Here is a 144,179-nt window from a genome sequence, read left to right as displayed (position 1 = left end):
CTTAACCCAGGCAACACAGGTTTCTTGCCTCTCTAAATCATCTGCTAGCCACCTTCTCTCAGTTACTAACTCCTCTCAGGCCAATGGTTCCGAGATCCAGGTCGCACCAAGAAGTAACACCGTCTCGTCCTGATCTTACTCTGACTCCACTTCCTGTCTCTTCAGAGTGTCTACTGCACTTTTCATCCCCTAGCACCCTGAATAGTCACATCCTCCTCAGCAACACATTAGGACTCTCCGTGACCCTGACCATGGCTCAGGTGTATAACCAAATCGATGCTTGATGCATAACCACAACAGATGCTACAAAGTCCCCCTGGCCTATACCTGACAAGGATGTCATTGCGGGTTTTACCTTTATTAACACCGTACCCCTGAGCTTCAGTGCCATGGGTTCTCTGGGACAAGGGCTTGTGCTTGTCGCCAGCTAGGAAGTGGCTCTAGCTTGGCCTTCTATGCACGTGATCTCTGGCTTTCTTTCCTAGACTATAATACTTTTTCCTCTTGGCTCCTTCATTCCAGTTGGAGGCCATGGGGGTAAGGGTCACACTTATTGGCTCTTTCATCCTTTGGTCCAGAAGTCATCTGGGCACACACATTAGCATATGCACACATACCAAGTCTGCCCCAGTGCTTCTGGAGTTCATTGGTTTAAACCAGTCATATGACCTTATTTAACTTTTGGGGGGATAAAAACTGGGAAGAATGGGATTGGAAGGTGAGAGAATGTTGTACCACAACAGGCTAGCATAGAGCAGTCTTACATTTGTGGAGTTTACTAAGAACTTAATAGTCTTATATGTTACATGCACCCCTCTGACACCAGCCCTCCCTCTCCCAGAACTTCCCCTCAGAAGTAATCACCATCCTGAATTTTATGTTGATCTCTTCTCATCGTAATCATTTTAGCCACATGGCGATGTTACTCTAGGCGCCATGAGAAAAGAAGAAAAGATAAAACACACAGTAATTATTAAGGTAATAGCTACAATAAAAAACATAAATCAGCTGGGCCCATTCAAAGACAAATACCATTAAATTGTTGTCTTTTTTTTTAAGTGCCAACTTTGACCAGAGAGTGTCTTCAACAATAACACAAACTCCAGACACAGCCATCATGGGAGATCAGCAATCAATCCGCATGTTGATGGCTCCTCTGTCTCTTCAACTGATGTTGTATTTATTTATCCAAAGCAGTTTTACTTTTCTGCATTTGTGCCTGGACTGTAAGCATTTACCTACCACTGAACTTATTTATATAAATGCTAGCTCTAAGTCAAATTTTCAAAAGATTTGATTTTGGTTGCCATTTATAAAATTTTCTCATGAATATAGTAAAAAAAAGATAAATAATTTCCTTTAAAACAACAAAAAACACAACAACATAAAAACTATGATAAATGTTTAGATGAATGTTAGAGATGATTAGATTTATTGTTTAACTGGCCCCTGGGCCATGAAAAAAAAAAAACTGGGCATCAATCTGTGGCTTTAGGCCTAAATGGTTGGATGGAAGAATTGTTGCCATCTAAGCTCAAGATGACCATAGGAACAAGAACAGAACGCTCATAGAAGTAGAAAAGCATTCAGAAAAGGATTTCTATCTCATGAAAAGCAACCATTCTCTAAAAGTTTGTGAAGAATTTCACAATGGAAAAACCACAACTGAAAAATCTAAAGATCATTATTCTACAAGAAGACCTCAAGGTTAATTGACTATACAAGCTCACCATGGTGATTCATAAAATGCTGTGGGTCCAGATACTAAATATCTCTTCTGAGTAATCAAAAGGTAACATGGCTCAAGAGTGCGCAGTAGGATGGCACCAAAGGCTGCTGCATCACTGTGTCACAAGGTGGTCAGGGTTCAATGGCACTGCATTCAGCGGTGGAGCGCCTGCCTAGCATGTTCGAAGCACAGGGTTCAGTCTACGGTACTATACAAATGAACAAGGAAAAATAATGCATGCAGTATACACTGCCTTCTACACATGTGAGATCCTCTTAGTTACTACTGAAGACGTTTCTCCAGGATTCTTCAAATGGAAAGAAATAAAATGTAAGAGACATTAAGAGTTGCACCAGCTAGGGGCAGACAAAAGGGCACCACATCGCTGCTAAGAAGGGACAAAGGGCCTGCAGAAGATGGGAAGGTGAATGCACTGAGCGGTAAGTACCTAGCAATAATTAGGAGACCACAGCACCGTGTAGAGACTAGAAACGGCAAGAGTGCTTCAAAAGGCAGCTCAGAGCATATAGGAAAAGCCATGATAATTCATAACTGTGACTAATTGAACATTTAATAGGCTAGCTTAATATATAATAAACAAAGATTTAATCAAAGTACCCAATCCAAAAGGATTACAGAGTATTCTGAATATCTGAGCACCTGGAAGGAAAAGACTGCGTTACCATACTGATGAAATAATGACTGCTAATGATATATACATATATACCTTTGAAGACAAAATTGCTGGCATACTGAGTGGAATATCATTGTTTCACAAGCAGTGACTGTTAATTAATTGGCATATTTTATTATAAGGAATTCAGATTCAAATGAATGCAAAAATGTAAAAATTGCAGATTACTCTGTACTCATCTGTATGAATAGCAAATGCCGCATTTTCTGTATCAATTTGAAGTTAGCATTGTAGATATTTAGGGTAAACCTTAGTTTTAAATAGCATTCTAGAAGCCAATGTAATCAGGAAAACTGCCATAGTGTATCAGTTCCCATGTTATTGCACAAACTTCAGCCCCCAAGACCATTTCAGAAAGCTTAGGCAGGGGTTGCAGTACAGTTTGCAAAATTCTTTAATTAAAATATAATGCGGTAGACCCTTATTATATATCCCAAATCATCTTTTAAAATATATTTTAGAAGCTTTCACATCTGTCATTTTGACTTTCAGATTCCTGGACTTAATGACGTATACCATGAGATTAGGTCATGGTCCTTACTAGTCAAGGAGCATCCCCCGGAAGGGGACAGTCTCGTTCTATTCCCTGGTCAGCATCTGGGAGATGACCACTGTGTGTTCTCTTGTGTGTTGAAAGATGATCTGACAACCAGAAAGAATGTCCAGATTATATCAGTTTGTTTCTATTCAGTGAATATCTGTGTTCTGACATTAGCAGGACAGCAACCTTAGTAAGGTTTGGCCAAGCTTTCTATAAGAACTGGGGCTGGCACTCGTCTTAAGCAGCTGAAAGCTCAAGCTATTGATAACCACTTGCAAGTGGAAATTTAGTTTTTACAAGGGAGTTTCACCAGAGAGACAAACTGTTCTTAAGGGAAGTATGCGTGTCCAGCGGCAGATGGCCGGCAGAAAGCGGACTCACCAGCATCTTTGGAGGTTCCTTGTATCATAATGTCATATTTGGGCTTTTCCCTTTGTTCTGTTTAATTTTATCTTAATTTATTTTTATTTTTTATTTTACTTATATATTTTTTTCTTCTTTTTACCCTGTGGTCCTGTGTGTATATACTATGGCTTCAAGGTTAGTGTTTTATAGCGTTCCTGTGGAGCATGTGGATCTTTGGGTTTGTATCTTTTTTGTGCTTTTTCTTGGGCTTTTTTTTTACCTGTTTGTTTTTGTCACAGTCCACTGTGCAAGTTTTGTTTTATCATGTTATATTATATGACACTAAATTAGAGTATAATATACTTCACTATACTATACGATTATACCTTAGATGCCTGTTTGGTTTTCTAAGGAGAGAAAGGGGGTAGATCTCTGGATAGTGGAAGGAACTGGAAGGAGTAGAGGGAGTGAAAACCATAATCAGTATTTATTATATGAGGAAAACACATTTTCAATAAAAGACAAAAAAGAAAAGAAAGAAAACGCAGGCTAAATATAAAGAGCAGTTGCTGTTAGACACGGAGGAAAGGTTAGGCTCCCTGAGAGAGAATAAACAAAGTGACACCTTTGACACCCTTGCTACTGACTGGCAGATGGGTCTTCAGACCACAGGGCAAGGAGAGGGGACCCAAGTAGATCCTGGTGACCTGGCTGAAGTAAGAAGATGGCTCTGGGAGGATAAGGCAGGCAGGAATGAAGGGCTCGGTTTGAGAGAGAACAGGGAAGGGGGTGGAGATCTGAAAATCGGGTCTCTTTCAAGGTTTTCATCAAATCGTTCCTAATATGAACATATAAGGAAATCACTCGGGGCTAGGGAGAGGGAGGTTTCAGAAGGATTAAAGTGAAAATATCCAGTGCTTAAACAGAACTGGGAGTAGTATGTCCCCAGTAGCCAGAAGAGAAACAAACATGTCATATCAGCGGTGACTACAGAGAGCAATATTTCCTAAGAAGCAGGAAAGTTGTATCCCCAAACTAAAGACCACTTTGGTTCTCCCAGACAAAGGTGATAAGTGATCCTTGAAAGACTGTGTTCAAACCCTAATACACAATTAAAAGGTATTTATAAAAACACAAAAATAATCTAGCGCATGTTTTGTATCAGAGCAACAATAAAAGGAGCCATAAAATGAGGACCTAAAATCAAACAAAAACCAATCAATGGAAAGTGATCCCCAAATTGCACAGGTGATAGGAGGGCAGAATTAGCTTAGAAAGGTACAGAGCTAACTTCTGGAAAGACATCCCAAATGCTCAGGAAGGGAATGGCCATTAAGGAAGTTGAGGGACCACAGGACAGGATATATAAATGAGCATCTAGGGGTAGAAAGCAGGGTCTATGATGAGAATTTATTAGTTGGGACCACACTAGATTTGCTAATGTAACAAAGGACATACATGAACTTGAAGGCACAGCAATAGAAGCTATCCAAAATAAAGCACAATCTTAGCAAAGAAAAAATACTGACTAGTGTGTGAATAAATGAGCTGTGGGAAAATATCAAGCAGCCCAACATGAGTGTGACTGGAGTCTTTGAAAGAAAGAAGAATGAGAACTGGAGGAAAGAAAACTATTTGAAGAAACAATGCCCAAAATCATCTCAATAAGATTCGATGAAAATAAACAGAACCAAGAAGCTGACAGGGCCCAAACTGCAATATTCACAAACAGAAGTGTTTAGTTAGTCTTCTATGGCTGGGATAAAAAGCATAACCAAAAGCAACTTGGGAAGGAAAGAGTTTATTCCATCACCTAGGGAAGTCAGGGAAGGAGCTTGGAGGCAGGAACTGAAGCAGAAGTCATGCAGGAGTGCTGCTTACTGGCTTAAAGTCATGGCTAACTGGATCTGCTTTCTGACACAACTCTAGACTGCTTGCTGTGATGGCTGTCACGTTGTTCCCTTCCATGCTTTTCCTGTGAATGACTGTATCGACTCTCACTAAAGCTGGGTCAACTTTGAACTTCTCTTTTGCAGTTTATACATCTAGTATAGAACCAAAACAAGGGCTTCCTTTCATTCCAGTAAAATACTGGGGGAAATGGACCTCTTGTCTATCCCAGTGTAGTGGCCTCATGAATGATACTCAAGCCACATGTACCAAAATTCCATGCCTGTATCAGTCAGGATTCTCTAGAAAGATAGAGCCATTGAAGTGTGTGTGTGTGAAAGAGAGAGAGATAAATAGATTCCTTAAACCAACTTACACAATCCACTCTGAACTGAGTAGTCCAACAATGGAACTCAGTAAACTGGAGAAGCTGAGAACCTAGTGATGGCTCAGCCCACAGGGCCGGATGCCTCGGAACTCCCAAACTGGTGCTGAAACCCTGGAGGACTCCCAGTGAGCAACTGGTCTTCAGTCTACATTCGAAGGTGAAAGAAGCTGGTTTCTGATGTCACTGTAGGCAGCAGTGACAGGATTGATGCTTAAACCGGCAAGGGACAGCGGGCAGGCAAAACCCATCAGGTCTTCCCTCAGGCTGCCTTGTATCTGGGATGTCACTAACTGTGCCCTCTACTCTGGGGGAGGGTCTTGCCTCCTCAGTCAATCCTTCCTAACACAATGTCCACAGACCTGCTCAACGATATATATCTTAGCTGTCTAGATCCAATCAAGTTAACAATCATCTTAGTATCATTGCTGTGAAATGTTCTCGCACTTGTTCCCATAGCTACACAAAAAAAATTAAGACATTTCCCAAATACATACTATATACTATTAGGTCTTTCTTTTTTTCTGTTTAACTGAACATTGTATTTGATTGGAGTCCTGATGTCTATTTAATAAATCGTTAACATGTAGATTTTTATTGTATTTAGATATCATTAAGTAAGAATGTGATATTTCTCTAGAAATTATACATTTATTTTTTATATATCACATTTATACTACATGTATTCTCAATATTATATTTGATATATTGATATTTTAGTATGTTTATTAATTTCATTATGCTTAAGAATATACTGTGTATTGATATTTTATATTATTTTTCTGTTTTAATTTTACTACGTTTATTTGTTTTTCTGCACATGTGTGTGCACAGGCATGCAAGTGTAGTGCTCAGAAGACAACTTGTTGGAGTTGGTTTTCTCCTGCTTTGTGGAACTGAGGTCACGAGGCTTTATGGCCATTGCCTTCACCTCTTGAGCCATCTTACTGGCTGTCTTTACAGAAATAGCATAGAAATGCTTGTGCATAGCCTTTAAACATCGAATGGAGTTTTAAAGTACACCCAACAACACTTCACCAAGGACCATGGTCTTAGTAACTTCATTCCATCTTTGGTTAGGATGTAGTGTGCTATCCCTTGTTAACTGTATATGGGTATAAATTTTTTTCTTTTATTTTGAACCAAAATGGCATTTTCACATTCACCATGGAACTGTAGACTGGATTTCATGGAGGGATACACAAGTGACTTTATAACTTATACAATTGTCCTGTTCTTGGTCTCATTCTAGAAAAGTCTCTAACCTCTCCACTCCTTTTCTGGGGAAAAAAAAATCCATCAAAACAAAACTTGCTTTTGAGTGATTTATTTTCCTGTATATCTAAAAGTCATTTTGTGACTTACTTATTCCCTATAATAATGGGAATAATCTCCATTGCTGATAACCAAGCAATGTCTGAGCTCAAATTCTGTGGGTCCCTGCTCCTATGCATACCCATTTCTAACTCATCAGAACAAGACTCATTTCATTTCCATTTTCAAAGAATTTCATATCCTTACAAGTTTTAGGTTAATTTTATGATAGCTGAGATATATTGCTAAGAAATTAGGACATAGGAAAATGAAAAAATATATGTCTGAAAATTTCTGATGCAATCAAATTCATATTTTTAATGAATTATAAACTCACATAAAATAGAAAGTATAGGCAAAACCATGATTTAATTCTTGGAATGAGTCATTAAATTTGCAAGCTTCTCATAATTTTGAACAAGGAAGATATTTTCCAAAAGTCCCCCAAATACTACAAATTAGTAAATGGTTATAATCCAGAAGTATTTGAATTTCAAGAACCTACTTATAGCAGTCGATGTCATTTGCACACAATTGTCATGTATTTTCTTTCTTTGAAAACTTATTCTGTGTGCATATGTATGTAGGATTGTGCGGGGTATGGGTGTGCTGCATGTGCACTCATGAGTGTGAATGAAGAGCTGGGTATACCATGGCATGCGTATGGAGTTCAGAGGACAACCTCAGATGTCAGCCCTCGCCATGCATCCTGTTTGGCATGGTCCCATCAATCTCCTCGCTCCACCTTCCCTCTCCCTGTAGCAGTGTTGGGATCATGAGCACTCATATATGTAGAGATTCTTGCATAGGATCTGAGGGTTCAAACTCAACAAACACTTTCCCTCACAGAGCCATTGTCCTGCCCAACATGATTTTAATGCTATTTTTCTTAATCCACAAACATTCCTGCTACTCACTGTCTCAACAATGATCATTAATATCTACGCACGTTCATGTATTTGTCACTTTCTCTACTTTTTTTTCCTTTTGACATCTCATGATTTCCTTCAAGACGACATTTCTTCTACTTGAAACATTCTCTTTACAGTTTTCTTCGGCAAGGTTGCTTGATAAGGTCTCCTGGTCATCATTAAGTACCATTTTCCCTAACTCTTGAAAGATAAATAAACACTTTCTCTTAATATGTGATTGGCAGAAAAATGACGACTCCTAAAGACATTCATACTCTAATGTTTGGAACCTGTCAATAGATTATATATTATACATTCTACATCAAAAGGGCATTTACAGGTGTAATTAGAGTTGCTGACCTTTAGAGTTGGGGACTATTTATTCTACAGTATCCAGGAGGGTCCAATCTAACCCCAAAAGCCTTTGAGAACAGAGACCTGCCTCTGTCCCTAGTGAAAGACACGCATGGGGGAGAAGAGAATTGCAAGAACTCTGAAAATTATCAGTGTGAAAAGAATCTCCTATTCTATTACTGGCTTTAAGATAGGGACATCTGAGTCTAAGAACCAGAGAGAGGCCTCTAGGAGATGGGGCTATGCCCAGGTGCCAACCAGCAAAGGAAAAAGAACTCCAGCCCCACAGATCAAGAGTATGCTAAAACTTTAATGAGCTTGTTGATGAAGTCTTCCCAGACCACTGAAGTTCGGTGGTTCCCACCACCTGAGTTGGACAGCACACAACAGCATGCAACTTCAGCTCCTGAATATTTGATGCCCTCTGATGCCCTCCCAGGGCACTTGTACCTAAGTGGTAGATGTTTACAAAGACAGATACACACACATGAAATAATAATAAATAAATAATACATAATATTTTAATTCAAATGCACATTCTTGTCTTTCTTAGGCAATAGTAAATTATAGCAGCAGTCTGGGCATGTATTCAACCTACTTCAACCAAAGGCATTTGAGGGATCATAGTAGTCATCTGAATTATCCCCCCTGGCTCTTTATAAACACCCCGTGGATCCAGAGAAGCAAGCGGGATTAGACGATTCTAAAGAGACAATGGGGTAGTAAACTTGCATTTAGGGGCCAGTGGACCAAGACCTGACAGGATTTTCTTTTTCTTTTTCCTACACAAAGGAGAGAGCAATTGCTAAGCCTGGTCTTGAAAACAAGGCCTTTGTTTTGTGTGGTTACCACATGGTCTCGTCCTCTCTCTTTGGAATTTGACAAGCAAATTGGCATTTGTGTTTCTGAGACTGTCATAGAATAGTGATTGTTAATTATACCCTAGATGTCCTGCCTCATTCTGCCATGGATGTATTATGCTAAATGTGTTTAGTGAGCAAAAGATCTTAAATTTGATTTCAAGTTGCCTATCTCAGCATGCCCGTCAGACCCGCCCCAGGTCAGAGAGTTCCTGAGGGGGTTGCTGGGAGTTCTCTTGCACCATAATCCCTGGTTCTAACATAAACCAGGAAGTATTCAGAGGGTCCAGCAGATGTCAGTGTGAAATCTGTGAGCCTCTACGGGTTGCATATTAACATATCGGATTACATCAGCCACTGCTCTAGAAAGGATATTGTAAGAGTGTTAGCTTCAGAGACAGTCATTCCCACAAGAGTTTATGCCTCAAATAGATAAAAATTCGCTGGGTAAGGGATACAGTTATCATGTTAAAGAAACTCCAAGGGGTGAGATGTGGGAGTAAGGTGTCTATCTCCAAAAATAAGCCTACTGATGCCCATTGTCTGGTTTCCCATGCATAGCCTCTCTTGAGTCGGTTCCCAGTACCTTTGATCTAACCTGGAAAGCTGTCCTTTGATAGCCATAGACAGCCAGAGTTTTAAGCTATTCTGTGCTTTATCATTAGCAAGCGACCCTGCCACACCAGTCCTGAGTATGTCAATATGCCTTTATATTTATTAATTTTAGGATTCTTTGTGTATCAAAAATTGATAACTATATAACAGTATGTCCACTATCTAGATTTAATAACTACTGACATTTTACTATGGATGCTGAAGGACTTTTATTATCAATGAAATGAACTAATATACTCCTTCTAAGTTCCATCCCCTTCTCCAACTCTGTGGGGTAGACATATGTGTCTCATTCCCCTGTAATTGTTTTCTCAGACTGATGTAACAAAGCATTGGAAGCCAAGTGTCTTAAAGGACAGAAATGTATCTTCCTATGTTTCTAGAAGAGTTGAGATGAATGTATTTGGGAGGATTGTAGTGGTTGATACCTAGTCAACTTAACAGGATCTAGAATCACCCAGGAGGCAAACCTCTGGGTGGGTGAGGGGTTATCTACATTGGGCTGAGGTGAAAAGACCCGCCCTAAATGTTGGTGGCACCATTCATTGGAGTGGGGACGTGAACTGAACTAAAAGGTGAAGGTGAACCAAGTACCGGTGTTTGCTGCCCTCTCCTTCCTGACTGTAACCACTATGTGTCTCCAACTCCTGCTGTGGTGACATGCCAGTCAAAACGGACTGCACCCGCAGATTGTGGGCCACGACAAACCCTTCCTTCTCGAGGTTGCTGAAGCCATACAGTTTGTTACAGAAACAAAGACAGTGTGCTTCTGAGGTAGCTAGGGTCAGGTCTACTCTCTTCTACTCTCCTTGGCCGGGGTAGCGAAACTCCAACTTTGTATGACACCCTCTGTGGGTGCGTCAAAACTTCTTTATTTCACAAAGTGCCTATCACATTTGATTAGTGGCCTAGCCTACTATGATAAGACCTCAGACTAACTAATTACATTTGAAGTGACCTTAAGGTCACATCCTGAGGTATTTCATCGTGTGAATCTCAAGGGGATAAAAGTCAATCCACACTACCACTTACATGTTCACGTTTTCATAATATCTAATTTTCTAATAACTGTACTATAATATATAATGCATGTTCAACTTTGGCATAAATAGCATTGAACTGTGTACATTTTTCAAAACTTTCTCATTTTAACCAAAAATGTATTTTTGAGATGTATTCATATTTCCAGCTCAGTTACAGGGTTTCATGGTGTGACTTCACCACCATCGATCGATTCTTTATACTGAAAAGTGAAACAACTACACAGTACAAAACAGCATCCAACCAGAATAATAAAAACGTGTGTTGGGATTAGATCACAGCTCCCCGATTTTGGCCCTTACCAAGATCATGTGACTCTAACTGCATTTCACAGCCTTGCACCTTTTGTGAGTCCAACCATCAGAAGACCTGCTTATTAAGGAAGTTTCAGGCAGCAAGAAATGCTGCCAAATAAGAAATATGTTTTCATTGATTGATAAGGTTTAAGTGTGGTGTTTCAGAGTCTCTGGGATGTCAGCTGAACGTCCCAAGCTAAAGGCCCCTAGGGAGCAGATAGGGGACCCATTCCCTTGACCGCTAAGAGTGTCTTTAAGGAGGAAAATGTCCTGACTACCTTTTGCCTCTGTGATTTTTTCTTTTCTTCTGTATATCTTACTTTCATTCTTACTCTGTGACTGGCTGCGTTACTGGGTGGCTGCCCCTGATGCCCTCCTCTCCTTGTTGTCAGGGTGCCCAAGAGCTGGGAAAGTGGAGTCTCAATTTGAAAGTCAGAAGACATGGCATGCCTGAAGTGGGCTGCCTTGGCCCACAGCAGAGATGAGATCCACCAGCACAAGGATCTATGGGACTTCCTGGGAAGTGACCTCAAAGAGATGTCAATGCCATTACCCAGCTGTTGACAGAGGTTTCTGTCCTGCCTAGTCCAGCAACCATTCAGTCCCAAAGAAACACACAGAGGCCTACATTAATTATAAACTGGTTGGCCTATTAGCTCAGGCTTCTTATTAACTCTTACATGCTACATTAACCCATAATTCTTGTCTCTGTTAGCCACGTGGCTTGGTGCCTTTTATCAATGAGACATTCTCATCTTGCATCCTCTGCATCTGGGTGATGACTGCAGACTGAGCCTTTGTTGTCCCAGAATTCTCCTGTTCTGGTCACCCTGCCTGTACTTCCTGCCTGGCTTCTGGCCAATCAGCATTTTATTTAACCAGTACAAGTGACAAATCTTTATACAGTACAAGACCATGTCCCTCAGCACTTTTGCTCCCCCCCTTTTTAAAAACAATAACTCTGAATCTAATCTCCTTTATTTAGCTTTTTTTCTAAACCATTATCCATAACAATTTATAACCAACATTCTAAACAAAGATAATCATCCATAATCCATTTTTTTTGGAAATGCAGAAGTAGTTTTTTCTAGGCTACTTCCTGCTGATTGGGGGCAGTGATAAATCTTATGGGGACCTAAAGAAAATTTAGGATTATGGTCAAGTCCTGACAGGAATATTCTGTGAGGCTTGATCATCACAGCCAGCAATCTTGAGGCTGTTCTGGATGTAGAACTCAGAGAAAACTCCAATAGAGGTCCTTTGGAATGTTGGATCATCTGGGCTATTCACTTCTACCGGAGATTTTTATCAGGGGATTTTCCTTGATCAAACCTGATTTTTCTTGACCCAGAATTAATCCATAGCCTCTCATTTCCATGAAAACAAAAGCAAAACCTCTTCTCCAAAGTAACATATATTTTGACTTAAATTTTGAAGTCAAGGCATTTTCAAATATATATGCTAGATTAATCCAGCAGCATTTATAATCAAATGTCTTTTAGCAGCTGTTGCTCCTTCCTCAGTGATCAAACAATTCAAAGACAACTCAATAACATATAGTATCCAGATTCTCTGTATATTTTCCATCTTTATGTGGCTTTGTCTTAAACTCTATTTTTTATTTTTAATTTTTGGATTTTTTGAGACAAGGTTTCTCTTGTGTTTCTTTAGCTGTCCTGGAATTCACTCTGTAGACCAGGGTGTCCTTGAACTCACAGAGACCCGCTTACCTCTGCCTCCCAAGTGCTGGTATTAAAGGTGTGTGACACCACACCCAACTATTCTCTTTCTTTTTTTCTTTATAAGGACTTTTTCTCTCCCAAATATACATATTCTTTAACATACTGTAAACCATTCAAAGGTATTTTTTATCTGATTCTATCTTTACTATATATCTCTCTTTTCTGACCACATGAGTCTTTAATATGCTAAGCAATATGGCTAGGATTAAAGCCATGGCTTTGACAGCTGGATCCACCTCATTCCTTAGCTTTCTGAGAGTCTAGCTTCATGGCAGAGGTACTGGCAGGAGTCAAGCTTATTGCCACAACTCTGTAGAGTTTCAAAGTCCCTGCCAACACCAAGAAGCATGCTGTAAGTTATTCATAAGCACCATCTAAGTGCTTTGTGGCAGAGCCTCTTAAAAATACTACAAGGTTTTTTGCAGCTAAATCTGAGTCAGGAAGCTTCTCTTAAATGAGACACACTTGCCTCTAGTAAAGAGAGCTCACCTAAGAAAATGCTGTACCAAGAAGCCATGCTTAATTCTGCTCTTTTGGGTCCAGAATTATTTCCCAAACTCTCTCAGGTTTTATGTGGTTGTAGTTGTCCACTTGTTGACAGAGGTTTCTGTCCTGCCAGGTCCCACGGCCTTTCAGTCCCAAAGAAGCACATAGAGGTCTACACTAATTATAAACTGGCTGTCCTAGTAGCTTAGGCTTTCTTATTAACTAATTCTTACATCTCATCTTAATTTAGCCCATAATTTTTGTCTGTGTTAGCCACATGGCTTGGTACCTTTTATCAGTGAGGCACTCTCATCTTGTGTCCTCTGCATCTGGGTGATGACTGAAAACTGAGCCTTTCCTCTTCCCAGAATTCTCCTGTTCTTGTTGCCCCACTTATTCTTCCTACCTGGCTACTGGCCAGTCAGCATTTTATTAAACCAATAAAAGTGACAAATCTTGACAGGGTTGATGGAGGACTCTCATTGGTTAATAAAGAAACTGCCTAGGCTTTTTGATAGGGCAGGATTTAGATAGGTAGAGTAGACAGAACAGAATTCTGGGAAGGGCTTCAGGCGGATGCCATACCTCTCCTCTCTGAGCCAGACACAATGAAGCTCTGGCCCAAGATGGACATACCCTAGAATCTTCCAGTAAGGCACCACTTTGTAGTTTTACACAGATTATGAGATATGGGTTAGTCAAGATGTGAGTAAGAGGCTGAAACTAATGGGCCAGGCAGTGTTTAAATGAATACAGTTTGTGTGTTGTTATTTCGGGGCATAAGATAGCCAGATGGCTGAGAGCCAGGCGGGATGAAAAGTAGGCCTGCCCGTTGCTTCACACTACAGAATGGTGCCCAACGTGGGGCTCAAACCCACGACCCTGAGATTAAGAGTCTCATGCTCTACTGACTGAGCTAGCAGAGCACACAGGTTACACCATGAAATATATAATTAACAGCGCCCCCATACAGCAGGAAGCAAGCAGCCAGGAGCAGGGTGGCGGGAACGTGGCCCACAGCTCCTCACTACACAGGGTACAAGAGCACTGTCCCACAGCATCTAACACTGCTTCTTAGGTGGTTGTGTGACATCAGGGTCTGAATTCCTTCATGTTTTTCTGAATCTGAGGAATGTCAATGCAAATCTGATTTCCTGAAGAGCCATGAGAAAACTCCATGGAATTCCCAGACACTGGATGCTTTAGGAAAATGCTGGGAAACAAGATAGAAATAATCTGTTTTCTAGAGGCCAGAAAGGAAGTTGGGAATGAATTTAGGAAAGCTACCTGCTTTCTTTGCTTGCTGCTATGACCATTATGATAACTCATTCAGAGAAAGCATAGGGAACAAGGGAAGTCTTGTTTTTGACATGGATATGACCATGTCAAGTGTCAAGGACCCTTCCCTGGGTGAGGCTCTGATGTCTGAGTGTGAATGATGAGAGTGTGTGTATAAAATCCTGTCATTTCTCCCCCAGGTGTTTACAGCCTGAAGACTGCCCTCCTACAGAGATTTCTCCTAAGGAGATTAGATAAACCTGCCCTTTGATCATCTGTATATAATAACCTACCTATTTGTTTATCTGTATACAATAATCCATCCCCTTGTTCAGCTCTATACAATAATCTCACCTGCCTGTTTGACTTTATATCATAAATATGCTGAATTTTGGGGTGCTGTGGCCTTTCCACCAGAGAGTCAGTGTACACAATCTCAGCATTTCTCAATGCACGTGTTTGTTTTTTATCCATTGCCTCATTGCTGATAGATAGGTCAATCCCTGGGACAAGCAAGGACACACAGCTGGGGAAATGGCTCAATCAGTTCCAGATTCTATGTGGAAATGCCAGGTATGGCAATTCACACCAAATGTTGTTATTGACTGTTATTTACTCTTAGCTCTTTTGGGGGGCCCACCACCCAGCTCCCAAATAATTACACATGTGAGGGCTTATTATCACTTATAAATGCCCAGCCTTAGCTTGGCTTCTTTCTTGCCATCTTTTCTTAATTTAAATTATCCCATCTACCTTTTGCATCTGGGCTTTTCCTTTTCTTGCTTCTATATATCTAGCTTTCACTCTTTGTGACTAGCTGCATGGCTGGGTGGCTGAAGTCTAATGTCCTCTTCTCCTTGTTCGATATTCCTTGTCTTTATTCTCTTTGTCTGCCACGCTAGCCTATCCTTTCTCTTGACTATTGGCCATTTAGCTACTTGTTAGACCATCAGGAGTTTTAGATAGGCAAAGAATCACAGGTTCACAGAGTTAAATAAATGCAGAATAAACAAAAGCAATACATCCTTACACTATTAAACAGATATTCCACAGCATAAACAAAAGTAGCAAACCTTAAAATAATATGTGGTAAGCCACCTTTTGGGGGTAATTTCTGCTGCTGTCCTGTCACAGCAGGTTCATATGTTCCCATGTGGGTTAGAAATGTTAGGTGAGAGGGACAGAGATAAGAAAGAAACACAGAGACATAGGATAGTACTGGGAGGGCAACTCTGCAGATACTGAATGATGAATTCTGAGTTCTGAGTTCAGCCATGTGTAATATTCATATGCTTTTATACCCCAAATACAAAAGAGGGGATGGCAGGTGACTGCTCTAACATGATACAAAGGACAACCAGAACAGTACCTTGCTTCAATACTTGAGACATCAAGGCATATTTCCTGAGTAAAGTATCTGATGTTTGGGGCAGTAAACACACCCTAGGTCAGGATGTATAGCTATACTTGTCTACAACTTTAAGAGCAAAGATAAGCTCAAACTCTCTGACCTCTAGTCAAGATGGAACAGGTTCACATCTGTGTGTGTCCTGACAATTCCTCCTTTTTATTATATTTAATAAAGCCTGTCCTTCTGCTACAGAATAGAAGGCTGTGCTTGCCTTGGGAGTCATCTTCCCATTATCAGGACTTACCTGTCATGGGTACATATATTCTGTCATGCACATCCTGTCTTAGATTGCCTGGGGAAAAGGATCTTACCCATCTCTGGCTACCAGCCTCTGTAAATAAAAGGTTAAGTGCTATGCACCTTTGAGCCAAGTTTTTGTCAAGACAGTTTACCAACAATAAAATCTAGGGAATTATACCATCAGTCATCACATAATGCCTTAAATCATGCCCTTTTTACTCTAAACTGCTTGAATATGGATACCCGTGAGCAGTCTGCCATGGATAGATTTTGACATGATGACATCAAGAGCACCTTTGCTAAAGCAAGGGGGAAAGACCCTTGCACTGGATTCTAGAGAAGACCTTACCCTGTGTTAATAGGGGGTTTAGACTATACATGTCTGTGTTTTTTCACAGGAGGACAGTAAAGCACAAGGGCTTCTGGAACATCTGGTCTGATGTGTGTAGCAGAAGGATGCCAGCCCTGATGACATTGCAGTCACTAATGATCTCACAGAAAAGGGAGAAGGAAGTTCCTGAACATGTTCCTGACTTATGCCATCATGCTGCAGTCTAGAAGGGAAGGAAGCTCGTGGTGATGATTGGTGATTCCTAGCTTCTTGGTGAACTTACCGCACAAACTTCCAGACCTTGGTGTGTCTTGTTGCTTTGGAGCTGACCCAAGGACACTGAAGGTTTGACAGTCTGTCCACACTATATTTTGAGACATAGAACTCATTTTTAAAGTATCGTGTTCAATCTGCTATTGAATCAAAAGACCTGAAAACTGAGACCTCAGAAAATGTTCCCCTCTGAGGGAAAGAGACTTATTAAAGCAATGGAATACTATTACAGAGGCAGAAAGTGACTGAATCCCCTTGTCAGAGATCAGGAGAAGGGCATAAAGGTTTTTGTTGTTGCTCAGAGACTGGGAAAATTCAGACTTACCTTAGAAACTTAGAAACAGCAATGCTGATGAACTATAGTGAGAAAAAAGACTCCTAGCACATCCATCAGAGAAACCTTTTCTTGTCTTTTGATTGGAACAGATTTAAGAGAACTCTGATTGACAAATAGCACGGTTATTGTTAATTTCTACACTAGACATATGATATTGACTTGTTAATTTTTGTAACCACTTTAGTTCATTATGAAGTATCTACTAATTAGTAAAAGGTTAGAGCTTGTCTAAAAAAATTTTGACATTGCCAATGAGTCATTAGATTTGATATGTTTAATAAGACAAATTTGGATTTTGATCATAACTGAAAATTGCTATAGATATCCTAGATCAATTTAAAAAGGCAGTACCACCTCTGATCATCTTTGACTCCTTTATTAGGAGATATTGCAACCATAGGAGCATGTACATTACAAAGCATTATCTACTTATTATCTAGTTGTCAGTAAACTCTCTTGACAAAATGTTGGCTTAAAGGTGCACAGCATTTAGATATGCTTTCTTCTGTCAACCTTTATTTACAGAGGCTGGTAGCCAGAGATGGGTAAGATCCTTTTCCCCTCAGGCAACCCAAGATATAACGCACATGACAAAATATATGTACCCATGACAGGTAAGTCCTGATAATGGGAAGATGACTCCCGAGGCAAGCACAGCCTTCTATTCTGTAGCAGAAGGACAGACTTTATTAAATATAATAAAAAGGAGGAATTGTCAGGGCACACACAGATGTGAGCCTGTTCCATCTTGACTAGAGGTCAGAGAGTTTGAGCTTATCTTTGCTCTTTCGAAGTTGTAAACAACAAGTATAGCTATACATCCTGACCTAGGGTGTGGTTACTTGGTGTTTTGGACAATAAGATGTTTCATAGAGGTGTATCTATTCCACCCTGATCAAAGGTCAGAGAATTCAAGCATACTCTTGTGTTCCTTCACTTAAAATAGGCAATTTGAGATAGGGAGTGGCTGTCTACAAGATGCTTGGTCTAGGGTGTGTTTACTGCCCCAAACATCAGATACTTTACTCAGGAAATATGCCTTGATGTCTCAAGTATTGAAGCAAGGAACTGTTCTGGTTGTCCTTTGTGTCATGTTAGAACAGTCACTTGCCATTCCCCCTTTTGCATTAGGGTATAAAGGCATATGAAAATTACACATGGCTGAACTCAGAACTCAGTATCTGCTGAGTTGCCCTCCCAGTACTATCCTATGTCTCTGTGTTTCTTTCTTATCTCTGTTCCTCCCACCTAACATTTCTAACCTGTGTACCCCTCCCCGAGATTATACAAACCTGCCATGGATAGGCTGCAGCAGAATTCACCCCACAAAGGTGGCTTGAAACAATAATATTCTACAACACACACCTATAATGTTAGTAGTGCTGTAGCAGCAGAGACGGAAGGATCCTTCGCACTGGTGCCCAGCTAGTCAAACTGAAGTGGTGGTGGGGAGTGACAGAGGATGGCCAGTATCAGTATCTCCCCTCCATGCACATGTACATGTGTATCCTCCACACATACCAAACATACACACAAGCAAATGAGCAATAATAGCTCATTAAAAGTTTGAAAATTCTCGGACTGGAGAGATGGCTCAGAGGTTAAGAACACTGACTGCTCTACCAGAGATCCTGGGTTCAATTCCCAACAACTACATGGTGGCTCACAGCTTCTACAATGAGATCTGGTGCCCTCTTCTGGCATGGAGACATACATGGAGGTAGAAAACTATTGTATACATAATATATAAAATCTTTAAAAAATTTTGGAAATTCTCTCAAAAGTCCTTTGTACAAAAGCATCAAGTAAAAATTAAGTTGTGAGTTAGCTGATTGCATGATGTGTCTTCCTGACAAACCATCTAAATGGAACTCCCCCAGGTGGACTCTGAAATGGAGGGATGAGTCCATTACTAAATCTTAACACGTTGAGGTCAAAAGAATAAAATTTTTGAGCACCCTTAAAATTATCAACCCCCTCCCCATCCCATTCCTCAAGGGATGTGTGGATTCAGAGAAATCAAAGCCAAGCTGGGAACATTCAGTGGAGCTTATATCCCAAGAGCTGGTCTTTATTCAGCCTTCCCTGAGGGATGATACTAAAGGAACCTCACACATTTGCAAGGTGACTACCAGCTGCCATCCATGTCAACGGACCCTACAGTGACAAAAGTTGTTGTTTGGCTTGACAGTGGATTCTGCCTATACTGGGACTGATTCAGTCTCAAGCTAGAAAGAAGAGAGGCCATGATCCTGAAAGAAAATGTCTGTAAACTGATAAGAATCTTGTTTTTGAATGATGGCAAAAACTGAATATAAACTTCACAAGACTTTATGGATTTTTCTTTGGACTTCCAGTTGGACTCTGAAGTTTCCTATGAAGGTTTCAGATAAAATGAAATTGTCACATTCACGTAAAAATATATCCTCTCATTTCTGCTTCTATCAATCATGTAAAGAGCATCCCCAAAATCTCTGTAAGAAATTTGAATAAAAGTGACCATGAAGGATTATAATAAGATTATGAACACAAATAGAACCTCTACAAATGGATCAATGGAAATATCTAAAAAAAATTAATACAGCTGTTATCCAAGTCTTTTGGTGACTTGGAAATGGAATCAATAGTGTAGACCATTCATCTCAATTTGTCTTTGGCCTTTTGTTCAAAGCTAGAGTAAAGAGATTTTTCTGGCAATAATCAGGAGTCATCAAGGGCTTCTGTTTTTATTAAATTATATTTTATTCCCAGTTCCATGCTTTCTTTCTGAAATAATTTTTATGTCTACTTTGGATGAATTCAGCAGCAGTCATAAACAAGTATGCTGCCCCTTCCTCAGCATTCAAACAATTCAAAGAGAGCATAATAATATACAGTATCTAGACTCTCCATGTATTTTTCATCATTACGTGGCTTTATTTTAACCTCTGTTTCTTTTATTTTTACTTTTAATTTTTGGCTTTTTGAGACAGGTTCTCTCTGTATCTTTGGCTGTCCTGGAACTCACTCTATTGACCAGGCTGTCCTTGGACTCACAGAGATCTACCTGCCTCTGCCTCCCAAGTGCTGGGATTAAAGGTGTGTGCCACCAGCCGGGCGATGGTGGCGCACGCCTTTAATCCCAGCACTCGGGAGGCAGAGGCAGGCGGATCTCTGTGAGTTCGAGACCAGCCTGGTCTACAAGAGCTAGTTCCAGGACAGGCTCTAAAGCCACAGAGAAACCCTGTCTCGAAAAACCAAAAAAAAAAAAAAAAAAAGGTGTGTGCCACCACACCTTGAATTCACAGAGATCTGTCTGCCTCTGCCTCCCAAGCATTGGGGTTAATAGTGTGTGCCACTACACCCAACTACTCTCTTTTTGTTATTTTTAGGACTTTATCCTTTTTCTTTTCTTTCCCAAGCCTGCATATATTTTTAACACATTGTAAAACATTTAGAGGTTTTCTTCATCTTTGAATCTCTCTTTACTGTATATCTCTCTTTTTTGACCATGTGAGTCTTTAATCTGCTAAGCAATATGGAGAGGATTTAAGCTGTGGCTTTAACGGCTGGTTCCAGCCCATTCCTTAGCTTTCTGAGTTTCCAGCCTCATGGCAGAGGTACTGGCCTGAGCCACATTTATTGCCACAACTCTATGGCATTTCAAGGTCCTTGCCACCAACAGAAAACGTGCAGTCTGCTTTTCATCAACACCATTTAAGTGTTTCGTGGCAGGACCTCTTAAAAGAGCTGCAAAGTTTCACACCTAAAGCTGAGTCAGGAAGCCTCTCTTAAATAAGACGCATTTGCCTCTAGTAAACAGAGCCACCTAAAAATGCTGCTATCAATAATCTGTGCTTAACTCTATTCTTTTTTATCTAGAATAACTTCCCAAGCTCTTTCAGGCTTTTAAGTAGATTTGGTCAGCCCCACATTGGCATTTGTTGTCTGAGGTTTCTGTCCTGCCTGGCTCCCGCAATCATTAAGTCCCAAAGAAATCACACAGAGGTCTACATTAATTATAAACTGATTGGCCCATTAGCTCAGGCTTTTTATTAACTCTTATAACTTATATTAACCCATTATTCTTGTCTATGCTAGCCACATGGCTTGATACCATTTTTGATGAGGCAGTCACATCCATCTTCCTTCTTCTGTGGCTGGGCCAGGACTGCAGAAGGAACTTTCTTCTTCCCAGAATTCTCCTGTTCTCCTTGACCCACCTCTACTTCCTGTCTAACCATATATTTCCTGTCCTGCCTATATTTCCTGCCTGACTACTGGCCAATCAGCGTTTATTTAAAATATAATTGACAGGATACAGACCATTGTCCCACAGCAACCAGGTGTGTTCTTTATTATTCTTTCATTCTTCTCGATTCTTGAATGTTCCATCATCTGGCACCCAGAGCAGGTGACTAGGCAACAGAAGACTCTGGTGGGTGATCAGAAGGTGGGAAGACAGAGTGTGGATGTGTCCGGTCTGCTGCCTCTCTGCCCATGCTCTCCACTTCTGTTTATGGCTGAGTCTCTGTCTGTCACTCCAACAATTGCTCCCTTGGCCTGTGGCAACTCTCTTATCTCATGTAGCCTCTGCCCAGGATTGCCAAGAGCAGTCTACTGTTAATGCCTGGCTGGCTCAACAGTCTCCAGTGGCTCCCTACATTCATCTTACTAGTTCTCATGTAGTCCTTTTACCAAAGTTGTTTATTTGAACTGAGTTAAATTCTGTTTCCTACCATAACCTTGCCTGATATACATAAAAAAATCACAAGTGTTACATTAAAACTTTTCAACATACTCCTTTTCTTTAGTCTCAGCTATTTCTGCCTTACTGACCAACTAGTCTGCAGAATGAACAAAGTTTTGACCTGCAACCCACCAAGTTTTCAATTTATGTGTTTATGAGAAAATCACTTTCTTCCCATCAACACATGCTCAGTAAATGCACAGTTCACCTAAATCAGTGATGCTCAAAGTGGGGCCTACAATCTCCAGGGGTTCACAATATCCTTTTAGGAATTCTCAAAGGCCAAGGCTATTTTCGTAGCACTGAAGATTTGCTTGTGCACCTTATATTTCTACTTGATGACATTAATAATTGGTGCATAAGTAACAGTAGGTAACAGTAGATATCCAAGGCTCAAGACAGCACTGCCAACTATGTTCCCATTGAATTCTGCTACACTTCAAAATCTGAGTAACATCTTTACTTAGGAATATTCTTAATTTAATATTGATAATGCTAATTTTATAGTGCTGTTTTAGTTTCTGGAACCCTTACCAGCAAAAATGAGAACCAGACTTGAAGGCTTTTTGCTTTATACTGAGATATAAGGGTATCTTTAAGTTCTACGAAGGGGAAGCTACTTGACTGAGTTGTGATCTAGCCACTTTCCTCACTACTTCTACTCAAAAGATTAACTGACGGGCAAACTGTAAATATTAAGACTGAGATATCTGGAAAGATATTTTTTTAAAAAAAAATGAACAAAGTGAAACTATCTTTCCAAATGATAAGTGATAATATTTGTTTCCAATAATACAATTTGAGCATCCAAACATGGTACCTTCTCAGTGTTTAAAGTCTCATGATATTAACAAGTCACGTGATGATAGATGGTGAAAGGTGTCAACAACCAAACAACTAACTCAGAGAGATACATCCAAAACCTTCTTCCTGGAACTGGAGAGATGGCTCGACGGTTACGAGCACTTGCTGTCCTTGCAGAGAACCTGGATCCAGTTCCCAGCACCCACATGGTAACCACAGTTGTCTGCAGTTACAGTCCCAGAATATCTGGTCTCCATGTGCACCGCACACACATGATGCAGCATACATGTAGGCAAAACATCCATAAACATAAAATAGATACATCCTTTAAAAATAAAAACCTTCCTTCCTAACTGGGTGAGATTTGGACAGAGTATCAGAAGCTGTTTACTTGGTGTCTGAGCTCCATTGTCTGAGCAGAGAGGAAAGTTTATTTCCTCACCTGTAAAGTGACCTTGCCCAGCTAGAAAGTAGCTAAATGAATAATATATAGATCAATAGTAATATATTTGTAAATTGATACAGAGACTTCAAAGGAAGGACATGGTAAATGGCATGCAGATGTTTCCCACTATTATCATCATTGCCACTTCTCTTTATGGGACTTTGGAACAACAATGGCTCTGGCAATAGAAGCTGCCAGGCTCATATTCCTGCATAACTTACAAGCCTCTGACCTCGGCCAAGTGATTCAGTAATATCATCATGCATAGTAATATATCTGCATACAGTGATGAATGACCATAGGATTATCATGAGGGATAACAGAGATATTAGATGCTTAGTCCAGAACCTGATGCATTAGATTATTCATTTACATTAATAAGTTGGCATTTGATAAATCTTTCTTGAACTTTATAAAATCATCTCATGGGGTAGTCAAGATGACTTAAAGGGTAAAGGAACTTGTCACCAAACCTGATGATCTGAGTTGGATTCCCAGGACCCACACAGTAGAACAGCATAAACAACTTCCACAAGTTATCCTTTGATCTCCACATGCATACCATGGCGCGCGCGCGCGCGCACACACACACACACACGCGCACAAATAATCAGGTCATACATAATGACATCATAACTCCCAGGACTCACAAGTCTGTGTACTACTTCTGAGCAGTGATATTGAAAAAGCAGCTCACGGAGGAGGTCAAAAGGCTTATTTCTGTGGGTCACCACGGTCAGTTTCAGTCTGCGAGGACGCTGGAGACAGAGCTGGTGAGAAATTGTTCCTATCAGGTCACTTGGAAACTGCCCTTCTCAGAGCCTTCTGTGAAAGACCAGGCACTGTGCCTCAGCTCAGGACTCTTCACCAAGAGGTAACAGCTCACCAGGGTGGAGGAACCAAGGGCAACTAAGATTAAGTGTCTTCAGAAACACATTTTAAATGTACCTGTAAAACCAAGACAGCTCTCTCTGTACTTTGTTGGAGAAATTCCTGTGGCATGCAACCAGGAGAAGCAAAAACTGAGTTTAAAATACAATTCAAACATAAAATAAAAAGAACACATTTCCCATAGTTCTGTTTATTAAAAGAAAGCGTTTCCTTACAGTCCGTCTGTCCAACCGTGACTTTCACTTCCAATTTTTGAAGAGTAAAACTAGCTTTTAAAAATGCCGGGCAGTTAAATTACCCCGGTTCAATGTTGTTTTGTTTTTAACTAGGCAAGAGTACATGCTGAAAAGAGAAAACATGGCGAAGGGGAATCACCTGTGACAACCTGTCATGTGAACATTGACACAATTCAACTTCTGCACCAGCACAGCTGCAGAAGTCAAAAAGAAAAAAGAAAGGAAGAAAGGAAGGGAGGGACGGAGGGAGGGAGGGAGGAAGAAAGGAAGGAAGGTTAATTATTCCCGAGGCCCACCTCCTCTCCTCACTAATGAAGATTTCCCTTTCTATTTCATGTAAAAAAATAAATTACATATAAATAAGGAGGCGTGGAGAGCTAGTGTCCTGAGGCGTGTCCATTGTGTGCCCCTTCTTCTACACAAAACTCTCCTCCATGTTGCTGCACAGCAGGAAGGAATCCACGAGCCTAGGCTGAACCAGCTGCTGGAAGTCAGAGTCCTGGAGGCCTTCCGGGCAGACCCCAGCCAAGCGACGCAGGGCAGCCTAGGGAGAAAGCAGAAAAGAAGATGCAGGTCACACTGGGTCCCACTGGGCCCCACACAGGAGTGTGCTTCCTTCAGCTGCCCTGAGAGATGCATCTTGAGAAATGTGCTGCGTTAACAAGGCAATTGGAGCTGATTACCAGTTGTTTGTCCCATGACACTTTAGTGGCCATTTTTGTCACCATTGTGCCCTCATCACCGTGTCACCTGGTTTCGTTTGCACTTGAGCCAATGTGGCAGGCATCATCTGGAAGCTCTTAATGATTTTAATAACTGTCTTGCTGTCTCAGGTTTCTTTTTTTCCTAATCACTCTGGGAAACCGGACATTTCGAAACTGTTGTTTTAAGGATATGGTCAACTTAGTACTATATGTAAGTTCAAAATATGTTCTTCTCAGAGACTGGGACTACAGAAGCATCTATGGACTCAAATTATTGTTTTGAGATTTGCTGAGTAGTTTACAGAAACCAGGTTTCTTAGCTCACCCACAAACGCAGCAGTCCTTCACAGAGCACTAAGAGATGAAGAGGAAAGATGAAAGAAACAGAGTTGAGGTGGATAAGAAGCTGTGGCTGAGGAACCCAAGGCAAAGAAGGGGGAGCAGGAGTGGAGGGCAGAACAATGAATCAGCTCCCCTGCTCACCCCACTGAGCCCTGGGCTCACTTCTGCTCCTGGGCAGGGGCTTTGCTTATGTGCTTCACTATGACACGTCCCTCCTTCTCTTCACTATGACACGTCCCTCTTCTTCACTATGACCTGTCCCTCCTTCTCTTCACTGACCTGTCCCTCCTTCTCTTCACTGTGACACGTCCCTCCTTCTCTTCACTATGACACGTCCCTCCTTCTCTTCACTATGACACGTCCCACCTTTTCTTCACTATGACACGTCCCACCTTCTCTTCACTATGACACGTCCCACCTTCTCTTCACTATGACACGTCCCACCTTCTCTTCACTGTGACATGTCCCACCTTCTCTTTGCTATGACATGCCCCTCCTTCTCTTTCATTCTCAACAACACTCTCCTCTCCCCAGTGAAGCCGTCCTTGGCTACCCTAACAAAGGACCAATCTGTGTCTCTCTCCCTCGGCACACACCCACAGCTCCTGTGCCCTCCGAAAGCCTTGTTCTCAGAGTCTCCTTTCTTGGGAGGATTAAAGTCATTCATCCGTGGATCTCAAGTATAAAAACAATTGCCTACTGCCAGCTACTTTGCCATGGAAAAAAAATCAATCCTATTTGCCAGGGGCAATTCATGTTACCATTTCCTCCACAAGGGAGATAGTAATTGAATTATCTTATCCTCCTCTCACCTGAGGACAGTCATCAGGCCAGAAGAAGGCTCTGGGAACAGAAAAGAAACTCCCAACTCCATTGACCTGGCTAGGCTCCATGCATCTCTCATCTTGCTGCCCAGAGGCATGCACCCCAATGTTGGAGCCTTTAATAAGCCAAACAAAGGACATCCACCAGATTTGGTGGCTGGGGGATGGGAACAAGTCAACTAATTACAAAGTCATGCAAGACTTCATATCCAAACTCAAGGTCTTGTAAAACTACAAAGGTCTATACAAAGAATTTTGCCCTTAGAACATTCTAGAATCAGGGGAGAGATATGAATCTTCCTCAAGTTAGAATAGTGAGACCAGTGCCATGAGAAAGTGGGAAAGAAAGAGAGAGCATGGCCAAAAACAAGAAGGTCTGTTCAACAGGCCCAGGCCTCCACAGAATTTCAAGAGTCTAGAACATGAATGATATGGATTATATCAAAAGACAAGCAGGGAAACTGAGGAAATGAACTGTGTACTCCCTGCTTTTGTATCACAGAGGGCTACTGGGAAACATAATTAGACGGGTATTTTGATCTGAGCCTCTAGGGCTGAACAACAGAGTTGTAGAGATGGCATTTGTTTGGGGTGTGGGAAAAAACAACACTTGCAGACAGAGACGGACAAGACCTGGAAACTAGGAGGCCTTCAGGCCCCAGTGTCAAGTCAGACCCACACTAAGAAGAGCGGAGTGGGTGGACAGTAGGTGGGCCAACTTGTGGAGAACACAGTCAATTCCACGCAAGTTTGATGTAAGCATCACGAGGCAAACGCTCACTGGAGAATTCACTCAGCATCTGCATGGCGGCTGGGTTAGAAAGGGGCTCTCCTCAACACTCAAGAACAAACGTCATCCCTTTCCACTTAAAAGTTCTCTGACTGAAGATGCAGCCAAACCTCCTACGTTCTCGGGAGAAAAATGCCAGCAGTAATAGTGACAAGCCCTCACAGCTGAGGAAGCCTGTAGTTTCCCAAGTGCTCCCTATGCCCTTGACTTTACCTGTCAAGCGCTTCAGTCAGGCAGTTGTTACTGCCAGAGCGATGAAATAAGGGAGTTGGGGCCAATCATTACGTGTTTGTCAGGCTATGAGTTTCTCCCTATTTTGCTTGATAGGAAAATAGACTCAAGAAATTGGAGGAGAAAGGGTTCTATATCTTTCTTCAGTAGGTCCTCACTGAAACAGCATCTCTGGTTGTCACCGTTGCTGATCTCTGGCCCTGCTCTATAACGGAGATCGCAGATATCTGCAGACCCCATTAAAGATGTGGAAGGTGCCTTCAAATGGTATTTACTACCATGAGCAAGCGTGGTTTTAATATGCTATGTGCATAAATATTGAATAGTGGTTTTTAACATAATTGGTGCCCTTTTAAAACTTCACGTTAATTTTTTTATGCATTTAAAAATTATTTAGAAAATGGAAGAAGAACGTGTTGGGAATAAGTATTCCAGAGGGCATGGGGTAAAAGAAAGGGTTAATGGGGGTGAATATGCTTGAAATAAATTATATACTTGTATGAAATTGTCAAGAAAAGAGTCTGAGAAGAGGTTTAAAATCTTCACCAGACTTCCCACTCTGCTCTTCTTAGTGTGGGTCTGACCTGACACTGGGGCCTGAAGGCCTCCTAGTTTCCAGGTCTTGTCCGTCTCTGTCTGCAAGTGTTGTTTTTTCCCACACCCCAAACAAATGCCATCTCTACAACTCTGTTGTTCAGCCCTAGAGGCTCAGATCAAAATACCCATCTAATGATGTTTCCCAGGAGCCCTCTGTGATACAAAAGCAGGGAATACTTCCAAGAGGAGATAAGAACGTCCCGTCTGCAGGAGAACACTCTCCTATATCCACAACTATAGCCCCAAAACCTAGAAGAGGAAGAGGCACATAAAACCATCCAAAATATAGTTACTAAATATGAGCCAGAGCACTTCTTTGACCTATTCAGTGACACACAGCTCACAAAGTACAGCCAGGACGGGCCTGCTGATGGCAACGGCAGCTGCCTTCTATAACTTCACGGTGCCCGTCTAGAACTCCCGGAGATGAGCTGAGCTCAGCGAAGAGTGGGCAAGGGCAGGGCTTTGTGATGATTCAAGGTGAAGAAACCCTGTATTCACTGCTATTCCCGTGTGTCCTTGTAGGGCCAAAGATCTGGCTCTCTCTTCTACAGGTTCTTTCCCATGATGCCACACTTCCAACTGTCCTGCTACTCTTCGCTGGGGCTCACCACAGTCCCCCAGGAGCTTCTCACAGCCCCACAGGGAGATGAGTGTGAACAGAGCATCCATTGCCCGTCTGCACTGTTGACTAGTTCCCTAGTCCTGGAAGTGAGAGACTCCTGGGACGCACTTGCTGGGGTTCACAGAGAAGATCTTAGCAGCTGGGCTGAGTAACCCTCACTGTCCTGTCTTGCCCTCTCCAGTCATTTCCACAGCAGACAGTGCAGCTACTCAGCAAGAGGGGCCCCGCAGGGTTTCCCCTGGGAGGAAAAGGAGACTTTTCTCATAATTTGCTCACTTTGGACAAACAGCTGTCTATGTCCTGGTCCCTGTGTTCTGGGGATTCCACAACATCAACCCTACCACTCAACAGCCCCCACCCCCAGACCTCCTCTCCAGTTTTAAGAGGCTCTTGTGAGTCCCTAGACCTAAAAGGTCCCTGGGGTTGTGGGTATTGGGTGGGGAGCAGCTTCTCTCTCCTCATCTTTTCCTTGAGCTTCATCACAATTTTATCAACTAATAGTAATAGAAAACATCAGTATTGCCATCTCAGTATAACACCCAAAACCTGGAGAAGGATCAAAGGCATACCCAACTGTGGCCGAACCAGCTGCTCTGACCTCAGTCTACCTTCCTGAGATCTTTGGGGGACGCTGAGGGCAGCTGAGAACTTACCAGGCAGGCCACGAGCACAGCGTCGCTGCTGTTCCGCTCAGATGGCGATCTGCAGAGCTCAATCAGGCGGGACATACCTGCACAAGACACGAGGAGACAGTCACAACTGGCTCAGAGAAGCCAGGCCAGGCTGACCCAGAGGTGCTGGCCAGCTTCACCCATGGTACATGTTAGTGCCAGTATGCAGAGGGGCAGCTGAACCCACCTGGGGGAACACTTTCAGGAGACTTCCTACTTTCCGCTCAAGGGCAAGAAAAGTAGAGCGTCTGAGCCAACCCACAAGTGCCAGAGCACTGGGCTGGGCTGATGTTTGGTAAATGCTACAGGCGTGTTTCCCTTTCTCTGAGCAAGGACTTGGAAGTATGTAGTTCCAATTTTACCAACACAATATTTAACATTCACATCTGTGCACTGGGGCCTCACAACTGTGTATTCCTTTAACTGGCTGTCAGTCAGAAAATAGACTTTAGCTAAAATTATAGAAAACTATAGACCTCATTAACATTTCCTGGGGATTTATTGGGAAAATGCTGTCACAAGCCAAAGAAGATACATGTTCTGCCTAAAAACCTTCTTCAAGCCACCCGGATCAGCAGGCCTATGCTGCTTGTCAGATGTACTTGGAGCATACTCACAAGGTTCTCACGTGCAGATCATTTTATCTGTTGCCACCCTGTGCTCGGGGCTGGCATTGCCGTCCTATGTGGCAGTGGTTCTCAACCTTCCCAGTGCTGCGATCCTTTAATACAGCTTCTCATGTTGTGGTGACCCCAACCATAAAATTATTTTCATTGCTACTTCATAATTGTAATTTGCTACTACTATGAACCATAATGTAAATATCTGTGTCTTCAGATGGTCTTAGCCAACTCCTGGAAAGGGTCATTTGACCCCCAAAGGGGTCATGACCCACACCTTGAGAATCTCTGCTTTAGAGCTTAGTGTAGAATGGATGTTCTGGAAGTTTTAGGCAAAAAAGGAAGCTAATAACCATGGAGAGAAATAATGGATCCTCTGATGGTGAGCGAGTAAAGGATCACTACTTAGATAACAGAACCAATGAATTTCTGCATGAATAAACAAATGAATGGAGAATGAGTGACAACTAAGTGAATAAATGAGTAAATGGATGTGAAAGAAATAATCGGGTTCTGAACGACAAGGAGTTTGCAGGTCAATACTCTGGCCAGTTTATCTCTTGTTAAAATCTAGACTGGGGCTATACCCACAGTTTCTACCCCTGCATTTCCCACCACACAGAAGAGGGCATGGCCCACTGACACAGCCATGAAACCACAGCTACTTCTACCCCAAGCTCCCCACTCCATGCCAACCATAGGCAGCATCACTTACAGCTGAGCCGCACGGCCTCCTGGGCCACATCTGGGTCTCGGCAGAGGCGGGCCAGAGTCACTGCAGCTTTCTGCTGTACCCTTTCACAGGCTGCCACTTCAGCAGGAGCCCCAGACCTTGGCTTCTCAGACAGCATGCCCGTGAGGAGCTGGACACCTGGCCATGAAGCAACAAGCAATTTGGACAGTTTAGACTTGCTCCCAATGTAGAGCAAGGGGTCGGGGACTGGCTGGACAGATGGAAGCAGAGCACAAGCAAAAGCTTTGGGTAGAGGAGTCTCAAACAGAGGTAGGAGACAGGTATGATCACCTCTCTCTTCTCGTCTATAGGGATGTGTCTGATTCTAGTCATACACTGTGTTATGTCCACAGTAAATGCTCAGTCCCCTCAGACTTCACAATGACCTTATGGGCATGGCCATGGAGCAGGGTAAACCTGTTGTCCAGAGCACACAGCGCATGGGGATGCTGGGTGGAGCTTGGAAAACTGGTCCCATACATAACCTTGTCACCTCTAATAGGGGTGCATCTGAGATAGGTCACAGGTGCTGAGTCCCATGGCAGGAGGTATCTTAATTGTAGGCTGGAGAAGCACCAGAGCAAATGGATTCGCAGTGGGAGTGCCAGATCGACGCTGCATCTAGTTCATGCAGGAGCCTCCTATCTCCTCCCTAAACCAGATCTGTCGTCAACTGAGTGTTTTATAGGGAATACCCACATCCACGCCACTCGTCTGCCTCTGCCCATCCTTTCTGAGAGCAATGCCCCTTTGCCTCGAATATCTCCCATCCTACAGGTTTACAGCAGAAACCCACCTTCTGTATGAGCTGCCCTGACCCTCCATCATCTTAGCCCTGATCAGCTGTTCCAGCTGGGAACTTAAACTAGACATAATCTAAAGATATGCTTTACTTTATTTTGTTGCTTCAAGAATTATGTTGTATGAAAGTTGATGAGTTCCATACTAATCTACATTTCTGATTTCTAACATTTGTCTTCTGAATTGACAATAGTGACCCCCACATACATTTCTATATGGCCAGAAGTTTATTGTTGTTTTTTTCTGCTTTTGCTTTTGTATTAAGACAGGGGTGTGCTGTGGCTGGCCTGGAGCTGACTAGGTAGCTGAGGCTGGCCTGGAACTGACTATGTTGCTGAAGCTGGCCTGGACCTCCAATCCTCCCACTGTAGCCTCCTGAATCAGAGATTTGGGGCATGTGCCTCCACACCTGACTTAAGCTTACTATTACTAATAAGATCAGACTAATCCTTATCCACCTCATCAATTTCACTCTCTGGATCCTGCAGGCATCTGCATATACAACCGATGACTTCGCAGTGGGCTCTCAGAGCCCAGACTACCTAACAGGGTTTTCCTTATTGAGACCCAGGAGTCTCCTGGCTTCTAGTGGCCTCTGGGTAAGTCATTGCTATTTGGACCCCCAAAATCCTGTTCTGTACTTACAAATACTGCCTTCCTCAAACTCTCTCTGTGAAATCCCATGAGACCGCCACTGGAAGAGACGCTAGGCCTGGCTCAGGGCTCATCCTGGGTCAGACACTATGCGGACACTCTGCCTGGTTATCCTCACACACTCCTGAGATCATGCATCACTGTTCCCATTTTTCAAAGGAAAAGAGAGAGGCCATACTGTTCATGAATAACAGCCACGATTGCAGCCCACCAAGTATGGCTCTGGTGTTCATTCATGCTCTGCTATTCCCCTGCCGCTATGGCTATGGCTATGCTATTTTATACATTACACTTCAGCCAGGGACAAAAATGGGAGCTCTCTAAATACCCGGTCCTCACTGCCTAGCACGATCCGTAGGTTTCCACCAATGTGGACTCAATGAGAGAGTCAACAGCACTTTGTAAGCCCCAGAGCGGTCTCCAGATGGCAGCTATCCCAACCTCAAAGGCACAGGCAAGTGGCAGCCTGCTGTCATCGGCCACTTCAGCCAAGACTCCAAGTGCTGAAGGAGGAGGGTACAAGTGACACCACGCAGCCTCTCCTCTTGGCCTCAGCTGGCTCAGCACAGTTTCTCATTATTAGCTCAATCACATGAAATTAACACAAAATGGTGTGTTTCAATTAGTCGTGGGGAACGGGGAAGCGCATGTTTGTTAAGACAGCAGGGCAGCCTGGGGGAAGGGACTTTAGGAGAACAGAGGTACCCGGGCTCCCAGCTCACTCTCATTAGTGTCTCAGGTCTCCAACAGCTTGCTAATTGTCCCCTTATTCCTCAGTCACAGGAAACCTAGCCACCCGAGCTCTGCTCCCAGCTGCAAGGTGGCCACCTTGCCTTTTGACAGAGACTGCAGACATCAGCCTTCAGGCTGACAAGCACAGTTCCAGCTCTCCTTGACCATGCACACATAAGGGAGAACAGAGGGCCAGTCGGAAGGGAGATTCCTGTGGAGAGTGGTGGGGGCAGCCCAGCTGTCCTCTCCTCCTCCTCTCCCTCGCTCCTTTTCCTGAACACCAGATTTGCATGGATGCAATAAGGCCGGTACAAAGCAACATCTCCCCACTTTGGGACAACCTTACCTCCCTTACTATTTTTTTTGTCCTCATACTACTATCACAACCCAGCATTATCTTTTCTGTTTTCTAACTCCCACTAGAACTTCAGCCAATGAAGGCAAATAAGTATTTCACTTTTGACCAAGATATACACAGAATTCTCATTCTCTCTCTCTCTCTCTCTCTCTCTCTCTCTCTCTCTCTCTCTCTCTCTCTCTCTCTCTCTCTCTCTCTCTCTGTGTGTGTGTGTGTGTGTGTGCTCATGTGTGCCACGTTTGTGTATTTGTGTGTGTACATGCTCATATAGACATAGAAACATATATGTATTTATATATCTGCACATAGGATTTATACAAGCCCAAGGGCATGTGACACCATATACCCTGATGGTCCACAGGGCATGCCCAGACATACCATTCTCCTGAATGATGTCAGAGGCACACTGATCCAACACAGACATGTTTGCCAAGATGGTCACAATCTGGAAAAATGGAATTGAGAAGCTATAAAATGAACATGTACAATTCCCATGGTACTTACTCTCTGAAGGCAGGTCATCTGGGAGCTGCAGAGCTTCTCTCCTGGGGAAATTCTTCCCTTCCCTCTGGCTCCTTACTGTAATCTGTCCATCCTTCCATGTACATCTGTACATCATCTGTCATCTGTCCATCTGTCCATCTGTCCATCATCTGTCATCTGTCCATCTGTCCATCCTTCCATGGTATTGTCTTCTATTCTCATGTGCTCCTGCCACCCAGATGTAAGTCCCAGTGACTAATGCCAATTAATCAGTGGGTGGCTCTGGCATGATTATCTGGGGCACCCAGTAGACAACAGCCTCACAATGGATGAAGTTGAGGCCCAGTCGTTTGAGTGCAGGAACCCTTTTAGCCTAACCCCTAAAATTTAGGCAATATTGGCAGGTTTCAGGTCCCTTGATCCCTTCTGTTCTGGCTTGAGCTCCTGACTCTTTGATCCGCCTATGATTGGGTTCACCTATGTCAATGTCCTGATACTGCCCTTCAAAGTGAAATGCGTAAAAGCTGAGCTCTAGGCAGAGAGCATGCACAAAAGGTAGATTCTGGTGAGAAGATTAACTTAGCCACACTTTACACATCTGTGGTCTTCAAGCCTCAATTACAGATCACACGGGAGGACTTTGCCATTAATGATAGGATGCTGACATTCGATGAACATCCAGGATTGGTTGCAGTTTCTTAGGTTTTAACATACCCGCCTCCCACGGCATGATAAAGAGATCTCATGTCAAAAAATGGATTAAGGAATATCCAAAAAGAGACCCAAACTATAAATTGTATAAAAAATAAGAAATTAAAAGAAGGATGGAAGTATGGGCATTATGAGCAGAGATGCCTGTGATGCTGTTTCTAAAAGAAACCACGCAGTGAAAATGTGCCTGTCTCTCTAGAAGCAGAGAATATGAACAGATGGCGATTGAAATTAATAGTAAGCTAAAAAAAGTATTTCTCCCAGATGTGAGCCACTCCCCAGACAGCTTCTCACATGCTGGTGGGGTGGTCTAAGCAGGACCTGTGCTTCTGCCTCTGAGATGGCCAGGGGTAGCGTAGAGAGGGCAGTACAGGAGGCTTCAGTCCTGACCATGGATGGAACAACAGCATTTGCCGAGAAGGAGCACTTGCTGGATTTTAGCTGGCTTGTGTTAGCATACCACTCTCCATAATAAACCATCTAAAAGCCCCCTTAAACAGAAAGGAAAAGGTGTCATCATAATAATAGAATATCCACTTCTGCCTCCCTCTCAATACACATTGACTATGGAAGCAGTATCTCTATGCATCATCTCTCCACCAAGACTTGGTCAGGGGTGGGATTATGTTGTTATGACTGCAGTGGGATGCTGTTGGGTGGGGGGGGGGGAGGCAGGGAAACATCTCCAAAACCTTATTCTGAAGTCAACTGCAATGCTAAGGGTTTTGTGAGAGAAGTGGTAAGTATATATTGAATGTTCTCCTATTTCAAAATAGGAAGTATTTGTGGGCTCAGTGGAAGAAGGAAGAGAGAAAAGATAGGTTATAGACGCAGCCCTCAAGTGGAAGGTTCCCCAAAAGCCACAAAGTGCACAGTCATAAAAAGACGTAAGGGTCAAGTCTGTCAGCTTCAGTGCATCTGGCTGTCTCTGGGCTGATAATAAGAGCAGGGCACAGCCTGTTCTCACCACACAGAAGCAGCTTTGCTCACCCATCACCAGTCAGGCATTTCTGAATACAAACTCTTGCTTGACCTGTACATTCATGAAAAAAAAAAAGGAAGGAAGGAAGAGAAGGAATGGGGAAGGGAGGAAGTAAAATAAAACCTTTGTCTGCAGCAACGGGTTCATTATGTGGCAATCATTAGCTGAGTCAGAGGCACCAGGTAGGTCTTTGTGTTAGACTAATTTAGATCCTGTTAATGAAAATTACTTCCTCCTTACAGAGCCTGTACCCCATGTGGTTTTCTGAGGTGCAGATGAAGTAATCAATTAAGCACAATTTGAATAAATGCCAATTATGCCCTGCTTGGAGTCTCCCTTTTGAAACCTACTTGTATGTACCATGATAGAGAGGGGAAAGATGCCAATGTTTTCACCTAGTAGTTTGCTCCCACCACTGCAGTTTTACCCGGCTGGTGGCAAGCTGGCAATGCTGTCAGGATATGGAAGGCAGGAGTCAGGGCCACAGTTTCTCCTGGCCCAGGTTTATTCAACTGGTGTAAAATTAAGGCCTGTTTTTCCTGACTCTTCTATAGTTACCTGGTGAGCATAGAGGACATTTGGCCTCAAGAAACCCCTACATGATAGGTAATATAAGCTCAGATCCCAACTCTGTCTCTTGCTATACTCATGACTCTAGAAATGGTACCCGACCTTCTGGGCCTTGTTTAATGAAAGGGTATATATTTCCTATTGCTGCTATAACATATTACTGCAAACTTAGTAACTTAAAACAGTTTTATTAACTTGCCATGCTGGAGGTCTGAAGTTCTAAACAGATCATATTTGATTGAGGTAAACACATATACATTAATTCTGGGGGCTCCTATGAAGAATCAGATGAACTGTAGTATGTGTGACAAGGACCTTCTCTCTCACCTGTGCTGGGCAGATGGTTTAGGGCTGCCAGAGTGTGAACTCCAGCATCCAACTGACAAGTTGAGAAAGGCCCAGGTTAAAAGGCCCCAGACCTTGAACAATTGATTCAAGGAGCACTAGCAATGTGACCACAGCCACATGAAGGGCTCATACTTATGGATCAAGATGTGAGCTCTTGCTACTGCTCCGGCACCATGCCTGCCTGCTGCCATGTTTCCAGCCTTGAAAGTCATGGACTCCAACCCTCTGAAACTATAAGCCCTGAGGGAACTCTTTCTTTTATGGGTTGCCTCGGTCATAGTGTTTACCACAGCGATAGGAACCAAGACCGAGCCCTTCCCAGCTGGAAACCACCAGTACCTTCTATGGCATTCTAAAATCACCTTTCATTTGGTGTACAAAGGCCTTAGGAAAACTGAAGTAGATAGCAAATTACCCCAGATCAGAAGGCACTCTCCAGTGTCACTAATTCAAAAAATAAACATTTCTAATTGATAAGAAGCAGGTAGGTCAATTCTTCTGAGAGCAGCACACACAGAGAAAATGGTTTTCTTGGGCTCCCCTAGAGCAGATGGTCCAGAAATCCTGGCTCGCAAGCAGACATGAAGACTTGGCCCAGGACGTGTAACCTCCTAGCACTTCCAGCAGTCTCGTTAACCACACCCTGACTCCACAGCATCCCTCCTCACCTGCTGTGCTGGAGGATAGCCCTGAAGACTGCAGTGCGTGGAAGACAAGTGAAGTATGCCCGGAACACCCAACAGAGACAGGTGGTCTTGCCTGACACACCCTATGACACAGAACACCTAGTGTACAACTAATGTCGAGTCATGGGTACTTCCATTTACCCAGGGATTCAGACAAAAAAGCCAATGTTCACAAAACCGCAATTACCATTACTACTCAAACCGAAGCTATCCAACAATATCAAACATGGCTCAGGAATCATCATCTTCGTCTTCTTCTCATCCTCCTCCTTCTCCTACTCCTTCTTCTTTCTCTCTCTCTCCCCTGTGATGTATATGCTCATGTATGTATGTATGCATGCATGCATGTGAAAGCCAGAGAGCAATCATTCTCCACCTGTGTATATTGAATTGCCCTTGCCCTGAACCTAAGACTTGGCAGCCAGCGAGGATGGAGCCGGTGTGCTCCATGGTCTCACTTGTCTCTTCCTTCCAGCACCAAAACTGCAGGTGTACGCTCCTTTGCTCAGCCTTTATGTGGGTCCTACAGATTTGAATCAGGTTCTCATATTTGTGCAGCAAGCATTTTACCAACGGAACCATCTCCCAGTTTATAGCCCCTTTCACCTTACACACACCCACACATACGCACCCCACCCCCACCCCCACACACACACGTTGCATGTGTTCACACACAACCTGGAGCCATACATGCCACCTGTTACTTCACACCATACAATACTCCCCACTGCATTAACTGTATTTCCTAGCTCCATTCCCACTCTAAATTGGACCTCTCCATCTAGACCCATCCCAGTCTATCCTACTACATTTACCTACCCCAGTCACTACTGAGGACCCAATTTGGTTCTCAATGCTTTAACATGCCATCCCATTTAATCATATAAAGGCTGGAAGAGAGAAGAAATGTTATTATCTCCACTACACAGATGAGAAAATTGTGGCTTAAGAGATTAAGAGCTTCGTCCGAGGCCACACAGTTAGGAACCAACAGAGACAGGATCTGCACCTAAACTTGTGTTGTTTCTACTATGTATACACATGGCAGAGATTTATAAACTACCGAGGGCTTTTGAGACACAAGTCACTATTACAACCCCCAGTAATTTGCATTTCTGATAGATGGGTTCCTGGTAAGTAGTGTTGACACTAAAGTTCCAGAAATGCTACAAAATATGTTCATTCTAAACTGCCAAGCAGACTACGAATGTCTGTGGAAGTGTAGGCAGCACACTGCCTCTGTGGATGCAGCCCACAGAAAGCTGGTAACATTTCTACATTCATACCCTCCATCCATGTCACAGGCCAAGGACACTGCTTGCACAAGGCCTTAGAGGCTGCCCTTCCCTACCCTGTTGTGTCTGTGATTAGCCTCTGTGCAACATCCCATGGGTGTGAAATCAAAGGACTGTGAAAACTGCCAGTTGAACAGGGTTATCTTTTCCTTTATTTATTTTCTTTCTAAAGATAGGGTCTTAGGTTGGCTTCAAACCCTCTAAGTAGCCAAAGGTGACCTTGAACTTTCGATCCTCCTGCCTCTACTTCCCAGTGGTTGGAACTACAGGCATGTAGCACTGTGCCCAGTTGTGGGAGTCAAATTCAAGGCTTTGTGGATGGTGGGCAAACATTCCACCAACTGCACTCCCTCCCCAGCCTAGGACCATCTTCTTGATGCCCGACATCCAGATGTGACCTGTGCTCTTTTCTTCAAGATGAGCAGAAGTATACAGAAACCCAAGACTGTACTCTGGGGTCAATATCCAAGGGCGAGCATAGACAGAGTGGGCTTTGCCAATGAGGACTCTGCTTGACAAATGGAGTGGACTTGGCCTGCCTAGATGATGGAGGAGTTCTCACTGTCCAAACAGAGGCTCACTGAGTACATACGTAGCCAAGACTAGGAGGCTTTGCACAGCATTGGCGTCACTGGCCTGCTCATTACCGGAAGCCTCATGGGGCATTTAATTTCTTAAGTATTTCAGGGGGCGGTGAGCACTTCAAAGCCCAATTCATCTTCTTTGTCTTCATTGCGGAGAGCCCTCTGATCACCTTAATCCTCCCTCTGCCATAGCAAAGAGAGCCATTTGTTTCTTTAATGGGTTTGCTCTCTCTAGCTAAGTGGCTGCTCAGAGCCAGGGCAGAAGGCGAAGCCACCATGAGGACAGTGGGAGATGGGCTCAGCTCAGACAGAGGGATTAAAAAAAATCCTCCTGAACCCAGATGCAGGGAGGTTGTCCCTTTGCCTGCTATTTAAGCACATTCTCACTCCTATGAGGTACCCTCCGTGAGACCTCATGATGGGGGCTGCCGAGTCATGGGCCATTCACGCTGGAAGCAACATCACATGTTACACACAAGGAGGCTACACTCAGCAGCTTCTCACTCAGTGCTGTGCACAGTGTTAGCCCCAGTGGGGCATCTGCTCACTTTATAGCATCTTTGTCCCCGTCTACACTAAGAGTCTGCATTCAGTAGTCCATCTGATTCCTTCGTCAACTCTGTCGTTATATATACACATTTTACAAATGAAGAAAGAATGAACTGCCCAATATAACATGATTATTTACTGCAAAGATCTGCTGAATCCATATCACCTGTCTTCAAAGGCCTTGTTCGTATTGTGTCCCTAGTGGATCTCATCTGACGTGAGCAGAGTAAGCTGAGGGTAGGGCACTTGAAGATGAAGATGCTCGATATCATGCCATGTGGGAGAGAGGTTCAAGGGGAGGCATCTAGCTAAAGGAGACACACAATGAAGGCCAACTCCAGCCTTGGGCCCATGACTAACACCTAGGATTACAATAGACACTGGGCATCAGAAGCCAGTCAATCAGGCAAACAGCTAGGCCTATGTGAACATGATCTCTTCCTGTTCGCACCCTGATTGTTTGTGGGAAGTCTAGGACTTCCTAGGCTTTTTACCTGGTCCCGAGTATAAGGTGTGTCCACTCTCTGTTTGTCACTGCAGGCTTCCAGGAGGACACGGATGGCATTCAACTGCAGAAGCATCTCACAGGCCATTTTGTCAAAGAAGGTGATGTTGGCAAGGGCCGCAGAGGCCAGCAAGAAGACTTCCCCCGATGAGGCCTCTTGGCACAATTCTGGATAGTGAAAAGGAAGAAATAGTTCAAGGCCAAGTTTATGCACAACTGATCATCCTTGGCCCCTACAATAACTCTGGGAGCGAGACTATTTTGGTAGGAGTCTTAATACTCTTTTTGGAGATGAACAAATTAGTCACTATTGAGGGAACTACTCTGCATAAGTAGTAGAGCTGGGACTGGAACCTTTGTGTGTGATTCCTGCTCACCCACAAGTATTTTAATGAGTGAACCCAAGGCGCCTGAATTTTTGGAATGGTCAGATGGACCAAACAGGTTTCACCTTGTTCTTGTGATACTTATTCTCTGTAGCAGGCAACAGAAAATGAGTCTTTAGGAGTTGATATAAATAATCACCAATTCTGATAAATATGAGAAGGAAAACAGATAAATGCTAAGGCAGAGAATAAGTAGGGACTCACTGGCTCAAACAAGGAAAGGACGATGTCTCAATAATGCAACTGTAACTCTGAAGCCTTAAGACAGGAAGGAGTCAGTCATGATGATATTTGGAGGAAGAACATGTTCTAGGTGAGAGGAATAATGTATGCAGAGGCCATAGGGCAGGAAGGCGATCCCATCTCTCCAGATGGTAGAAGGAAGAGGCTGAAGTTAAAGCAAAGATTCTGCCTTTCAGCCATCCTTCTCTATCTCCTATTGCTCTCAGATGGCAAGGTCATCTGGCTGTAGAAAGTGCTACACAAGCCCCTGGGTACCAGAGCTCTCTCTTTGTCCAGTGGTTACAATCCAGCACTAGCCAGTGTTCCTACTTGCCTTTTTAATCGTACTAAGAACCCACAACATATGCCCAGCTCAAAAAGCTCAAGAGGCTCTGTCCATGGTGCTGCTTGTCCCAATGGCCCTTGCTTCTAAGTCTCAGTTCTAAATTGGGTCACCAGTCAGGATATAACAAGTCAAGCTCTGGCCCTCATGTAACACTTCTACAGAGACAGAGAAAGGAGGGCCACACTCCAGAGAACATCTCCTGAAGAGGGATGCAGTTCAGAGACAAAGATGAGCTAGGCCTGATGTTTGAGGGTTCTGACAGTGCAGCTGGCATCTTGACAGATGTCGTTATAGTTCCCCCCTAAAGTGGGATGGACAGGAGTATCAGCCAATCACCTGAGGTCTTCCTTGTGCTGTGCCACTGCCTTTGGGCCAATCCTCAAGGGAAAAATGATAGGTACAGATGTGGAGACTGAGTCTCATGGGAGCAGTCACAAGTACAATTTCTTGAGCATTTACCATGGACCAGGAGTAATCCAATTTTGTTGTGGCCTTATAAATTAAATACCTGATGTTGTGATTTGTTAAGATCTTATAGCCAGTGAGGAAAAACATCTAAGCTAACCTGATTCCAAAATCCCTGTTCTTTCTAACCCTCAGATTGCTTCTTCTTTCAGCAACTTGGCTCATTCTCTGTGATGCCCCCAAAGACATAGGTTCTATAAGTCCTATTGGGCAGTAATGCCTACTGCCTCTAGGGTTTTCTGTTCCCTGTAGACCAGCCCAGATGTGACCAGCAAACATCTAGATCTCAGCACCCAGGGCTGGGACCACAGATTAGCCAAGTAATTAAAAGCTCTTCACAGCCAATGCTCCCCTCATCCCTTGACTGGGGAAAATCATTGGGGGCCACTGACTCCTTCCAAGCTCACCTCTCTGTATACAGACTTTGGTATGGGACCACTCTACTGCCGCATTTGTCCCTATGTATAAATGCCGCCCCTTATCCTCATGCACTTGCCACTGATGCTGACACATCGATTATTAGCACAGCCATCTAAGTGCCTTTTAATTTTGTGCACATTTATTTGAACTATAGTCTGAGTCACCTGGGATGTGTTAGGAAGATTAAATTGAGGATTCCAGTGAGTCATTTTTAAATGTTTCCAGGGAACGGCAAGAAATTAGAGGGCCGTTTCCCACCAAAGAACAGAGCTCTGGCATCCTGCCCGGAAGATATATCCCATCTGCTGACTCTGAGGGTGGGCTGGACAGTGCGTCTTCATGGGGATGGGGGAAATACAAAGGCTTCTCCTCCTCTTTGTCCAGATAAATTCAGTCTAGACAAAGGAACAGGAATGAGCAGGTCACAAATGTGAAGAGCTGTTGGGTCTACAGACTTTGCCTTGCTTATCATTTGGGAGGGCTTCTGTACAATTTGGCATTTATTTCTTATCTTAAAATGTGTCAGCCTTCCCCACAAGGCCATAATCAACTGTGCTTCACCAAGCCTGTCCACCCTTAGTCTGTGAATGTGCTCCTCAGCTTAATGCAAGTTCAAGCCTCTTGTTTTCTTCTTCCATATAGCTCCCTTTAAGTCATTTCTTTCTTGCCAGGCCCAGTTTAAGCATGAGACCCCAGGCATGGTGGATCCTAACAGTATTCTTGAGTCTCACCCTTTCAAATAGAGTAAGCACTGGGCTTTGTGGTTTTCTGTGCTCCCTCCAGCTAGGGTTTTCTATGGATTCCATGCTTTATTGATTTTGGATCAATGTAGATGTCTGTTACCACACCTATCTCTCAAAATCTGGCCTATAGGAGACTTGACCAGGGTTGACAATAAGTCTACATAACTGATACTCCTATATGCAAAGTTCTGTCTGGCAGTAAAACCCTAGAATCAGACAGCTCCTTTAGAGAAGTGGGTTGCAGTCCCTCATTGCATATAGGAGGAAAGTTGTCAAGTGAAATTTATAAGATGTCATGATATGTACATGGCAGAATTGTACACAACCCCACACAGGGTTGCTGGCCAGGAGCTGTTGATGGATAAGTGAAAAGCCAGAACCCAAGCTCAGCTGTTTCAACTGCTATCCTAATGTCGTACACTTTCTCTAAATCCAGGCAACTGCAGATATTCTTAGACCTGGTGTGGCAACTCCAAGAATTAGTCCTAATTAATTTTTATCTTCAAACATAAAGACAGATATAGAGATGACAAAGGTGTGGCATAGAGAAACAAAGGTATGAACGGAGGGGGAAACAGAGCTCTCCAAACAAGCTTCCTGGGCATTGTTACCCAGACTAGTCCTAGTTTCTGCAGTCCTGAAAAGGAAAGGCTATGGAAAGAGAATATTCTAGATGGCATTAATCTTTCTCCTGCCAAGCCTGCAAAGGTCTAAATGGGGGAACCAAGAAGAGTTAACATGTTCATGGCCCCATGTGCAAAGCCAAATGGTATGGTTTCCTACAGCAGGTTGTAGAAAGCTAGTTCTCTCTGGAAAGTCATTTGTGCTAATTAGTACTGCTTCAGCCACTGGATGCAATGACCAAAATCTTAGGAACAAAACTACTGAAGTCAAACTTTGAGTCCCTATTTGCTCTGAACTCCTTCTGAAAGGCCATGTGATCCCTTACTACTGTCCAAGTTGATGCTAAAGGAGCTGCGTGCACTTCCATAGACTCTTGACTACAGGGTTCCTCAAAACTGCCTTATCCATTAATGGTGACCTTTCAGCTAGTGTGACTATCTTTGACGATTGTGAATTTGGTGAGAAGTAGGTAGGAAATCCTTCTTGGTCGTTCTTGAAGACAATTGTGCTGCGTCCCTCTCACATAAGGGTTCCACTCAACCCAGGATAACTCACTGATGAGGGCTGTCACAATCTCCTCCATGTTCTCCAGGAAGCTAGCAAGGTGCTGGGTGAAGGACAGGTGTGGGGAGGTAACCTGGGCCACCACAGCTGCAGCCTCAGCTCGAGTGGCCTCTGAGTGGCTGTCATCAGTCAAAATGTCGGCCAAGCACAGGATACCATCCACCTGCAGATGGAGACAAGACACGTCCTTGTGTACCTTGAAAGGGATGGTGCCACTGCCTATGACGGTGATGAGGCAGAACCAACTCCTCTCATCTTACGAGATCAGCTGTCACTTCTGAGAACAGTCCACACCCCTGCGGAGCCAGAGAAAGCCTGAGAATGAACGACCTACAGTGGGGCATTTAAGTGCCTCTGCTTTGAGCCCAGGAAGAATAAGTGACCTTCCATGGATTTTCTAGATAGCAGACAGTAAGCCAAGTGTCTAGCGACTGACCTTGGCCATGTATCACTGAAAAATGCAGTAGAAACAATGGTTACTTAGTGATCTTCCGACCCCCAGCTCCAAGCCAGGCTCCATCCTTCACGCTGTGTGACTTCACATTCCTGACCCCGTTCCCTCACACAGCAGCAGGGTATGGGAGGCCAAGAGATGGTAAAACGAGTGAAGCCTTATAAAGAAGACAAGACGGAGAAGGGTGGGTTCCCTCCTCCCATCCTCACCCTTCGCAGCAGGCTGTGCTCAGAGCTTTCCTTTCCCATCTTGTCCTCCACTGTGTTCTCCACAGAAAGAGTGTCGCTTCCATGGAAACCTTACTACCTCTGCCCAATCAGAGAAGTAAAAGTCTCATGGGACATATATGCCAGAAAAAGGCTTGTTCCCCAGCCCCACCCCAGCCAGACTCACTCTTGGCAGAGCAATAGGACACACTTTCAGAGTGCCCATGGTGTCCCTGTGCCAGGTTCCACGCTTAGTAGAACGTGTATGTCATTGTATCACTGCAGCAACCTTCCCATGGTCACAGGAAGAAAAACTTAGAAAAGATTATTCACCTGCCCTGGATCCTTAACTCTCAAACTCGTGGGTTTGGGACTTTAACTGAATGGTCTGCCTTACAACGCCTGGGTTCTGAAAAGGATATTAAACTTCCCCCTGGGAAGTCACATCTGAGTTTAAAACTCCCCCTCCATCAGGGTTTCCTTTAGGCAGAAGGAGTCGAATCTTGCCACAAATAGGCCATCGGTACTCCTGCAGGTCCTCCCAGATCTAGGATGCGAAGCTGCTGAGGACCAGTGCTGGAGGTGGGGCAGGGGCCAGGGAAGAATAGGAAAAGGTCTTGGCTGATGCCCACCACATCTGCTACTAACGTAAACCTCTGGTCTGTGCATCCTTACTTCTTGCTATTAGCTCTAGTGGTCCCCAGAGCTCACCTTTCATTTGACCAGTGAGTCACCACCTCCAGTCCTGCACCTCCCTTAAACGACTCTCAGAACCTGAAAGGCCCATTAGCTGTGAAGGCCATTGGCAGTTTCAGACTCAAAGGAGACAAATGTAGAAATGAGAGCCCTGGGAATAGTCCACAGTAAGACCCACCTGGATGTGCCTAATAAAAGGAACAAACAGCAGTCAGCCTGCCCCTGGCAGGCCTGGACTCAAGCCAGGTATTTTATTAACAGGTCCTTGGAGAGGGACCTCATTTGAGCCCACAGGGCAGCTGCAGGCCTGGAAACAGGAAGGAACCTCTTGATTGACTGGCTCACGCTCCTTCTCCTCCTTCGAGCATCAATCAAGAGTGTTGCTAAGAAGCATGAGGTCCCTAATGTGAAAATATCTTCATCGATCCAGTGCCTTTATACGTGTCTTGACTGTAGCTTCCACTGCTACCCTGGTCTCTGACTCGGTTGGATCACCAGCCAGACTCAAATGAGTATGCTGACCTGAAGCTCAGCCCAATCTGAGCTGATGGTCCCAGGACCCAGTGAAACCCAGGACCCAAATATGAACCCCTCTCCCTAGGCCGGAAGTAAGTAAGTCTGCAGCCTGCATAAGCACAGACCAAGTGCCAGGCCTTGGGCTGCAGAAACACAGATCCAGGAGAGAGTGCCCCTGTGGCAGAGGAAGTGACTCTCACCACAGATAATCATTATGCGGAGTGATTTCCCAAAAGAAACTCTACATCTTCTGGAAGCCACCCTTGACTTAACACACCCACAATTCAGTCTGGGTTCCCATGCTCAAGTACTTCTGCTATCTTCATCATATTATAATTCTAAAGAACACTGTGTCTCCAAGTGGGATTATGGCTGCATCTAATTAACTGTGGGTTACTTAAAAGAGACTCCCTGTACCCCTCTCAGAGCTCTCCTACCATAGTCATAGCTAGGCCAAGAGTCAGGTTGGTAACAGGTCCACAGTGAACTTGCATGCTGCTCTAGCATTAAGAGCACACAATGAAGGGCTTATCGGATCCCATGTCTACCTGGTAAGCATGGGGACCACAGCTAGTTCAGTTTGAGATACTTGATGTCTGGCATGAGTTGGGCTTTTGGGAGATGGGGAACAAATCCCACAAACTAATATTTGACCTAAAACTTGAGGATATATTGTAGATTTATGCAAGTAGAATGATGACATTGTCAACAGGAGGAGGCAATGAGCAAAGACTCAAAAAGGACAGCGTTGGGACAGAAGTCAACTCAACATCAATTCCACAGATCTTTGGCCCCAGGTGATGCAGGTCTGATGCCAGTGCTGCTCCTGAGTTTCTCAGAGGACCTATGGGGTCCTGGATATTCAAGCGACCAGCTCCCCATTGTCTTGACTTCTGATATGTTGACTATGTTTCAGATTGCTGCTGGATTATTAATTACATCATCCCTTCAACATGGATCACATGACAGAAAATATTACAAAGATAGTAGCATACATACATATATACTCATAAAATATATCACCCACGTAAAAGAATATAGAACATAAGCGTTTTTGTTTACATTTGAATGCATAGACTATGTAAATGTATAAAGGGTTACATGGTTTATAAAGGATCCCAATAATTAAATGAAAAACAATGGCAAGATCTATGTATGCCGAATATTCAGAAATTCTAAATCTTAGAAATGACATTAAGTTAAGGCCTCTTCGTCATCCTCTCTCTGATCACTACCACTGAAAAGCCCTCACCCTGGGTTCTGTGTAACTAAGCTCTGTGGGTCTTACAAGTGATGTGAATGGTGCCAGAGTCTAGAAAGGGATTTCCTTTCTCCCCCAGGCATCCCTGTGCTTATGAAACTCCTTCCTGTCACATGTGTCTGTGGCTCAACTGTTGTCACGGCTGTATGTTCTTTCGCTGTGCAATTCATGCATGCATTCTCCCGACGATGGTCACTTGAGTGTCTTTTGGGGTTTGCTATCCTGAACAGTGCTGTTACAAAGATTCTTCTAAATATCTTCTGGGCATATGCCAGTTTCCTTGAGAGTCTTGACAGGAATGTCCAGGGCACATCTCTACCAATACTGCTAATTTGTTTTGTCATATTGTAGCAAGTGATACTTACCAACACTATAGAAAGATATTTAGTGTTATATCCTTCTCTGGTTTTCATATTACGTTTATAATTCTTAGTAATTTGGTGGTTTGGATGAGCAGTGTCCCTAATGGGTACTTCTTCTCTAGTTCATGATGCTGTTTGGGGTGGTTATGGAACTTTCAGGAGATGAGGCCTTGCTGGAGGAATTACATCACTGGGGAAGGGCTTTGAGTGATTATATCCTCAACCTGCTTCCTCCTCTCTTTGCTTCCTCTGTGTAGATAAAATGTGATCAGCCAGCTTCATGTTCTGGCCACCTGCTGCCATGCCTTGCACACCACTATGGACTCTCCCTTTAGAACTGTAAACTAAAAATGTTTTTCTTTAAGTTTCTTTAGCCATGGTGTTTTTGTACTGAAAAGTAGCTAATGAAGATGAAGCAGAAAACTGTATTTTAACTCATGCATACCAAGACTAATCATCTTGGTTTGTTTTGGTGTGGTTTGCCTGGAATTTTCTGTTTGGTAAGGTGGGGAGCCCTTTCATATGTCTTGCTTGTTTTTCTGTTTGGTGGCTTTTTGTAGAGACCGGGTTTCCTTGACCTTTGGTTCTGAGGCTGTTGCTTTCCCCCAGCCTGTCACTAGCAGGCTGCCACACAAATTTGTTTTCATACGCACCACCAACTCCAAGATCCAATCCAGCCCAACTCACCACGACTCATCACCAAGGGTCACAAGCCACTGGGTTATGATCATTTTAGCACTTACGCACATTCCTAGAATATCAGAATGTGCAGGCTTGGGGCCAGACCTAGTAGTCTGAACCTGGCTGTCTCTTACTACCTAAAAAATGTTCTTACCTCTTTGAGACTTTATCCTAAAATTTAGGGCAGTGATGCCAATATCCATGACTTTCCTTTTCCTTACAAAAACGGGTATTTAAAATATCAACTGGAAAGGAACACTGACGTTATTCAATGAGAGACTGCATGAGCAGTGCCCGCCACATGGTGGAGCCATCGTTCCATCCTAGCCCCACCTGGGGCGGCTTGCACTGATCTCCTGAGGCCTGCAGTCTTTCTCCTCAATTTCGTGTGCCTCAGAGACTCCTAACAGGGCTTCCCTCCAAGGTCCCTTTCTGCAGTCTCTTCCAATAGTGAGAAGCTCAGCCCTCTGGGTAATGCGTCGATTGGATTTCCCCCACCGTGACAAAATCCTAGAGGAAATCACCTCATCAGGGGGTCAGGTTTATTGGGGCTCCTGGTTTCAATAGTTTCATGGCCCTTATTGCTTGGCCTCTTTGTTTCAGGATCAAGACAATGCAGTCCACCACGGTGGGAGCATGTTACAAAGAAAGAGGCCTGTTCACCTTATGGCAGCCAACTGGTAATGAAAGTGAAGAAGCAGAGTTCCAACGTCCTCTTAAAGAGCACCACCAACTGCTAGCTTCCTTCCATTAATCCTTACCTTCCGGTGGTTCTACCACCTCCCAGTAGAACCACAGGCTTGCATCCAGGCTTCTAGCATGACTGTCAGGGAGGCATTTAGATACAAACCATAGCAGGTGCCGGGGATCCACAAGCTGACCCACTTGTATGAACATCTGATCACACAATCCAGAACGAGGACTTTTAACTGGGCATCATCCAGGACTGACTGGGAATGCTAAAGTGTGCGATTAGAATCCCTTAGAAAGGAGCCCCCAAGATACACATCCATATTTCCAAACCCCTACTGTATCATTTTATATTTGATTTCAAAAACAATTGGCCTAGATATTCCATGAGCACCTCCAATCCGAGCTGCTTAAAGCTGGAGTGTTGTCCCCGTTTCCCTCCTGGCTACCATTTCAGACCCAGACCAAGTCACCTGCCTCACAGGCCATCTCTGTCCTGCCAGCTGCCACACCACACTTATCTGATCGCAACTACAGCATGCCAGTCTGGTAGGGTCTGTCCAAGTCACGTGCACAGCCTCCTCTGCAACTCTGCACTGGATTCTAAGTCATTGAGACCCAGCTGAGGCCCAGTATTCAACAGCCATGCTACAGTACGGGAGGAATGGTGAGGAAACAGAGACACATGGAGGTGTCCCAGGCCACACAGCACAGCATGTTAACTCTGATCCTTGTTTCTGAGTCCCTTGCTATGTTCCTCCCTCCAATGGGCCTTTGAGAAAAAGAGAGAAACTGGAAAAATGGCTAGATCAGTGGCGATCATTCAGTCCTGCTCCTACAAAGGGCCCAGGAGTAGCCCTGCCTGAGGCCAGCGCCTCCAAACACTGGTCCCACTTTAGGAGAGTCTCCAACTTCTAATTGCTATTTCCCATCCCTAGTCATAAAGTTGGTGCCAAGAGAGTCATCTAATCAAAGTATTTTCACATCCTTAAAGGAATGGATGTTGGAAGCACTTACAGATAATTAGCTCTGACTCGGAGTGGGATGGGCCTGGCCTGAAGTCAGAATATCCCTGGCAGGTGGGTATGTACATGTGGGTGGAGTTGGTCTGGCTGGGGCATCACCTGGACAGCAAGGCTCATGGACCTGGAGTCTGACACAGAGGGAACTAACAAATGCAGAGATTCTCACTGAGGGTTTGGAACTCATGCATCTGGGGCCCTCAAGGTGAGAAAGCAATGTCAGATTTATGAGCAGCATTGTCCCATTGATTACACCACCCAAAAAAGTGTCAGAGAGAGCCATTATACAAATATTGAAGTAATACAGGCTGTATATAAAGTCCCATCGCTGGTGCTGGTCAGCTGTCTTCATTTTGTGTTAGGAGCATTCATTTTGCTTCTGCACTGTTTTTAGTTTTTGGTGACTGCAAGGGGAGCTATCGAGGGGCTTAAGTGAATGCAGTGTAAACTTGACCATGGGGAATAAATTACAAAGAATATCAGAGTCTCTCTCTGTCTCTGTCTCTGTCTCTCTCTCTCTCTCCCTTCTCTCTAGTCCATGCCAGCCTCTGCCTCAACTTACAGTCCTCATGCCCCAGAATCCCAAGGGATGATGGGCAAGCACCACCACACCCAGCTCTGAAGACTGCTAATATTCTCCTTCATGATTCTGTCTAGTCAAACATCTAAGACATACAGGGAAAACAAAAGACAAAAGAGAATTCTAAAGCCACTGGAGACCTGTTCCTGGCTCCAAGAAGAATGGGCCAGTTCTCCTAGCATATAATCAGTCAGAAGGAAAATCTAATTGAGGTTGGAGAGAAAAACAAGGATAAGTGGAAGCCAAGGACCAGGCAAAGCATCTGGTGGGTCAGAAACAGACATCGAAGGAGGAACCAGACTGGGACAAGACTCAGGTCAATGCCTGGGGTCCATGGCTCCCTGATGAAAGAATGAACTTGCTTTAGAGTTATGGTAGAGATGACAACTCAGTAAAAAGGCACAGAAACTACGCAAATGTCCAAAAAATAACAGCGCCCTCCCCTAAGCCAACATAGCCACCCCAGCAGGCTCCACACCACATCTCCTGACATTTCAAACAAGTGAATAAACACAAACATGACATCATAATAGAAAATGGAAGAGTAGGTAGAAAGAGCTGTGTGGTCCCTCCAGGCAAAAGTCGGTAAGGGCAGGGAAGAAAGATGTACAGGCAAAGAAGGTAGAGGGGAGCTAAGAGAAATCATGGTTTGATGGCTTCAATCACCCGGGTACTCCTAACTAGAAAATAATCTCTCTGTTATTAGATTTTCTTAAAGCACATTTCAAATGGGTATTCTGAAGGTATTTGGCTTGGGGAAGACTGTTCCTTGAGTCAGTGTTACTAGTCCTGTGCTGATAAGAAAATGCCGAGTTTCTCAGTAAAATCCCACAGAGGCCCAGCTGGGACCTGGGCTGCAGCCAAAGTGCTTAGGTCAGCGATTCTCAGATGATAGGTGCCACCATCTGCGGAAGTACAAAAAGTTATAACACCAGCTAGGTGTGGTTGTGCAAGCCTTTAATCTCAGTACTCGGCAGGTGGAGGCAGGTGTGAGTTCAAAGCCAGCCTGGTCTACATAGTGAGTTCCAGGACAGTCAGGGCTACAAGTGAAACCTTCTCTCTCTCTCTCTCTCTCTCTCTCTCTCTCTCTCTCTCTCTCTCTCTCTCTCTCTCTCTCTCTCTCTCTCTCTCTCTCTCTCTCTCTCTCTCTCTCTCTCTCTCTCTCTCTGTGTGTGTGTGTGTGTGTGTGTGTGTGCACCTGAATTTCAACCACTAGAAATTTGATTTTAATTGATGTAGGTGGGTCTTCTATCTATCTGTTGCTTTCATTGGTTAATTAATAAAGAATACTGCTTGGCCTGATAGGTCAGAACATAGGTAGGTGGGGAAGACAGAACAGAATGCTGGAAGAAGGCAGTGAGACAGTCGCCATGAAGCCAGCCACCACGTCAGACATGCTGAATCTTTCCGGGTAAGCCACCACCTTGTGGTGCTACACAGATTATTAGAAATGTGTTAAGCAAGATGTGAGAGTTAGCCGGTAAGAAGCTAGAGCTAATGGGCCAGGCAGTGTTTAAAAGAATACAGTTTCCGTGTAATGATTTCGGGGCATAAGCTAGCCAGGCGGCCGGGATCCAGGCAGCAGGAACACAGCCCACCGCTCCTTCTATATTTAATTGTCAGTCTTTAGTGTTCTTTAAAAACTTTTCATGGAAGTCTAATGGACATATTGGTTTGAATGTCAGTGTCTTAGGGACAACTGTAGTACAAGAAAGTTTACATAACCTTCAGAGTTTGGAGAGTGCCTGCTTTCCGACTTCACTTCCTCAATGAAATAGTCAATGACATGGCAGCCTTCCTTCGAAATCAGCAGCAAGACCTAGGAATTCAGCAGCAGCAGCAGCAGCAGCAACAACAGCAGCAGCAGCAGCAGCAGCAGCAGCAGCACTTCCATCTAATGCTGTGCTAGCCCATGCGATTACACAAGAAAAGACACCATGACTGAAAAGAAGAAAGTCTTCTGTTCTTTACACCATCCTTTCCACATGTGCAGATGTGCAGCAAACGTGAAATGCCAGCGCTTTACTAAAATGTGTCAGTAGATTTAGCACAACCGCTGGATACAGTATCAAAAGTGTATTTTCTATCTATTAGAAGCAACATTTCAAATATCTTCATTTAAAAATACCACTTACATTGCTGTAAAACATAATGATAAATATTTAAAAGACGTATAAGGGGCAAATCCTTAATGACAGTCTATACTAAGGAGAGAAATGTGTTACGTTCATTGACTAGAACGCTCTAATTGTTTGAGGTGTCAAACTTACACAGAAATTTAAAGAACTCCTAGTTAAAATATCAGGAGGTATTATAGACACTAACAAGTTGGTTATAAAATGAATACAAGAATACAAAGAACTGTCGATATAATTTTAAAGAACAAAGGTTAAAAAGAACAAAGTTTTAAAGAACAAAGGCTTATTCAACTCAATATCAAATTGTATTAGATTGAGTTCTCATTGTTATATCAATATAAGAATGGCCCCATAAGACCAATAGAACAGGAAAATGAAGTCCAGAAATAGGCTGTATCCATCACTTTATTTATAAGAAAATATCTCAACTTAGGAACAGTCTTTTCAATAAATGGTATTGGCTCAACTGGCTAACTGTATGGGGGAAAAACTCAACGTTGGACACCAGGTAAAATGAGTAGCAAGCCAAAACTGTGAACAATAAAACAGTGAGCCTCCTTGTGATAGTTAGCTTTGCCAACTACACACAGCCCCACATCTGGAAACAGAGTCTCAATGAGAAACTCTCTAGACCAGGTTAGCCCGTGGAGCATATCTGTGGGATTTGTCCTGATTGTTAACTGATTTGGGAAGACCTTGCCCATTCTGGTAGGCTCCTATCTCTAGAGAGGGACTCCTGAGCACACTGTAATCTAAGATTGTGAACTCAAATAAACCTTTCTCCCCTAAGCTGCTTTTTTCAAAATATTTTTTATTACAGCAACAGAAATAAAACAAGGATAATCCCAAATAAAATGCAAGAGAATATTGTCATACTTTTAGAGAACACAAGAATTTCTTAAATGAACAGAAGCAACACTCACTATAAAAGAGATCACTAAATTGGACCTTAACAAAATCAAGAATTTCTATTTATTAAATGACAACATTTAGAGAATGACAAAGCAAACCGCAGCTGACAACATTTCTTCTCACTATCTCTATCTGAAAGGGATTTGTGTCTGGAATACATTTTAAAATTTATAAATCAATAAGGCAAGTCAAATGACGGAACATTTTTAGATGAGAAAACATCTCAGGCTGACTCTTCGCCCAAAATGGAGACAACCAAATGGATAGCAGGGATATGAAAAAGCTCAAAATCATTACTCATCAGAAAAACAAAGTTTAAACTCATCATAAAAGATAAGTGTGTGCCTGAGTAAGTCAGAGGCAGGGCACTGCCTCATACATCTACGAGCAACGTGATCTGCACTTCTGAAGTCATCTAGGGAGACGCCCCACTTTGGAGATTGTAGGGAGACGCCCCACTTTGGAGATTGTACTCATTTGCCATCCCCAGGGGCTTTCTGTCTCCTTCTGTCTTTTCACTTGAGAGCCCCCTCTTTTCTCGCAGCCCTTCCTTTTTCCTTGTCTCTCCTCATCTCTGTGGGTGACCAGCAAGCCTACTACTTGCTCTCAGGAACAACAGATGTTGACTCCTGACCCATGATTTAAGGGATGCCTGCTGTCCCTTCTATACCGTTAGTACCAGAATATCTCAGGAAGAGCATTTTCTCAGTCCAGTTCCACTCCCTTCTGCAGGAATGCTCCCAGTCTCCTATATCCTTTTGCTGCCAGAAGCCTCATGGCCCCTGTCCCCTTCCCAATAGCACTTCCCCACTCAGAAGCCAAATGGGAGCCCAGCATTGGTAGCCAAAAGCATCACCTCTATACAAAATCCTCTTTTGTGACATCCGTCCCCTAGGGCACAGCTCTCTTTACCCCAGCCCCAGCATTATATTCACACCCAGATTCCTGTGTGTTTTCTTTCCTCTCTGAATCCTTTGGATTCTAAGGAGGAAGTGAACACTGATTAACGTTTTACCCACAGACCTGCATCTCCTTACCTCTGGTCACCACACGTAAAGAGGAGGAAAGGAGTATTCAAAAGTAGGGCATGGGATAGAAGGCTGCAAGGTCTGTTCTGGAGTCTTCTCTGGGGACATTGCCTCACACACCCAGGGTACCAGAATCCCAGCTGAGAGAGCTCAACACTTGTTAGGTTTCCTGCATCACACTGTGTCTCACAATATTCCTTCATACCCCATACACTACCAGAAAACTTTCTTGTCGGTATTAGGCGATGTCTTGGTTCATTAGCAAACCAGTAGCCAAGAGAAGGGGCCTCACTGCTAGCCCCAGTGTGGCAGTATCTACCCAAGAAGCTGCCACTCTCAACCGCTGTCAGTCTTTCCTTCCCCTGGCTATACATGCTCATGCACTAGCCTCCTACATCTGCTCAGAAATGCAGGAATTGGAGCCCAGGATCTGAGAAGGGACAGAGAAGAATCTGGCACAAACCATACACACAGAACACACATACACACATAAGTCAGTTAAGATGGCCCGGAAGAAGCAGAGACCCTGCACAAGGGTGTGCCATGCCAGGGGGCACTAGTGTCTGTATTAGAAGTGTGTGGAAGACCTCCATTCCGATTCTGCCGCAAATGAACTCAGATGGGTGCAAAGTTACAAGCGTAGCTGGACAGTATCTCCAGTCCTGCCTGCCAAAGGGCGGGGAGCATGCTCAGTAGTCACTTGGGTGACAGGAGTGCTTCTGCTGTACCCAAAAGGCACAGAACAGAGCCAGCTGCCAAGCCTGTCAACCTGGGCTCAGTCCCTCCACCCACATGGTGGAAGAAGAGAAAGAATTAGTTCTTACAAATTGCCCTTTGACCTCCACATGTGCACTGTGGCATGTGATCACTGTATCACACATGATTGTTTAATCAACTGTAAAAGACGCAAAGATCCTGGGAAGCCTCGGGATGGATGGGGTTTAGGATATAGTCAAGATCTGTCTGCATCACCCGGAGGATGATATCCCGGTAAAAAACGTTGGTGGTCTTGGGTTTTAGACACCGCCCCCACATATGCAATAGGATATCTCTTCTGGTCCTAACAACTGGTTCTGGGGCCCAGAGCCCAGAAACCACAGCAGTTCCTGGAACAGGCTGCCCTAGGTGTCCTGACAGGGCTGCGAGTGGAGCTCCTGCCCACCAGGGGCCGCTGTTGCACAGTACATGGTGTCCCACAGAGTCCCCTAGGTGTCCAGACTGCCAGGCAGAGCTGTCCCTTGTTCAGATTCAGGCTGGAACTGATTGGCAGGGATTGTTCAGATCCACCAGCTACGAGCACTCTGGACAGGACCGGCCCACCATGCCAGCAGAATCCTAGCAAAAGAGCAAAGGAAAGGCACTGGGCAGAGGTGGAGTGTGTGTGTGTGTGTTGGGGGGGGGTGCTGAGTTTGATTCCACGTTTTCAAGCCTTTTAATCCTCTTCATTCCTGCCCTAGGAGACAGACTGGAAGTTAGACTGTAAGAGAAAGGAAGGAGCCACACTCCTTCCCAACACACACACACACACACACACACACACACACACACACACGCACCCTGCCCCAGTCAGAGCAAGCCAGCTGACAGAAACCCTGAGGCTCTCTGCTCAGTCCTAGCCTATTCCCGGGACAGTTGATCATTGTCAGGCATAGGGACGGAAGCAGCCCATAAGCACCTGAGGGAAAGGGAAGCATCTGGGATCCGTTTTCAGGACACTCTGTCTCTTAATCAGAGCTTCCCCTCGGGAAAGGGTGGGGGGTCCTTGAGTCAAATTGAAGGCCTAGCATTCGCAGCCTTGCTCTCCCCACACAGTAGGCTCAAACACCAGAACTGAAGCCAGCAGAATAAGTGGCTGTCCTGCCCTAGGGCTGCACACTATGGCCACTATGGCCTCGTTTGGATCATGGAAGAGAGAAGGAATAGGAATGAGAGAGGAAAAGCCCAGGACTCTCAGTCTGGCCCTGTGTCCCCCACTGTCTAGTTTGTCTGCCTCAGCATGCACTCTGTATAATGGAATGGGAGGTGGCTACTACTCCCTCTCACTTGAAGAACAACTGGGTACTTGAAAAGGCAGTGGGATGGGGGAATTGGTTGATTTTTTTAATGTTCTATTTCTGACTCACGAGAATGGTACAGAGAGAGACTCTCCGTAAGCAGGCAGTGGAGTCTTCCTATTGCCCACTTGCAGCTCACTTTCTCCTGGCCAGGGTCTCTGCCTAGCGCCCCCAGATCCCATCTCCATCTTCCACCCAGTCCAGAGCTCCACAGCTGAAGCGAGCAGCAGTCTCCCTTCCCGCACCTGCCCCCACCCCCAGAGATTTTCTACTGCGACTTGAAATTGAGCTCCTCTACCCTCCCCGCTCATCTTTAATTTCTTTATCGATCTTCATTAAACTCTCCCTTTGGCTCCAGGACAAAGTGAACCAACTCCTTATTTCACACAAAAAAAGGGGAGGGTGAGGGTATAAAAATAAAAAAAAATGTTCTTCTGGAAGTGAGACTGTCTCTTGTCGAAGGCCGGAAAAGCCATTTCAGAACGGTCTAAAGAGCTGGCTAAAGTTGGTTGGGCACTGGGAATTTGAAGGTCCCCTGCTCCTTCTGGCCTTAGACCTACGACATGTTTCTGTTATTCAGGCAGCCCACTCCTCGTCTGGATCACATCCTTAGTTCTAATCCTCTTTGGTCCCTCGCTTCTGTCAGTCCACTAGGAGCTATTGGATCTCTGCTAGGGCTATTGTAAAACGCTCAGCACCCAGTCTCCTTGGAGAACATCACACCGTCTCCCCAGGCCACCCTGTGGAGACAAAAAAGCTAGATGCAGCCAGGATATGTCCCACTCTCAAGTACCAATTAGAGACCCATTACATGGCTACTCTCTGACAAGGGAGGTACCACTTCATTGTGTGGGGGACAAAGCCAAAGGTCAGAGGGAAGTAATCAGCTCCTTGGGACACTCTTCCTCCCCAAACCCTTCAGTCCGTGTCAATGCCACTCTGCCTTGCCAGTCTTTCAGGAAAGCAACTCTGACCTGCCCACTTCAGCAGAGTTTGGTGCGTCTGTTCTCACAGAGCTGTGTGACTTTGAGGCCCCCCTCCCAATCATTCTGGGCTCTGGGTCGTCTTGCTCAAGCCATCTCCCAGATGTGGTACTGAGAACACAGGCATCTCTCTGGTCTCCCCTGATTCACTGAACCTGGAGCTCACTGGAGACACAAAACCTCAGGGTCCTTTGTATCTCCTAAGACTGCTGTCCCCTGTCTGCCATCAAACACGTCTATACACCTAATGTGACCAGGTCTGCACGGGCTCTTTGGTTCTCTTTCACCAGGGATTCTGAAAAGAGAGTGCATCCTCTGAGGTCACAGGCCAGCCTCCCTGTATTTCTGGGCTCTCCATGCCTGGTCTTTGGAACAAGCTGCTTACCTTCTCCGTGGAGCTTAGCACAGGACAAGTGAGTGCGGGATGACTGTCTGCCAAGGACACAGGAAAAGCATGGCTAATTTCTAAAAGTGTGCTGATCCTGGGCACCAAAACAGCGTGGAGCCTGGGACTGACTAAACCAGACCTAAACACGGAAGACCCCTTAGGCATTGCCAGAGAGAGTTGTGGGTGTTGACAGTTTATCTCTTCCGGCTCTGCCCCCTCCCCTTACCAACACTTTGAGCCTTGATTCAAAGGAGCCATTGCTGTGTGATCCCCAAATCTGAAGGGCCAGATCTGTCCAGGGTGGCAAAGAAAGAGCCTGGGGTTTGGAACAAGCCAGGGATGTATTAGTATCAATGCTGTGCATGTCCACCATTATCTCCCCATCTGTGAAGTGGGAAGGGAAGACTTCAGTCCCACCAAGATGCTCCAGTCCCACCAAGATGCTCCATGCTGGACCTCATCACCTCCCCTCTGAGGATAGCCCTCCCTCTTAGGCTAGACCACTTCCTCTTAGAGACAATAACGTTCCAGATTCTAGTCTCTCCCAAAGCCCTTGCCGTGACCACTGCCCTGATTGTGATCATGATACCAGGACTCAGTTCCACTGTGAACTAAGTGCTGTCTGTACAACAGTCCCATGAGATTTGAATGTACCCATTTATCAGGAAGGTGCGTCCAAGAGGCTCAGGAAGTTCCCTGGCATAACTTGCTGGTTTTCAAAGCCCATAGTGTGGAGAATCAGGGGCAGCCTGCCTCTCAAAGTCCTCAGGGCTAGGCTGCACTGGAGAGATGGCTTCCCAACAGACACGTGATGAAAGCAAAAGTCTGCAGAGTAAGTGATGGACAGCATGAGGGGCCAAGCAAGTGGGGTTAGAAGTGGGTGACTGACAGCCAGAAGGAAGAAGCAGCAGTAAGTGGCTTAAAGTGAGTGATGGCGTGTGACCAGGTATTCATCATTGCCTTGGGGATCTGACTTGGAGGAGAGGAATGCCCATCACATCTTTTCCTTTTGAGGTGGGGGCCAAGGGATCTGGGTTAAGTCACAGAGATGTTATTAGTATTCTCAGAGTATCCATGAAGCAAGCAAGGCGGGGATGACGAGTGACTTTGAAATTAAGACTTAAATCCTGCCTGCAACATTGGCTAATGATATGATTTCTGTTTGTTTGCTTGTTTGCTTGCTTGCTTGCTTGTTTTGAGACAGGGTTTCTCTGCGTAGATCTGGCTGTACTGGAATTTGTTCTGTAGGCCAGGCTGGCCTCATATTTGGAGATTTGCTTACCTCTGTCTCTGGAGTACTGGGATTAAAGGCATGTGTCACCACTACCTGGCTTGATGATGTGATTTTTGATAGGTCACAAACACCATCTGGGATTCTGGACTTGTCGCCTGTAAGCCGGAGATGTTTACAGAGCTGGGCTCCTAAGTCACTGGTGATACTGAAGTGCACTGGTGTAGTTATGATTTCGTGTATATTCTCATTGATGAGCATCCCTTCTCCTCATCTTCAGAGAGCAAGCATGCTCTTCAGCCAAACCAGCCCTGGAAAAGATGAGCTGAACCACCCTATATTCTGTGAGCAGCATCAGATGGGCACAATGAACTGCCTCCAGTTATTATGGCTGCAGCTTTCAGCTCCAAGCATGAAAGGGCTGCTGAGTTTCTTGCTTGCTTTCTTCCTACCAACCCAAAAGCTCACTGAAGGCAAGCAACTGACTGTTTTGGAGGGGATGGTGATACCAACCCCCCTACTTTTTTTCTCTATTCTCCCTACCATGCCAGAATGAAAGAGGATGAGAAACAAACCTCATTTAGCAATTTGGTCAACATCCAGGGAAGATTTACAGGAGCTAGGATGGTGGTGGATTATGCAGCACATAAGCTTAACATGCTTAACCCATTTCTTTCATTGAGTTTGTCTGTCCTGTCACCATGCAAACCAGTACACGCACAAACACACTGTGTACATGTTCAGAGAGAGCTCTGGGAAGGAGAGAAATGATATCCTGTTTAGTCTTGGAAGATCGAGGGTTTGCTCTGAGCTCTTCCACAACCTTAGCTGTAAGTCCTTAAGCAAGTGGCTTCCCTCCTCCAAACCCATTTGTCAGTCACGTAGCAGGACCAAGGCGTGGACACCTTTAACCTTGACAGATTACCTCCCATTCAGGGCTCTCGGCATACCAAGAGGGACAAAAGCTTCTAGCCAAGGGGAAAGGAAGCAATCTTCTCATTGCTTCTCTGTTCTCTTGCTGTGTGGCCTTCCACAAACGGCTTCCCTGTTAGGAGCTGGAAAAGAAGTGGACTCACTTCTTGACTAAGAAGAGCACCCTGTACTTCTCTGCTGGTCATAGGAATGGATTTGGACAGAGGCAGGGTGGGAAGGCAAGTGACTGGCTGACTTAAGAGTCTAGACCTAAGCCAAGAAACTGGGGAAAGGTTGGGGTCACCTGGATAGGTGGGCTCAGACTATGGGACATACTGTGAAGGAAGGAGGGCGGTTCTTCCCCCGCCCCCTCAAATCCCACAGGCACCACAGCTGTTTGGAGACACACTGGGCTCTAAGCCACAAGAATGTTCACCACGATTCCTTCGAATTAGGTTGAAAACACCCCGAATATCCGTTCAGTCTCCCTAGCTCTCCAAGCTAGTATCCCTAGGAATGATAAATCTGAAGGGACACTAAACATTTTCAGAGTCAGATGACAGAACATCTGTAGACCCAGACCTACAACCTGGCCAGGGGTTCAGAGTACCTGAGGTTAGATTACCCCAGGTTAGACTGACACAGAAGCACCTAGGACCTCCAAAGCACCAAATTCTTTATGTGACTCCACACTGCCCTGGGACACACTGGTCCAGCAAGTGCTTAGAGTGGTTCCAATTCCTCTCCCCAAGATGTCCAGCTCTTCATGGAGTGGAGCCATCCCTGCATACCTAGACACCTGTGATGGTTTATCTTGATTGTCAGTTTGATTGACTGATGTGACATCTAGAAGACTGGTAACATCTACCTCTGGGTGTGTATAAGTGAGTTTCCAGAGATGCTTGGCATGTGGAACCGGTAAGGAAGACCTGAATGTAGGTAGTGGCACCCCACAGGTCAAGGCCCAGAGGGAATGAGGGCAAAAGCCAAAACGGCCTCTCTTTCCCGCCCCCACCTTTCTCGCTTCATGGGGGCTACCATAACATAATACATAATAAAGAAACCAAGCTTACCCTTTCTTCTACCACTACGATGCATTGCGTTACTGCAGGCCCAGTGTAATGGATCCCATCAACCTCGGACTGAAACCCAAATCCCCCTTAAACCAGTCTTCCCAGGTATTTTGTCGCAAGGATGGAAAGCTGACTGGCACGGTACTCAGTGGCACTTTTCCTTGCCACTTTCACCCATCACTGGTCTGGATCCACTTCCTCTGGCATCCTGACGCGAAAGGACCAGCCATCCCAGACTCTGAAACCACTCTTTACCAGCTTTCCTATCAGGACCTGTTTGTCTCACACAGCGGCCTCTCTTGATCTGTCACCCAACCCTGAACATGCTTAGTGTCCCTTCAGATCTGCCATTCCTGGTTAGACCCCAGGGCCCCTTTCCCCTTCATTTCATGAAACCCCATAGTCAAATTCCCTAATAGTTCCATCTGAAAAGGGTCTGGCAGAAAAGGGGGCTTAGGTTGAACTTGCTACATGAAGAGGACCAAATGCCATTACCAGGCTCCCAACACCAGTCGGCTCAGAGACTTCAGCCTGTTGAGACCACTGCCTTTACCTTCTCCAGCTGGTGGACACCCTCTTCCACACAGCAGATAGAGGCCAGTGTGCGCAGCGCCTGGGGGTACATGCACCGGAAGCTGTCCTGCCGGCAGACCTTGAAGAGGGCTACAACTCCACCTTCCTGTAGAGAAGAGAATATGGAATGATCTTACCACGTGATCTTCCCTGGATTGAATCAATAGTATCTGACAGCCCTCACTCAGCAGACATGATTTGGGGTGTTCCTCTCACACACTTAGACAATGAAGTCCATACCCCCAGTACTACCAGTTGGAAAGGGATTTCCTAGATGCATCTGTGGTTTGGGGACCAGCAATAGACATTTTGGTGGGGTTGAGGATCCAGATCCTTCTGCTCAGCCCTCAGAACGGTCCTGTTGACTGGTAGGAAGCAGCTAAAGGGACAGAGTCTAGGATTCAGTGTCCGTTCCCATTCCATCAACCACCATGCTTCTCCTTGCTCTTTCCCATGCCAAGAAAACCAGGCAGAAAAGGTTTACATCAGCTCTGTTATTCATTCCCACTGTACGATGTGGGGGGGGGGGGAGAAGTACTAAAGGCCAGATGGGGAAGGCGATTCCCGCTAAGTACACGCCAGCCTCACTCCTGCTTGTAGAAGGAGACAACTGCTTTCAGGACACTCATGCAGCTCTTGGGTGTGAGTCCTTTGTATTTGGTAGGAACTGGATCATCTTTCTCTTACCTCATGGAAACCGCCCAACATGGAAAGCACCCACCCTGTGGAATCTGGGCATAAGAAGCATTCTGTAATTATTACCACAGTCCTGCCATGTTCAGAGTGGGAGCACTCACAAACCATACAGGGACACACCACAGTATTCGCAGACCAACGGCAACACTACCTTGTGAATGCAGAGCAAAAGTTGGTAACCCCCTCTGTCTTTGCCTCCTTCCCTCTATCCCCCTTTCCAAGGACTAGAAGGCACTTAGATGTCACATCGAGTGAGCAAGGGATCTAAGCACTCAGGGTAGTCACTTTTAACCTTGCCCATCACTCCCACATCTAACTATCCTAGCACCTGTTGCAAGAATCAAGCAAAATAAAGATGAGTTCAGCAAAATACTATCCTAGGTCCTATTTTTGATAATATACCATATTATATTAGGAATATTAGGTATATTAGGAAGTTACCATGTACCAGGCTCTGTTTCACATACTGGGGATGGAGTCTTGACTCATTGAAAGGCTAATGAATGAGCATCTTCAGAGGAAGCAAGGACCACTGTAGCCAAACATGACCTTTCCTGAAACAGCCTCAGATCTTCCTCCCCTCCACTCCAAACAGGAGCTCAGGAACTCTTCTTGCTCTAAGAGTTTTGCCTCTGACCTCTGAAGAGCTCAAGATGAATTGTTCAATTCAGGGAGAGGGTATTTACTAATACATAATGTTGCATTGGTTTTAGCTAACATTGACCACAAACTTTTATACCTCGTCTTCCTCCTGGGGTGGTTGCTTTGGTGGGGAAGAGCTAGGCAAATGATTCATGCATTCAAAATATAGTTGTTTATTATGTGCCAGACACTGCCATGGTCCTGGTTCATACTGAACTCATGGTTTGGCAGGAAGAGCAAACAGTTCTAAATGAAAAAAACAAAGCTAGGCAGAGAAAGAAAAGAAGGCGGGCATGCGGCAAGTTCTGGAGCACAGAGCAGGAGCCCCTTCATCCGGGAAGGGTCTGTAGAGTGGCAAGAGAAGCTCTCTGGTTTCAAATGCATGTTATTATTAGAATGCATGTTAATATTATGCGTGTTAATATTATTAGAATTATTATTAGAAAAGATGCTCACCGCTTTGATCCCTTGATCTATAACCCTTTACCCTGCTCTCTGATTTTCTTATGGCACATCTGTAAGTTCCACGTACAGATTACCCTTAGACAGCAAAGCACAGTCAAGTGACAGAAACAGAAGTGCAGGAGTTGTGAGCTGTTTCTGCCAGCCTCGCTGGTTGTCAGTAGTCTCCCTCAGGATAAAATACATAAAGATAGATATTTATATCTGGGTGTATTCATATCTAGTCATTTAAGTTGCATAGGTATTTTATTAGACTTGTCTATTGGTAAAGCATATACAAAGGTTTACATTGGGGGCAGACAATGAAGAAATGGTGGCAAAAAGTCTGAGGTGGGGAGCTCACAGACCCTGGGATGAACCAACTACTACTATTTTACTACACGTAAATAGTCTCTCAAACTGCCTTCCAAACGTGTATCTTCCTACCCAGAGACCAGGGCAGCTCTTGGGTCACATCAGAGAAATAGATAGCACTTAAAATGTGATCAAAAGCCACTTATGAGTGAATACATATTATATTTGTCTTTCTGGGTCTGGTTTCATCACTCAATATGGTGCTTTCTAGATTCATCCATTTGCCGGCCAATTTCAAGATGTCATTGTTTTTTTTTTTTTACCACTGTGTAGTACTCCACTGTGTAAATGTACCACATTCTCTTATCCATTCTTCAGCTGAGGGGCATCTAGGTTGTTTCCAGGTTCTGGTTATTACAGACAATGCTACTATGAACACGGTTGAGCACATGTCCTTGTGGTATGACCGAGCATCTTTTAGGTATATACCCAACATTGGTATTTCTGGGTCTTGAGGCAGATTGTTTCCTAATTTTCTGAGAAGTCACCATACTGATTTTCAAAGTGGCTGTACAAATTTGTACTCCCACCAGCAATAGAGGAGTGTTCCCCTGGCCTCACAGCCTCTCCATCTTACAGGCCACAACCCCAGAGAACCTAGACAACAAAGATGACCCTAAGAGAAACATACATGAATCTACATAGGAAGGTAAAAAAGAAAAGATCTCCTGAGTATTGGGAGCATAGGAGTCATGGGACAGCATAGAAGGGGAGACAGGAGGAAGGGAGACAAGTGGAGAAAAGTGTATAGCTCAATAAAAACAATTAAAAAATGAGTTATGCACTTGAATATTAAAGAAAAAATATGATCAAAATAATTGTGTTCCATGTATGAAATTCTCAAAGAATTAGTAAAATTATAGGGGTTTGGAGGTTTCTTGTTTGTTGTTGTTTCTTAAGAAATCCAAAATCAAACCCAGGAAGGGCTGTGGCAGCCTCCTTTGGTTCAGAAGGCACTGAGGCCAGCAAATCTATCTGAGCTCTGTATTTCCATCAGCCCCCCCCCCATCATGTCTTTTCCCAAGCCTGTAAAAAATGTCCTCCTTAGCATTTTCAGTTATAAAAAAGAAAGTCAAAGACCCTTGCTAAGGGGATTCAGGTCTCAGTCCTGGCTCCATGTCTGGTTAGTTTGGGTTAAAATGCTATGTAACTGTTTAGGATGAAGAGCAGCTGAGCTGGTCTGTGTGGAAGAACCTGGGGCTAGCTCTCTGGACAGTTGCATGCGAGTTCGGCAATGGAAGGCTTTCTGATCAGAAGGTGGCCTTGTCCCTTCATTAAAGGTATGTAAAGACCCAGGCCATGTGGAAAGGGAAAACAGGGAAGAGAGCTACCGAGGAGTTTAGACAGATTATCTGACAAACCACCCTAGACCCCTCTACTCAGGCCTGACTACAGCACTTATCCTGGGGTAACACTGGGATTGACTGAGCTAGCAGATCACGCTGTTGGCTGGGGCTTGTTTAATTTTATAGAAAGCTCTGGGCTCCAAGCCCAGATGCATAACAATATGAATTATTCAGACAGCTTGGGATGAGCTGTCATAACGCTGGCAGGGGCCACTCCAGGGTGTGGAGGCTGGAGATGGACGGAATTACAGAGGAGCTGGGGTAACTGTGACACAGCATCGTGGCGTTTGTGTCATCTGTGTGGAGGGGGAGAGGGCTGCCACCATCATCGTGAGGAGACTGGGCTCATTCATGGGTGTCTGGATCCAGATACACTCAGAGGACCAACCCCAGACAGACTGCCTAGGTCTCAACTAGGAGCAGCTGGGACAGGTGAATGACCCAGAGATCACAGTGGGCTCTGCAGGTGTCATGGAGACCACTGGGGGACCTGCTACATTGATCCCAGTGTTGAGTTCTTTACTGCGTGTCTGGGGTAGGATGTTTTCTGCACTGGACTCCCACATGGTGCTTCTGCTACGGGAACGCATTTTGCCATCGTCTGGACTGAAAAGACAGAAGGCATCACCACTTCCTCTCCCTGCATCTACCCTCAGCCTACTTCATCCCAAGGACCTGACACAATAAGGTTGAAATGAAGACTGGCATCAGAAGACCTGGCTAAAATTCCAGCTCTGCGTGAATGGGCATAACTTAAGACAACCCGCTTCTTAATAACTGAGAACCCGCTTCCTCCCTTTAAACATGTGAATTATGGGCTGTGGGGAGATGGCTCTGTGGGTAAAGCAGTTGATGTAAAACTGTGAAGACCAGTGTTCAGATTCCCAGCACCCAGATAAATGCCAGGTAGACCTGGCAATCCTCCTATAATCCCAGCACACAGGAAGTAGAGACAAGAGATTCCCAGAACCAGCAGGCTAGCTAGATTAACCAAGTCAGTGAGTTATGAATTGATAGACTGTGCTTTCATGCACAAAGTAGAGGGCAATCAAAGAAGACAGGCACTGTCAACCTCAGACTTTCCAATGTATGTGCCTACATATGGAGCTACACACACATGAGCCTACACACATGCAAACATGCATACACACATACACACCACAAAATACACACATACTCATCAAGAATCTAGCAGTTATAACTCTTAACATATCTGAGGACGGCTGATTCATCAATTGAGGTAGCAAGCGGAAAGTACAACACAGTGCTTTGGTCGGTAATGAAAGACATGGAGGCCTAGGGAGTAGGCATGGGGAGAAGAGGAGGAGTGAGAAGGAAAGAAGGTAAAAGGGAGCAGAGAGCAACACTGGCGGGAGACAGTTCACAACACAAAAGGGCATGTCACCTTTAATGAACAGCCTAGTGAATCTTACTGGTTCCTGTGTCTCAGCTCCCCGCCTATGCAGCTGGAGTAGACTCGGTCTTCTGCACAGGACTTTGAGAAGGTTTAAACAATCACTCAAACATTACCAGGCACATAGTAAATACTAAAGGAATGGTTTTGTTACTCCTCCTCCTCCTCCTCCTCCTCCTCCTCATCATCATCATCATCATCATCATCACAATGACCGTTTCCAGCTTTAGAAAACTCAGGCTCCATGTCTCCCCAGTCCCCAGTTCCCATCAACACCTCCCAGTCCTAACTTTCACCAGCCTCACACCCAGGGAAAGTTAATCACTCATTGTGTAATACACCAGAAACCAAGAAAGAAGAAATGACAATTGAGACAGAGATGGCGTTGTTGGAGCAGGGACTTGGCCCTTTCAGGGAAGGACCCTAAGTTTTCAGCAATGAAGCTGGTGAAAAGCAGAGAACAGAGATAGGAGGAGCTGGTTTCAGGCTGGAGCAGAGCAAGTTACTGTAGGTCCTGGAGATTTCATGTGTGACAGATGCTCATCTCAGGGGATGGGTGTGGTTCAAATACCATAGCTATGCAAAAATTACCAGTCCAGGGCCTGGCACATGAGGAACAGCCAGGATACAGTACATTTGTACTTCTTTTTTTTTATGTTTTGGTCATTACTGTTCACCAAGACCCATGGCTTCCCTTGGAGAGGCTATGTTGGGGTATGACTCCAAGCATCATGATAAGATTTGAAATTTCTAGTCAAGGCTGTTAAGAGTCCAGGCTACACTGGGAGCCCAGAGTTGTGTGGGTAGCTGGGGCAGGGGAAGACTGGAAGAGGTGAGGAAGTGGAGGAAGCAGTGACCAAATGAGGAAAACAGCTCACCATGGCCGCCTGTTCAGACTAGAGTTTAACAAGATGAGAACTGCAGGCTTCCTGTTCCACCAGGAAGGCCAGACACTGTGGTGGAGTAAGGGAGTCTCTTGAAATCCCACAGTTTACAAAGGCAGGGCTGATGGTACCAGGCCTGGCCAGCCTCCTTCCATGAGCAAGGCTAGTATAACTGCCTATGGTTCTTGCCCAGGCCTCTGTCTCCTGCCCTTTCCTCCCAGGCCTTTCTCCCCTGCTCTCTCCCCTCCCACTGGACATGTTTGGAGTCAACATTAGCCCAGGCTGAGTCCTAGACCTCTGAGAAGACTAGCAGGAAGTTAAGCACTACCCTTGGCTTAGATTCAAACTCACATCTCCTTTCTGTTTCCATGAAAGAAGAACATGGCAACAGGCAGGTAGTAGGCACTGAGTAGGTGTTGATTACACCAGCAGCACACAGAAAGGAGGTTTTGAGAACCTGGGCCAGCCAAGATTTGCCACTTATTTTTTTACGAGAAAAGCATTCTTTGTTCCAAAAGAAATTCAGCTAAGTCTGGGAATTTCATCTCCAAACTGGAGTTGAGAGGTTGAAGAATGTCTTTGTTCTGCACAGTATCATGTGACCTCTGCAGGACAAGACTCGCCACCAAGAGAATGATGGAGTCGCAGAATCCTTGGGAGAGACAGCCCAACACCTTCCTTGTTTCCTTTTCCCCAGTAAAACCGCATGTATTCAAGTAAAATCTTAACTAATGCCCCCAAGAGAGAGTAGCAGCCAGCAAGGGATTAGAAATCACCTGGAAAATAAACCTATCTACCATTCCAGACTAATTAAAACAGAATCAGAAATTGCTTAAAACTCCCGTGATTCTGGGTCACACTTTGGCCTAAGGCTTGAGCCAGGAGTCACTGCTGTGGGTTTGGGGCCATGAACTTGGAACCAGAGCTCTTGGTTTCTAATTCTGAACTGACTCATTTATTAGCTCTGTGACTTTGGATAAGTTCTGCAAGTCATAAACTCTATTATAAATGGGAACAACAGAGTCTCCACTACGTAGGCTGTTTCCATGTTTTAAAAGAACCAAGTTATGCAAGACATGAATGATATAGATACAATGTCAGCTATTGCCATTAAACACAATCCACTTGTTTCCTGACCAGAGCTGACAAGCCTTTACCCCAATTTCAATTCCTTAAGGGCTTTGATCCGTGACTCTGAAGTTTATCATCTCCCAGAGAACTTGCTGAAATGAAAAGCCCCAAGCATTGCCCAGAACTGCAAGATATCGGTGTTTTTAAACTCTCTGAAGGATTGCTATCCAGATGGGACTGGAGGCCATGCTCATGGATCCTCCTCCTGAGACTGGCATCTGAATCTCCAGAAGACAGAACTGAGTTCCACTCGGGTCACTAGCTCATGTAGCTTCTTTTCCCAAGCGAAAGGAAGACAGCAATAAACCTAACTTTGGCCCTAGAGCTGCAGTCCAGAGTGAGTCAGCCAGGAAGCTCATGATTCACAGTTGTCATGTTTATTTCCTCTTCCTCCCATACAGTGCCAGAGTGGCCATGGGCCTCTGAGGATCTGACCAAGAAGCTTAGAAGGGGATATTCAGATAGATCCCATAAGAACACACATGTCTGACAAGATGAAGTCCCTGTTTACAGACATACTCCGCTTCTTTCTTCTGAAAATGCTGCTGCTAATTATTATGGGGTAGAAGTTATAGTGAGGGCTATTAAGAGATTTGAATGGAGCCTAACTATAGGTAAGGCTATACTTAAAAAGGTTTTTCTGAACTGAGTTTAAGACACTACATTTCTTACTCCATCATGAAAGGAGCCATATAAAATCCATGTTTATAGATTTATTTATCTGTTTATGGCATTGTTGCTATATGCCAAATGGTCTTTGAACCACTACATCTTTTGTAGACAGACACCAGGGACCCTACACTGTCAAGAAGAGATGTGTGGAATGGGAAAGAATGGTTGACATGGCGGGCACCTTGTTAGAAAGACGGCAGACTTCTGTGGACATATCTGCAATGATTAATCTTGGCTGTCAATGTGGCTGAGTCTGAAATCAACTAAGAAACATAGCTCTAAGGAATTTTCTCAACTAGGCTAGTTGAAGTGGGAAGACTCACCCTAAATGTGGGTGTTATCCACTATCAGTAACCTGACTATCAGGAAGTTGGGGAGAAACTTTAGCTTTTTGTCTGCTTGGACTTGTATCTTGCTGGCAAGTTCATCTATGCTTTGCAAACCCATTCACTCTGTTCCCAAGCTCATCATCTTTGGAGTTGCTGTTACATCCACCGCATCCTCTACTGACATTGGAAACCAGAATTTTCAGTCTTCCAATGCGGAATAAAGCCAGCAGCTCTCCAGGAATCCCCCAGGCCTGAGCAGCTATTGGCTCTCAGTCTCTCCAGTGTGAAGGCAGCTATTGCTAGACTACCCAGACAGCACTGTGCAAACCACTAATGAGTCCTGCTTTAACAGATGCATTTCATAAGTTATGCTCCTTTGGGGAACCCTAACTACTATATCCATTTGTGTCAGCTGGGAAATGAAATCATGAGGTCTAGGAAACACAGAGAAAAGTGACTCCTCCGAAGTCACACAGCAAGTTTGGTCAAGACAAATCTGAGCCAGTTGTTCCCACCTACCCAACAGGCAGATCTTCCTCCTTCTTCCCCCAGCCCTGCTCCCTGGTCCCCAGCCCTGAAATTCACCTTGGCTATGATGCGACACAAAGGAGCCCCCTCCTGGGTCAGGCTGAACAGGTTCCCTGTGGTAGACTCCATGATGTAGATATTGTCTGAGGTATCGATTTTTCTCACAAGTGCCTGGGAAGAGAGAAAAGTTAAGTGATTAACTTCCACCTGCCTCTGTTCCTCTTCCTCGATGGAATACCAGGAGGTCCATGCTTCTAGCAGCCTCTGTGGTATCTGAAGTCCTGTCCCATCTACTTGTGTGAACAATACGACACTGGTGGGGGGGGGGGTGAGGTCTGAGCTCCATTGAAAAGATGCAGGGATGGAGGATCATGTCAAACCAATAGTGCTCCATCCTAGTTCACTGAAGGCCTTAGCAAACGCCTTTTTGCTGTGTTGTAACTTCACAATGAGAACAGAAACCACAGATGAAATAAGCAAGCATCAACTGTGACAGCAAAGGGGTAGCAATAGCTACGGCCAAACAATTTGCTCATCCTGCACGGCTGTTAGACAAGGATGAACCCCAGCTGGTGATGGGCTCAAGGGCTGAGACAAGCACTCCCCAATAGCATCACACTGCCTCGGATATTTGCATTGGGGACATAATCATGACAAATAATGACACCAGAATTTGACAGACAGGTAGGTAACTCCATGAGTAATGAATGCTATACTGATCAAATATGAAACACTCTAGTATATGTGGAGAAGGTTAGACATAGGACCACAATCTTAAGGAAGAGCCAGGAAAGCCATTAACAAATAAGATATGAAAATTATTCCTAGAAGAGTTTAGCTAATTTCTGGGGGAGAAATGCCTTACAAATGGAAACACTTCATAATCAGCCATTAGCTTTGGCTTGTGTGACTCATTATTGATTATCAGCTTTTCTTACCGACTAATGAACACACTTATTCAAGTTTCACCAGGGAAATGTAGATATGGAGACCTCTTTATGGGCCTCCTATTCTGCAGTGGACAATTTCTGCAAAATATGAGTGCAAATCTCAGGTATTTTTAGTTGCTCTCTGTGTATATATATGCACATGTGTGAGCATGTGTGTACACCTGTGTTCTCATGTGTGTTTGCATGTGTATGCACATGTGTGTGCATGGCTGTGTGCACTTGTATATGTGTCTGTGTGCGTGCATGTATATATATGTGCATGCATGAATGTGTACATGTGTATATGCATGTGTATATATGTACCTCTCCATCCAATATTTTGATTCAAAGTCTCTCACTAAACCTAGAGCTCACTAGTTCAGGCAGTGAGCTCAAAAGGTCTTTCTGTCTTCCTGTTCAGCTGTGTAATGGCACACACATACCACGGCACCAGCTTCTCTAACATGGGTGAATCTGGGAGGTGGAATTTAGCTCTTCCTTCTTGTACAGTAATTACTTTGCAGGTTGAGCTCTCTCCCCAGCCCTTTTATTTTGTCTTGAAACAGAGTCTCATGCAGCTCAGGCCATCCTTGACTCTATAACCCACTTCTCCTGCCTCTGTCTCTGAGTGCTGAGATTATAGGCATGTACTGCAACTCCTGCATTATTTATTTTTTAAATATCAAGAGGCTATATTTTTAAATCACCTAGTGTTGTAGAAAGGAAGAAAGGGATTCAGGCTCTAGTCTCAGCTTTTCTTTAACTCTCTATTCTAATCACGAATGCATTTGGCTAAGAGCAGATTCTGAAACTAAAATGCCTGAGTTCCAATCCTGGCTCTGCCACTTTGGCGCTGTGCTCTAGAGAAGATGGTTTGTGATAGCCTTTCTTTGCCTCAATTTCCTTACCTGTACAATGTTGGATACTCTTATACTGAACTTGCCAACAAGCACTGAAAGAACTTCTGAAAGTGTGCACTACAGTGAAGTAAAATGTTGTTAGAAGTCATCATTTTGTGGTCTTGGGCAAATTAGATAAACTTATCAGGACCTGGTTTCACCACTTACAAATTGATGAAAATAAAGAGATTTGGGTGCCTCTCTTTTGTTCTCTTTACTCAAACACACAGAATTCTTCACACACACACACACACACACACACACACACACACAGGTTAATCCTTAGATTAAGTGTATATTTAAGCAAACTACATTAAAAATAAAAAAATTGTTCTCTAAGATTTGGTAGGTACCTCATATAAGAGATTGAACAACAGCAGGCATTAACAACAAGATTGGCCAGCACAGATCTCTGTAATGAATATGCATGTTTGCCCCTTTACCCACTGTTGACTTGAGACAAGCCCTGCTCTTCCCCATCATGCAGAGACTTGACAACAAATGATACAGCTACCTCTCCCAGGACCCAATATTTTCTTTTCAGGATTCCCTAAAGATACTACCACCCCCAGACAACAGGAAGTAAATTTAAGAAGATGATGCCTTATAGTGAGGAGCTGCAGGCAGGCCTGCTTTTCGTGCCGCCCGGCTCCCAGCTGCCTGGCTAGCTTATGCCCCGAAATAACAACACACAAACTGTATTCATTTAAACACTGCTTGGTCCATCAGCTTCAGCCTCTTACTGGCTAACTCTCACATTTTGATTAACCCATATTTAGTAATGTGTGTAGCACCAGAAGGTGCGGCTTACCGGGAAGATTCTAGCCTACGTCCATCTTGGATGGGAGCTTCATTGCATCTGGCTCAGAGAGGAGAGGCATGGCGATTGCCTGAGGCATCTGCCTCACTCCCAGCATCCTGTTCTCTCTTCTCCACCCACCTATGTTCTAACCTATCAGGCCAAGCAGTTTCTTTATTAATTAACCAATGAAATCATCAAATAGATAGAAGACACATCTACATCAATACCTATATTCCCAAGAGGTGGGGTGGGTGGTTTTTGGTCTTTCATTGGGTTATATTTGTCATTGTTTAGGGGGATTGGTTATAAGTTGTTATTGGTAATGGTGAGGAAAAAGTTAAATAAAGGAAGTTAGATACAAGGTTCTTGCTTTGAAAAGAAAAAAGGGGGATATAGATATGATAAGACAAAAAGGTAGATTATTGAATCTACTTTAATAAAAGCAACTAGTTTTAAGTGTTTTACACTGGACTGGACTTTTGTATATTGTATGCAAATACTTTTATATATTGATAAATAAATACTTTTGTATAGTGATACAAATTTGAAATTTGTTAGAACATATTGTACATACATTTCTACTCTTGTTTTAGGTATTGTACCTATACAACTCATTTATTAACGTAATGCAAGTTTCTAGACTTTGAAAATTATTATTACCAACTGTTTAGAATAATAAGGAAATGCAGGTTAGTAGTTAATTGCCTATTACGACAAACGTAATCATATTAGGTATGTTTTCAAGGTCAAATAAATATATATTTCAGATAGACAGGTTATCTTCAAACAGTCATAGATCTACAGAATATGGCATTTAAGATGTCTTAATAGCATAAGCTCTTTTTTTACAACAATGAGACGTGTGCTCCTTGCAGAACCAATCTATTTCAGAGAAGATGGTGGGCATCAAAGAAACTCTATATTGAGTTTATTCTCTTTGTGGCAAAAGTAAGCCACTGGGCAAGAAAATGCCTTGCCTTGACTGTTAACAGTGTGCTGTCACACAAGCAGAACACACCAAAAAAAGAGACTACCAAACATTATCAAGAGAAAGAGGGCCAGCCTTTTGGAATATCCTACTTCACAGAAAAGTCTGTTGGATATGCTAGGCCTGTAGGCCAAAGATGGATGCCCCAACTTTGCAGAGGAAGGTTGGGTGACTATTCAGGAAGTTAGCTGTTTTTGTCATTTCTTACATTTTTTGGCTTGCTAGCACTTTCTGCTTACTCGGTTAATATTATTTCCTTCTTGGGTCTCTGAGGGAGATTAAGACTAGATAGTTATAGTTTTCCTTGTTTACCAGATGCAGGAAAGAAACTCACTAACGAGGTGTAAAGTGTATAAGGTTGAGAGATAGTAAAAGATAGTTTTGGATGGTAATGCAAGTTAAGACAGAAAGTAAATTAGGTACAAGATTTTGGAATCACCAAGATAGGATATATAATCGAGTATTTTCTCTGAATTTGTCAAATGCAAATGGACTAGACATTGTTGATGTACTTATTGCCTGTATATATTGTATATAGCTATTATATTTATTATATATAGTTTTTCTTATACTAGTTATAGCCTTTTTATTTTAGACAGAAAAGGGGAAATGTAGTAATATTTTATTTGTATTTTAATAAACAAAGCTTGCCTGAAGATCAGAGTGCAAAGCTATGCCACTAGAGGCCACTAGTGGCTGCACATACCTTTAATCCCTAGACTAGGAAAGACAGATCTCTGTGAGTTCAAGGCTATCCTGAGCTATACAAGATTGACCCAGAAACAGATCCAGGTGGTGGTGGCTCACACCTTTGATCCCAGGGTTTGGAAGTCACACACCTTTAATCCCAGCACTAGGGAGGTGGAGACAGGAGTGATATGGCTGGATGGAAAGAGGAATATAATTAGGAAGAGAAAGGAACTCACTAGAGCATGGAGTCTGAGGTTTGGTGGAGACACAGTGCAATCTAGGCAGTCTGAGGATCACCCCTTTAGTCTGAGCAATGGTAGAGATAAAAGGTCTCGCTAGTGGCTTACTTTTCTGCTTCTCTGATTTTCAGCTTTAACCCCTATATCTGTCTCTGGGTTTTTATTATTCATGTTACAGCCATGAGTAGCAAAATAACTCAAATGGAAATGTAAACATCATATATTGTGGTCTTGTACCTAAATGATAATTACCTAATGTTCCTGATGAGTGTTTGCACTTGAAGCAAATTAGCATTAAATTAAACAATTCAAGCCCAATGTCTTCTGCAATCAACTGCTAATATTAGACCATTTATGTCTGAGAATAATTTCATGTTAATGTCTAAACACATATATACAGTAATTACACCCCAGGCATATCTCGGGGACAAAGAAAAGTTGTAAGCATACTTTTCCCCAGCATAAATTTGGAAAAACAGATCTAAGTCTCCTGAAGAATCCACAAAGCTCTGAACATTACAATGTCAGTCTTTAATTCAGCTCTCATTTCACATTTGAGGAACCTGAAGAACACACAACTGACTTAAGGTCAAACATACATGGTTCACAAGAACTGGACTATGTCCCCATTGTGATAGCTAATACTTGTAGCCAGCCTAACCAGATTTTACATCATTGTGGAAGCACACCTCTGGATGCATCTATGAGTGTTTATAGAAAAGTTTAACTGAGGAGAAAAGTGGGGAGTCATCCCATGAGCTAGGGGCCCAGAATGAATAAAAAGAAGTGAACTGAGTATCAATATTCATGTCTTCTTCCTGACCAAGGACACGATGTGAAAACTGCCTCATGTTCCTGCTACTGCTATGCCTTCCCCATCATGATGGACTGCACCCCTCTTTCAACAGTAACCCAAAATAAACCCTCCCCTTTTAAAGTTACTATTGTCAATTATTTTGTCTTAGCCACAAAAATGTAACAAATACTTCCTATGAGTCTGCATTTCTACTTTGAAGGTTAACAGTCCCATTACTAATACGCATATGACCTTACTAGACTAGAAAATCCAGAAGCCAAAGTAAAAGTACCTTTCAATCCTACTCACAATATTCACCATGTCCTCGCCTCCATCAGCATCTAACAATCCGTGAACTCACCAGGCTCCCACCTGGAGGAAGAGGCAGAGCTGACCCAGAGCCCTTTGCTGATCCCAGGATTTTCCATCATGCTGTTGCCAAAGCCACACTTCCCCTGAACTACTTCCAGGTGAAATTTTTCCAGCATGTCTGTAGTATAGAGGTCTCCCCCAACTAATGCCTTTGTGTTCAATCCCTAAGTCTCTCCTCCTACTCAATTCCTTCTTCATCGGACTTAAAAGAGCTTTCTACATCACAGTCGACTTCCTGCCTGTATCCCCAGGAAAAACCTATCTATTTTGGTAACTGATACATACACATTTCTAAAAGTTAATTTTTGGAGAGTTTGCTTGTCATAATTTTGGGGTTTTTTGTTGCTTTCATTTTGTTTAGCTTTTTTTTTAGGAAATCAAAGAGAAACTTGAGCACTGTAGGATAATGTTTTTGTACACTGTAAAGATTTGTCACATGTATTGGTTTTATAAAATGCTGTTTGGCCAGTAGTCAGGCAGGAATTATAGATGAGGTAATCAGACTTAGAAAATTTTGGGAAGAAGAAAGACAGAGACACAGTCACCAACCAGGTACAGAGGAAGCAAGATAAGAATGCTTTACTGAATGCCTTACTGAGAAAAGATACCAACCCACATGGCTAAACATAGTCAAGAATTATGGGTTAATTTAAGTTGCAAGAGCTAGTTAATAATAAGCCTGAGCTAATAGACTAAACAGTTTATAAACAATATAAGCCTCTGTGTGTTTCTTTGGCATTGAATGACTGTGTGACCTGGCAGGACAGAAACTTCCATCTACACTGGAGACATTTCAAAAAGATGCTTCACTCTAGATCATAACAAGGGTCAAAGGCTGTAAACAAAATAAAACAAGACAGACTTACAAGGTCAGTGACAAGTACTTTCTTAAACAACAGACCACATATTCTTGTTGTTCTGAAACAACAAGAATAATAACAATGTCTTTAAGAACAGGAGAAAAGGGTGTGAAGGAGAAAGGATTCATAACATCCATCAGCTCTAAACAAGGCACCAGAAAGTACAGTGTCTTTCAGTTGTTTCTCAATCAGAAAGAATCAGTGAGCATCAGTGAAATCTATCAGAAGCAAGAGAAACCAAGGTGGCTAAAATGCATTTCTCAAAAGAATCAAGGAAAACATTGTGAGACTTTTCCTGGAGCTCTAGCTGGAAAGCATGCAGTTGGACAAAGTGAGCCAAGGAGTTACATCAAACCTAGACAGATGGGCAGGGCATAGTGGATTAAAGATAGCTATAGATTCCAATCTGCTCCTCCCAAAGAAGTCAACATTCTAATCACCCTTCCTTTGAATTTGATGCCTTGCTTGCCTCATAGAAGCCAGTGACTGGCAGGAGTGATGTCCCAGAACTTCCAAGATGAGTTCATAAGAAGCCTTGAGCAGTCAACCCAGACTTCTTTAGATAGTCCTTTGGAAGCTATAGAATGGCATGTAAGACATTTGAGAACCCAGGAGAAGTCTCCTGAAGAATCCCTATCTACACTCCCCCTGAAAACAGACTTATAACATATGTACATGTGATGGAAGCTGACTGGAGGTCACCAAACCATCTGCCAGCTGGACAGCATCTCCTTGAGGGACAGGAAATAGTAGTCACTCAGCTAAGCCCCACCCAAATCACTTACACTTCTGATCATGAAATACAATGAAAATTATCATTGGGGTTTTGTTTTTTTTCTTTAGCAAGGTTATGAAACAGGGGAATGTAACAAAGATCAGCATGGATACCCCAAAGGGTGAATGGACAAATGCCCTGATGAAAGTTCTGGGAAGTGAGAAAAGGAAACCATTTGTATCCTAAAAAAACACAGTGGAGAAATGTATGATTATGGGGGGATAGCACAGACAGACTGAACACACTTGACAGAACCTGGACAAAGTATCAACAACCCAGCATTGGATTAACTGTTGATCAGGGAGAAAATGTCTTTTAGCTGAGGATACCCCACTTAGGGAGGTAAATGAAGATAAGATGTGAGAACCAGAGGCTTCAGGAAGACCAAAACTTGGATGATTTCATTCCTTTCAAGAAGAAAAATATCCCTAAGTCTAGAAGAAAATGCTACACGCAACAAAACAAAAGAATGTGCCAGAAACCCATGGTATGTGAGAAAAGCTGCCCAGATCCGGAGGCCATATAAAGAGAACTGTATGAAAAGAAGAGTGAAGGCTCAGAATTCTGTGGGGCCTCTTTGGAAGTATTTGTGTATCAGCAGAAAGAAAGAGAACCAGGGACCCAGATTGCTCCTGAAAAGTAATGGTACAGCTGAAAGAAACACCACTGTTCAAACGTATAAAACGATGGAGCTGCAAGCAGTGTCTGGCTCCAGAGGTAGGTCGGCCCAAATGTGCCAAGGATCTGCCCGAGAAGGTGCCTTGGTGCAGCAAGAGTAGGAACCAGATGGAAATTCTCTGTAGGAGCAGGGGGGTCCCAAGTCCAAAGGATCTTCAAGTGAGAAGCAGGGGCAGTAACCATCACGACTTAATTCTATTTGTGTCTGTGATTTTGCACATTTTTATTTTGACAGCTCAAAATTTTCAGCATAGTATTATGTAATTTCCCATATATTATCTGTATTGACATAAAAATAAAAGCCCTGCATCAGTCATTCAGTTGTAGTGACTGTAATTTGAACATTAAAACAACTTAACATCATTTAAAATATGTGAAAAACATTTCTTTAACATTTTTATAACTTCTCATCATTAAATTTATATCCCCAGTGTACTTTCCTCTCAAAAATTTTCCTTAATTTATTGAATTTAAATTTTAAAGTGTTTTATTGATTACTCTTATGATACTCATTGATATTTTGATACTTTATTTTATATACCTTTACTAGAAGGTTCCAAGTGTCACAAACAGACTAACCTACATTTTTCCTGGTTGACTGACATCACAATTATCACCAGTACAGCTGGCAAACATGGAACAAATTTTGATTAACTATAAATCTTACAAACCAAAATTTTGTTGTGAACATATCTTGATGGAATGGGTATGTGAAAAAGTACATGCATTATAAATGGAATTGGTCCAACTGCCAGTAATTAATTTTATAATTTCAAGCATTAGATATTATATTCCTGCTATAAATATTTTCACAAAAGGCTTTAATTGCTTTTTTAAAATTCTGTGAAAAAAATCTAAAAAACAATCTAGTTACATCCAAAATAATCTGCATCATTTAGAGTCTTTGGCTCTTCTATGACACTTTTCTTTCCAGCTAATGTAAAAATCTAGGGATGATTATGAAAAATGACTGAAGGGAACTGCTTTCATTTGAGTATGCACTTTTAAACAGCAATTTAAAGATCTGATACATTCTACCGATCATCTCTTCGTTCTGATCCGAGAACCATACACTATTCCAGAATAAAATAGATAGGAAAGTCAAACTAACTGGAAATTCCCACAACTTGCCCCTTACCCCCAGCAGATCACACATTCTTCCATCTATCTGAATCAGAAAACCCTACACTGGAGAAATTCACAATGTCTATTGCCTCTCTCAACACAAACAGGCAAAATCTATGGGACTAATCATGACGGCCCAAGGGCGTTATGATGCCTGGATGGAGGTGTCCCCTTTGCTTGCTTTCCCACCTCCACCCCAGGTCTTTGGAGGACAGAGTATCTGGGATGTGCTTCCTCTGGAAGTAGTGCAAGTGCTAACAAAACCACGTGCGTCCCTGGGAAAGAAGACAAATGAACAGAGGAGATCTAGAAATAGATTTTCTTCACATGCCATGTGCTTGCAAGTCTCCTGGGAACCTGAGCAATGCAGTGCATCCTAAGTGGTTCGACGCTCACCAGCTCGAGTCACCTGAAGGGGCCAATACAGCCTGGGCTGTCAGGAGCACATTGTCCAGAGGGAGCAAGAACTGAGGAGATTCCACCACTCAGGACGGGGACAAACACATGCCTAGCAGATCCATATAAAATACTTGTAAAATTCCCGACTTTTCAGAAAGGAGGAATGTCCAAATGTCCTTCTGTGAAAACAGGGACATTTTTCTCCCATATATGGTAAATACAGCAGTAGCAGTACATTAATCTGCATTGGCTCTCTTCCCCTAGCAGGTATTTGTCCATATATGCTTGTGGCTGTGGACAACTGAAATACACACTCTGACTGTCATTCTGTCTAAGTCACATCCAAGACTATATTCTCTTTTCCTCAGCTGCAATGTATATTTAAGGCTTCTGAATGCCCTAGGGATGGAATCTAAGGACAAAATGATGCCTGGGTTTTCTGCCCTCGGGACAGAAAATTGGCCGGCTTCAATCTTCTTGGAGTGGAACATAGTAGTAAGATAACACTGAGACTGAGGTACTAAGTGTCTGGGCACTTCGGTTTGGGATGAACCGGCACAAGTAGATATTTCCCCAAACCCTCTCCCCATTATTGCACAAATAATCTGGACTGTAATTATGAAGAACCAGACTCTGTCTATGATGGTTAACTTTGGTTGTCACCTTGGCAGGTGCTAGAATCAGCCAGGAGACATACCTCTGGGGATGCTTGTGATTTCTAGATTCAGTCAACTGAGCTGGAAAACCCATCTCAAGTGTGAGTAGCATCATTGTAAGGGCTTGAATAACAGAATGAATAAAAAGAAGAACACGACTGAACACTAGCACCTGCGTCCTGACTGCAGACAGGGTGTGACCTCACTCACATTCCTGCTGCTGTACCATGATGGACCAATCTACAAACCCGAAGCAAAACAACTTCTTCCCTTAAGTTGCTCTTCATTGGAGTTTTTCACAGCATTGAGTAATGAAAATACTCCCCACAAGCAAACTGGAAGAACACTCTCCCGGTCGCTATAAGCAGTGAAAGTGAAGTTTGTTTTCCATTTGCTTTTTCTCCTATTGGTATATATATATATATATATATATATATATATATATATATCTCCTGGACTTCTCTGGCATGTGCACTTGGGTTATCTCTGTGTTGCTATTTAATCCCACTGCAGTCTCGCTTTACCTATATGGACAACATGGCTGAGCAGTATCAGAGAGTATCAAAGAGAATCAGAAACAAATTCTAGACCCTAGTGTCAGAGAATCTACACATGATTTCATGGCTATGGCATCTGAGCCTCTTAGAAGCAAACAGATTGTTGGCTATGATTCATAAAACTCACCATGGAGCAAGGATTTTTATTCAGGGCAATGGCTTCAAGAAGGTAAAGGGTGTCCCACAGACCTCTGGCTTCCCTCTGTTTCATCTGCCACCAGACTAATAAATATCATCCTTACAAAATAGTTAAAATAGTATCAGCATGCAATTATGAAATTATGACACTCCTGTTATCAAAATTACTGTTTTTAAGGTAGAGCATATTTCTAGTCTATAACATACAATCCAGAGAGTGTCACCAATTACCATGTGTTATTTCATTTATTGTAACTCAACCTATCGTAGTAGCAAAGAAAGCAAAGGTCAGGAAGATTAAGTAATGTGCCCAAGTCTGTAGAATGAGTTAGTAGCAGTCAGGATTTGAACCCTGACTTGGTTCCAAACCCTATACTTATCTTCTGCCTCCACTCCATAATGCCCACATTCAGGGATTTACAGCCTATTGAGAGAGAAGGAACTTATAAGACATTCAGCCCATCTCCCATCTGCTACCTCAGTCCTCCAGGCATTGCCATTCCACCTTAGCAATGGAACTTTCCTAAGGCAGCCCCTCTCACATTACTGCGAAGCCCCACTACTCCGTATGGGATATCCAGGAGATGAAATCCAATGACCCTAGTATACTTCCCTTTATGGATTTGAGTGTCCACTTCTAGATTGAGCATCTCCTTCCTCTTTCCAAGTATTCTTCAAAACCTTCATTGTCAGCACCTCCCTCCATTCTTGGAGCTTTACCTGAGTGGATGTGCTGATAATCATTGTCAACGTGACTAGATTTGGAATCACCCAGGAAAAACACCTCTAAGCATGCCTGTGAGAATGTTTTCAGAAATGCTTCACGAGGATGGAAGGCCCACCCTGACTGTGAGTGGTACAATTCAGTGAGCTGGAATCCCAGGACAAATAAAGGTGGGGGGAGATAAGCCAGCTGAGCATCAGCATTCTCTGCTCTCTGCTTCCCTCTTCTCAGATGTGAGGTGTTCTAGTTGCATGTTCCAGCCCCTGTGAACCCTGCCATGCCTTCCTGCCAAACCAGGGGCCAAAACAAGTCCTCTTCCTTTAAGGTGCTTTTTGTCAGGCTTTTTGCCAACGCAGATATTGCCAATAACTGATATAAGGCCCAGAACTGGACTTAATTATATTCCAGGATGAGTCAGGGCAATATGACATAATATCATATCATTATCACCCTTGTTTGTATTGCTTCACTGTTTATATGTGATTTTAGAGAGATGACTCCCACTTGCTATCCAGCATAACTCCATAGTGCCAAAAAACTATCTCCCAAATGCATGCTGTGAAACACCAGGATCCCAGTATAAGTAAACAGACTCTTAGCTTTCTACTGTAATCCTACCAGTCTGAAACAAACTACTCGACTTTCTCCACCATATATTGTTCAAATCATCAAGAGATGTGTGCCTTAGAAATACATAAACAAAACAAGTCAAAACTCCTTCTACAGGTAGCCAAAAGTGTTGTGAATGTAAAAGGATAATATCTGAGCAGGCCTGTGAAAATGTTTGCAAAGAGGCTTAAGAAGGATAGAAAGCCCATCCTGAGTCTGAGCAGTACCAAACAATAGGTCCTCAGGAAGATCTGCAAAGCAGAACAGGCATCATAGGTGTTCCTGTGCAAATAAAGAGGTTTTATTTTATTTATGACAAGACACTGGTTCCTGCATATACAAGTTCCAGGCGTAATAGGCTCCCATAGCATCCTAGGGAAAGATATTGAGTCTCTGGTTTAATAGCCATGTGCTTCCAACTCTGAACAACAGTGAGCCTGCCTACAGACAATGTGATTCTTGGAGTAACTACTGTCCTTCAAGGGAATTTGCTAAGAAGATAAGGATCATTCAAGATTTGGTGTAAGCATGGCAAGCTCAGGCTGTCGAGGACTTGTAAGACATCCTGGAGAATGGCAGAAGGGAATGAGGAAAATACCAAGGAAGGAAGTTACCAGGAAGAGAATAGCTATACAGAAACCTCAAGACAGACCTTTGGTGAGGGATAATTGTCTGTATTCTGTCAGTTATGTCAGTTATATTTTAAATAAACGCTGATTGGCCAGGCAGGAAGTATAGGTGGGTCAACCAGACAGAAAGTAGAGGCAGGGTGATGAGACAGGAAAATTCTAGGAAGGAGGAAGTCCATTCCTCCGAGTTCTGCCCAGATCACAGAAGAAGCAAGATGTGACCTGCCTCACTGAGAAAGGTACAGAGCCATGTGGCTAACATAGAAAAGAATAATGGGTTAATATAAGTGATAAGAGCTAATAAGAAGCCTGTGCGAATGGGTCAATCAGTTTATATCTAATGTAGACTTCTGTGTGATTCTTTGGGGCTAAATGGCTGTGGGAACTGGGCAGGACAGAAACCCCCAAAAGCCAGCCCTTGTGCTACAGAATCATGCCCACATGTACAACTGTATCCACTTAAAGCCTGAGAGAGCTTGGGAAGTAATTCTAGACAGAAAAGAATAGAGTAAAGCATGGCTTCTTGGTAGGAGCAATTTCTCAGATCTGCTCTGCTTGCTAGAGGCAAGCAAGTGCTCTTATTTAAGAGAGGCTTCCTCATTCAGCTTTAGCTGCAAAGCCTTGCAGCTCTTTTAAGAGGTCCTGCCAAAAAACCACTTAAATAGTGTTAATAAAAAGCTGACTGCATGCTTTTCGGTTTTCAGCCATAGCAGGGAAGAAGCTGAGCCATTTTAAAATGCCGGCTTTCTGGGCCATCCTGCCGGGGGAAACTCCAACTCTTTCATGCAGGTTGTTTGACTATGAAGCATTTGAGTGTGGTTTGTGAGCAGAATGCTGCAGCTTGTTCACTGGCAGGGACCTTGAAATGACATAGAGTTGTGCAATAAACGTGGCTATAGCTGGTACCTCCGCCATGAGGGTGGAATCTCACAAAGCTAAGGAATGGGTTGGATCCAGCCACCAAAGCCATGGCTTTAATCCTACCCATATTGCTTGGTAAATTAAAGACTTGTGTAGTCAGAAAAAGAGAGATATACAGTAAAGAGAGATTCAAAGATGAAGAAAACCTCTAAATGGTTTATAGTATGTTAAAATATATGCAGGCTTGAAAAAAAGGGTTAAAGTCCTTAAAATAAAAAAGATAGAAAGAAAGAAAGTAGTTGGTGTGGTGGTACAAACCTTTAATCCCAACACTTGGGAGACAAAGGTAGACTGACCTCTGTGACTTCAAGGTGTGGCAGCACACACCTTTAATCCCAGCATTGGGTAGTCAGAGATAGGAAGATCTCTGTGAGTTCAAGGACAGCCTGGTCTACAGAGTGAGCTCCAGGACAAAGATACACAGAGAACCTGTCTCAAAAAGTCAAAAGTTACAAGTAAAAATAAAAGAAATAGAGGTTAAAATAAAGCCAAATAAAGATGAAAAATACACAGAGAATCTTGATACTGTATGTTATTATGCTCTCTTTGAATTGTTTGAATGCTGAGGAAGGAGCAACAGCTGCTAAAAGATATTTGCTTATAAATGCTGCTTAATTAATCCAAGATAGGCATTTTGAAAATACCTTGGCTTCAAAATTGAAGTCAAAAGGTATTTTACTTTGGAGAGGAGATTTTGCTTTTGTTTCCACAGGAAATGAGAGGCTGTGGATTCATTCTGAGTTAAGAAAAATCAGATTTGATCAAGGAAGACCACTTGAGAAATCTCCGGTAGGAACAGATGGCCCAGACATCTGAGTTCTACATCCAGAACAGATTCAAGACTGCTGCCTGAGATGATCAAGACTTACAGGATACTCCAGTAAGGACTTGATTATAATTCTAAATTTTCTTTACGTCCCCATAAGATTATCAGTGTCCCCAACCAGCTGGAAGTAGCTTGGAATACTACACCCACATTCCCCCCAAAAATGGACTCTGGATATTTTCCTTTGTTTAAAAAAAAGAGGGGGAAGTGGTGCGGGATAATTGTCTGTATTCTGTCAATCATGTTTTAAATAAACGCTGATTGGCCAGGTAGGAAATATAGGTGGGCCAACCAGACAGGAAGTAGAGGTGGGCCGATGAGAACAGGAGAATTCTAGGAAGGAGGAAGTCCATTCCTCCAAGTCCTGCCCAGATCACAAAAGAAGCAAGATGTGACCTGCCTTGCTGAGAAAGGTACCGAGCCATGTGGCTAACATAAATAAAAATAATGGGTTAATATAAGTGATAAGAGCTAATAAGAAGCCTGTGCTAATGGGCCAATCAGTTTATATCTAATGTAGACTTCTGTGTGATTCTTTGGGACTAAATGGCTGTGGGAACTGGGCAGGACAGAAACCCCAACAAGGAGGACCTCATGTTATAGACCTTGTCACCCCTCCCTGAGAAACAAGGCTGAGGATTCAGCTATAACAGAAAAGCTGCTGACCCTGATCACCTGCCAGGCCAGCCATCAGAGATCTGGACAGTAACATCTCCTAGTGGCTGGCAGCTAGCCAGAAGCTTGGGAATATGGGGTCAGGAGCTCTTCCCCGAATAAACTCAGAATGAAGGACAAGTGGCATGAAGTTTGGCCTAGGAAGTCAGACGCATGGTCCAAGCCTCCGAAGAATCCTGGCCTTTCCCATGACTCTATCAGCTAAAAGCAGGAGAAACCCTACCTTACAGGTCCCTGTTAGAAAGAGACACTGTACCCTTGCTTAGCAATTCCTCTGCTAAGATGGGTCCCCAGGATTATAGGTCTTCTTCAGACATCAATACTTCCGTCCATCACACATTAGATTTTCTTACCAACATGGACAGTCATGTACAGTTTCTACACTGTGTCAGTTTCTACACTGGCACAGGTGTAGAAACAAGGCATGGACCACGGCGGAACTTGCAGGAGAATCAGGCCAGAAAGGCCTCAGTCCTGCGCAAAATGGGACACATGCAGGAAAAGAAGAGAGGAATCTCTGAGCTCATCAGAGAGGCCAGTATGGAGAAAATCAGACGTTTATTATTTATGGGAGGCTTTTCTTTGGTGGTGGGAAAGAATGATAAGTATGTGGCACAGTATTCCCGGACTATAAATAACATGTAAATAGCTTCCTAATGAAAACCTTACGGAGCCTGGTGCTGGGAGAGCTTCTGGAATACCAAAGCAGGGACAGGCAAATGATGTGCATTTAGCCCACAAGCTTTCCACCTGCTCTGTACTTCTTCTTAATTCGTTCTTGAAAAAATTTCGCCTCACGGACTAAATAGAGAGCAGGGAAAGTGAAGAGCTTCCACATACACTCTGCTGCGAACCGGTTTGTTACATCTGACAGACTACAGGGGGCGCCATGCCCTCCTCCCAGAAACAGACATGAGCCTGCCTAGAAGCAGAGGATGACCCTCCTAGAGTCCTCTCTGTGGCCAGGACTTCAAAAATGGCGTGTCTACCGCTTAAGTTATTCAGGATAATAAGGGCCCCCTGTGTGCTGTGACTAGCTCAGCAGAAATGATTCAGGGCGCTGGAAATAGTACCGGAAGATACACCAGGCTCCGGCACTACCTTGTGTGACTTTGGCTAAATCTTTCTCTCTGGACTCCAGTTCTCACATTTGGAAACTAGAGTTGGGTTAGATATTCTGGAAACCCCCGCTGAACCCCGACAGCCTCCACACAGATGCTGGCTGGCATGGACACTGGTGGTCTGAAGAGGATGTCTATGGGGAAAAGCCGTTTTGCGTTTTCTCAGCCTGGCTGAGTTACTGAGTGCCCCCGCCCTGAGGACCCCACCGTGTCCTCCGTCTCCCAGGCCACACTGACCTGCACTTCCCGTGTCAGAGCCAGCTCCAGTAGCTGGCCAAAGTGCTGGCCCAGCGCGCTCAGGGTCTCGCTCACACAGGCCTTCATTGACTTCAGAACATGTTCATTCTCCACCTGAAGGCACCTGGGAGGAAGAATAGCAGAGTGGGCCACCGGAAGGGATCCTTGGTTGGACTGCAGCAGTGGCTAGGGCAGACCTGGACTTTCTCAAGGCATGGTGTGTATAAACAATAGGCGAGATGAAAGGTGCAGTTCCAAGGAATCAGAGATTGGGATCTGCCAGCTTGATTTGTTCCCTGACCTCTTGCTCTACAGAGAAAGTCTGGAACCATCACATTCCCTGCTGCTGGGAAGTGCTAACACCAGAAGGTGGCAAAGTCAGACCTCTGGCTTCTCCCTGGGATGGTAAGCTATCAATGCGACCAATCGTCTGGTCTCAGCGGCGCCTGAGGTGGAGGGGTACTAGCTTTGGGGAAGGTAGCTAGAGCACAACACACCACTACTGCTCTCCCTGTAGCTTGGAAGAATCGATGCCCATGCATTAACAAGATAGAAAGGATGGCAATGCCAATAGATATGCTAACACGGAAGGGGTAATGTGGAGATCCTACCGCTAGACAAAGAGCTACAGGCAACAATGACTAGTGGAGAAGTATTGGCCTCTTCCTGGGATAAGGTTCTTGTTGACTGTCCAATCCAGAGTACGTCAGCCTTGACACCACATACACAGCACCAAGAAAAATGGACTCAGAATGTTGGACTTATTTACATTTGTGCATGCACATATGTACACAAATACACATATGTATATGTATGTAATAATAATAATCGAAATAAAAGATACTAAGTTCAGAATGGGAGTCATGAGAGGCACTGAGGGAAGAAAGGGATGTGGAAAGAAAAATGGTTTTATTTCAGTTTAAAACTTATTTTTAACAAGAAAAACAAAAAATTGCTGCCACAATATGATTTTTTAAAAAAGGCTTCCTCAAAGATTTTCTCACAGACAGGAAAACTAGAGGGGACTAGACTGACCTCCACCCTATGGTCTGAGAATCTCCTGCCCAGAAGAGGGGAAGACTCTCCAGCTTCCCACAGATGCCAAAATCCAGATTTGAGGCATGAAGGGTAAAGGAACATGTCGACACACACTCAGAGTGAGTCCATATGAAGTTAAGTGTGTATGTGTGCTTCTGAGTGTGAACTCATGTATGTTTATGATATGATATAGGAACAAGAGACTGTGGGCAGAATTCTGTGATCTTATGAGTGTGTGTTTATATGTCTGTGTGAGAGTGAGTGAGTGTCTGTGGACGTCTCTGTCTCTGCGCATGTGTGTGGAGGTGAGAGTTCACCTTTCACCTGACCTGGGATCTTGCCTTCACTTTACAGGCCATGGGGGCTCTCCAACTTTAAAGTAAACCTTCCCCCATTGTCAGCTTACCCCAAACAGCTTTGCACTAACGCCCAAGGCTCTCTCCTAACTTTCCCTTTCCCCAGGCTCTGAATATGGGACAAAAACCTTGTGGGAACATTTCATTCTTTTATTTTACTTTTTGGTTCTACTCTACAGTCCTTGCTGGCCTGGAGCTCACTAGGTAAACCACGCTGGACTTGTAGCAATCCTCCTGCTTCTGCCTTCTAAGCACTGCAATTACAGATATGCATCACTACACTGACTTCAAGATAGTCTGTCCTTTGAGGTTTCTGGGAATGGCTAGGAAAAAAAAAACTCCAGCCTACCACCAGCTAGTGGAACCCCCTGAGAAGATACCCTTCCTCCCAGAGCCAGGGGGCCAGCAGGCTAAGCAGCCCACGTGCACTTACCTCTCAGTGACCGCCGAGAGCTCAGAACATTTCTCCATGAGCAGCTTCTCTGCCTGTAACCGGAAAAGGTCATGTCATTCCATTGAGGACCAACTGCTGTGCTGGGTCCTCTGTGGCCTGAAAGTGAGGGAAACAGGCACAGAACCCAGAATGCACTGTGACCTGCGACATGGATAGCCAAAGAGGCCAAGGCTGGATGCATTGAGAGAGTAAGAAAAGGAAGCAGACAATTAGTTAGACTGTGAGATCAGCGAAGCCTTGGGGAGGAAGAGGCGTTGAAGCTGGGTTCAAAGAAAGGACCAACACCCGCTGCCTGCACAGTGAAGGAAGAAGTTTAAGGTGAAAGAGAGAGAGAGAGAGAGAGAGAGAGAGAGAGAGAGAGAGAGAGAGAGAGAGAGAGAGAGAGAGAGAGAGAGGGAGGGAAGAAGGAAGGAAGGAAGGAAGGAAGGAAGGAAGGAAGGAAGGAAGGAAGGAAGGAAGGGAGGGAGGGAGGGAGGGAGAGAGAGAGAAAAATCCCAATGAGGGAGGTGGGAGTTCTGTGGTTCACTTTTGACTGTGGGAAGATTCGAATGCATTTGGAATCAGAAAGGCTGGGTCTGTCTGGACCTCCTTCACGTCATCCCCTGCTTAACGTGGGATAAGTGACTCAGCCTCTGAGTTCACCCTCGCAACCATTAAACGGACGTGATAATACTAATCTTTTCAGTCAGCTGCGTGATAAGTTTTACCTGTCATTATTCGGTCATCCTCCCAGGATAAATATTACTGTAGTCACTGAGAGAAAGCACTAGAGCAAGGAGGAGTCTAGTGACTTGCCAACGTAGCAAAACACAGACTGATCATTGAAGCCACGCATCCTGTCCTAGAGCTCTTTCTGCCCACAGTGGGCGTGTAGATTAGAGACATTTGTGGACAGAAAACACCTGCCACAATGCCTTGCACAATATCCATTAAATGTCCTCACTATCCTTCTCTACTTTATTACAAGACAAGAGAAACCACTAGCCAGGAAAAGTTCAGACCCCAGAATACAGGAAGGCATGCCCCCACACAGCACCCACTAGCCCTATCTTGGCATGGCTGACCTGGCCCATTTCCTGTGAGGCGGTCCTGCTGATGGTGCTGTACTCGCTGACCATGGAGCGTGCATGGCATGTCAGACGCACGCTCATACTGTGCACACGGGCCCAGCGGTCCTGGGCCAGCTTCTGCCCGATCCTGCGAAGCTCTGTGCTGATGACCCAGCCCCGCTTCAGAAGCAGCTGTAGTGGATCTCCTGGGCCAGGAGCCCCTGCTAGGATAAGGTCACCTTGTGTGTCTTCCTCCAAGCTGATGGGCTTTGCCTGCAAGACGCACATGCACTCACACTCGGTCATGAGCTTCAGGTCCTCCATCCAGCGCTGGACCGAGTCCACCTGCATGAAGGGTAGCCTGCAACCAGGGAACAGTGGCAGGGTGACGGCCAACACTCCACCTTTCCCAGAGAGTTCCCATCCCAGGCCACCGATGTTGGCGGAACATCTAGTTTAAGCTCAGCACCCTTTCTCCAATTCTCTCCATAATTTCTCATTATCATCGCCCAACAGCTAATAAGATGGAGACACAGTACACTGAGGGCAGGTGACCAGACTGATCTATGACAGGCCATGACTCCTGATAGAAGGTATCCAATTGCAATGGCATGAAGTGAGCTGTTGCAGACCTATGTGGGCATATTGTGGGCATGTTCTTAAAACAATATCTTCTAGAAAGTTTAACAATGAAAATAGTCTCCCAAAGAAGCAGAGACAGCAGTGTACACAGACTATAAGCAGAAAGTGAAAACAGCAACTAAGATATGATAATCTAGAGAAAATCTTCAAAGGTAGAAGTCCTAAGCATTTTGGGGAGGTGGCATCAAAGCTTCTTCCCTTCTGTCTTTCAACTTTCCTGACTTCCGGTTTCTCAATAGTTGTGGATGTAAACTTGTAATGAGCCAGATTAACTGCATTTACTCAGTAATTTCAGACATTAATAAAACACTCAACACACTGTGAGTTCATTGTATTGAGTGTCACGTGTATGTCAGGTACTGCGGGGAAGCTGACACAAGGAACTTTGGGGCAGCTTAAAGGAAGAAGAGGAGTGGGGAGACAGCAGGAGAGCTCGCCGTCATCCCCCAGCATGGCAGGACAGTTGATTACAAGCTCAATAGGCCATGTGTGACCTATACACAAGCTGACCACTGGGATTAGCTGCTCACCGCTTCTTGTGTGGATACAAATGGGACTAGCCACCTCATGTCCCTGTGGCCACGCTTCCACCATGAACTGAATCCTCTCAAATCATAAACCAAAATACACTCTTCCATATATTACTTTTCTCAGGCATTTGCTAACAACAATTAGTTAGATGTAACTAATACATCTCCCAGGCAGAATGACAAAGCTTTGGCACTAAGCTGCATTAATCTGATCCTCTTCCTATGCTGCCAAACTACGCCAAGAATCATAGTAACTGGAGCTATCACCTACACGTTGTGCTAATGGTGGAACTTGGGCTGTGCAGGAGAAACTCCAGGACCACTGGGTTCCAAGAGTTATGCCTATTGCCTGTTAGCTGCAGAACTCTGTCTGAAACACACAGGAACACAACTAGGCAGAGTTTAATCTTCACTCTCCCTTATAGTTAAATGTCTTCTGGGAATTGAAAGGGGGGTGAGGCTGTCTTTTCAGACAGAGATCAAGGCAAGGTGTTCTCAGAGGGGAGGGCTGTGTAAACACACTAAGGCAGAAGTATATTTGAAATATGATAGGCAAAGGGACAACGCATCAGTCCCTTGGGTTAGATTTGTACATTTGAAAGAGCAGGATCGGTGAGGCGACAGAAGGCCAGAAACCTGGCCTTGAGGGTAGGATCCAGACATGACTGCTGAAAACCCTGATACTCTGTTGAAGGGTGAAGGGGCAGTACAGCAGAATCGGAGACTGAAGCAGAGTTAGGGACCACGTTCCAGGGCCAGCTCTCAGTATACCACCTTGAGATGAACATGAGCACTGGATCTTCTGAGTGGAGACAGTCTTACCCCTGGGTGGCAGGGTGTGTTAGCCAGCTTTCTGTGGCTGTGACAAAGCATTCAGCATGCTCACAATGAAGCAAGACCTGGTTTTGTTCATGGTTTCAGAGCTTTCAGTCCATGGTTACTCTGCCCCATTGTTTTGGAGACATTTCTGAGGTACGAAAGCCTCTTTCAAGGTCCTTGTCCCTACAATCTCACATCCTCTCACTAGGCCCTACCTCCTATTCTTCTCAGCAGCTTCTCGGGCTGGGAGCAAAGTGTTCAACAAAGGAACCTTTGGAGAACATCTAGGAGCCAAATCATAACATTTGTCAAACATGGGGAGGCATTGAAAGAACATACTGCATGCTTGGAAACATAGATGTCCATCCTAGACTTAGTCTAGTAAGAACACTGCACAGGAAACAGGCCACATGAGGCTCTTGCTACATTCTTGAGACAGAATCATCAGAAGTTCACGGTCGTCTTCGTCTACGTTCAAGGCCAGATGAGACTACATAAGACTCTCTAAAAAGAAATAAATGATAGAGACTAACAAAGCTAATTGAGCAAGAGACTAATGGAATAAAGAATACAATGGGTACAGAAGCCTCTTGTATATCTGGAAGAAAGTCCAAGTCACAGATAAAGAATAGAAATTTATTATTCAAAAGTAGTCACAATGAAATGTTCAAGGAAATGAGCTGAGAACCAAGGATTTTTCTATTCAAATAGAAGATGAAGAGGAATCCTGAGCTCCAGTAGAAAATGTATTCTTGGGGAACAATCCTTCAAGAGCAGTTAAGAAAGAGACCTGGAGCCGGGCGGTGGTGGCGCACGCCTTTAATCCCAGCACTCGGGAGGCAGAGACAGGCAGATCTCTGTGAGTTCGAGACCAGCCTGGTCTACAAGAGCTAGTTCCAGGACAGGCTCCAAAGCTACAGAGAAACCCTGTCTCGAAAAAACCAAAAAAAAAAAAAAAAAGAAAGAAAGAAAGAAAGAGACCTGGAGAAATGGCTCAATGGTTAAGAGCACTGACTCCTCTTGTAGAGGACTCGGGTTCCATTCCTAGGATCCACATGGCAGCTTACAGCCATCTGCAGCTCAAGTTCGAGGGATCTGATGTCCTCTTCTGACCTCCACAGGCACTGTGCAAGCATGTGGTACACAGACATTCATGCTTGCAAAACACGCACACATATAAAAATCATTAAACAAATTTTAAATGGTCAAGGAAAGGTTGGGGTATACTTTTGTGGCAGAGTACTTGCCTACCATGCCCAAGGCCCTGTGTTCAAACCTCAGAACTGAAGCAAAGACTATTACTAAGATAAAATCATGAAGACGTTGACTCTGGTTCGTTGGTGTAACGAATGAGAGAAGAGTCAAAGACCAGACCCTGATATGTGACTGCACTAACAAAATGAGTCCAGAAAGGAACTTGGAAGAGGATGATGAGCTCTGATTGAGACAGACAGAACTCTAACAGACTCTCCGTTTCTGCTTTTCAAGACGTTCAGTCTTTCACCGCCCTCCATGGGTCGTCCTTCCACATATGCAGATGTGTGTTCCACATGTTCTCACAGAGGCCATCTGAACATCCATCTTCCTGTTTAACCATCATCCACATAGTGCCTGTGATGTGACAGGAAGTGAGATCAAACAGCAAATAAAACAACCAGCATCCATCCCTTTATGGAGGGAATGTGATAGGCAGGAAAGCAAATAATAAGAACAGAATAAATGAGAACTGTGTGGTGTTCAACAACTGATCGTTTCTTCTGGAAAGGGTGAGGCAGAATCAGAGAAATCAGGAATGCTACTGTGAAGACAGAGGGGTCAAGGACAACAGAGGGGCTCGGTTACCTAATCTGGACTCGTATAGGGTCGCAAAGACTGAACAAACAATCAGGGAGCCGGCATGAGATTGACCTAGGCACTCTGCATATGTGTAGCTTGGCCCTCTAATGCAACTCCAAACAGTGGGACCCTATTCCTCATACTGGGTTGCCTTGCTCAGCTTTAATATATGGGGAGTTGCTTAGTCTTCCTGTAGCTTGATATGTCATGCTTCATTGATACTCATAGGAGACCTGCCTTTTTCTGGATACTGTCGGGAGAGGAGGGGATTGGGGGTAGGAGGGGTAATGGTGGAAAGTGACTGGGAGGGGAGGGTGGGGGAAGGCTGTGGCTGGTATATAAAATAAATAGATTAATTTTTTAAAAAAATTAATAGAGTGCTCCTGTGAGACATAAGTAAGTCATTGCCATTTTCAATGAGTGGCTATGGCATAGCTTCTTGAGAACATAAATCCTGAGCAGACTCTCCCAGGAGGCAAGGACGTGATAAAATATGGAAACTGAGTGATCGTGGCAGAGGAAAGAGCTCAGGCAAAGGCCCTGGAAGGGAACTGCTGGGGAGACAGCACAGCTATAGTGTATGGGAGAAAGATGAGTAGGAGGTGAGCTCTGAAGAGAGACTGGCCAGCACGTCAGTGGCTGCTGAGGCAGTGTAAACACTTTGGATTTCGCTCTGAGTAACAGAGTGCTTCTTGGATCCCCCAAGGAAAAACATCCCAGTGTCATCTGGGACCCTCCCCTCCCCAGCTCATGTGCTTCGCTATGACCAAAATGGTCCAATGGGGAAACCTAACTCCCTCTCTCCCTTCCCCGCTCTCTCTCTTTTTCCCTCCCACCCCCTCTCCCTCTCTATCTCTCCTCCTCTCCCTCTCTCTCCCTCTCTCTTTTCCTCTCCCTCCCTTCCTTCCTTCCCTCTCTCATCAAAACAAGGATAGATTAATTTAGAATGACCTAACCTCTGTGGTGCAAAACTATATACTGTTTACTAGACAGCCAATTTAAACATAATAATTTATGCAATGGGTTATAAATAATTGACAGTGTGGTTGGGGTTTTAACTTCCAACCTTCTGCCCCAGGCACTGGTGGGGTTAGAAAACGCCTCTACCGCATGTTGCTTAAGTTTTCCCCTGTGCTCTTTCTGAGAGTCCCGTGCTGAGTGGCACCAGCATGAGTCTCTGCAGGGCACTGGGACAGTCAAGTCTCTAATTCTGCATTCCTATCCACACCTAGCTACCAGGTTAGCTGAGCGCCTGCCTTTGTCACTCTGCAGTGCTCAGACGACATGATTCCCCATGTACCACGAGTGCATCTGTGCAGTGCTGGGAACATTAGTGAGCTCTTCTTTACCTGAGAAGACTGTACAGACTCCCTCCATCCACCCATCATGTGACAAATGGCCTTCTGTCCCCTCTGCTCTTCTATGCTGCCTCCCGTCTCCATGCACTGACCTTCTTCCCCAAGCTAAGTTTTTACCCCCAAATTAACCAGAAACTCCCAAGTTTATTATTCATTCTGCCCACTTAATATTATGCCATTTTTTTCATTAAAATGCTTGGCATAACACGGTAAAAGATCCTGGATAGGCCCAGGAGTCCTGACAAAAGGGAGTGGTACCCATCAGCAACCTGTGTACAAAGGACAAAGCAATTTGTGCACAGGCATTCTGAGGTATACAGTACTCTCTCAAGAAATAAGCAACTTTGAGGGTATCTTACTCCTCCCTCCCCATTTTTTGTAAGACCTAACATAGTTTCCAACAAAACAGTTTCAAGGAGAAACTATTCTCTGCATCCTATAATAATTAATAACAAATATCAATCAACTTGACAGGATGTAAAGTCACACCCACCCCCCAGGAAAAACAAACTTCTGGGCTTGTCTAAGAGGAATTTGCAAGATTAGCTCAGTGGAGATGGGAAAAACTACCCTAACTGAGGGTAGCACCCTTCTAGGGACTGGAATCCCAGAACACACACAAAGGGGAAAGCAAGCTTGACTGCCAGCACTCACCTCTCTCTGCTTCCTGACTACTGATACAATGTGACCCCTGCCACACATCCCTGCAATTATAAGGTGAACAGCTGTCGCAAGCCCTGCTGCCATGGCTTCCAGACCATGCTTGTACCCTCAGACTGTGAGCCAAAAGAGCCCTTCCTTTCCTCAATCACTCTTGCCGGCCATTTTACCACAGGGATTAGAAATGTGGCCATGTGGATACCTCCTGCACACTGAGCTCCTGTGATCTCTGACCTGTATTCACAGGCATGCCTTAGCCAGTATCCTCACTCAGAGGGGTCCCTATAGTGGGCTGATGACAGGGCTAAGAATTGGGTCCAGGCTCAAATAATAAACAAACAAACAAACAAATAAATAAATAAATAAATAAATAATACACAAACAAAGACAGACAATTCTCCAGCATATGTCTCTAAGAAAGTGAAACAGTTTTTTGCTTATTATAATATAAAGCATATTACAGGTATACTACACATTCCTACAGGTCAGGTAGTTACAGAAAGATCAAACTGTACTATAAAGGCTACGTTAAACGAACAGAAAGGGATGAAAAAGACTCCCAGAAATAGATTGCATAATGCTTTATTAACCTTGAATTTTCATAATGCTAACGAGATGGGAACAATGGCTGCAGAGAGACTTTGGATAATAGAAAAAAACTTCTGAATTAAATCAGCTGGTGTATTTCAAGGATGTGTTGACCTCAGAATGGAAACCAGGAGATGTGCTACATTAAAGAAGGGGTTTCTCTCTTGTTTCCATGGGAGAAGAAAAGCTACAGATACCATCAAAATTAATCAAGATTTGAAAAGGATAAATCTCTTGATAAAGATAAATGACAGCTCACCCACAGAGGTGACAGTCCTACAGGTTGTAAGAAAACCAAAAAGATTGGAGCAGGGTTCTGATCTTCTCTTTGCAGGAAAATACCCATCTTCAAGGAGCTGAGAGATCTTGGACATTTAGATGCCTAAAGAAGAAAAGATAACTATCCAGAAAGAATCACCAAGCACAAAGAAATCTGACTTATAGTACCAATATCCTCTGCAGGGTAAAATTTTACTGCCTAAACATACATATCTCCCTTTTTCTCAGTAAAACGATAGTTACGACTCACTTAAAAATCAAAGCTGACTCTGAAATTGGACAGTGGATCTTCTTCTCTAAATCCAAGCATATTGTTTAAGGAAAAATTTAGAGTTTCTTGCTCATATCAGGAGCCACCTGGTGTGAGACAAAAGGAAACTAAAATTCTTGAGACTAAGGCCATCAAAACCCTGCTTCCAAAAATTCTACTTCTCCTCATACCTGTTTTCATCTCTGTGGAACCTTTTTTTGAATGCATGTCTATCAAAATTTAAACTTTCTGTTTTGATATGATTAAAGTTTATGCTTTCTACAGTGAACAACAAATTTTCCTACAGTAATATCTGACGTCTCCAGAAAGAATATGGGGCCCCACAACAGTGATTCCACTGGTTCATATGATGCCAGTCCACTGATAGCACCACTTGAAGATCGGCTTTGAACTACAAACTGCTCACAACAATTTCAAGATGGCTAGCTGAGATGACCCAGTCTCACAGACTCCTCTAGGCAGGACTTGAGACAACCCTGCACTTTCCCATGATGCAAAGGCTGAATGATACAGCTCCCTCTCCCAGGGCTTGGTGATTAGCCCAAATTTTTCTTTCAGGATCCCCTAAAGATACCTTTGCCCCCAGGAAATAAATTTAAGATCATGATGCCCACATTCCCAAGAGGTGGGTGGATTTTTTTTGGTTGTTTAATGGATTATGGATAGTATAGATATGATAGGATTAGAGGGTAGATTATTCAATCTACTCTGAGAAGAAAAAGGGAGGATATAGATATGATCAGATGAACAGTAGATTTAATAATCTACTGAAAAGAAAAAGGGTGGATAAAGATATAAGATAAAACAATAGATTATTGAATCTGCTCTGAAAATAAGGGAAGATATAGATATGACAAGATAAAAAGGTAATTATTGAATCTACTTTTAAAAAGCAATTACTAGCTTTAAATATTTTACATTGAGTTGGAATTTTGTATATTATACACAAATTTTATATATTGATACAAATTTGAAATTAATTTTTTTCATACATTTTAAAATTTTGAAATACATTTTAAATTTTAAAATTAATTTTGTACATACATTTCTAATCTTGTTCAAGGTATTACACCTATATAACTCATTTAATAATGTGATGTAAATTTCTAGTCCTTGAAAATTATTATTACCAACTGTTTAGGATAATAAGAAAATATAGGTTAGTAGTTAATCACCTAGTATAAGCAAGCCTGTAGTCACATTAGGTATGTTTTCAAAGTCAAGCAAAGATATATTTTAGATAGATAGGTCATCTTCAAACACTTCAGAGATCTACAAAATATGGCATTTAAGATGTTTTAATAACCTAGGTTCTTCTTTTTTATGACAATGAGACATATATTCTCCTGGCAGAACCAATCTACTTCAGAGAAGACAATGGGCATCAAAGAAACTCCACATGAAGCTTACATTCTTTGGGGCAAAAATAAGCCACTGGATAAGAAAATGCCCTGCCTTGACTGCTTACCATAGGCTATCCTAATTAGACAAGCAGAACACAAAATATCCTGCTTCACAGAAAAGCCTGTCAGATATGCTAGTCCTGTAGACAAAAGGTGGGTGCCCAATGTTGCAGAGGAACTTTGGGTGGCTGTCTAGGTATCCAGCTTTTTTTGTCATTACATTTTTTGGAAGATTATTTCCTTCTTGGGTCTCAAGAGAAGATTAGATCGCTATAGTTCATCAGATGTAAAAGCAAGTTAGGATAGAAAGTAAATTAGGTATAAGACTTTGGACACACCAAGATATGATAGGTATGAAATATTTTCTCTGAATTTGTCAAATGCCAATGGACTAGACATCATTGATGTATTTATTGTCTATATATTATATATAGTTATTGTACTTATTGCAGATAGTTTTCTTATATAACTAATATAGCCTTTTTTTAGACAAAGAGGGGAAATGTAGTGGAATTTCAATTGTATTTTAATAAATAAAGTCAACCTAGAGATCTGAAAAGCAAAGCAGCAAGCCCTTGGCTTTTACCTCAACTTCAGTCTAAAATGGCAATCCTACCTCCAGAAATCTCAGAATGAGACTACGTGTTGAGAGTTGTTTCATCCAATTTTATTTTTTTTTATTGAGACAAGGTTTCTCTGTAGCTTTGGTGCCTGTCCTGGAACTAGCTTTGGTGCCTGTCCTGGAACTAGCTCTTGTAGACCAGGTTGGCCTTGAACTCCCAGAGATCTGCCTGCCTCTGTCTCCCGAGTGCTGGGATTAAAGGCCTGTGCCACCACCGCCTGGCTCATACCACTTTCTATTCCTCTCTAGGTCTGGGATTAAAGGCATGCACCACCCGGTTTCTATGGCAACTAGTGTGACTACTGAGATTAAAGGTGCTTGTCATTGTGGCTACTAGTGTTAAAGGTGTGTGTTACCATTACCTGGTCTGTAAGGCTGACCAGTGGGGCTGTTTTACTCTCAGATCTTCAGGCTCATTATTCTGGTTCAGAATGCCTAGGGACATGAACCAGGCATCTGTTTCCAGCACGATCAGCTAGCACATACCTTTGACAGCTTCCCTCTCTCTAGTAACTCAGAGTCCTCCCTTGTTAATGCTGGCATTGCAGATGCCTTTAGCTTGAAAGAAGTTATTAATACGGCCTGTCTTTCATTAATTCCTTCATGACTTACTATTTTTAACAATTGTTTATTTGTTGCATCTGTGAACAATCACATACACATATAAGGAGCTCAGAGGACAGCTTGCAGGAGTCAGTTTTCTCCTCCCACCATGTGAGTCCCACAGATAAAACTCAGGTGTCAAGCTTGTCAGCAAGCCCCTTCACCCACTGAACCATCTCTCCAGCCCATGGCTTCTCTTAAAACCTCTGTGAAGGGTGGTGTGTGTGTGTGTGTGTGTGTGTGTGTGTGTGTGTGTGTGTGTGTGGTGTTGGCTCTGTACATGTCTGAGAGTCAGTATGATGATGTCCACAAGAGAGAGACCTGCCTCAGAGCCGTTGCCTAGGCCATCCTCCCTCTTCCCCTTCATAACAGCTATGAGCTCTTGTGCTCTGGGCCCCAGTTCTCTCACCTACACCTTCCCCCATCATTTCCAAACACTGTCCCCAAGTCCTGTCAATCTCTCAGTCCTGACCTCTTGCCCACACGTCTCTTCCCCTGCTGACTCATCTCTGAGGAAGTCCTAGATGAGTTCATGCCTCATATGCTCCCATGTCTGCATGCTCCAGAGAGTGCACTGTCATGCCCCAGTACCAACCGCCTAAATCCTTATAATAGTTTCCTACCATCATCCTCAGCATGTAAATATCAAATTAGCGTATCCTTGAGTTGTATTAGAATTCTTGACTTTAAAATGGCTGTTCGAGTTGCTGATTTTAGTTTCCTAAAACATCATTAATTTTGGCTTGGGACTAGGATGAAATTTCTAACCATTTCTGAAATGGCACGTATATACTTCTGTTAGTTTTTACTATGTATTTAAATGAATATAATTCATTGTACCGACAATGATGAATTTAAGTAACTATAAAGTCAAAATATTAATCAGCTACAAATCACAGATGTTATCCTATGTTCTGCAGGGTCAGTCAGTCATCTAAGATTTAACTCTTTATGAAAAAACAGCATATTCAATCTCTTTAGGATGCAGATATTTTTTTTTTTTTGGTTTTTCGAGACAGGGTTTCCCTGTAGTTTCTAGAGTCTGTCCTGGAGCTAGCTCTTGTAGACCAGGCTGGCCTCGAACTCAGAGATCCGCCTGCCTCTGCCTCCCGAGTGCTGGGATTAAAGGCGTGTGCCACCACCGCCCGGCTGCAGATATGTTTTTATACCTAAAAAATGTATATATACAAAAAGAGTTGTTTTAAGATAAATTTATTTCTGATTTATTACTAATAAATATTAGATTATATACATAGTTTATATGCCTATATATTTGGGGGTCATGCAAACATTTCTTTGGGTAAAAGGAGTCACAGTAGATAGACTGTCAGAAGTTCAGGACTATCCCTTGGGCACCTCTCCTCTATGTACCCCAGCTGCTGGGCCTAGCACTCTGAAGCTGTTCCCCACTTATATTAATTAAGCTTAAATTCCTTGAAAATAAGGATGACACAGCCGGGCGGTGGTGGCGCACGCCTTTAATCCCAGCACTTGGGAGGCAAAGGCAGGCGGATCTCTGAGTTCGAGGCCAGCCTGGTCTACAAGAGCTAGTTCCAGGACAGGCTCTAGAAACTACAGGGAAACCCTGTCTCGAAAAAAAAACAAAAAAAAAAGAAAGAAAAGAAAAGAAGGATGACAAACACTAGTAGCTGCCAGTCTGTTTCTTAGGGGTATGGAAATCCAGGGAGGAAGGAAAGCCCATAGTGATTTAGCAGCATGTATGGAGGCTCGTAAGTAGCAACGTTTGGTGTTGAACCCAAAACTTCAGACTCTAGCACCATGTTATTACATGCCACCTTAAAGGATCTTACAAACAGTCCAGATGTCACGTTCAGTGTCCATAGGTAGGGACTACAAATGCATCCACACATACAGGAATTCAAGGTCAGCTGTCCCTGTGCTCAAGCTCCATTGTCATAACAGTGCCATGGAACTTGATGTCAACACTAGACAGGTATGAGCTCTGCCTTCCCTGCTCTCTTCTCTTCCCTCCCTGAAAGGCTTCCTTTTACCAGCATGACCCATATAGGAATCCTCTCAGATCTAGTACATTGGTGGCCATCCTAAGTGCACTGTGTCGTTCTGTGGAAAGCAAGTAAAAAAATAGGTGCCATCTCAAGAAGATTCCCCATTCATCATTCTACCACATGCCAGGCTTCTGAAGCTCCCCTACCATCTACCCCAGGGACTGGACCTCATTGCATCCACCATGCAAGCCTAAGGCTCCGACACAAATCCCTGCCTCCAGTTATGAGCAGGCTTGAAGGACATAAAGTTCTTCCTTTGAGTTGCATTGGTGGTTCTGTCTTCCAAAAAATCCTCAGATGCAACTAGAAGAAGTTGTTCATCGTACCAAGTCCCCTAGCCAGGATGTGTCAAGCCCAGGTTATAACCAAGTGTTTTCTATGTATACACCATATACTACTAGAGGCTCCAAAAGCTAAGCAAGAGACGCTCTCAGTCCTAACAACGCTCATTAACACCTTACACAGGTGAGGCAATACAAAACAATCAAATCTGGAAGTAATCCTAACAGTAGCCAGTGTGTTGAGATCCAGGAAGAAGCCCACTGGGACTCTAAGCCTCTATCTATATGGCCCCCTTTCATCCTGCCCACAGCAAAACTGTGTGAGACGGACTACTACTACTTCAGATGAGGAAACTTCTGCAGGGTGGAGCCCATGGTGGGTACACGACAGAGCCATTACTCAAAGCCAAGCCTCCAGGGCCTAACATCTCAGGCTCACTAAACACTAGCTGTCATCAAGAGGCTGTGAAGCAGTAGCTCCATGATCACAGAAGACGGAGACTGCTTGACCTCGCCGTGAATATTTACACAAAGGAAATAGCATTTACCCTGTCTCAAGGAAGAGAGGCTGACCAAAATGACAAGAGTCAGTGGCTTTCTATGCAGAGGGGCACATGCTGTCCAAAGGTCAAAAGGATCAAATTAGTTAGTAATCCCACCGGAGCTGTCCTGACTAAAGCAGGGGACTGCAAAGGAAAGAGTCTGAAGAGATAGACTGGTTTGTCCCTCATCAAAGACCTTGAATGTAGTCAGTTTAGGAATTTGGATTTAGCTCTGAGCACATTTGGAGTCACTTGGAAGAGGAGTAAAGCAGGGTTCAATACCAGTTAGGAGGCTGCCTGAGAGACAGTGTTCGTGGATGAGAGAAACCGAGCCTCAACAATGACAATGATGAGAAAGAAGCAGCAGTCCCAGGAGGGAAGGAAGTGAGGGGACATGAGGGAAGGAGAGAAGATGAAACTTGATCCCTGGATGTCAGTGGCTAAAGCTGCCATTGTTGGGATGGGAGTCACAGCCAAGCAGGAGCTAGTTTTCATTGGTTTGGTTTCAGTGCAAGGTACTACACAAGTAGGGTCCATAGGCCGCTGCAGAAGGGGGAGCCTGCTCTTGTGGGGACATACATCTAAGAGTCCTTAGGGTCTCCCAGGAAGGAGACAAGGCAAGGGAAAACGTCCCCTTCCCCAGATGCAGCCCCAGCACCAACTCATCCACACCCAGCCTTGGTCACTGTGCCGCCACGGAATGAGATACTCCCCTCAATTTTAGAGTCTAGGGACTGTGGCTCATTAAGGTTTGGACTGTGTTAGCACTGAGCATCCCATAATTGCATAGCTTGCCTGACTCTCTGTCATTAGCTCTCTGGACCTCTAAGCCCCACCTCCCTATTGGATTTGCTGACTGACCCCAACATGAAACTAACCAGGGCAGCTCTGGCTAGGCGGTGGGGAATCCTGCTGTCCTTGCCACACCCGAACTTTTAGTGGTTCAAATGTCCTCAACCGTGAACTTTAAGCTGCCATTTCACTATGCATGAAATCTGTCCTTTGCAAGCACAGACAACTGATCCTATTACTCACACAGAGGAGAACTGAAAATTGAGGTCAAGGCAGAGGGCCTGGCAATGAGTCACATTCCCTCATGGTGGAAAATCACCAGTCAGGAGCCTGAAGGGTCTCCGCTCAAGGAATCTGAGGGAACGTGATTGGGACTGGGGCTCCGCTTTTGCCATATCCACAATGAACTGGGACCTGAACCTGATTCTATAAAGGACCTTCCTGTGCCTGGGGAGCCGGGGGATGGTATCTCACAGGTGTGGTGTTCTTAGGAGCTCTGCCATGTCTCTGAAGATATCCTGTTACCCGTGTTACTCCTCCATTGCTCTCAGACAGAGGCTTTCCTAGACATCTAGAATGAGGCGACTAAGCCCCCAAATCTGGATCTGCTGGAGACTTGCAGACTGCAAACACAACTCCAGATGCAACCACAGTCGTCTCCGCACACCAGACTCCTGACCAGATGATGCTGTTTAGGCTGGAATTAGGCAGGGTGGGGTTGGAGCAGGGGGAGGGAGTGACAGAACCTCATCTTAAGGAACTAACTCCAGTGCCAAGCAGTGCACTCATAAAACATTTCTCCAGGAGGCTCTAGGTCAGAGGGAATAGATTTCCCCCCACCCCCAACAAGGGAGGGATTGCCAATTAGAGCCCTGATGGGTATCAGCCTTCAAGGTGGTTTGGTGGTTGGAGTTAGCCATTCTTCCTTACAGATGTAGAAACAGGGATTTAGGAGCATCATGTAAGACCCCACTGCAAACTGTTTTAATAAACATCCTTGGCAGTGGGCTAAGTGCTTAACTCAATCTCAGTTGCTCACTTTAACCCTCAAAGCAGTCCTATGAAGCTACCATCACTGAAACTGTGTGACATTTGGGCAATGCCACACAGTGAAGATGAGAAAGCAAACCTCAGAAACTGCGAGACCAGAGTCTTGATCTTCTCAATTATGCTGTATCCTTGCACAGTGTCAAGAAACTCAACTGATGGTCCAAGCTCTAGGACCCAGGGTGAGCTTGTTCCACTATGCAAAACTGTTCTTATGCTGCCTTTGTAAAACTTGGGACCATCTAGAGCCCATGGTGTGCTGGTTACTTCCCGAATCCTTCACTCATTTCTTGCTGAGAAGCCATGGCACGGTGTGTGAGACTTTGGGACCGCTGGACTGGCTTGGGCCCATCAATATAGATCTCTGGTGATTCTGTAGTGGTGCAGGGAAGCTGGGGAGATCACATGACCAGTGGTCCTGGGAGAGTAACACTATCAGAACGCAGAGAGCCTCCGGGTCTCCCCACCCCTTCACCGATCTCACCCCTGCCTTTGCCTCTTGGATACCGCCCCCTGCCTTCATGCTTTGAAGCTTACCACAGAGAACACATCTCTAGGGCTGATCCAAAGGGAATGATGTTCCCACCTTGACAGACCTATACCAAGCCTCCATTTCCTGGTGCCATTTCCTCATTCTTAGCTTATCCCATTGGTCCTGTGTATGGTGCGCTCCCAAACTCTAGAGTAGTCAGTGGAGCACCCTATCTGTTCTCCGCTTGACTCATTTTATTCATAGTCCAAGTGGTATTTTCAAAACCTTCTGAGTCTAGAATTTGGATTCCTCTGTCTCACTCCTTCCCACTTGTGGGGCGAAGCGAGTTCTCTGTAAAGAGATGCTTCTCTCTATAAAAGGCACTAAGAACTAGTGTGCAAATTCTATTGGGCACACTGGGCTGGGTGTTCCAGGATTCTACAGAAGTGATACTTGCGATAGTTTAAACGAGAATGTCCTGCCCCACCATAGGCTCAGGCATTTGAGTATTCATCTCAAGTTGGTGGCTGTTTGTGGAAGCACGGGAGGTGTGACCTTGTTGGGGGAAGTATGTCACTGGAGGCAGCATTATGGTTTCAGAGTTCTGAAAAATCCCCGGTTTATTCTTTCCCTCTTGCTTAATGTTCAAGATGTGTGAAGGCCTAGCTCTCAACTTACAGCTCCAGTCACCAAGCCAGCTACCTGCTGCCATGCTTTCTCTGGCGCGATGGACCCTAACCCTCTAGAATCATAAGCCCAAAGCAAACACTTTCTTTTGTAAGTTGCCTTGGTAATGGTGTTTTATTATGGCAACAGAAAAGTAACTAAGACAATGCATATATGATCTTCGTGGGGGTGGAACCACTTATTATACAGATATGTTCCTTCCACCAAATGTGTGCCACACACGGTGCGTGGGAATTAGCAGAGAGTCATGAGAGAAAAGAAAGGAGAGCTTGGCTGGAGCTAGGATATCCCTGTTTCCTACCCTCATGGCATGCTCTCAAGTTCAGTGGGCTTTGGAAGAAGATAGCTCCAGATGGAAGGAGTATCATGTGCCAAGGAGAAGATGCATAGGATCATGACGCGGGAAGTGGGGAGCTGCCAAGTGTAGCCAGAAGAGTGGCGGTGAGTTTGAAATGACTGAGGAGAATTCTTAAGCATGCTGGGATGCTTTTACTTGTGGGTTTATGAGCACTATGCTCCAACAAACCAGGGCAAACCTTTCTTACTTAGCACACATCCAGCCCTATCAAGGAGTTCTTACAAGCTATAGAGCTCACCGTCAGAGCCGAAACTAGTATACTCTGAAACTAGTATAGTCTACAGTTTCACCCCAGGTACAAGGCAGCTGTCAAACCCCACTAAGAATCCCATAGGAAAGACACAGGGGACCTCCTGCTAGTCAATGGAGCTGCTTTCCCCACCCTGTGGTACTAAAGGTCATTTTGTTCTCAAAGGGACAAAACCATCTAAAATTCCTGGAGTGTTGAATCCAGAGAAGCCTCGGGGGAATTTGCACCGTCTCCCCTTCCTGGGATGAAAAATTTGAACCTTGGAGAAGGTTTGTTCAAGGACACACAGCAAGTTGGTGACAGGCTGGCCTCTGGCTCCCAACCCATGCTCTCTGCTGCACTATGTTCTCCCACTAGAGATTTGATGAGCAAATTACAGACTTTTTCTCTTCCAATGAACTTAAAAGCAAAGGCTAAAACTATTTCTGAATCATTCTTCTTTGGATGGAAAGAAAATCTCTCTCTCTCAACTCTCTGAGTCTTTCAGCCAACCAAACCTTTGGCTCCCACTCAGACTTCTCAAGATAAATAGCTTATCCTTTCCCTCCAAACAGCTGTTTTCTCTGAAATAAGAAAAGAAAGGAGGAAGGAGCAGAAAGAGAAACATATAAAGGGAGGGAGGGAAGGAGGGAAGGGAGGAGGAAAGGAGGGAGGTGGGAGGGAGGTGGGAGGGAGGAAGGGAGGGAGGTGGGAGGGAGGAAAGGAGGGAAGAAGGAGAAAGACTAGCAAGCTGGAGAGAAGATAAGTGTCTTAGGGAAAAGAATGAAGTCCCATTGCTAAGCCATGCATATCTGAGTTCTCTTACACACCCGAAGCTCCCTAACAAAGGCTTTTCTACTCATCAAACAACTATGGGGACTTGGGGAAGGGACACGCACACAAGAGTCTGCTGTGTGTGCTCATGCATGTGAGTGCAGGTGCTAGACAGGAATCAGTGTCTTCCTTAATCATTCCTCACCTATTGCCTTTGGACAGGGTCTCTCACAGAACTTAAAGAGTGCTTTTTGGATAGTCTGCACAGTCAGTGAGCTCCCAGGATGTGCCTGTCTCTTCCTGTTCCCCGAGTTTGGAGTTACAGGCACCTTGTAGCCATGCCTAGATTTTTAGGTAGGTGATGAGGATTCTACCTAAGGTCCTCATGCTTACAGAACGAGTGTTAATGCCCCACCTAGTTATCTCCCCAGGCCATCAGACATTTGATAAATTATTATTCATTCAACAACCACTTATTGTAATCCTATAATATACATCTAATCATAGCAGGAGAACCAATGTAAATGAGCTTCTCATTAGTTCCTGGGTGATAAAGTCATTAACTATGGATTGGATAAAGTGTCATGTCCCAGATTAAGTAAACTCATAATCTCACTTGATTAAAGGAATAAAAGGAAATTATGTTTTAAATTATTTATTACAGATCCCTGCCATAGAAAATTTCTGGAGGAAGGGAGGAGAAATGGACTTATGAAATAAAAGCCAGGGAAGAAAGGTCTCAAAAGTGGGGAAGGAAGCATAAACAGCTCCCCTCCCTGCTCTGAGCCTCAGTTTCTCAGGCTCAGGTAGGAAGGATGGCATAGACAAGCTTAGAGGTAACTCGTATCTACAACATTCAATGCCTCTGTAACCCCAGTTCTCAGAAGTGTGTGGGAATTTATATTCAACGTCTTCTTAAAAATAACTACTGAATCACTCCTGTCTGCCTCCTCAAGGTCACACACTGTTTCTGTGGATTTCTCTTGAGAAATGAGAGAAGGGAAGGAATTTAATTCTAGCTTTGATTGGCCTGCCTTTTGGCTTCAGCAACAGAAAAACGTACAATTATCCCATTGACAATTACAGTCTGCACACTTCACCCCCGTCACAGAAAATGACCCTCAGCAGCAGAACGGCAGCCACAGAGCAGGGAGCACACATGGAAGTCATTACTGACTCAGAGACGGGCTGGCCTGCAGCGGCCCCCACTGCATCTTATAGTAGGCTGGACAACCAGAGGACCACTCATCACTAGCTACAGAGGCACCCAGCCCCGGTCACCTCAGACTTCTGGTTAAACAGAATTCACAAAACAAAGAGCTTCATGCTCCGTCAAAGGGTCAGAGGTGCTGCAAATTTAAGACAATCAGCTCAATCGAGAAGTCACTGGATAGAGTGTGAGTCTTGCTGGCAGGGATCACATCTGGGTCATTACATGTCCTCAACTACACCATACCATACAAGATATGGGATCTACATATCAATAAATATTTGTACAATAACTTTTCAGGAGGTGGATAAACACATGACCGCTGGAATAGTTGAGTGTGTGGTTGTGCAATGCCCCAAGAATACTGCGGATTAAACAGACTGGCTTGAGTCTCTTCCAGCACAGGGGCGGAAGTCCCATCCTAGCTCTGCTACACAGCAGCTCTGTCTCCTTTCCAAGCCTTGGTGTCTCATTGGGGTGCTGATTAACCAGTGCTTCCAAACTTCTTCTTTACAGAAAGACTTGTTACACAGCTGCTGGAAGCATCACAACCTGAAGCCTTTAACTGTGAAACCTTCGGGGAATGTCCTCAGAGGGGTGGGGCATGCCCTTCCTATATCTGCCCTTGCTTCAGAGAGAAACTGAATATATATATATGAATATATATATATGAATATATATGTATATATACATATATGTGAGATATATTTCACAGAATGTGATGGTTAAGGTTGCTTGTCAGCTAGCCTGGGTCTGGAGTGTCCTAGGAGACCAATCTCTGCCAGTGACTATGGACAGGTTTCTATATGGGTTTAACCAAGACCAACCTCTGCCCGTGAATGTGGGCAGGTTTCTATATGGGTTTCACTGCTCTAGGCAGACACACCTTAAACAAAAGCAGCATCATTCCATGGATGAAGAAAACAAGAGAAAGCAAGCTGAGCACCGTCATTTAATCCCATCTGCTTCCTGACTATGGACACAAATTGATCAGCAGCTTCAAGTTGCCACTAACCTGCCTTCCCTTCCGTGGGTAGCACCCTCAGTCAGGTTCCTGCTAACCTGCCTTCCCTTCCGTGGACTGCATCCTCAGACTGTGAGCCAAAATAAACCCTTCCTTCTGTAAGCTGCTTTTGTCTGGCATTTGGTCACACTAATGTGGAAGTAACTGATACATAGTTTCTTTGAGCAAAGAATGGTTTGTTCATTGGGCAGCACTTAGAACCAGGAAGTCACGGGGCTGTGCTGCAGCAGCATGGGCAGAGAGCTCTTACTGGCTGAACACACACAGGAAACAGAAAATCTCTCTGGCTAGTAATGGACTCCAGGGAAGGAGTGGCTGGTGGCTTCTCATTGGTGAAATCTGTAGTCTTTCGACTGAACGTCACTCTGCCTGACTTGGAGCAGAAGGGCAGTCCCAGCTTACTGGATTCTGGATCAGAAAGTGTTTTATTCCCCAATGACAGAGCAAGGTGGACCCTAAAGTACTAGCCACTTGGACCTATGAACAACTCTGATTCCAAAGCTCCCTGTGAGTTACCACAGAACCAGTATTAAAATTCAGTTTAAACCTCTACCCAGCCCTCCCACAAACACTGACAACCTCAGCCCAAGGGGCCTCCTAAAAAATCTATCCTGGACTTTGAGCATCACCACCGCAAAGGCTGCTTTCCAGAAAAGCTAACCTATGACTCTCTTGTTTGCAAAATAGAGACAACAATGATTGCACAGGCCACAGTGAAGGTTCAGTGAGTAGCAACTTGCCATAGAAGGTACTTGTGCATTTGAGTCCATGGTGTGACGGGCTGCGGTTAAGGCCAGCCCCTTTAGCTAGCTGTGAGCACCGTGCTGCAATCACCACAAGAGAGACCTCCATAGCATGCAACAGTAGTCTCTGCTACTGACTGCCTCTAATATAGTACCCAACTGAGCAAACCAGACCCCTGACATCCTGTGAACATGAACTAACTTTCTCTGTGAGCAATACCCCATAATATAAAAATATAGCTCGAGAACATACATGATAGGCAGGTCTCCAGGCCCAGTGGTTTTACCTCCAAGTATTTTCAATCACCTTTGCAAGGCTAGGCTAGGAGCATGTGAATCATGCTAGGAACATGTGAAAGGAAACGTGTTTCTCCCTCTCTTGGACTCACTGACCCATCAGAAATACAGCAACACAATGAGGACACTATAACCAGCTCCCTCCACAGTCCATAGCTCTTCTGCCCAGTCTAAATGCCTGAGACTTCCCAAGGAGGGCCTGCCAGATAAGGCCGGCTAGATTCCCATGTTGTGGTCATATGATCTAACTCCAGCTACCCCTTAAAACTTCTGGAACATTGGAAGTTGGAGAGAGAAAAAGAAAGATCAGCTGGTAACCAGGGAGGGAGACATCAAGGCTGTCAAGATCCAACCCTCATCCTTTATTCAGGGGAGCCTATTCCTGTGCTGAAGGAGAAACTAGCCATCCAAGGAGTCCCTGTGTATCAATTGGTTTTGCCTTGCAGGGATGTGTGTGTGTGTGTGTGTGTGTGTGTGTGTGTGTGTGTGTGTGTGTTGGGGTGGGGTGGGAGCTGAATGTGCATGAGAGAGAGAAAGAGGGGGGGTTCATAGTCTCATAGGAAGCCACTGACATAAGTACAAATTATTCACAGCTCACAGATAAAGAAACAGAATTTTATATTTTTGGTTGGGTTGTGAACCTAGCCTTTAACACTTGAGCCATAAAATGAACTTAAAAATTAAAAAACAGATTTTTTTTTGTTATAGCAGAGCCCGGAGTCAAGCTGAGGCACCCTCCCCTAGAGTAGTCTTTGTCTCACCCACTTAGATCCCATTGCCAGACCACTGCTGTTCCACATCCCGATTTAATGTCACACGGGGAAGGAATGGGCAGTGCAGTGGAAGGCTCTATACCAGGACTCTCCCAGTTGTTCCAAGCTTAAAATACTAGACTTTGGAGAGTCTGTGTTTTCTTATTTATTGGTAAGGTCACCCACCAGTGGGGGAGAGGATCAGAAAGGAGAATTCTAGAAAAACACCTACACAGTGACCCTGGCATTAGCAGACTTTTGTTAAGCAATAGTCTCTCTACATAGCTCTCTACATAGTTTGCATATATTCATCTGATTAGCCTCACAACGACCCTGCATGGTATGTACTGTAATTATCCCCATTTTAAACATGAGGGGACTGGAGGACAGATGGGGCTCCAGAATTTTCACCAGCCACACAGTGAACAAGAAGAACAACTCAGCTCTAAGGCCGGGTAGCCACATGGCCATAGCTGACTGCACTTGATCATCTCTGGATAGCAATACCGCCAGACTCCTGACAGTCACATCCCACCATTTCTGAGTTTCACCATACTTACTACGTGCAAAGATACAATCACTTATTGCCTGCTTCTGTCTGTACAGGAAGCTTTAAAACACACTTCTAATTCTGTTGTGCCCTAGAAAACATGCAAGAACTGTATTCCAAATTCCTACACCTCCTTCTAATGATGGTTTTGGGAGAAGAGACCAGGCCTTCATAGAGAGTGATTAAATCTGTCCCACTAGGGAGTTTTGGCATGTAATTCATCCTTTTATTTTAAAGCATAACATTATCTTCTATGTACCTACCCGCCAACCTTCACCTATCTATTAATATGTCTGTCTATTCATCTATACATACATACAGCTATCCCAAAACCAAATGAGCAGTATGGAAAGGAAGGTAAAGTGGCTCAGCATCCCGGGAAGCTCTGGTGGGAACTTGAGGATACAGAAAAGGTGAGATAACAGCAAGACATAAAACAAAACATGACAAATAAAACAAAACAAGATTTAACAGGATTCTGTCTTCTCTAAACAGCTCATCAAAATGCTTCAAAAAAATCATAAAAGAAACAGTATTTTAATGAATGCTGACTGCTATGGCTAAAGGAAAAGTCCCTGTGATGATGGAGGGTCTAAAGGACCCAAGGCTGGACCAGTTATCAGAAGTCCGGAGCACCAGGCCACACAGATCCTTTGCAGATTAGGCCTCCTCAAAGTTACCAACTATCCCTGTTCCTGAACCTGAAGGCTGTCTAAGGACGTGTATCTTCCATGTCAGTCAGGGCAATCCCAGGAAAGCTCATCATGCATAGACCCGGCACCCTGGACTTCCACCCCTGCTTCTGGTTCCAAGCTCCATGGCCTGCCAAGTCAAATCTGCACTGGTAACTCTCTGTGGACTTTGCAACCGGAAGTAGGCACCTCCGATGGCTACATATCTCTCCTCCAGACTAAATACCCTCAAACCCCTGTCTTCATACACTGCTTATACCATCTCCCTCCCTCTACCCACACCACTCCATTCAAGGCACGTAGGACCTCCCAAAGACCAGCTCTTACCAGTCTTCTCCTGGGTAGTATAAGCGAATGACTTACCTCTGCCCTTGCAGAGGAATGGAATCCAGGTGGCGGCCTCCAGGTAGTGCCATCATGTTCATCCCAATCTGCAGCAATGCCTGCCCACAGCGGTCGGGACCCTGAAAAGACAGGCCAAGGTGGGCCTATGAGAGAGGAGGTACAGTCTCTTTCCTCTCAAATCTGGGCTCTAAGGATCCAAAGTAGGTGTGACAGAAGGTCTTCCGGGCCTCCTCTTCTCTGAAGTCCTCACACAGGTAAAGCAGGACTCAGATCTGACCTTCTTTCTAAATCCCTGGCTTACTCTAACCCCCTACAATCTTTCCCTTTGTCCTATTGCCAAATATTTGCCTGTTTTGGTGTGTGACGGACACTGGGACACACAGGCCAGCAAATACTGTGCAGGACATATGCATACTAAAAGAGCAGCCAATGCAATCCACTCCAGATGACGTCATTTCACCTCACAGCAAGTGGAATGCTCAGGGTGTGACCCAAGGCTTTAGTGACTTTAGGCCACTGAGTCCTGAGAAAGGATCTTAGGAAAGGTTTTCTTTCTCTAAGCAGAACCACCAGCTGAGAAAGTCTCTTCCCTCTTAGACCCAGAAGATAATGCAAGCCGACTTCAATGAGAGCAATTACTCAGTTATGAGAGGTGCTAGTTACAGAACAGAGAGAGAGTGCAGAGAAAATTGTCTGGGTCCCTGAGCACAGACCCTCTGAGTCAGTTGATCCTGTAGTCTGACCCACCTCTACACTTCCTACATCTATGATCCCAAACAGTCTTGTCAGTGAAGTCAGTAGTCACGAAGTCCTGTACTGTCAAAAGTATACCAATGGAAAGAACCCGGATGGGGTTAGAGCCTTCCAATGCCAGAGCTGAAAGTCCACTTGGCTTACTTTCACCTCACAGTAACAAGCTTCAGGGTTGGCCCTTCTCCCTCATAAAACTAACTGCCCAGCTATTGATCGCTCCTCTCACCTCACCTCATCTCACCTCACCCCTTCTGTGCTTGAGAAAGAATTTTCTCCACATTCCCTCTTCATTTTCTTCCTGTAGAATGGGCCTCTAATTCAAGCAGAGAGTGGATTGTTACCCTTTTAATAGTAATAATGGTAGGCATATCTTACCAGGCAGGTCCTCATTGTAGCACAAAGGATGCGTGGCTGGGTAGGAACATTAATCATTTTTCATCTCTAAGCAGCTTAAATAGCACCTAATTCCAGTACTGTGAAAGCTAGCCAGCTGGAAGGAAATTCCAGCTCAGCTTGATTTCTCAATGACTTATAACCCAAATGTGTGGTGTCTTCAGCAACAGAGTCTTACAATCTCATTCTGGTGGGCAACCAAGAACATTGTGAACCACCTGTAATGTTCTAGGTCAGGGAGGTCCTAAAAGCCCCAAGAACATAAAGAGTGTAAAGTAAAATCCAAGTTTCTCAGGGTAAAATCTAATGTGATGAGATAACAATAATAAAATGACATTTTTATTTATATCTTTATTATGGAGAAGAAGGGGCAAGTGAAAATATTGAAGAGAGAATTTAAAGCTTATATGGCAGATTAGAAGACTGGGAGATGCCTAACAAACATCAAGGCCCTTTACAGTGTAAACCAAAGGATTCTGAAGTCAAAGAAAAGGCCATGTAATTCTGGAGGGAGCCCAGATCTGATTCCAGTTGAATCTGAGGGACCTGTCAGATGGACTTCCTCCATTTGAGGAAGCACAGTAGTCATGGAAAGAAACCGAGATGCACACAAATGTTTGAGCTTCTGTGATAAGATTCAGGAAAGATGGCTTGGAGACCACAACATTCTGGCAGTGACTTCTAACCCATGATCTGTGCACCTTTCAGAAAGGAGCAGCGGGTGTTTCATTCATGGCTGCCCAACAATGGTACAGGTGGAGCCTACAGGCCAACAAACCTTCATTAGGGTGTTTTCTTGAATCCTGTGTCTTTTCATAGACGGGGATTGTCCCTTGGGGGCATGTGAAGTTCTTATATATCACTAACCCATTCACAGGCTCCATTTTAAGACTTTTCATTCTCAGTATTAGAGTAGGAATAAGACCCTACACAATGACCACCATATAGTAAAGAGTCACTGTAGGACCATAGCTTATACTCATGGGGATGACAAACAGGTAAGAGAGACTCTCTGGAAAACCAGGTAGGAAACACCAGACATTCAACCTAGATGATATTTATGAAGATCCCATAACAATAATTCTACTAGCTAATTAATATTCATGGATCATGAACTATGTGCCAGGTGCCTTTTAAATACTTCACACACTGTTAACTCATGGTATATTACTATCTCCTTATAGAAGAGAGAAATATGTACAAATATGTGCTGGAGACAGTGCACTAGAATCCACATTTGAGACTTGAGGACTCTACTGGAGGTTTCTCTCCCACCCACCAATTACTGAATAACCACTGTAAGGCTTAATATTAATTAAAATCTATTTGACATATCAGTTCAGGCTTATTATTAACTAGCTCTTACAACTTAAATTAACCAATTTCTATTATTTTATATTTTACTGCTAGGCTCATGGCTTGTTAGCACACTTCTTGCTTCTCCAACAGTTGCTGGCATCTCTCTGACTCTGCCCTTTTTCTCCCGGTATCCCTGTTTGAATTTCCTGCCTGGCTATTGGTTAAATCAGTTTCTTTATTAGCCAATAGGATAAAACATATTGGCAGCCTACAGAGAGACACCCTATATCAGAGGATAGGTGCCCAGCAGATGAAGATGATGAGAAGCATGGCTCCATTCCCTGGAGGCTCTACCAAGATCCAAGGAACTTCACTAGAAGCCCCAGCTAAAGTATCAAATATGGCTGCTACCCTTACAGTGTGGACTTCTAAGCATGCAGCTATCACGGAATTTCTCCCACCAGTTCACCACCTCTTTATGATGCCCTTACATCTCCAGCATCCCACTGTCCTGGGTCCTTCCCATCCTCTGTGCAAAGGTTCAGATAGTTAAGACCAATCCAACGCTACATGGTCCATCAGGAAACCAAGAAGGATTCAAGGGGACACCCCACTTCTTAGTGGTATGAAAGAAAGCATTTAAACAAGGGAATGATAAATTCAAACTCTGATTTTACCTGATTAGCATGTGACCTTGGAAAATCACTATGCATCTGTGATGGTGGCTCTCTTAACTATACCTACTCTAGAAGCTCCCTGAGTATTAAGCACAGGCAGAGGGCTCTGATATGGTGCTTGGATGGGTAGGTGAACAAGGGAGTACCCTTTCCTTAAGAGCTGGAGCTGAGAAACGTAGAAGGGAGGAAAAGGGCACAAGTAGATGTAAACAGCAAGGAGAAACGCCCACCAAATGGCTCCCTGAATTCTTAGTCTTGGGTTTTCCCTCATTGTGCTTTCCTGGGCTGTGTCACACCATGAGTGTCTGTTCACAAAGACTTGAAGCCCTGAGTATTTCTGACTTAATTCAACTCAATAGATCAGCTTAGATGACCTAATTCTGCGCCCAGGTCTCATTAGCGGCAGCCTTTGCTCACCTGCGCTTAGCTCAGGAGACTGGCCTTCTGCAGGAAGTTGAGACTACTTACGGTAAAGTATTCCATTAGAATCAGAAGAAAGGGGTATTTCTGCTTTTGTCTAATGGGACAATCTGGGGACAGCTCATAACACAGCTGCGACTGTTTAATCGGATGAGTTCAGTACAACTGACCACACGAGAGAGACGATAAACACTGTGGGAATCACTCAGTTCAAAGGCAGCACCGAGAGACTGCTTGAGGTAGCAGGAGCACAGGACTGTGCATCTAGACTCTGGTACCCTCTTTCTCCAGGACTCCAGAGCATAGAGACTGTAAGTTATGGGACCATCTTGCCAGCCTGCCATTCTAAGTCATTCCACCTTTAGAGCTAAAATGTCTCTTAGAGAAGAACACTACTTCATTGGGAAAGGCAGATAGAACTTTTCTAGGACCCCCATGCCTGTTTCCCATCGCAGAATGGGACCCTTGTAATATTGTAAGCATTAAGATAATCCTCAAAAAAAACATTGTTCCTTTGGTCTCTAACACACGCTCCCACTTCCCATATCTGAGAAATACCCCTATGTTATAAACTTTTATGATATGTAAACAGAAAAGGTCAGGCAATTTGTATGCAACCCTTTGCAGCAAAAACAAATCCCAACCAGTCTCACAGAACAGAAACCCATGACCTCAGCTTTATCAATTGTGTGCAGAGCTTAGATTTTGAACCCGGGAGGTTCTTCCCGGAGCCTCTGACTGCAGGAGGATCAATTTCTCCTGTACCTGGTACACAGGTAACGTTTTGAAATAGCCCTGAGATGTATGTTTTATATTACAGTTTTCTTCATTAATTGGTGAAGTTGTGCAGAATGCCTAGCAGGTAAAGTCTGGTAGATTCTGCATGCTCAGCCTGCAAATCATCCCAAAGACTTTCTCTTCCCTCGTTCTCTGTATGTCACTACCCCAGCCATTTCCCACTTTGGCTTATGAAAGAGCTCCTGGGGTTACCACCTATCACTTACTTCTCTCCGGACTCATTCAACTCAAAGCTTTCTCAATACAACTTCCAAAGCGATCTAAACACAAGTCAAATCACATCATCTCACTCTTCATCCCAACCTCACAGCCACCACCAGTGACTTCCGACCACCACACCAAGGCTAACCCGACTAGTCCACCCCCATCTATGAAGATCTGACCCCTGACTACCACTCTAACCTTTCATCTGGCCCCTCTCTGCTTTCCAGACACTCTGGCTATTGTTCATTTTAGCACCCACATCTCCTCTTCCCAAGTACTTTCTCTTCCAGGAGAATCTCACCACCATCTTTCTTATCAAGTTATCCCTGTGGCCCATTAGAGCTCTGCACAAAGATCACCCCCAGGGCAAACTCCCCAGCCCACGGGGTCAAGCCCTTCAGGGTGAGAGCTCCCTTAGTGTTTCCCCTCCTCAGAACCTACCAAAATGACCGTGGCATCAGCAACTTGTATATCTCTCCCCTGAGGGTCCTGGGACAGGAACAGAGGCTTCGCCTGCTCAGTGCTGCCTCCTCCACATCTGACATGTTGTCTGACACATAATGATTAATAAAGACTTGTTGATTGACTAGATGAGATCTTGTTAAGGTAACTTCAGTTTCTTCACTGATAGACAATTGGTAACCATTTCAGTGTTGCCCAAGTGTTCCGAGGGGCTATGATGGTGGCATAAATAAAGACACACATCCCTTTCACGTTCTTGCGGTCCTCACTGCCTGATCATGCCCAGCTGGACAGCTTCCCTTCCCACATTCATGTCTGTGTTTATCAAGCTCTTCAAGGTGGACAGAGGGATGAACAGTCAGGATGCGTTCATCAAAACTTCAGTGACAGGTAATCAAGAGAAATCTGGAAGACATCTGGGAGCACAAAGTGGGGATAAAGTGCCACAGAGACCTTCTTGGAGCATGGTCCCAATACTGAAACTCCGAAGGAGAATCTGGAATTATTAAAAAGGTGGCTGGAAGGAAAACTGAGAATATTCCAGTGGGTACCAGATGCTAAGTACCATGAGGTCAGGAAGCAGGTGTATCTGGAAGGTGGAACATTCTAGAATGTTGGAATGTAGAAAAGAGATAGCAGACTTTAGAGGAAAATACCCCCAGCGGCATAAGAACGCAGGAAAATGGGTGGCCATTTTTAGCAGTGAGAGGAACAGGTGGCATCTGTGGTGACCTTCAAAGGCAGGTTGGGATTTTGTCAATAAAGGAAGGGACAGTAGCATTCAGGGCCAATGGGAAAGTCTGGGCTGTACCAGAAAACGTAGCAAAAATCTGGGACCCAAATGTTCTCATGAAGCTGGAGGGAGTGTGTCATATGAGTGTGTCAAAGATGCATATGCTTTTAGTCTCTAAGTATCGGTACTGTGGGTGGGGGAGCCACTGGAGATAAGGGATAAGTTGGGGTAAGGAAGTCAAGGGATTAAAGTGGAGCTACAGAACAGTAGGTGAACTCCAGTGAGGGAGAATAGCTTCAGGGGCTTGATTCAGAAGACAGCAAGAGCTTCCAGGGAGAGCACTAGAGCCCTAGGAACACAAAGCAAAAAGAAAGAAGAGAAAAGCTTTGGAGGTAACAATGAGTCCTCAACATCTGAACTCAGGGCTTATGAACTAGGACAAGAATGAGGGTGGTCACTGGAGCTATCCCTGAGGCACTAAGTGAGTGCCTGACACCCTACAGCAATCAGATACTTCAAGGACTCTCATCCCCGAGGGAGTTGCAAGAAACCAAGCAAGCTGCCACCTGGCCCTGCCTTACAGACTGAACCTCATGAAATATAGAAAGTGCTGGCTCCCTGGAGAAAGCCTTGGTGGTCCCTCACAGCTGTCAGGCCAGGAGGCCAAGAAGCAGGCAGAAAAGACCTCCAGGCCCCACAGGCCTGTGTGTACAGAACAGCTTCAGCAAAGCACAGAAGAGGTCCCAACCCTCTGCCTGATGAACGGGATCTATCTACCTTCGAGACTTTACCTAGAAGGCCACAAAAATTCTATCTATGAAACTGATGTAGGATTCCCCTCTGTATGCTGTGAATGTCTTTTATTATCACTGGTTAATAAAGAAGCTGCTTTGGGCCTTTGACACGGCAGAACAGAGCAAGGAGGGAATTCTAAGCAGAGATAGAGGAGAAAAGTAGGTGGGGTCAGAGAGATGCCATGTAGCCTCCGAAGGAGAAAGACACCCCAGAACTTTACCGGTAGGCCACAACCTCATGGTAAAATACAAGATAATAGAAATGGGTTAATTTAAGATGCAAGCTAATAAGAAGCCCGATCTAATAGACCAAGTAGTGTTTTAATTAATATAGTTTCTGTGTAATTATTTCAGCTCTGGGCAGCCAAAAACAAATGAGAAGCCTTTGCCTACAGGAAACTAAATCACAAACTTCTCAGGCCTGAGTCTGTGGTACCCGGGCATAATAGGCTAGTCTTCTGAGAGGACCTTACATCAATCATACTCTTCAGATATTAGAACTTGTGGGCATCTTGGGACCAGCTCCTTGCCACTTAATAACAGCAATAACCATGAAGAGGAAGCAAGTGGAAAATACTTAATGACTATAAGACTGTTCTGAACACTTTAGCCTTAGTCTTTAAAGTGGTTACCTTAGTTAGGTTACTATGTCATCCCTGTTTTTCAGATGAGTAACAGAAGCATAGAAGAGGCTAATGTAGACAAGTGGAAAGATAAGTTCACAGGGAAAGAAATCTTCTTGCTGAAGAACACAGCTAGGCCCAGGGTCATGCACACATGTCTTGTAAACTGCTTGTCATCCCCTGGGAAATCTCAATATGTCTTTGCCTTGGAAAGATCTGTAAAAAGATCAGCCAAGGCTTACCATTGTCTGTGGTAGGAAATCCGTGGAACATTGGTGCCCAGTTGTAAATCACGGATATCTCGGCCTGCTTTTATTATTTGTTGTGCTTATCATGTGCAGGGAAGCAACATACTAAGGGAAATTCAAGGGTCCTTATTGGATACTATCTTTGTATGAATGCAGTAGAATAGGTAAGTTAGCTGTAACACAGTTAATAAAAATTCAAAGACAGATATTGGGGTTCAACGTGAAGGTTAGAAAAGCAAAACAGCCAGCCACTGACTCTTACCTCTACCTCAGTCCAAAATGGCAATCCTGCATCCAGGAATCCTCAGAATGAAACTGAGCCTGAGAGCTGTTTCCTCCCATTTTATAATCCTCTCTAGTGCTGGGTTTAAAGGCGTGTACCACTACCACCTGGTTTCTATGGCAAACAAGTGTGGTTACTGGGATTAAAGGTGTGTGTCACCAATGCTTGGTTTATAAGACTGACCAGGGTGACTGTTTTACTCTCCGATCTTCAGGCAAGCTGTATTTATTAAAATACAAATGAAATATCACTACAGTTAGCTCAATAATGTGTATGAGTCTCTAGAGAGTCAGACACAGAGAGAAAAACATCCTGTACTAGCTAGTTTAATGTTAACTTGACACAAGCTAGAGTCATCAGAGAGGAGGGAACCTCAATTGAGAAAGTGACTCCATAAGATATAGCTATAAGTCAATTTTTAAATTAGTGATCGGTGGGGGAGGGCCTAGTCCATTGTAGGAGGTGCTACCCATGGGCTGGTGGTCCTGGGTTTTATAAGAAAGCAGGCTGAGCAAGCCAGTGAGAAGCACCCCTCAATGGTGTCTGCATCAGTTCCTGCCTCCAGGTTCCTGCTCATCTTGAGTTCCTGACCTCACTGCTTTTGATGATGAACTGCTATATAGAACTGTGAGTAAAATAAACCCTTTTCTTGTTTTTGGTCATGATATTTCAACACAGCAATAGTAATCTAAAGACATACAACATCAAGATATCCCTGTTAGAATTCATGCACCCAGAACCTGATTTATACAACCAGTCATCTCTAAATGGCATCACACCATCCAAGTAAACCACAATGCAGCCTCCACCAAAAGTCTTGTGTAGAATCAGAAAAGCCACTGCTACCTCCATGGCATGTCTTGAAATACAGCCTCCCTGGTTCTGGGCCAAAGACAGCCCAGCTGCCCTGTGCTTTGGAAGCTGCACAGGAAGCTTTTGTCTCTGACACCTGGTTGAGATTAATATTTTCTCTGAAGGTTGTAACTGAGAAACTGGTGGCCAGAACTCTGAGACCTGAGGTGGCTATTCCCTGCAAAGGAGCTTGCCTGGGTTTTTGAGCCTCCCCAGAGTTCTGCGGATTAAGAATGTACATTCAGAAGCAGACTCTCCGTGTTTATTAGTGTGTGACCTTGGACACCAGGTTTTTTTCTTCTACACGATAGGGCACATAATCAATATAAAATGAGAATTCTATACAAACCAGTGAGTTCTTATCTATATGATCAGTGGATGTGATCATACCATGTCTCTTCTGGTGAAAGCACAGAAGTACAGGAAGAAGTCAGAGACCATTCTGTCAACTCAACTCTAAGTATTCAAAGGCCTTTTCATTCTCAAACTTTAAATGATTACTTCTTACTTTCTAAATTTCCCTGGTATAAATATTCTCAAATGTTGCTTATCTTTGATTTGCAGAAGAGAGAGAAATCTTCCCCACTGGGCCCAGATCCCAGGGTTTTAAAATTAACCATCACCATGCTCCAAGCTAATGACTTACTGGTTGTAACTGCCACAAATAGACATAACTCTCAGATAAAGGCTATTAGAGAAAATTGAATAGCTCCAATGGGGCAAAAATTTGGAAACATCCTATTTCATAAATCACATGCAGAGGTCTCATTGGGAAAGCTACTTCCTTTTCTATGCCATGATGAAGACCCAACTGGAAGGGGTCTATATACTCTTGATAAATAGGACATGGAAAGGAGAATTTACATCTTATATCCTCATGAATGGAACCTTTGCTTTCATCTCAATCCATAAGAGGATGATAGCACAGACGTAACAACCAGGACAAGCCAGGCACCTCTGGTACTTTCTTTCCTTCCCCAGTTCTCTACACTGGTGGTCACTAAGTGGCCTTGGGAGGATAGAACACTGAAGTCACAGAAATGCATGACTAATCCCACTTTAGCTCTTTGACCTTTGATTTTTTAATCTGTAAGTTCAGAATAGAACCCATTCCGTGCTGTTAGACTGTACTAAGAGCATAGTGCCTACACAAAACTTCAGAAGCCAATAACAACCTAAGAATCTACTCAGACCCCAAAACCAATTAATAAGACAGTATATGAGAAGTGTCATGGTATCCTTCCATGTGCCCAATTTCTCACCTAGATGTCATAGATCTCCTCTCCCCCAAAAGGCTGAAAGGGAGATTCTATTGCGTGCATTGGAAAGAAGCAAAAGGAGTTTGAATATTAAAAAAAATCATTACATAGAGACTTCTGTGGTTTGAAATTTCAAGTTCCCACCAGGATATAAAAATCTAATGCCCAGTGTGAGAGCCTAGGGAGCTAAAAACTGTGACAGTGAAGCCCTGCAAATGGATGAACACTATTGTCTAAGAGCTCACAGAAGTGGGTTTGCTAACATAATCTTCCCATCTTCTGCTCACACGAGGACCAGTCCTTTCTGCCCTCTGGAGGGTGCACCATTCAGCTATCATCTTGGAAGAAAAACAGTGCCTCTCTAGATGCAAAGTCATGGATTCTTGATATTGGACTTCCTAAGCTCCTGTTCTGTGAGCCAATACATTTCAGTCCATTACAATTATAGTTTTGACATTTGGAAATAGCAGCATAGGACAGAAAGCATGTTTTGAATTGAGCACAGACAAACACTGCAACATTTCTGTGCTTAGCAGCACTAGTCCTGAAGAAACAACTACCATCCCAGCTCGCATACCATGTGGCCAAGGGATTATGGGACATTCAATGGTCAAGTCAGTCTGAATCAGAACCTTGGCTCAGCCATAAGAGTAAAGTATCCTCACCATCTCATTAGTGAAAAGAAATCATAGACAAGATTTAACCCAATCCCAAGGCTTGACTCGTTCTGTGTTTCTAAACAGAATAAGCCAGAGTGTGAGAAAGCACAATCATTCTCAACACACTATTGAAATTTCTGTAATGTGCAAAGCTAAATAATCCTTTTAAGTTTGGAAAGGACGATGTCGGAAACACCGTCTACTTCTTCCTACTCAGGTTAACTATGTAGACCTCAAACATGAATGCCAATCTGTAGACTGCTGCTTCCACAATGCTTGTCACTATTTCCAGCACACCACATGTCACAGCAGCACTTGGATGGTGTCTAAGGCACAATAGGAGCTCAGTCAGCATGAGAGTGGGCTTAAGTAAAGTCCTGTCCACTGAATCTGTCTCCAAGACCTGGCCATCTCTGCTCACACACATTCATTCATAAGAGCAGCTAATATTGCCACAGCCATGCAATTCTAAGATGCAATTTATCATACCCTAACCAATGGCACCTTGACTTTGCCAGCTTTCCTTTCTATGAAGCAGCGGGGTGTCTTTCATTTTAATACATCTTAAATTCAATGAAATGTGATATATGGTACTTAACTATGCACCAAGAACTTCTCTAAGTGTTTCAAATAAATAAACACATTTACACCCTCAACCATCCAAAGCAATCCATCCCACTGCCGTGCTGGTTTCAGAGAAGAAGAAACAGAAAACTGTAAGTCCTTTAGCTTGTTAGCTTACATGGTTAAAAAGTTGAGTGGGGGTAAAAACACCATCTAATCCTCCAGTCCCCCTCAACATATCACTGTTTTTCAGCAACTAGCTTTTAGCTGGCAACAGAGCCCTTTTAGTTAGTTAGTTAGTTAGTTAGTTAGTTAGTTCAGAACCTCTTTCTTACACAGAAAACTAACATTATGTTTTTAATTCCAGTAAAAATGATAGATCAGACAGTTTAAAATACTTCTCCATGAAAATGTCCTTAAATATAAAGATATTTATAAGCATCAGTTAATACTCTTGTTTGTGTGACAAAATTTGTCAAAAGCAACCTGAGGAATGAAAGAGTTGATATTGGCTCATAGCTAGCTGGTGCAACTCATCACGATAGAAAAACACAGCTGCAGGAGAATAAGGCCCATTGTGGCCACAGTCAGGAAGCAGGGCGATGAATGCAAGTGCGAAGCTGGCTTTCTCCTTCTTTTCATTTTAACTTAGGCCCAGAGCCCAGACCAAAGAATGGTGCTACCCACAATCAGGATGGGTCTTTGCCCTTCAGTTCAACCATTTTGGAAGCATCGTTGTAGACAAGCTCACAGGTGTGTCTCCCAGGTGATTCTAAATCCAATGAAGCTGACGGTGAAGATCAACCACTTATGGTCTTAAAACTATATCACTGAGCTGGCAGGAAAAATGGAATCAATCTGGAGAGTCCAAAGCAGGTAGAGGTATCAAGAGGAGCTTTCCACTGGAAACATCTGTGAGATGTCGTCTCCCTCGAGTATTTGATGCTTTGGGGTGTAGGGCAAGAGAAATAAGGGCTAAAGACTAGGGATTCCCAAAGGGGAAGAATCAAACACAAACCCAGAAGAGAAGAAACTCAATGCACAGAAAAATGAGAAACTAACCTTCTCTGCAAAGTGTCCATCATAAAATCTGAGAATTAATGACCATGGCATGACCCTCATAGAGACTGAGGCTTGGGTTTGCATCACCTGTTAGAGAATTAATGATGGAGCTCAATTAGAAATTTCCATTCCAAGAAATAAGAGAATTCTTGGAAACAGATTCAAGAAACAAAGACTACAAATTATAGCCATGCTATTCTAAGAAAGAACCCAGAAGAATGAAAAGATATATTGGTACGCTAAATGATAGAACAAAGGAAGCTCAGAGGACACCAACACCTTCAAAAATGTGAAACCAAGGCTCTGAGTGAAAAATGACATAGTCTAATGAACATTTTACCACCATTGCAAGAAAGATAAGAGAGCATACGTGCAAAGTAGCATTCAAACATAATAACTTCCATATCCAAAAATAACAGTGAGTATCAAACAAATACAAAAGATGCAGACATCTTAGGAAGTTAAAAAGACTAAAGAACACCAAAAAGACAGAAGGAATTTTAGAAATATCCAAAGGTAAGCGGATTCCATTACACAATGGTTAGCATGATGGAAGTAGCCAGAGAAAAACAGGCGTAGAATGAACAGAACTGCTAAGTGTCAATCACAAGACAGAAGACAACCAGAAATCACCTGACTGGGGAGGACTGTCCTGGAGCTCTGTGTTCAAAGGAATGCACTTTGTCAGAAAGTGGATGAAGTAAGACAGTCTCAGAAAAGTAAAAGTCTCACAAGAACGAATTGCGAAGGCGTTCAGAAGAAATGGAATGTTGCATGGGAAGGTGGAACAAGCAAAGACTGTATAGTCCCCAGACACCACGCCTTAGGCTAGCCTAAGCATCAGACCTCAGCGCTACCTCTGCGCGCGCGCGCACACACACACACACACACACATTCCAAATGCCTGCTGAAGGCTATGGCTCTCCCTGTGCTGTTCTCGCTCTGACTGGGAGGGTTTTCTCTTGTAGTGGTACCAGGCAACTTCATAGCCAAAGCCACTTTACCACCCAAGTTCATGGTGAGTGAGACATAACTGGCTGTGAATGAAAACTGCTCTTGAAGAAAGTCACATGAATGCATAAAGCCCCATCGATAGGCAGGTCTTCTGGTCAAACATCTCTGAGAGCAGACTCCTGCTCACCTTAGTCAAGGCTGAGTGGGAAAAAACAGCATCCTCTCAGCCTCAAGCCCCAGTTTTATGCTAAAGATGAAGATGGATGAATTGTCCTCTTTATAGGATTTCCTTTTCCACTGGTAGAGATATGCAAATGCATAATCAAGTAAAGCGCAGTAATTGGTATAGCCTGAGTTCAATGAGATGCCTAGCTTTGTCTTGCCATGGGTGAGCACTCTCTATGCAGACATCCTGGCGGGAATGGAGATACTCTAAAAAAAAGTCTTGCTCCTCCCTTTGCCTATCAGACTATTGAAACAACTGTCTCCAGGAAATTGAAATTCTCCCAAGAGCTGGAAGAAGGAAGAGCTGACATCTGGTGCTGGCCTGGAGTGGTTGTCTCCAGAAAGAACATACCCGATGATGACAACTCGCCATTCCATCTTACAGGAGAGACAGGAGTGAGACAATGAAAACAAGCAGGAAGACACCTTGACTAGGACTAGTTAGTGATGCACACCTCTTACCTTCAAATAATCTAAACTTTATATCAGGTCCCTGAAGACAAACTTGGGAGGTCACTGGCCCTCTTTATGTGTCCCTCTTCCCATATGACCATACTGGACGATCTCCTTTCCAGAAACCAGATTCCGGTCTTCTTCCTATAGGTTACTCTTCCCCAAACCCAGGCCACGCTATGGTCTATGTTCAAAGATGGCTTCAAGTGACAAAAGACATCTGAAATTTATCCAAATGATGGATGCTCATTTCTCCTGCTGACTGTAATAGCCACTGGACACCCCAATCACTGTAGACCCATCTACTGTACCTCTAGGGCACAGCATGATGAAAAGATTTTATGGGACAGAAGGAATAGATGGTCAGTTATGACCACCCTCTATCCCTTGAGATAACAGAAGAATCTTTAAGTCCTCTCTCTTCTCTTTCATCCTCTTCTGCAATCTGTTCTCTTTATTGCTACCAAAGTATGACACCACTCAACCCTGCCAATGTCACCCCTAGCCTTCTGACTGCTGTATGAATAACATGCAGGAAACCTCTGGATCTGGCTGCCATTGCTGCATTGACCGCGCCTCCTTTGGGCTCTGTCCTCACTTCACTCCAATCATACTGACCTTCCTCCCACAAGCCTCCAGGCCTTCGCCCTTCTCTCCACAATGCTCTCATAGCTTGCACCTTTCCCTCCTTTCCAACCGAAAGGCTGAGAAATGCTGGCCTCTGCTTCAACAGTGCTTAACCAAAACCTTTCCCACTCTTGGAGCTCCTTCGCCATCTCTTACATCTCTACATAGAGCTGAGAACTGTGTTCGCATCCTGCATGTGACCTGTTGACTGTCCTCCCAAGCCAAAAAGCAAATCCTGCAAGGAACTGACATTGGCTTTTGCCCATCATGCTTCTCGGGTGTCTAGAGCAATGCACAACCCATAGCAGATGCTAAGTAGATGCTTGAATAGATGCGGGAGTGAGCAAGTGGGTAAATGAGTCTGTAACTTAGCCCCTTGGTGCCCTGGGCACTGGTCCAAGATGCTGCTATCTGATGGGGCTGCCATTGTCCTCTCCTGCTCAGTCCCAGCCCTGTCTGCTGCAGCAGATGGACAGCACACGTTTGGGGAGTTTCGTAAATGACAGTCCCCAGAAAACCGGAAGGACAGCAGCATCTGTAGAGGCAGGGCCAGGGCTACCACTGCCTTGTTTCTAAATGGTGTATTTTAAAGCTTGTTCTTCCTACACCTCCAGCCTCTATAATTCCACAGAAGAAAAGGACAATCAAGGTAGAAAATTAAAAATAAAAAACAGCTCCAGAGGGCCTGAGCCCTGACCTCCTCCGCAGAGCCCGACAACCAATTCACATCAACTGGCTACTAGGATGAGGAGCCAGTGCCTAAGCTATCATGGAAGGGAGGTCAGGAAAGTGGACAGCAAGAAGGGAATCAGGAAAGGGAAGCAATAAAAGAGAGTTGGTCAGCAGGAAAAAAGCAGACAGAGGCAGAGAAAAAACTGCCACGCTAACCAACAGTAGCCAGTTCAGCATGGAGCTGACCCCTCTTGTCTCCTTACCTGGGCCTCTGGGCTCTGAGGACAATGGATTAAAATAGTTCAAGAGAGAAGGGGATCCTCAGCTTCCAGCGTGGCGTATAAATCCAACATCAACTCTTGTTTGTCGATGGATGGGTAGGTGGCAGATGGGTGGGTCGGGGGGGGGGGTGACCAAAAGAAGAGAAAGCTGATTGGTGGATGACAGGAGAGTGAGGAGTGCAGGAATGGGTGAGCCAGAGGGACCGCGCGGCCTATCCTATGCTTGACTTCTCTACAAGGGGGACTGGCTGGGTCTCTACGCCCAGTTTCCTGTATTCCCTTCAGGCTTATGCCCAGCCGAGTTGCATGTTGGCAGCTGCTGACTGTCCCAGGGAGCCTTCCTGTGACAGTAATGATATTTCCCCAACACATAATGTATGTGCTCAGCAAACCAGGGGTGGGGAAAACAAAAAGGCCCAAGCTCAGGGGTAGCACTGGAGGTCAGCTGCCTTCTCAAGAGCACCCCTTGGGGTTATACAGGAATATGATGTGACCTGATCAGCATCACCACAAATCTCCTAGGGGATAGTCCAAGTCACTGAGCCAGAAGATGGTACACATTCCAAGATGAATAATTTATCTTGATCGTCAAATAAAGTTCTCATTTAAATGTTCTTTATGTTAAATGGTATCATCATCTTTTTGGTTGCTCAGTAACACTTCATCCACCCACTAACTTGATCATTTATCCATCTATCCATCAACATGTCCCTGTGGCGTGTGTCAGCTGTATTCTGTTACCAACTAGGATAAAGCAAACTGCAAAAGGGAAATGTCCCAGGCAGCACAGAGCCATAAAACAAAATAAAATGTATTAATTATTACATCAGAACAGAAGATCCATACTGTGATGAGGTCTTAAAGGAGGCATGACGTGTTTTAAAAACTTTATAAAATGGGATTTGATCTAGTCAGGGAGGTCACGGATATGAAAAGTGACCTGAGGGATAGGTAGACATTTGGCAGATGAGGAGAGGAAGGAAGAGCATTCTAGGCAGAAGATCAACCCTTGCAAAGGTCTATGGCAGCAGGGATAAAAGAACAAGCCAGAGAAAGAGTCACTGAGACAAAGAAGGAGGGGTGACTGTGTGGTGTGGGAAGACGTGGGCAGGGCCAGACAAATGAGACCTCATCAGCTTGCTTGGGTATTTGATCTTTATCTCAAGATCAGTTGGAAGCTACTGAAGTGTTTTAAAGTAGAGAAATGGCAAATGCAGAATTGTTCTGAAGTCCCCTTTGGCTCCTGTACTGGAAGGCAGCAGGTATGGACATCTTGTCACTCAGGTATTTAGAGTGGTACCTTGAACTAGAGGATGCTGGTGAGGATGGAGAGAAGTGATGGACTTAAGAGATACACACTTACATGAACAGGCATGGGGGTGGCTGCTCCGGACTTGGAGCAGAGAGAGGAGGAGGAAGATGGTTTCATCTCTCTATCTTAGAGATAGTGAGGATGATGGCTCCATCTCTCTGTTTTAGAGATGATGAGGATGGTGGCTTCATCTCCGTGTCTCAGAGATGAGGAGGAGGAGGATTTCGTCTCTCCCGTTTATGCAGCTGTAGAGATGAGTGAGAGCTGAAATACCTGGTGAGGATCAGGTACTCCCAAGATGGACAGGGCAGGAGGAAATGGACAGGCATTCCATGATGAATGTGTTGAGTTTGACAGCCTTGGAGACGTCAACCTGGGAGACTCCTTGACTGCCTCTCTGCTACTTTCTGTTTTCAACAGTTATTGTGTAGTATTGCCTCCACCGTGTCTCCGTATTGACTCAGCTCAGACCCCTGTGGTTTATTCCCTGTGTAGTTAAAGCAATATCCTGGCTCTTTCCTCTCTAACTTCTCCCCTTCACACACAAGTCTTTTTAGATAATATCTCCTGAAAGAGGCCTTCGCTGAACCACCCTCACCCTAACATGCCCATACGCTGTTACTCTCTACATTAGGCTGGCGGATTATTTCTTCTAAGAAAACACAGCATCTATCATCTTGGTTTGCTGTAAAAGGAAGTAGACATACATGTCTTAGCTCTGCCCAGAGACCATATACACCAGTAACAAGGGCATGGGTTGCCCACAATTGAGTTTCTAAATGTCATTACCCCATAAGAGAAGCCTGGGATCCTCAAACAAATGTCTAATTCCAAGCTGGAACAAAGAAGAATCAAAACAAACCCTAACTTCTTGCTACTTCAGATAATAAGGAAGCACTCAGAGAATCATGGAAACTAATTGAAGAGAAACAGAAGCCAGTTCACAACAGCCTCCCACTAACTGAATCTGAGATGGCGTGACTATCAGAACTAAAATAAACAAAACACTTGATTCATCTGATGAATTAAAAATTTATGAGACCCCCCCCATTAAGGAAGAAAGGGAGAAATAGAGGGAGGGAGAAAATGAGTACTCTTTCTTATACGAAAATAACAATAAATAATATAAAAGGAATAAGGAATTCAAAATTATCACTGATATATCACTATAAGTTTTATGACAAATATGGTCTGTCTATATTCTCAAAATATACATTTCTCTGTCTGTATTCTCAAAATATCTCTCTACAAGTTACTTGTTAACTTTAGATGAAAACAGCAATTTCACTGTGGAAAACTGATAGACATCACCCAAAAGTGAGCAATGACAACCTCCGTCACCAAAAGTCAAGGGCTTACTGAACTGAAGACTCAAGAGAACACAGTTGCCTGCCTAGATCATACAGATTAACTCCAGCTGTGCAGACCACCAAACACCCAACATGGAGGATACTTAATGCAATTGCCACCTGCACTGTTCGAAACAAAGGGGGCAGAGAAATAACGCCGAGGAGACAAAGGAGACACAAGAGTTAGAAGGCAGACGGAATATTTCAGGGCTGTAGTAGATGATCTTCTTTGTCAGCTTAACTGAAACTGAAATCAGCCAGGAGACACGTTTCCGGGCATGTCTGTGAGGATTGTCCCAAGAGGTTTAACCGAATAATGAAGACACACCACCCTAAATACAAGGGGGGAATAGGAAGCCAGATGAGTACAAGCACCCCCACTTTCTCTGCCACTACACTCACATCTTCACCATCCCATTAAGCCTCATCTCCTCAAATCATGGGCCAAAAAAGCACCGCTCTTGTTCCTTAGGGTGCTTTTGTCAGGGCTGCCACAGCTACAAGAAAGGTGAGTAACACAGCACAGCCTGCCCTGAGGCAGGAGACTGTCCTTCTCTAGACACACACTGAAGGATTTAGGGATGAAGAGGAAGTGTGTCTCTAATTCATTCTGAGACTGATCAGAAATATAAAAATTGGTTTGCATTCACGCTCTTAATAAAAATGTAATTAATTATGCTAATGTATTTATAACCATGAGAAGTTTGTTATACATGCAATAAATGCATAAATAAGTGAGAAGGATGTGTTTTCTCATTATTGGCGAGAACGGAAAGCAGAATGGTTAAAAAAGAGACGTCATTACAGTCAACTTAAAATTGAATAAAGAAGAATTTCTCATCTAGTCTTGCGAATTTTAATTAAGTTTGATGTAAGATTAAAATTCAAAGTGATGGCAAGATGGTGGTGGCGCACGCCTTTAATCCCAGCACTCAGGTGGCAGAGGCAGGCGGATCTCTGAGTTTGAAGCCAACCTGGTCTACAAGAGCTAGTTCCAGCACAGGCACAAAAGCTACAGAGAAACCCTGTCTTGAAAACCAAAAAAAAACTCAAAGTGACAAAAAATGTCAAACAGCTAATAAACATTTAGTGAATGAATGAGTAAACTCCCGTTGGTCTATAACCTCTCTATTGAAAATGTCCAGTGCCCTGCCTGTCAATATGTGAGAACTATCTGGATAACCAAGCATAACTTCACAACCCAGTACCCTTTCCAGGCTCTCTGCAGAGTCTCCTGTCTCATTTCCATCACTACTGAACCACACCACAGGCTCCAGTCACAGTAACTGAGAGTCCCCAAAGCACACACTAAGAAAAGCTTCATGGGGTCTAGAGAGATGACTCAGTGGATAAGCACTTACCATGCAGGCATGAGGACCAGGGTATGGACCTCCAGTACCACATGAAAACACAGCAGCCCACTTGTAATCAGTGCTCGGGAGGCAGAGATAGGATCCCCAGGGCAAGCTTACTAAGCTAGACTAGCCCATGGGTAAGCTCTGGAATCAGCAACTCCGTAAAGAATGCCGAGAGTCTGAGGAAGACAGCCATGGGCACAGAGGCGTATGCATGCCTGCACATACATGCGAACACACATGCACACATATATACCAGAGAGAGAGAGGGAGAGAGAGAGAGAGAGAGAGAGAGAGAGAGAGAGAGAGAGAGAGAGAGAGAGAGAGAGAGAGAGAGAGAGCTAGTTTAGCTCCTGAGCACACGCCTGTCCTCTTCACTTTCTGGAATTTATTGTCTTTGAAGATGAAAAGAGTGAGTGTCCATTTCTGGAAAGGCCTCTTTGATGTGCAGTTGGAGAGGACCCAGCCTGAATGGACCATATCTAGCAACAGATGGGCCTCTGTGTGTGTGTGTGTCTTGTCATACGGTCAGATGATGACTTGGGGACTAGGGTGTTCCTTTGTTCCTTTACCGCATGCTTTGCCTGGGTCCTAAGAAATGGGTTCAATTAATATATCAGACATGACTTAGCAACTCAGTACTAACTAAACTTCTAGATTTGTTCCTGGGTTCTTCTTCATTATCCTCAAAATGCACAGAGGGCTGAGGGAAAGGAGCTTGGCTCTCATTGTACACAGAAGGAAGAGGGAACAGGGAAGGTAAGATAACACAGCATTCTCAGAGGCTGAGATCTGGTGCCCACCTCTCTTGCGGTCTAGTGTGTTCTTTCCTGAAGGTGGATGGGACAGGAAGCAGGGAGATTATCTTTCAGGGTTTGTTCTTTCTATGACAAATGCTAGGTTTCTGATAACCCCCTACTTCTGTCATCACCACTGAAATAAGACATACCCATTTTATAGGCCAGCAAACTGAGATTACACATTGGATCTTCCTTTCTGCCTGCAAAGCTTATGGGCTTTTCCTCTCATATCGCCAGTGTGTGCAGCACAACTCTGACTCCATTAGGATGAATGGCCTGGATGAAACACTCTGTCCCACATTGGCATCTTCTAAACCGGTAGGGCACACAGGCGCACAATGCAGCTCACACTCTCAGACCGCAGGCCACACTTCCCAGGGTTTCCAAACCGAGATGTTTGGTTTGTAAGACTATCCTTCCATCTCTCCAGTGCAAATTGAACACAATCCACAATTACTCAGCCAAACTGCTGACGCCCACAGACACTGCATCACGCCTGGCAGAATCCTGTCTGCCCAGAGACAACCTCAGGGGATCTGGGACACCCCAGAGCTTGGCACTGGGGGTACTTAGAGCTGGAGGAGGAGAGTTTGTACTGACTAGATCCTGGAGCTTTGGTGGGGACTATATCCCAACAACAGAGATTGCTCTGGGGAAGAATAAAACCATAGAAGCCCAGTGTTACCCACCCCATGATGTTGGCTGGGAGACCTTCACCTGGCCCAGGAGGCTTTCCCTCACCTTGTACTCCCGTGTCCCAGGGAGTGACTAGCACCATCTAAGGCTGGGAAGGCCAGAAATGACGCTCAGCCATGAAGCTGGCAATATTCACTTCCTAGTTCTAGACAGTGACAAGCCCTTAGCGCCTCCCCCAGTTTATCCGAAGGGGTAGTTTTTCTGCTTTCAGGTTTCCATAATTGGTAGAGTTGCCTGTCCTACTCAGTGGCCAGCGTCCATCCACTGGAGACTCCAGAGGGCAGACCTGGCAAAGGAGTATGGCAGGCTCTGACCTGAGGCTTAATGTACCTAGCTATGCTTCCGTTCCCTTGTGTCTAAACTGCAAGTGCCCATTTCAGAAGGGGTCTTAGAGGTTTCATGAAACAAAAGATTTAAAGAGCTCAGACAGAGAACTGGCTTTTACTAGATATTAAGTGTGGGAAACTGTGAGTGGACTTCCCGCTCACACATTCTGGCATCCCACACCATGTTCTCTTGCTGGTTTTAAGCTTGCTTACCAGGTCAAGTTTCAATGTCTGGAAGCCAACAGAACATAACCAGAATGAGTACTCAGCAGAGGTACAGTCTCCTCTTTGAGGTCACATTCGTCCAGAAAAGAGCAAAACCACCAAACCTTACCCAGTAGCAGGCCTGGGGTATTTCCTCTTTCTCCTTCTGCGGTCAAATGCTTCTCACACTGTTAGCCTTGAGTATGGGCAGGGGCCACCATCTTAGTTGATTCAGTGCTTATGGAGTAGCAGACGCCCACATGGGGCTGGATAGGTCACTACCAAGCACCTCAACCTCTCCCTGTGCAAGCCTAGCTCAGCCGTGGGGTTTTCCCCAAACGCAGCAACCTCTAGAAGGAAAATAATCTCCCAGAAGGAATTAAATCTTTCACAAGCCTTGTGATAGCTTGAGCCCTGCCCTGGGTCTCTAATAGTAACAAATGGCTTTCTGTCTATCTGGCATACTTGAGACCCCTTCTGGAGAAAGAGATGGGGCTGAACACCATCCTATGACCTCCAGACTGAGGGGAGGAGACGAGATAACCCTCCATGGGCCCCTGCATGCTCTGAACTCCGACATTCTTCATTCCAACCTCTGTTTCCACAAGGCCTCAATCAAGTGGAGGGAAGCAGGGCTCAGACCCAAGAGACACAGACCTCCCAGCAAAGCCCTAGGCAAGGCAGGGTCACATGAGGAAGGGGCAGTCATGGGGCCATGGCCAGGTTTAGGGCAAGGATCAAACCCCTTTGGGCACCCAGACACTAGGGCTTTTGAGACACAGAGGGGCTGAATCCCTCAGAGCAGGGGTGTTGATCAATGCCCCAATTCATTCTAGACAACCCCCATTGTCTGACCCAGCACAGAGATAGCCATTATCTCCACCAGCCTTATCTCCACCAGCCACTAGGGAGAAAAGCCCCAAGACATGGTTACCAGTCAGAGCTCCAGCACAGAAGTCACAACTGAGACATATAGATTAAAATTAGATGACAGATCTCCAAAGGAGGAGGGAGAGAGAGAGAGAGAGAGAGAGAGAGAGAGAGAGAGAGAGAGAGGAGAATGTCCAAAGAAAATGTACAAATAATGTGTTTTCGATCTTCAGAGGCTAACGTAATTATTGATCGGTGGTTATTCTTTTATAATTAATATTATTATCATTATACTTATTCTCATTTCTTCTATAAAGTACAAGAAAATTTACAGCTAAAGATGTAGTCTCTGCAGTTGTTAAAGCAGAAACCAGAGCTCAAGTGCTCAAGTGATGACTGCTTCTAACTTAGCAGAATGGGGCAGTATGCTGTCCTGGGGGTGCCTAGAAGTCAGAGTGAGAAGGGAACCATGAAAGGGAAAAAAGGGAAAATACTTCCTTCTCTCGGCAGAAAGACTGCTAAGCTAGCCACAGCCAGCCTTTGTTTATCCATCTCTCAGGGTTGGATCTAGGATCAGACCAAAGGAAAGACAGGCCCTAGTGGACTGCTCTGGAAATGGTTAAGCCGGGCAGCGTTTAAGCCAAATCACAAACTCAAAACCTTCCCTAACTTCCCAACCAAAGAGTACATTCAATTTGGACACAGAACAGAAGCGTACGGAGAAGAGAATGGGCAGGGCAGAAGGACTCTAGACATCATAATGAAGTAATAACCATAAATGTAAGTACCAGCCCCTGGCATTTGGGGGCATTCGGTGTTTCAAGCACCGTTACTGGTCTCCCAATGGTCTCCATGTAGCTGCTGAAGGAGAGAGAGGGGTGTTGAAAGGGCTGTCTCCCCAGCAGCTGCAGGCAGAGTGACTCAAACCCAGGAACAGGAAGAATGGGTCCAGGTCCATTCACCACCCCATGCACAGCCCAGCCCCACAGTCTCCCTGCACCTCTGCAACAGGATGCCCCTAAATCATGAACCTGAGTCTGGAGCAAGTTACAGGTGCCAAGGTTCACGCACATCCTCGTCTGGCCCATCTCACCTGGTAAGACGAGCCTTCTCCCCTCTAAAGGAGCAAATGCTGTGCTTCCAACCTGGACCTTAAGGCCAAGGGGTGCTGTTCCGTGGCTCGGCTCCACGATGAGATGAGACACCCAACCGTGTCATGTCACCTCCTGCCTTAACCCTCAATGCAAAGTAATCTCCTACTCAGTTCAGGTTTCTGAACCCATTTTTCAGAGATTCCCAATGAAGGGTACAGGAAGCAAGCTGGACTAGAGGCAGATGCCAGGGTCAATTCAAGGCTGTGTGATTTTGCTTGTGCATTTACAACATGAATGCATGCTGCAACATGCCATCTGCCATGGGTGTGCAGTCTGTGTGCAGTGTGGCTGCACTCAGTGTACATGAATGAGGATCCCCTGTCCCCCGTTCCCGACCCCGGCCTCTTCTCCTGGTTATGAAATGGAGTTCCACTGCTGGCCCCATGGAGAAAGGGCCATCACAAGTCCACTCGCTCTCATACGGAATGAGAGCTTTTAACTCCAGTGTGAGCCAAAGCCCCGAGAAACCAAAGCTGCCTGACCTACAAGAAAGTCACCCAGTTTGAGGACAACAGCTGGGGACAAATCAGGTCACCCTAGAAAGTGTGAGTTCAGGTGTCTATTGCTCCTTATTCATCTTCTGCCTCCTGAGCTGTCTCTCACCCCCATCCATCACCCTCACTGGCAGGTTCCCTCCCTCTAGACAACTCTCTGTCCCCTGTACAGAAGCACTTCACTTCCACGGGCACAGCATAGACCCACCTGTGTGCCGCGGACACAGCAGCCACCTGTGAGCATGCTCCAGGCCCCCACCCCTCTCTCTCTCTCTCTCTCTCTCTCTCTCTCTCTCTCTCTCTCTCTCTCTCTCTCTCTCTCTCACACACACACACACACACACACACACACACACTCCACACTCCACACTCTCTCCCACACTCACACACACACTCACACACACACTTGGGAGGGCATGCTAGAAAATTCCACATGCTGGCATCCTGTGCTGGACACACTCCCTTCCACTGACACCCGCTCCTATTCACAAACTCTCATACTGACACTATCACACCTGCTTTCCTAGGGGACACAATTATGCCAGCAACTCCAGCCCCAGCCCCTGAATCCAGTCGCAGGAGCTAGCCACCCCCTCTGTTTACTTACTCTGAGCTTACAAGGCAGAAAGCGGGTGTTTGCAGGGGCCAGCGATGGGTGGCTGCTCCCAGCAGTTGAAACTCCGGTGGCCAGGAGCAAAGTGGCCGCGGGGGGCCGGCACCGCCGGAGGCTGTCTGCTGCCCCCACCCCCCAATCTCAGGCTCTTCCCTAGCGGTGCGCACCCCTCCAAACGTTTGTCCTGAGCCAAGCACCGTGGCCTGCGAGGCTCTGCCTGGGAGCGAGGGCTATTTCGGAGCCCCTGGCCACAGTGGAGACCGCGCGCTGTCATCTGTGGGAGCTCTGGAATGGGGACGCGGTCGGGTCTAATTAGAGACCCGGCTCACCCCTGGGCTGGGCCGTCACCCGGAGCCACCAGAGCCGGCCAGGCGAGGGCGCCCACATGTGTCCCGCATGCCAACATCTGGAGAGGGGAAAGGACTGTGCTGCCATGATCAGTTTCCTGGAACTGAAAGAAAACAAGGAGAGATTTGGGAGCAATTCACATCCCTGAGGAGGGCACAGCCTCACTGAGCAGCCCCAAACGCCAGGAATGCGGCTGGGTTTGTCCACTGCAGGTGCTTCCCTTTGGAAACTCAGTTACCCACTTAAGTCACCCTCCACATGACAAACCTGCCAAAAATGACAGAGGGTGCTGATGAGATGCCTCCCTACCTCACCCTCACCCCTGGGCTCCATGTCAGATGGCTAAGTCCACAGAAGTCTGGGCCAGGCCCCAAAGCTCTGGAATGCTACATTTTCAGACGGAAAGGAAGCTTCTAGTTCATTCCATCCAATACCTTCCACCCTGGTATGAATCCCCAGGGCCTGAGGAGCCTCTTCTTCATAGATTGCCAAGAAAAAACATTTGTCCACTACCTGGGCCCATGGTGGGAGGTTTGCAGGTTTGCACACATTACACATTCAGGGAGGGCAGGCTAAGCACCACTTCTAGGGTCCAAAGTCCCGATCCCTGCCTTAGTGCTAAACACTCCTATTCCTTGCTTCGAGCTCTGGCTGGTGCAGCTGTTGCCTGGCCTTGGGCATACCACAGCTTTGATATCAAATCACTAACCTTGTCTCTTTGGGGACTCAGGGCTATGCAGGTGGCCCAGCCACCGCCAGGACAAGCCAATGTCAACCCCAGTCTGCTTCCATCCAGGCAGCAGGACTTTGCCCCTTGGGTCTGCTTCCTTTCCTAGAGCAGCACTGGGGCCTCTAGGGGACTTGGACTGGGTGCTGACATTACATCACACCGTCCTCGGGTGGTAAGTCTGCAGGATCTCCCCATGCACCCCTGGTGAGTCAAACAGATAACCTGGGCTCTGTCCTCCCTCTACCGCTCCCTAGCCGTATCTTACTCATGGCATCCGACTGCTCTGAGCTTTGTTTAGTTTTCCCAGATATATCATGGAATCATTACCAGATCTGCCTGCTCATAAGGCTTTAAAAGAATGAAAGCTCAGGGCTGTGACGTGACCAGGAAGGCTAAGATGGTTTCTAGCATGTCAGAGGTGAGGCTTAGGTCTTAAACAGCATCCCTGTTAGCAAGAGGCCTCAGAAGGCTTTTATTCTGAGTCCAATCTTGTACAACTATACTTGAGAGTAAGGAGAATCACTTAGTTTGCTACATGTACTCTTTAGGCACTTGTGGTTAAAACTTCAACTTAATATATACACATGCACACCACACACACACACACACACATAAGCACATACATAAGCACATACACATATATGCACACACCAACAAACATACAAACACAAACACTTACATACACACATATATACACAGAGATACATATGCACATATGTATATACACATGCAGAACCATAAATACACACTTGCACACAAATACACATATATGTACACAAAGACACATAAGCAGATATGTATATACACATGCACACCTATAAATACACACAGACACAAACATACATATATACACACAAAGACAAGACACCCAAACACCCACATATGCACATATACAAACACCCACAAATACACATACATATGTATAATGTACAAAAACATGTGTAAATGTATACAGGAACACACAAAGTGTACACACAGGCACACATAACACACATACACATGTGTACACATATATAGACACACATGCATGCCTACATGCACACACATGTATGTACACAAATACATGTATGCACACAAGTAAATGTATGCATACAAATACAGATACTTACAACACAGCACAGCCTCCTGGACTCCTGGGCTCCCCATAAGCCCCAGTTGCCTGGACCCTCTTGAGTGGATTCGCCATCCCCTGGGGGCCTCCTCATGGTTACAGTCTGGGCTGTAGTGATTCAGGTATCCTTACAGAGGCCCCTGAGAGAAGCTCCATTCTCTCCACCCATCCTTCTGACCCATGACTGATGAGACCTTCAAGGCTAATCAGGACCAAGGCTGCCTCTGGAGCTCAGAGTTAAAGTACCCTCCCTTGCACCCCCTCCCCTCTGCTTGCTTGGCTTCCACAGTGCTACCCTGCTTAATTCTTAATGGAAATTCCATCCCCTTTGCAGGCTCTAGCTGGCTCAGGGAACCCAGGCAAGAGCCAACAGTAAACCCCACCCAGGGAGAAGGGGGCCTGCCTGGCTATATAAACACATACAAATGTTCACAGACACACGGACAGAGACGGTCACAAAGGCAGACTTCTCCACACATTGAAGGAGTGTACGATCCCAGTTACTACGGTTATACACCTTACTTGGGGCTTTCGCCTCTCGTAGCCTCCTACCAGCACTAAGTTCAGTATCATCCTCATTCTATACACAGAGAAACTGAGGCAGGGAATCAGGTAGCTCATGTGAGGCCTCTGGTAATCAGTCCCACACATGAACACCAGGAGCTGTGCACAGAGACGCATGCTCACTGCTCATGCATTTGGCAACTGTAGTAACTTTTGGCAGATGTCATTCATTCCCATTACACAGACAGGGAATACAGGAGGCCTCATGTTGATAATATAAAGGGTGTTGTGGTGTGAATGTAAAATAGCACCCACAGGGTCATGTGTCTCCAGCTTGGTGCTGTCTTGGGAGGCTGAGGCGCTGTACGTGATAGGTTATCAGAGGACAGGACCTAAGGGCCTGTCCAGCCCCTCATTTAGCAGTTTAAGTGCTCTGTCCCTCTGCTTTCTGGTCTATGGGGAATCCTGGCCTCCCCTGCTCCTCAATGCCTTCCTCACTGTGCTAGACTGTGCCCTCAAATCATGAACTAAAACAAGTATCTCTCCCCTTAAGAGCTTCTTGTTGGGGTTTTTGGTGACAATGACATTGAGAGTAACTAAAAGAGAGGCACAGAGATGTTCAAGGGGCCCACGGAGGTGCACAGCAGACACACAGTAAGGAGACAGACTCACGCACCCTAGGTATAATTACAGATAGCTTGTGGCACCTAACCAATTAGGAATCTGGGATTTCTGCATCAGGCAGATGTCCATAGTCCTTACATGTTACTTCTAGCAGCACAAGTTCACACCCCAATGGATGACGACTTATGGCTTACAATCCACTCCACCAGGGCCATAGTTACCCCTAGGCTCGATCTGAGCCCAGATTCTTGGTCTCTGAGAGAAGGCCCAGCACTACCACATCCTTTTGACTCAGTCACAGAGCACATGCCAATGAGCCCTCTAAGAATCTAAGTGAGTACTGCCACAGGCTGCTTAAAGAGCTTCCCACCCCACAGCCTGAGTTCTGCTCTCCAGACCCAGACAAGGCTGGATGGAGCCCATGGGCGTTCATGCCATGGCAGTGGAGCATTAACATCATTTTAAAGAGAGTCATGCTTCAAAGAGGTGGTAGAGAGGACGGAGGGCTCAGCAACAACACCAGCAACCTGAGAAGTCCTGCGCCCGAGAGAAGACATCTACAGAAAGAAGGCAAAATCAGTGGTGTGTAGCAGCTCAGAAGCTCAGGCATTGCCAAAAGCTTCCCTGCCACACTAGTAGCATCTACAATCTGGGCAAGAGATGGGCATCTTCCCAAGCCCCCCCCCCCAAAACAGCATGCCCAGGGGGCTGGAGAGATAGCTCAGCACTGGATGTTCTTCCAGAAGTCCTGAGTTCAATTCCCAGCAACCACATGGTGGCTCACAGCCATCTATAATGGGATCTGGTGCCCTCTTCTGGCATGCAGGTGTATATGCAGATAGAGCAGAGTATACATAAAATAAATCTTAAAAAAATAAATAAAATTTAAAAAATAAATTAATAAATAAAAGCCCTCATACATATAAAATATATCTTAAAAATATTTTTTTTTTAGAAAAAGAGATGCCCAGGATGGTCTGAGGATGGCTTTGTACGGCAGCCTGGAGAGGGGGCTTTGTAACCCTCAATATCATCTGTCTAGTTACACCAGCCAAAGATCTAAACAAGCATTTCAAGGGACAAAGGGTCATTTGGGCTCCTAGTGTGAAGAGACGCAGCTTATTGTGGTGCAAAAGTCTTGCTAGAGGACTCTTGCTCATCTTGGCGGGAGCTTGCAGCATGGAAGAAGCTGGTCCATGGGGCCAGCAGTGTGCAGTTGGCATTCCTCGTCACCTCACATCTTTATAGGAAAGAAAGTGGACAGGAAGTGGGACCAGGCTGTAAAACCTCAAGGCCCACTGCTTGTAACCTTTTTCCAGTGAAGCTGTACGCCCTAAAAGTTCCACAGTCTTCCAGAACAGTGACACCAGTTTGGGGGCCAAGTATCCAAACACATGAGGCCTTTCACTTTCAAAACACAACACCCCCACAATCAGATCAGGAAGTACAGAAATGCAGGCAAAGGCTCTAGGAATGGCAGACTCCGCCCAGTAATTGACATTTCTAAGGAATTCATTTGGAGAATATACTTAAGAACCATTGCCTTCAAGAATAAGAGAAAGTCAGGGGTCAGCTCAGGTCCAATCTAAATCTCCAGCCTAACTCCCAAATAGAGAATCCAGTCTTGAAGACAGCTAGTCCTTTCTCTTACCTGGCCACCTTGCCAGCTCTGTGTCACCCCTGGTGAAGGTTGTTTGATTTTCACAGGCTTCCCACTGGCCTCTGTTTCAGCACACCTCATGACAGAATACTGTCTTCTACCCTGCCTTCCATCAGCACAGAGCTTATCAAGATGAGGCACCTGCATTGAAATAGCCTGGACCAGACAGGCTTTCAGGACTGGTGGGTTGGCCCACATTGATTAGAAATGGAACTGGGTCCTGTTACTCAGTTGTAATAACCTGTCCTGAATCTCTCCTGTATACCTTAGATACACAGAGAGAGATGCTGCTCAGCATCCAGGAGGGACAGGTACTCACAAAGGACAGGGAGATATGCATATGGACACAGAGTCCCAGACAGGCTAGAATGAGCACATTGATACCAAGGAAATCTGGTCCCTTCTTGGAATTCCTAATCTCATTAATAAAAAGAATTTAAAAATGAACTCAATAGAAGCTTGGGACAATTTTTTTTTATAGTTTAAAAGAAAGAAGAAGAAAAACAAATAACAGTCTGTAAACCTCAGCAGCTTCTCAGAGAAGAATGCAAGAGAGAAGGAAAAGAGCCAGCCATTTGCATGGAGTCTGCCACAGGGCACCAGGCAGCCATGTTGGGAGAAGGCTTTAGAGAAAGACTAAGGAAACCCAGAGTATCAGAAAAGGCATACTTAGGTTCCGGCCAGCATCTGAAACAATGAGATAGAAAAACTTAAAGGTTTATTCAGTAAGGTGGACAGACCAGCCAAACATCATGGCTATGCTGTAGAGACTGTGTTGGGAGACAGGAATCCTGGGAAGGAAAATATATTATCTCTTTAAAAGAATAATTATTCCTCCTATCTCTTCAGCATGGCCTGAAGTGACCCCACCTTCCTGAGAGGTGGTCCCTTGACCAGGTCGTTAATCTTCCTCTCATTCAATTAGACTGGAGAAATGAGACGATCCTCTGAAATCTCTATCCCTGGTGTTACAATTCCAAAACCTAGTGAACAACAACAGATATAAAAAGAAAGGGACACAACTGTTCTTAGGTGTGGAAGAGAGAACGTTTATTGCAAGTAAAAGGGAACACACCGGAAGAGGCAGGGACATACGGGAGAGTCCTGAGTTTCTACGACTCTGACTGAGCTGGGCCATGTGGGCTGGGGCTAAAGGAGAAAAGAGAGAGGGGAACCAGGTGCAGCAGCTCAGAGAGCACTAGAATAATGGGAGCAGGTAACCAACATGTCTGGATTATATAGGGAAGAGTAGCCCAGCCCCCCAGACTGGAGAGTTTGGGGTAGGTAGACCAGGAGGACCCTGTAACAGGTAGGGGCTGAAGGGTGCTAGGAGACCCTGGCGGCCAGGTCTGCTTTGATATGCCTTCTCTTGGACATCCCCTCTCCTGACTACTTTGTTATAGGTGATCCTGGTGCTAATGGATTTTCAATCTTTCTGCGCGTGCTCTCTCTCTCTTCCCTCTCTTCTTCCCGCCCTCTCTCTCCTCTCTCCCTCCCTCCCTCTCTCCCTTTCTGCCCCATCCTTCACTCCCTTTCCACATGGCTTAACCTCCTGCCAGGCTTTCACATTCTTAGCTTGAACTTGGCCATGGTGGGAGCATTTATTTACACCACAGACCTGGACAAGTACTGTTTAGTCTCACTCTGTTGGGTTGTGCTTTGGAAAGCCTATTATTAACCCCTCCCTGGCTCCACAAGGGGCAGGCAGGTCTTGGCTTTCAAGCACCTATGTGATTCTGATGCAAGCTGACTTCGAGAGCTAAGGATCTACAAAGACATTCTATCTCACAGGCTCCCTTTGACAGATAGGGAAACTGAGGCTTGGTGAGAGGAAATGTCTTGGTCAAGGTCACTGTGGCAGGCCCTTTGTGTGATCAGGGCAGTAGGGTTAACGGTGGCTCCTGAGTGTCAGATTTCATAGCTCTGGAGTGAGGCCTGTGAACCTCCTGTCCCACGGAATGCAGGCCACTCTGAAAACCACCATTGCGGAGTTGTGTGTTTGAGTGATCGCTCACCATTTGGTATCATATCTGACGTCAGGGCATGGAGGAGAGAAAATGAAAATGGCAGACATTCTTGGGGTCTTCTTTTCACTAACTGGCTGCCTGCAGTTCAAAGGGTGAGGGCTGAAGTTCTACTTTCGCAAGGCTTACAGGTAACCCTGCAGCCCACTAACCTCTGAGAGGCACTGCTGCAGCACGAGGGGCTGTGGCTTCTGCCTCATAAACCATGGATCAAAGACAGTGCAGGCCAGAGAAGACAGACCCACGGGGTGCAAGGCTAGCACATAGAGCCAATAACTCTCCTTCCTATGCAGATCCTTTAACCTCGTGTCCTTGTGGCCTTAGCTAAGCAATGGCCATGAATGCTAAGCTCTGACAAAATCCATTCCTCAGACATTTAAGGACAGCACTTTCTGGAAACAGCAGAACCACCTCAGCAGACATGAGCAGAGGAAATGCCTCTTCTGTCTTCATGCTTAATGAGAGATGACTCGGTGGACCTTCCCTGGTCCTTTGGCTTGTTCCGTTTGGTCTGGGAACAGCGTTAGGTGTCCTGATTCTAGAAATTATTTCATTCTCATCAACACTGAGTCTAGCATTTCCTCTGTTTCTCGGGGTCCCTGTGTCCAGGGGGAAAGGTAACTGAAGTAGTGAGGTCTGCTCACATCATAACAACAGTCAAGAACAGATAATGCAGGCTGGAAAGGTTCCGAAGCTGAGTGATTGCTGTTCTTACAGAGGACCAGAGTTCAGTTCCCAGTTCCTGGCACTGAGGCTGAATGGCTCATGCTACCTTTTTTTGTTGTTGTTTTGTTTTGTTTTGTTTTGGGTTTATCGAGACAGGGTTTCTCTGCAGCTTTAGAGCCTGTCCTGGAGCTAGCTCTTATAGACCAGGCTGGTCTCGAACTCACAGAGATCCGCCTGCCTCTGCCTCCCGAGTGCTGGGATTAAAGGCGTGAGCCACCACCGCCTGGCTGGCTCATGCTATCTTACTCCAGCTCCTAAAACCCAACAGCCTTCTGATCTCTGCGCGCGCGCACACACACACACACACAGGCACGCACACAGACATGCACGCACACACAAATAATAAAGCTAATCATTAAAAGAGCAAAAAGAGGGCTGGAGAGATGGCTCAGTGGTTAAGAGCATTGCCTGCTCTTCCAAAGGTCCTGAGTTCAATTCCCAGCAACCA

At 44.5% G+C, this 144,179-nt stretch overlaps 1 protein-coding gene across 2 annotated transcripts; it reads right to left on the bottom strand.

The window, feature by feature from the left end:
- Positions 1 to 24,112: 24,112 nt before the first annotated feature.
- Positions 24,113 to 137,164, bottom strand: Insc (INSC spindle orientation adaptor protein). Of its 2 annotated transcripts, XM_038331381.1 has the most exons (14): positions 137,062 to 137,164; positions 135,999 to 136,455; positions 111,555 to 111,655; positions 89,119 to 89,464; positions 88,034 to 88,086; positions 86,207 to 86,330; positions 69,619 to 69,732; positions 61,084 to 61,209; positions 43,335 to 43,506; positions 39,563 to 39,741; positions 33,239 to 33,305; positions 30,298 to 30,453; positions 28,945 to 29,021; positions 24,113 to 24,722 (listed from the first exon to the last, which is right to left on the bottom strand). In XM_038331381.1, exons 3-14 carry the CDS (start codon positions 111,614 to 111,616, stop codon positions 24,594 to 24,596), a joined length of 1,605 nt encoding a protein of 534 aa, XP_038187309.1. In that variant the 5' UTR covers positions 111,617 to 111,655; positions 135,999 to 136,455; positions 137,062 to 137,164; the 3' UTR covers positions 24,113 to 24,593. The 2 variants fall into 2 exon arrangements, with proteins under 2 accessions (XP_038187309.1, XP_038186548.1); XM_038330620.1 differs by lacking the exons at positions 135,999 to 136,455; positions 137,062 to 137,164 and adding an exon at positions 112,284 to 112,432.
- Between the last annotated feature and the right edge of the window lie 7,015 nt (positions 137,165 to 144,179).

The sequence above is a fragment of the Arvicola amphibius genome, chromosome 1 (genome assembly GCF_903992535.2).
Source record: "Arvicola amphibius chromosome 1, mArvAmp1.2, whole genome shotgun sequence".
In the NCBI taxonomy this organism is placed as follows: Eukaryota; Metazoa; Chordata; class Mammalia; order Rodentia; family Cricetidae; genus Arvicola; species Arvicola amphibius.
This window is presented reverse-complemented; position numbering and strand designations above follow the sequence as displayed.

Coding starts and splice junctions, on each gene's coding strand:
- Insc (XM_038331381.1), bottom strand. CDS start 111,616: ATGAACATGATGGCACTACCTGGAGGCCGCCACCTGGATTCCATTCCT. Junction 88,087..89,118: donor CCTCACAGGAAATGGGCCAG/GTCAGCCATGCC, acceptor TTCCGGTTACAG/GCAGAGAAGCTGCTCATGGA. Junction 24,723..28,944: donor CTGTGCTCGTGGCCTGCCTG/GTAAGTTCTCAG, acceptor CTTTCTCCCTAG/GCTGCCCTGCGTCGCTTGGC.